This window comes from Chanodichthys erythropterus, chromosome 2 (genome assembly GCF_024489055.1).
Source record: "Chanodichthys erythropterus isolate Z2021 chromosome 2, ASM2448905v1, whole genome shotgun sequence".
Lineage (NCBI taxonomy): Eukaryota > Metazoa > Chordata > Actinopteri > Cypriniformes > Xenocyprididae > Chanodichthys > Chanodichthys erythropterus.
In genome coordinates, this window is record NC_090222.1 from 37,295,699 (window position 1) to 37,439,877 (window position 144,179).

Here is a 144,179-nt window from a genome sequence, read left to right on the forward strand (position 1 = left end):
AAAAGAACATTTTTAGATTTTCCATCAAATATCAAACTAAAGGTTCTTATATAATTGTTATAAGAAATTTTGGTTTAATTGTGTATAATTTTGTATGTAGTGTTATGATTGACTATACTTAATTTGCCATGAAAATATTTTCTGCTTATATGACATGAAATAAATTAGATCGACTGATTCCTTCATTACAGGCACTTGAATAATTGGTTTGTATGTTGTTGTTCTTCAATGGTGTTGTTTTGTTTGAACCTCCAGGTGAGAATGCGGAGAAGCTGCTGCAGTTCAAACGCTGGTTTTGGTCTATCGTTGAGAAGATGAGTATGACGGAGCGGCAGGACCTGGTAGGACGTTTCTGCATTTCTTTACTCCATATTAATTAGGGGTGTAACGATACACACATCTGACGGTTCGGTTCGTACCTCGGTTTTGAAGTTTTGAAACTTAACAAAATTGCTTTTTTTATATTAAACGGAGACAATTTGTTCAGTAAACTACTGTCTTTAAATGAATTCAATAAGTAAAAGTTTCGTAAGGATAAAAAAAAAGATCTCTGCTAATTCTGTAAACTACATAGGGAGCCCTTACTTGCACATTACTATAATATTAAAGGCTCAGAGCCCAAACTATTAGCCTAAATTCAGTTGCTTTTTATTTTTAGATATAGTACAGTGCTTCCCACACATAGACTTTATTCGGGTGGGCCGCCCACATATAATAACGGCCGCCCAAGTATTTGGAGACACATTTTTGCTTTTATTATTTTTATCCTCTTATACTTTTATATCTTCCCAATATAATGAAACCATCCGCGGTCAATAAACTTGTCATTTCGTACCTGCTCATTATGTGTGCGTCAGAACTGTTTACTCCCGCTGACATTCCCACAGGCGCTGCATTTTGCAAAGTCGCAAGGTGGCGCTGTTGCCTGTTCTACAGGCTCACGCAACAGCACTTCAGACTGCATCAAAGTGATTATCAATCACTGAAAAGTGCAGATTTATGCCAAGCGATTGCTAATGAACTCAAGTTGATGAATTATTACAAAGTCTACTTCATGGCCTTTATATAAAATGTTTTAGACGATTGTAAGAATCTGAAATGTCTGTACTGTTGCAGGCTGATCCTTCAAAATAAGAGTCCCGGTGTATTTCGGGCTTGTTTATAATTAAAAGTCACGCTAAGTTTTTTTCTTTTTCTTTTGGACATTATTGGTATTTTGGTTACACTATAAATTGTATTTAATTTGATTTCCATTTAATTCATAGTAAATTATTGTAGTGTCTCCCACAGGAAGAAAAGATGTAAGAACATTATTTGACACATTATTCATTTTATAAATTTTACTAGTAAAATCTGTGTCCCATTCACTGAGAGAGACACTATATGACTGCAAAGAGAACATAGGACCATTTAAATGCTGTAATTTTGCATACTAATATTATGCATTATTATGCATTGTAAATTATGTAATTAAATGTAATATCCTATGTAATTAAAATTAATTTCAATAAATAAATTTTTTTGTGCCGTGGGTAAGAGGAGGATTTTTCGCCCAGCTACCACCGCAAGTACATTTCAAACCTGTGGGAAGCACTGTAGTAATCAACACTCAAATAACAAGTTGTATGCAAACTTGTAAACTGCACATAAGGCAGTTTTTGCATTCACTTCTAAATCTAATTATAAAATTGTTTTTACTCCAAATCGTTGTTGAAATATAATAATTTACACAGTGGCTTCCATTTTCATGACCGATTTATTTAAACATGCATTAAATAATCAAAACATCACTAACAAGTTAAGTAAAATATAATGAATATGTAAGCTAATATAGAGCATATATTTTAGCGAGTGTTTATTTCTCCGAACTAACAAGCTGTGGACTGCCTGAGGTAAATGTTACGTAACAGTGTTTACAATCTGTTGTATTGACGTCTTTCCGCAGTTAAAGCACTTATTGAGCAATTACACGAGATGAGATGCGTTTCAGTAAGTTGTACTGTATCTTTCAACATACCTTCAGATGTTCATTCATGTTTATTCTGTAACTAGCATTAAAGAAGAACAGATGATCGGTCGTGTTAGATACACAATGAGTATCGTGATACGTACCGTGTGTAGTGTATCATGGTTTTTCGATTCGGTTTGAATATCGTTACACCCCCCTGTTATTAATTCACATAAATGTGTGCCAGATAGTAACACATTGGTGCGTGACACCCGCAGGTATATTTCTGGACGTCCAGCCCGTCTCTGCCGGCCAGTGAAGAAGGTTTCCAGCCCATGCCCTCCATCACCATCCGCCCGCCAGACGACCAGCACCTGCCCACCGCCAACACCTGCATCTCTCGCCTTTACGTGCCACTTTACTCTTCCAAACAGATTCTCAAACAGAAACTTTTACTAGCCATCAAGACCAAGAATTTCGGTTTTGTGTAGTTGAACAAAACTCGTTTAATTGTTGTGTAATATTCTAGTTCCATTTTTGTAGATTTATTTTTTGTCTATACAATTTTATGAAATTTAAAGAGTGCTGTCGCATCCCCGGCAGTCGTTTTTTGGTCTGCGTTGCAAACGTGGACGGCTTGTTCTTATTTTGTTTTTGTTTTTTTATTTCCGTTATCCGAGTATAACGCAACATTCCTGCATTGGCTTTTGTAAAGTTGAAGCCTGCAGCTCCATTGGCTTGAACTGTAACTTCCCGTGACTTTGGCCTGACGGTAAACTGTCCGCCAAACCCCAGCCAAAGATGACAGCAGGAGTATTTAAAGAAAAAGGAAGATTACACTGTGATTTGATTTTTCTTTTTTTTTCTTTTTTTTTCCTGCCCTAATCATAAATATTACTATCACTGAGAGTTCACTGCTGCCTTTGTGGAAAGTCATTTTTTCTTGTATAGAGGGAGTAGGGAATTTCAAAAATAAACTTGGATGCAAACTAGCGTTGTGGTTCTTTTCCTTCTAAAGGATTTTGTTACAGAAACGTGTATGTAGAAGTATTCAGTGTTTTGATTGTCCCACTATGTCTTCAGACTTCAGTTGGACCCTGTCCTCTTATCAAAACTGTTTTAGGTTTTTGAAAGTATGCCTTTGTTTTCAAACAATGGCAGAGATAAATTATATACTGAATACTTCTGTTTTTAATATGGTATGTGAACAAGAATGCATTATGCAGTGATAAACTAGTACGCTATGTTCTCTCATCACATTAGTCGTGTCAATGTTGAAAATAAATTCAGGTATTTTGCATTGAATTCTTGCAGAAAACTCATGCTGTGCATAGAAAAACCTATATATAACAATATACTTAAGTCTGTTAAAAATGCAAAGTTGCAGTGTATGTCGGCGATGAATTAAACATGCAACACTGTCATGTGACTGTATTGTTTACTATTTTTTCAAACATTTGTTAAAAGTTTGAGTACTGATTTAAAAGCTAGTATGCAGTATTTCTCTGATCAGTCCTGATTTGGACAGCAGGACATTATTTAAGCTAGTTTAAATTTAAACAACTGTAGACATAACTGCTACTTGAGGTTGAGGGTTTGTGATTTTACCAGGAGCGAGGAGTCTAAAATGACCATAAACGCAAAAATATTGGTGTAACTGAAACAAGGGCCCAGTTAACGTTAATTAAAGGGGACCTATTGTGCCCCTTTTCAGATGATGTAATATAAGTCTCTGGTGTCTCCAGAATGTTTCTGTGAAGTTTCAGCTCAACATTTGCCTGTGAGCAAAAACATGCCATTTTTGTGTGTGTCCCTTTAAATGCAAATGAGCTGCTGTTCCCGCCGCCTTTCCAGAAGAGGGCGAAGCTTCAACAGCTCAACAACAACAAAGCTGGAGAATCTCACGCAGCCAAAATGAGGATTGTCAGTAACGGTGTTCAGCCTTACATTGTTCAAACCGGAGTCGACACTGATGGAGAGACTCAGGAAGAAGTTACAACTTTTAGACGTTTCTGAATGGTTAGTGGATAAATTTATGTAGTTGCTGGGGAGTTGATTCAACTCATCCACTAGCATGTGCCGTCATGTTCATCTTTTGTGCAAATCCAGCGTTGAATTGACCCTCGTTTAACTTTGAAGATGTTTATGCTCTAACGGCAACATTACACACTAAAGTAAAAAAAAAAAAAAAAAAAGTGAAATCATAATCAAGGACCCCTTTAATGCATTAACTAGCGATGAGCGATATATTAAAAAAAACTTCATTGTGATCAGATACAACTTTTGATTTTAAAAATGCATTAATTTTTGAGATTAATAAATGCTTTAGAAGTATACTTCACGTTAACAAATACAGATAGTGTTAGATGGAATTTTGATTTCTAATTTCTATTTTAAATTTTTACAATACAATAAGGTCTTGTTAACACTAAAAAAAATACTGCTCATATTTCATTTGCTAATGCATTAGTGTTAACCTTTGTTATTGTCACACACAATAGTTCATGTTGGTTCAGTGCATTAAGGTTAACAGATGTAAATTTTGATTTTAAAAAATATGTAAGCAGGTGTTGAAATAATTAAGATTAATAATTGCTGTTGAAATACTGTTAACAATGGAAACCTTATCGTAAGTTGTTACTGAAATTATATATACATTTTTGAAGGAAAATCTGTGGAATGATTCTTTCAAACCGGAGCATGAATTTAATAAAGTTATTTACAGAAATATGTACTACATAGTGAATGACAGCCATTGTTTCTACAATCAAGGGCCTGATCATGACCATGCTAGTTTATATTTGTCTGAAAAGGAATTTTAAGAATCACATTTTGTAAATATTTTTATATAATTTGATAAAATGTTTCATAATACAATTTTATTTCACTCATGAGCTATACTCAATCACATCTACTTCAGTGAAAAGCAGGTATAAGAAAAAAATACTCAAACATTTAAATCATGTTTATTTAGCAATGACAAAAATACTACGTCTTTAATATAAACAGATGCTACAATCAAGACTTAACTAAAATACAGATTTAGTTTCAAATACATTAATAACCTTAAGAAAAACTTCAACAGAAAACGTAACACTGCGACCTTTCAGAGCCATTGCCAAAGTCTTTATAATCGTTTCTTTTTTTTAACAGTGTCTGCATGCATCTTCTGATGTTCAAACAAGGGAAAAAAACAGCTGGTGTTTTGATAATTTCTGACTATAAAAATAAAGCCATCTTTATACTGGCATCAAAGCGATGGGCACATTTCTTACAAAAGAACAATCTCAAACTGCCTTTGACACGGACTTTCAAACAATTTGCATCATTTCTTTGGGGATCTGATAAGAACAACAAGAACAATTTGTTGTGGCATCATGATTAAACACAAAGGGTCAATGAAAAGCTGCACATGATACAGTATTTATTTAAAACCAGAAGGGTCACTAACGGCCTCCAGACTTGCGGCCGGCCCAGGACCTGGAGCGCGAACGAGAGCGAGACGGTGAACGGGAAGTCGAGCGGCCGCGGGGTTCGTCCTCACGGGAGCCGATGGACTGGTGCAGGTCTTCCACGGCCGGGCTGGCCGATCTGGAATGAGACCTCCGGCTCTTGGACTTGTATTTGGAGTCCTGGGAAGGAGAATGTGAGGCAGAGCGGTGGCGTCTGCGGCCGTGTTCACGCGACCTGTGTCTGAGCAGAAAACTCTGATTTACAGTCTGTTTCCAAAGAGGAAGTTAATGCATGTTTAAAGCACTAATTTTGGCACAATGCATTTTCACTTTTGAGTATAAAAAAGGGAAACACATGAAGGTAAGGTCTAAGGCTTGATTTTAATGCACTGGACTGTGGTTCAGCAGGAACTTTACCTGTCATTCTCCCGACTCCTGCTTCTCCGGTGTCTGCCGTGTGACCGAGAGCTGTTAAAAAATAAAAGGATCAATGTAAAAATGTTTTAGGGGAGAGCACTATTTTTTAATCCTGAATAATTATTTTCAAATAAAAATGAAAAACAAAAAGAAAACAAAAAAATTATTCTGAAGCTAAAAATGTTAAAAGTTTGAAATATTCAAAGAAAGCCTATATAACTTCAACATAGGTGGTTTATGGATAAGTTAAAAAATAGATTTTTAAATTCTTTTAATGTAATTGGCTTTTTAAAATCAAACTTTTAACATTTTTAATTTACAATTACATTAAAAGAAATTAAAGATATATTTTTGAACTTATCCATAAACCACCCAAGTTGAAGTTACATTGAAAATTAAAAATGTTAAAAGTTTGATATATTTTAAAATGCCTATTTAACTTTAACCTGGGTGGTTTATGCATATGTTCAAAAACATATTTTTAATAAAAATAAATAAAATAATATAGATTTATTTTTTAATTAAAAACATGTTTTTATATATATATATATACACATACATACACACACGTTTTTAATAAAAAAAAAAATAAAATACAAAAAAAAAAAAAAAAAAAAAAAAAAAAATATATATATATATATATATATATATATATATATATATATACACACATACACACACATTTTTGCATTAAAATATATATATATATATATTTTTGCATTATATATATATATATATATTTTTTTTATTATTAAAAACATGTTTTTGATCATATGCATAAACTAAAGTTAATTAAATAAATTAATTAAAGTTAAATAGGCTTTTTATATGTTCAAAAACATGTAAAAAAAAAAAATAAAAAAATATATATATATATATACACACACACACATTTTACACACAATAAATACAATTATATATATATATATATATATATATATATATATATATATATATTTATTTTATATACACACATTTTTGCATTAAAATATATAGATTTTTTATTATTAAAAACATGTTGTTGATCATATACATAAACTAAAGTTAATTAAATAAATTTAAATAAATTAAAGTTAAATAGGCTTTTTATATGTTCAAAAAAAAAAAAATATATATATATATATATATATATATATATATATATATATAAATTGTAAAATTAAAAGTGTTAAAATATTGAAATATTATAAAAATCCTATTTAACTTTAACTTATGCATGTTAAAAAATATATTTTTGAATAAAAAAAAATGTTTGCACATTCTCTAATGATAAATAATCCCCTAATGAACATAATCCGGTATGTTTTTCTCTATTTGTATGTTCTAGACTCTTAATTATACAGGGTTAGTATGGGTTTGTTCTCACTCTCTAGGGCTTCCTGACCGGCGAGCGCGGCGATCGTAGGACGGACTGCGAGATCTGCTTCTGCCGTAACTGCGGCTGCGGGAGCGTCTGCGCCGCCCGTCCCGGTCGTAGTCGTCGTATCGCGAGTCGCTGCGAGGAGAGTGTTTCTCTTTGGATTTCATCTGACCGGGAGCTGCACAACACAAAACAATTGCATAAAATTAATTATTAATATAACATTATATGAATATAAAATCCATTTAAACAAGAAGATTCCAATCTCTGCAGTTCAACAAACTTTATATTAATTTTCAACCACTGTGTCATACTCTTCCTGTCTCCTTGAGCGAACTGGATCTCGATCTGCCGTCCACAGATCCACTTCCTGTCCAAGTTGTGCAGCGCGTCCTCTGCGTCGCGAACGTCCTCGAACATGCATCTGCTGTTAAGGCTTTGCATTTTTTAGGAGTCTGATGAACATTTATATGACAGACACCGAACTCTCCACCAACACGATCTTGATATTCACCAAAAGTATGAAAGATTATAAAGCAAAACACAAAATTAACTGTGATAAACGGCAACAGGGGAATGTGTTGATGAAATGACTCTGAAATTATGAAAGAAATTCACAAAGTTCTCCAACTTCAGGCACTTTCACAGTACATGACATGAATATTTTTAAGGTGTCATTTCCAATCAAATGATGCAAAAAAGATGTGAAAATGTAATGGTATTTATTTTTTGTGCCATTTTATTCCTAACATGATAAGCTGGAAAAGATGATCTGGAAAGACATTAGATATCATAAACAATTAAAAACTAGTGTGAATGTGACGATTAAGTTAGTGCCCGTAGTTCAAGAAACACCAATATATGCATCTGTAGGCGAATCAAAGGGAGGGAAATTATGGATTGGAAAACTGCCTTTGATTACGTACAGAAATCATGTGCTCTGTAATGGTAGGATACAACATTAAAACAGGTTACCTTTAACATGCTTGACCTTTGACCTTCAGCTTGACCTTTATTGTCTTTAACCACCTCCGAGAAGGACTTGGGGATGTCTTTGCCCAATAACCTTTAGTCTTTTCCTCTTTCTTTGGTCAGACCGAGGCCTTGACTCCAATTTTGGTCCCCTTTGAATCTTCAAGCTTTAACTTTCTCTTTATTTTCTTTGTCTTGAATCTAACTCTACATCGGCCCTTTTAAATATTCTTTGTAGTGAAGGTCTCCAGAACTGTATGTCTTTACATTTTCTGAGACAACAACAGAGGAAATATCAGTTAGGAGACAAACATCTGACATGTTCACGGCCATTCACAGTCAAGCTTTTAAGGGATATCACACCCAAACATTACAAATCTGTCATCATTCTTCACATACAATGAAAGTGAATGGGAACTTGAGCTCAGAAAAAAGACAAAAACATCATAAACGTATAACATCAGTTCTTCAGAAGGATATATATTCCAATATAATGCACAAGTGAATTGGGAATGGACCTGTTCAGCAGTCCATATTCACTTTCATTATATGGAAAAGTGCAGCTTAATATCTCTTTTTGTGTTCCAAGAAGGAAAGAAATACATTATAATACAATATAATAACACTGGATGAGGATATTGAGCGCAAGTTGGAGAAAAAAATGTGGAAAATAGTTCCAGAAGCAAGTGTAATGTTCCAAATCAGTTTATTTTTGGATAACTGCTATATTGTATAAAGGGCTGGATATTATTAGAGATATTTTGGGAAACATATAAAGGCAAAACGTTTGAACAGACAGTATTGTTAGTCCAATAAAAGCTTTTATTGACACCAGACCCAGCAAACGACAGGATTTTCAAAGTGGGGATCTATGACGTCAAAGGGCAGCAAGCACCGCCTCCGCAGAAGAAGATCAACGCCTACTTCATTACTGCCTGTTTAGCCCCGCCCACTGATTTGCGCATGACATGCAATAGAATAGGTAGCCTAAGTAACATAGGCCTTTGTGGAGCTAAACCAGATCGAGACAGTAATGCAACAACATGTCAGTAACTGTGTTCATTCTAATGCCTGATCTGATATTAATGATTCATGTACAGTCAGATGATCTTTGTATGTGTGTCAGTAAATCAAACCCATGACTAAACATCAACTTGCATTGTTTCTCTTAGTAGGATGAAAATAATCTGTTATTTAAACAGTGATTAAATTATATAAAGAAAGCAATCAAATAAAGCTCCCTTTGCAATTGTTGGAGCTGTCAATCAAACAGTGTGAGTTTATCATAACTGACGTGCAAAACCCACATTTTATTCAACAAATCTCTTAGTTATAACGTTTTTGCGCTGTTAGTTATGATGAAAGCATTCGTTAGTGTGCAGAAATTGACGAGATCACTGCTTTCATGATCTCAACAAAATGTCTGTGATCGACTACAATGTTCATCACTGCAACCTTTCATGCCACGATCTAAATATAATGCCATAGATCTACATGTAATGCTATAATCAACACTTTTCATGATTCGTTTACCTTCAGAGCTGTAATAGTAAAATCGTGCTAAAAGAGAGAGTAATACTGAGCTATTTCATATGCAAAGATGTCAGCCAATCACAGCACTGGGCGTTTACACTGAAGTCTCACAGCAGACACGCCCCTTAAAACAGAGCGTTCAAATCAGAGGGATAAAATTAGGGTAGGAAAAATGCCTTTTATTTCTAAATTATGATAATTTTGGATGTAAAAAGCATACTAACATTATAAGTGCACCCCAGGAAACATTATAAAACAATGCAGTTCATGACCACTTTTTGCGTTCACACTTGTAGTTCAGTTCGTTTGGTTCATTTGGTCCAGACCAAAGGAGAAAAAAAAAAAAACATTTAGTCCTAGCGTTCACATTGGCAATTTTATCACTGAACCAAAAGATACCGAACCTTAAGGCATAGGGATACATTCACAACGTGATTGGTCTGATTTTATGACGTATTGCCTATTTTGAGACGGAACTTACCGAACATCCAAAACAGTGCTGTGTGCTGAGATAAATGCGCTCGTTGTGTGTGTAGCGGTGCGTAGCCTGCATGTGATGGTATTTTGGCCAGCTGGGAACTCGTGAAGAGCTTATAAAATGTGTAAAGTAGTCAAAACACCGGCGGGAATCCATCCGTCACACACACAAATGATCTGCTGCATGGAGACGCGCGTCTGATGCCTGTGATGGGCAAACTCACGACTATGACGAGAAAAACCAACATGCGTGAGGATTCTGTGCTTTTTATGGTCTCGTCTTCCTGTTTTTGGTTCGGTTACATGTCTTTGGTCCGTGTTGCGTTCATATATCATTCGAACCGCACCAGAGTTCGTTTGTAAGCAGACCGAGACCCATCTTTTCAGCGGTTTCGGTCCGCTTGTTTGGTGCGCACCAGGGTTTGGATGGCAGCGTTCACATAAGTTCAAAATGAACCGCACTAACCAAGCAATCGCACCAGGGTTCGTTTTAATCGAACCAAACATGACAAGTGTGAACGCACCCTAAGTAAAGTGAAGTCAACCTATTTTTATGAAGTAAATTTGCTTGTTTTTTTTTTATATATTATATATATATATATATATATATATATATATATATATATATATATATATATATATATATATATATATATATATATATATATATATATATATATATATATATATATACACATACATACATACATGGCCAAACCAGTTGAGAACCACTGCTCTACACGATCCCAGACGAGGAATAGGAGTCTTATCTAGAGAAACGATCGGTCATTTTCTAAAAAAAATTAAATTTATGCACTTGTTAAACACAAATGCTCATCTTGCACTGCTCTGTGATGTGCCACACATTACGTAATCACATTGGAAAGGTCACGCGTGACGTAGGCGGACGTACCACAGTAGGGCGAAAAACTCATTTTCATCATCTCGTCTTCTCCTCCAACTTCAAAATTGTCCGACATCGTTGTTTTACCTTTTTTTTGTAAAGGGCGTTTGACTTAGTCTTTGCATGATCACTTTGTAAACACTGGATCAGTACTTCCATCTACATCAAGCGTGACCTTTCCAACATGATTACGTAATGCGTGGTGCATCGTAGAGCAGTGCAAGATGAGCATTTGTGGTTAAAAAGCATATAATTTATAGGGCTGTTTCGAATGCCATTTTTTGAGCTTCGAAGCTTAGGTGGCAATCAATATCGAATATTCGAAGCTTCGGTGGGTGGGGCTAAATATATAATAATAGTGTCGGTTTGCATTTGTATCATCTTTCACGACTTCACGTTTCACTCTTCGGCATCGTAAATATGTTGCGGCAGACCCAGTGGAGTGCAGTGTTGCATTTGGTGCAATATGATCAGGTGGCACACATTCTTTAAATATTAATAAACATTTAATAATCTTTTAAATAGAACAGTTTCCGGTATGCATTACACGGGCAGGTTTATGCTCCGAAAACGGACAGTGCACAAGTGATACAAAACACAAAGTCTGTTGAGAGCAAGAACTTTAATAAGGTATTAATAACGAACATTTCTTTAAAACAAATGAATACCAAAACAGAAATTAAATTAGTAACACACAGTGATTTCAATGAACTGTAATAAATAAAGAACATGGTAGCAAGCTTATAAACAGTTGAATAAGAATAAATTAATTGAAAAAAAAGAATATTCGAATCTCAAAAATGAAAATCGAATGCCACACCACCGAACGAATATTCGATTATTCTAGTACAGCCCTAATAATTTATTTATTTTTTTTAGAAAATTACTGATGGTTTCACTAGATAAGACTCTTATTCCTCATCAGGGATCATATAGAGTTTTTTTAATTCTGCACTGAAACTTACATTTGGACCGTAATTTGTTTTTGAATTAAGTAATTTGACTGAACTAATCCTTTATGTCCTCATTCACTTTCATTATACAGCTTGGACATTCAGCTTAATTTCTCTTTTTGTGTTCCACAGAAGAAAAGTGAGTAAATGATGACAGATTGTTTATTTTTTGGTGAACCATCCCTTTAAAAGTTAAAAAATATTTTCTTTCTTTTACACATTTGCCTACAAAGGATATTGTACGTATGCAAATCCTCTTGGTCGCCGTGAATAGAAGTCAACAGGAATGTAGACATCTACTATAGGTCCGTAACGACCAAACTCACGACGCAAATCCTCTGGCCTAAAGTACCATGAAATGACAGGACATTCATTTGTCTGTCTGAGAGCCTCTCCCAGAGTGCTTTGAGGATAATAACGTGACATAAGCTGCCATTGAAGCACTACTGAAGCTCTGATGTTTGCTTTTGTAGAAGCAACAAGTGAGTGTCAACACAAATCATGCTTATTTGCAGAATTCATGGTGAAAATCTAAACTACCTAAATTTGCAAATGATGTAAATCGAATCTCCCTCCAGTCTCAGGCTTAGGTTTATATTATGACGTACAGTTTGAAACTATTAAAAACATTTTGTTAACTGAGTTAAAGTTAAAATAAAATAAAAATAAATAGTAATATAAAAAACCTAATAAAAATGACAAAAGCACATAATATATTAAAAATTAAAATATAAAAGTAAAACAATTTAAATTTTTTATTAAATATTAGGGCTGCACGATTTATCGCACAATATGAAAAACTAACATTGAACTTAAACGCGATTATTTTTAATGCGCAAATGCTAATCAATCTGAAAGCATTGCGAGTTTGAGTCACTTTTAATGTGCATTTGAAAAAGCAACACGCGTCAAACATTTTTACAGACATGAGAATCATATATTAACATCTTGTCCAACAAAAGGCAACATTTAATAACATGTTTTTACTCCAAACTCACTTCATAACGACAGTCAAGCATCCTTCTGTGAGATGATGTGACTTCTTACACAGAATAAGGCATTCGTGTGTTTATTAGTCATGTTTAATCAATAAAAGCGTTTCAATCTTATGTTTATTCAGTGATATGACGCATGTTATCTTCTTCTGCGGCAGGGCATATTTGGAGTTTCTGCACAAGAGCGCCCTCTGGCTTTCATTTACTACTGATCACAGAGCCGTACAGCTCTGACAAGCTGCGCATAAAATAATCAAAGCCTTTGCCAAATCGTGTGCGGTTTAATCACGATAAATCGTGCAGCCCTACTAAACATTATAATAGAATATAATAATACTGGGTGAGAAATCGTTTAGTTGAAACATTTCAATCTAATACTAGGTTAAAGATACAATAGTCATCATATGCAATCAGTGAAAATAAAAGCATCTTATAACAGACTCATTTTGACCCGGAGAGGATTTTCCTTTTTCCAAAAATTGCTAGTTAACGTTATCGCATTGGACTAAAACTTACTGACAACTATATCCTCAATTTTGTTTTGTAATTTTTTGTAGGGATGCACCGATATTAAAATTTTGGCCGATATGATCATTCTTTATATTTGAAAGCCGATAACCGATATAATTGGCTGAATTTCGGACAAAATTTTTATATATTAAACTACATTTAAATCCAAATTTTTATGTAGCCTATATGACAGACTTGCACTATATGTTGTACCCTTTAGGGTTAGTTCACCCAAAAATGTTCCACACCCGTAAGACCTTTGTTAATCTTCAGAACACAAATTAAGATATTTTAGTTGAAATCCGATGACTCCGTGAGGCCTTCATAGGGAGCAATGACACGTCCTCTCTCAAGATCCATAAAGGTACTAAAAACATATTTAAATCAGTTCATGTGAGTACAGTGGTTCAATATTAATATTATAAAGCGACGAGAATATTTTTGGTGCGACAAAAAAACAAAATAACGACTTATTTAGTGATGGTCTATTTCAAAACACTGCTTCAGGAAGCTTCTGAGCGTTATAATTCTTTTGTGTCGAATCATTATTCAGATCGCGTGTCAAACGGCTGAAATCACGTGACTTTGGCGCTCCGAACCACTGATTCGACACACTGATTCATAACGCTCCAAAGCTTCCTGAAGCAGTGTTTTGAAATCGGCCATCACTAAATAAGTCGTTATTTTGTTTTTTTGTCGCACCAAAAATATTCTCGTCACTTTATAATATTAATATTGAAACACTGTACTCACATGAACTGATTTAAATATGTTTTTAGTACATTAATGGATCTTGAGAGAGGAAATGTCATTGCTCCCTATGAAGGCAAAATATCTTAATTTGCTTTCCGAAGATTAACGAAGGTCTTACGGGTGTAGAACGACATGAGCGTGAGTAATTAATTATAGAATTTTCATTTTTGGGTGAAATAACCCTTTAATTGTATTTTAGTTTTTTAAGTGTTTTCAATCGTATTTCAAGCAATTCAAAACCATCATGGTGAACAGTGTCTCAGCTGGAAGAAAACAATCAGTTATTTATCGGCTTTAATATATCGGTCAAATTTTCTTGATGGGCTGGTAACGATAACATTAAAAATTAACATGTATCGGTCGATACCGATATTGTGGCCGATATATCGTGCATCCCTAATTATTTGTGATTTTTATCCCATCTTGTTAGATTTGTGGTGTTCCTGGTCTACAAAAAATGCTAATAAATCTCTCATTACTCTATATTATCACCAAAGATTGGATTCAAACTTGTTTTCTTTCAATAAGCACAGGTTTTGTATTTCTTTTTGGATCTGACTGATAGTAGACCTCATTTATCTGAGCTTATGCACATCAATTTATCAAAAAAAAAAAAAAGAAGCATTATTTGTGTGAAATTTAGGCAATATTGAATACAATTTTTAAATATTCTGTACAATTTATCACACTAGTGTGATTTAATGCTTAAGCAGTAAGTTTGTTTGTTTTTAAATGTAGAAGCTTCATGTCCCTCATTATGCATGTAACGTTAGTCTTATTAATATGCATGCGTCTAATAACAGCCTTAGTGGGAAGAAACCCGATCCTGTTTCAAATCCTGCTGCAAATATTACACTAAAAACATTCAACATATAAAATGAATAAATCAATTATGTTTTCATTTAGCCTTTAATCCATCTTAACTGATTAGTAGGAAGTATGCTTTGCCCTAACCCTTGGGCAAAATATAGCCCACTCCCTAGTACACCAGTTTATGGATTGAACTTTAAAATTAGTGTCTAACCAAGATGTATATTCATGCAGATGACACATATTACAGTTAAGTGAGATTTTAACGATGCAAAAGCAGCTCTCGCGCAGCACACAAACTGCTGCTGTAACTAGTGCTCATGCGCACTAACCTGCTGTCATCGGAGATGTTTCTGATGAACAGAGAAGTGTTTGGAGGTCGCATGTATCTCGCCATAATAAAAAAACTGCAACCTCCAGGTCCCCTGACACAAGCGATCACAGGCCGCAGTCCCGCTCGATGTGCACACGTACGCAACACAAGGCACGAGCACAGCGACGCGCATGCGCACCCAGCTCGACATGACGTCACAGCCGCGTCAAGCAAGAAAGAGAACATATATATATATATATATATATATATATATATATATATATATATATATATATATATATATATATATATATATATAATTTTTTTATATATTTAATTTTCTAATAATATTAATAATTGAATAATAATAAACGAGTCTTTGTTTTGAAGACAGATGTCCAAAAATACCTACAAACAACATTAAGTATGAAAAAATAAGAAAGCTGTAACATTTTTAAAAAATGTTGTTACTTTGTTTAATGTTTTTTATTTGTTTATTTATCCAGCTGTTTTTTGTACATTTTTAAAACCAATAAAATGTATGTACAGAAAGCTCTGTAAACGTTTTTTTTTTCTTTTATTTTAATTTTATAATTGTTTTATTGTTCAAACTTGTCTGAAAAGACTTATGGAATATTTATTAGCAGATTTATATTGTGACAACTTAAACCAAAGAATGTGAAAACATATCACAACATTAATGTCAATGTGTGTTCAATGAATTATATCTTCTATTTCTGTACAATAACAGTGGAAATGTTCAGTATTTTTATACTTAATCAACACTTTAAAGTTTGCAAAAACAAAAACTGATTTTCAAAAATAAAGCACATTCAAAAAAACAGTATCCCATTCCAGGAACTGTGTTATTGAAAGCTGGTTTTATTAAAAATGTTTTTGTGAATGATGCAATGTACCAAAACACAACAAACTCACACTATTATGATAAATCAGAGCTTTATTTAAATCAAAATCTTCAGATCTTTTTGCTCTTCCTGATCATGGTGGTTCCTCCTACTGTCAGGGTCTGGAAAATAAATAGCCGGAGAAAATAGAAAATATTACCAATGGTCATATTTTACAGATGTAGACAGTTGTGAGCAATATGCACCCTTGATCACCAGTACAAACCTCAACCATCTCTCCTCCCTTGAGCTCCTGAATGTGAGAGAATCGATCCGTCTGACAGACCAGCTTCCCTCCCTCCAGTTTGACAATGCACTGGAAGAAAGAAACACAGCAGAATATTAGGCTGCGTCCGAAAACTGGAAAATGCTGCCTTCTGAGGACACATTTCAAGGCATCAAGGCATGTCCGAATCCAACGTTAGCTTCACTTTCCTGTCTCATGAGATACCTTCCTCAGATCGATTTTTGAACGAAGCATGGATGTATCCTTAGCTACCTTTGATATCCCACAATCCTGTGCTTTTCATTCTGTGACAGTTGAGCTAGAAAAAAAAACGATGGCCTCCGAAAGTTGCGTTTGCTGTTCGGTTTGTGTATAAATGTACGATTTTGACCAACATATCTCAATTTTGATATTTCTATCGAGAAATTACTACTGTAATAATTAAATATTTGTTTAGTTCTCACCAAAGCTCGCGCTATATTGTTGTAGATCATTAAACTGTTAGGCACAGTTTTGTACAAGTCATTCTCTTATAAGACAGCGAGGCAGCAAGACAGCTACCTAGGTTTTCGGACGCAGCCTTAGAGTACAGCTAGGTGGCGCTTCAGTAGCGCAGCAGCCATTTTGGGGTGAAAATAACAACTGGACAACAGAATCCATCACATTTTACGCACCCAAAATTGGCGAATCTCACAGCCAAATCAGGAACGCAATAGAACATTTCTCAAATTCAGTAAATTTTACGACACCTACAGTAAATGTTGTATTGTCTTATATGTTTTATTTTACCAGTTGTGGAAACCAACCATTTTAATCCCCTGGATTAAGCTACAAACATGCTTTTATAGAACATGATGCACTGTTATTCCATAATTCCCACTTTTGGACACAGTGGCTGTGTTTTTTTGTTTACATAGCCTTGCTTTAATGGACATTAATATAAATATAAAACAGTTTACTGTCAAGCTGTAATATTTTGTTATATATTTATTGTCCTACATTCCCAATTCTTCGTAATTTAATTTCATATAATAGTAATAATTCAGTGTTTATAAGCCTTTTAAAGAATTTTAACCCAAACTGACTGGGTTTCGAAAGAGCAAAGGTTTTTTTTGTAAAAAAGTGGAAGACTTAAACACAAAGTGTGTAAAATAAACTGTTAAAAGGATTTGATGATCACTAGTGATGGTATTTTATTCTGTGTTGTCATCATTCAGGTTGGATTTCAGCTTTAATGTACGCTTTTTTAACAAAGCAGCAGATATTGCCATAGAAACTAGTGGACTGCGACTCGCTTTTTCACCCCAAAATGGCGGAAAAGCAGGGCTGCTGCTGGGCGCCGGTGGTGTATTATAACGTTCTATTGAGTTTCGCTTCTTGCCATTGTAAGTTCTTTGCCCTAAACAGACAAACTACTCTACAGAGCGCGTTTGACTGCCAACTCTCAGACGACGTCATCTTTGTCCTGTGTTGGTTACCGTAGCAACCTCACCGCTAGAGGCCGCTAAAAATGTACACTGCACCTTTAAAAAGTGAATAAATGGATTAGAATTTATTTAGTAGCCTACCATAAAATCTCCTAAAAATACAAAATATTAAATATCAAACTAAAATATAGTACAATCATTTAATTGTTAACTTGAATCCCCCCCCTCATATAAACCACCATCTACTACAAGATTATTAAATTAAAATTGATCTTTATACTTAATACAGTACATATTCCTGGTCGTATTATAAATAATTCCCTGGTGCAGGTTAATCTTTGTACTTTTTTAGTTGAGAATTAAGAAAATACCTTGATCTATCGAGAAACTGAGCTCCTGTACACGATATCAACTCTCCCTGAACAGATCGACATCATTAAAGGCATAAATTATAGGCTACATATTCTACCTTGAGCTTCTTGCCGTCCATGGTGGTGATTTCAGCTTCCTTGCCGATGGTGAAGGAGTTAGTGACGGTTTTCCCAGGAGTCTTGGATGTGATGGTGAAGTTGTTGCCGTTTTGTTGGATTTCTGTCACTGGTTTAACATCCTTAGCCAGTTTAATAATGTCTTCTGGCAGAGCTGAAGGAACAGAAACACACAGATACTGACCTGATCACGACAAAGACTATTTTAATGAAATAATTTCAGATATTCCATCCCACATATGGTTCAAATATGGAAGCTTGTTTTCACCACGGAATAAAAATAAAGTAAAAAAAGGTAATTGCGACTTTTTACCTCAAAATTTAATTTAATAAAAATTCATTCTTTATAGCTAACTCGCAACTCTGAGAAAAAAGGGAAGAATTCCGAGTTATAAACGCGAAATTCCAAGTTTAACCTATCGGTCTTTGTCAGACACGTGATTTTGTTGTGTGTGACGTCACCGCGGCGCCATATTTGTGGTATCCCTGCTGACTGTGAGAATGAAAGAGATTACACGAGTTGAGATAACAAGCAAATAACTCGCAAATATGAAGAAGCACAAGAACAAAGTTAAAATTTCATATCGCGATAAACTCACCAAAGATGCCAGGGACCGTTATTTGGAGAATTTTTCATCCATTCATAACATAGATCTGTACGAGCTGACTGCAGTAAGTTGGAGTGCTACTGACCCCGCATTGCTACCTAAATCATCATACTTAAATATTGTTAACTGTCTTGTTTATGGCATAAACGCATAGTGAACAATTTAAAAACTATCAATCCCTCGAAGATCACAGATATTTCACTAATGGGTGCAGGATTTATTTATGTTCTGAAGGAAGGACTGCGATAACACAGTATAGTAACGATAATGATGTCGTGTTAACTATATAACAAGTGCATGATTAAGGATGGTTTAGTATTATCAGGAAGAATTTTGAACTAATACTACCCTTTTTTTCATGCATTTTTTTTCCTTTATTGCATTAAGTACATAAACCAATGTATAACACAATAAACATTGTTCCAATAAACAAGGCATCATCAGAGATGTATGTAGAATTTAATAGTGTATTTTATTACAGTACATTCTGATATAGTATACCTTTTAGACCTACCTCTGTGTTGTCTGGGTCAATGACATTATGAGTCTTTTTTTTTTCTTTTTTTTGTCCAAAGGCCTTAATAATAATAAAAACAAAGATATGTCATGCAAGTTAAATATCTGATTTACAGATTGTGTATATTATTAATTATCCTGTTAATACTATAAGTGCATATAACATAAATCTACAAATCACCCTGAAAAATTTAATTATACATGCTTTATTGTTCATGCAAGACTGGATAAAGCATCAGCACATTTTTACACTACAATTCTACAAAAGATTCAAACATGCGCTGATTGGATGGTTTCTCTGTGAAAATCTCAAAACAGTCAGTAATCTCTGCTACTCTGTATTTAAACAAAGGAGACATATTTCTGTGCAAATCATCTCTGTATGCCCATACAGCTGAAAGCTTCAGGTTTGCATAGATATGACACAGTTTCATTGAATGTTCTGTATACCGTCTCAGGGGAAACATTAGAAGTGTTGTGCAGGCAGACCAAATCTGAGGTATATTAAGGTTCACAGAAGCATTTGAAATTTGTATTTGTTGCGTCTGGAATCAGAGGCACAAAAAAAAAAAAAAAAAAAAAATTGTAACGCCATAAAGGTTCCCAGGTTTGGCAGACCCGTATAGTACATTAACATCATCTCCAAAACAAACATCAGACATCCTGTACATATCAAGTCGGTTTACTTCTGCACATGCAGATCACCATCTCCTCCAGCCTCCTGCATCTTCTCAGTGTGAAGATGATCACTTTCTCCAGCCTGATGGACCATAGTGTCAGCTGACTGACTTGGGTAAAGTTGGTTTTATATTCGCACATCCGTATTCAATAGCCTTGTTAATCACACTACATTGGACATTCAGTGGACATTCACAAGTAAATATGCCATTAAACAATACTTGCCTATTTTGATCGACTGTGAAAAATGTTATAAGTTGACAATCGTTGGTCGTCAATATCATGTCGCTGCTTAAAATTCGCAAACATTAATTTATTGCATATTTATTGGAAAGTCTGAATTTATCAGAAGTCTGAATGTGCAAATATAAAACCAACTTTACCCAAGTAGCTGACTGGATTGTTTTTCCTTAGTGTCTGTGTGTGCATCTCAATCAGCTCTGAGCTCTTGAATCAGTATATTGTGTATACAAATTTTGTGACTGAGACTGTCCTGATCAGTGCCCTAACTAATGAACTAGGGAGCTGATTGAGACACAGCCTGTGTTTAATGCTGATGTGGCCTTAATGTAGGGAGGGATGGTGTCCAGTTGGGGTCAGTCTCCATAATCTTTAAGCAGGCTGATCTGCAATGAAATGAAAAGGTCCACAGACCACAGCTGTAAAAAGTAGTCAGAAAATTAGAATCAGTATATAGATACAGAGCAAAAATGTCGTACCTTAAGTATAAAAATGCTGTAGCAAAATTAAGAAAAATAAAATGTAGACATATTCAAGTAAAGGGATTCAGTTTAAATTGACTTGTTTCATAGCACATACAATCCAAAACAATGCGTTGCTATAACGTTTTCTACTTTAGAAAACAGAAACCTCTAACTTACCTTTGTGAAATGTAGAAAGCAAACATACTTGAATGGAGATATCTTGACGAAAGTGATGTTTTGCGTCTCACCGCGGCAACCCGTGCGATCCGGCGCCTCTGTTATTGCCTCTAACGTTACATACTCTCCGTACAGCCTTTTTTCAAGTAGGAAACCGACTAAATCTAATCTCGTAGTAAAGTTTTTGACATTTTCTATCGTGGGACATATTATTGCAGCTTTTCACACAACAAAAGTGTGCCATTTTTACAATGAAAAGTAGCCAAAGAAGAAACAACTCTGCACTGATACAGAGATTGTTTGGATACCTCAGAAATGGCGACGACACCCATAATGCACTTCGGTTTTCACGAGTGTGACGTCACCTGACAAAGACCGATACCTATTCTGACTTTATTTCTCGGAATTCTCACAATTGGATTGTGAGATATAAAATACCGCTTGCGAAAAGAAAAGTCAGAATTGTGAGATAAAAAGTCGCAATTACCTTTTTTATTTTTTATTCGTGGCGGAAACAAGCTGATTGTGGAAACCGCTGCCACCATGCGATGCTTTTGGGAATTGCAACTCTAATCATGTTCTGGTAAATGGGACGTAAAAACTCACAAATAGCTCTAAGAAACTCCTCGTAGTTCTCCTGAACGTACACCTGCCATGTTCCGCTGAAGGCCATGTCTGCTGCTGATCTGATCTGATCGGGCAAGAGCCTTGGACCGCTTTGAGAAGCTCAACACAATGTGAGGAGGAGTTCATTCCAGTCCAGTATTTATATTCTCCTAGGAGTTTAATCATTGACGTTGTGGCATTTTTCCCTTCTGTTTGAACAACCCAGAGTTCGCTAGCACCATTTGTGGGGTAATGCCCGCCTAAATGTAGTGGCAGCTGACCCAATCTTTTTTTTTTTCTTTTTTTTTTTTTTAAGACTATTTAGTTTGATAGAATATTGCAGAGCCTTGACTTGAACCCATTCAACTTCTAGGCAATTAAATCCTAAATAGATATAGAAATCTGTGAGAGATCCATGTGGGTCTGGTTATGCAAAGTGTCTCTTTTCATTAAATAAGCCTGAAAAAAGTATCCTGGTTAAAGCACTGAGAATAATCAGAAATGATTTCTGAAGGATCATGTGACTCTGAAGACTGGAGTAATGATGCTGAAAATTCAGCTTTGATCACAGAAATAAATTACATTTTACCATATATTCACATAGAAATCATTGCAATGCTATAATATTTCACAATATTACTGTTTAATGTCAGTGTATTTTGATCAAATAAATGCAGTCTTGGTAATCATAAAATACCTTTTCCCCTGAAAAACAAAGTCTTATAAAGGATTAGTTCACTTCAGAATTAAAATTTCCTGATAATTTATTCACCCCCATGTCATCCAAGATGTTCATGTATTTCTTGAAATTAATGTTTTTGAGGAAAACATTCCAGGATTTTTCTCCATATAGTGGACTTCAACAGTTACCAACGGGTTGAAGGTCCAAATGTCAGTTTCAGTGCAGCTTCAAAGAGCTCTAAATGATCCCAGACGAGGAATAAGAGTCTAATTTAGAGAAATGATTGGTCATTTTCGGAAAAAAAATAAAAATGCATATACTTTTTAACCACAAATGATCGTCTTGCACTGCGCCACACATTATGTAATCATGTTGGAAGGGTCATGCGTAACGTGAAAAACTCCTCATTGTTTTACCTTTTTTTGTAAAGGGTGTTTGATTTAGTCTTTGCACATTCGCTCTGTAAACACTGGATCGGTACTTACGTCACGTGTGACCTTTCCAACATGATTACATAATGCGTGGCGCATCGCAGAGCAGTGCAAGATGAGCATTTGTGGTTAAAAAGTATATACATTTTTATTTTTTCTTGGAAAATGACAGATCATTTCTCTAGATTAGACTCTTATTCCTCGTCTGGGATCATGTAGAGCTCTTTGAAGCTGCACTGAAACTGACATTTGGACCTTCAACCTGTTGGTAACTGTTGAAGTCCACTATATGGAGAAAAATCCTGGAATGTTTTCCTCAAAAACCTTTGTTTCTTTTCAACTGATGAAAGAAAGACATAAACATCTTGGATGACATGGGGGTGAGTAAATTATCAGGAAATTTTAAATCTAAAGTGAACTAATCCTTTAATCCTTCCTCACGGTCATGCACGCTTGTTTTTAGATCCATCAAACAGAATCACTGCCTAAATTAATGCAAAAAAAAATTAAAACATGTTCAATGAAGCTGAAAGCACAACTTGTATTAATATTGTAGCCGAACGTGTATAAGATTAACCAAAATATTTCATAATTGAACACTAGGGAACACAATGTTCAATGTTCGAGTGGGCTTGAACATGAGCTGTACGAGAAACCAAATGCTCTGAACTAATAAAAGAGGAGTCACCAAGAACAATTTTAAAATGAGCATCTCTACAGAATAGGTTCAGCATGGATATAATGCATTCAAACACGGTCACTCCATACACAATGAGGCTCAAAACTACAGTTAGTGAAGATGCACTCAAAAAAGAACAATAAGACAACACCAGTGCAAATAATCCACGAGATATGATTTATTCATGCTGTGTGCGTGTGTGAGTCCAGCATTTTTTATTGATATTGAAGTAAAAAAAAAAAGCTAACAAGTCAAAAAGGTTGCCAAGCCCTGGTCTAGATCCTCCTCTCAGTTTTTTTTGGAAGACTGTTTTACAAAATATACTAGTCTGTTTAAACATATGAGGGGTGAATGACCCTGTGGACTGTGGAATTTGCTTTCTATCCGTTCAAAAGAATCAGCCTGGAGTTGCATAATGATAGATGAAACAGGCCTCGAGCTCTCTATTATGAAATATCAGCAGATGAAACATCCATCCATGTACAGGCAAAAAAAAAAATCGATTATGAGCCTACTGTAATGCAGCTAAGTGTGTTCACAGTCTATCTGATCAAAGTTTGCACTTTTATTCCCTCACTGCTTTATTTAGTTAATGAAAAAAGGAGAGAGGAACGGGTTTAATTTGAACTTTATTCTGTAAGTGGCACAAGACAGGCTAAATCAGAGGAAACAAGCAACAAAATAAATCAGTTTTCAATGCCTTGTAGGACAGATTGTCTTCTGAAGCACCATTGACTCTCTCAATCAGGGTCCAAAGTGAACAAACACATGCCAAGTAGATAAGGCAAAATCTATGGAAGCTTGATTCTGCCATGGAATAAGGCAAGTAACCTTTCGCCGGGAGTTTGATTGACAGGCGATCTAACCAATCATAATGCCGAATCCACCATTTTGTCCGACAAATCAGTCAGGGGAGTTAGGCCCTGTGCCAAATGGCACACTTCATAGCACTTTTGATCTTACAATGGCTGCCGCATGCACGTGTCCGTTGAGTCCATGAGACCTTAGGGTGTCCCATTTGTCAATTTTAGGTTTCACCAGCAGACATCTTCCCAACAGTCAAAGCAGCATTAAACCACGAATGTGCGGACTCGTAGGAAGACCGTGAGTGTTTAGGGTGCCATTTGGGACAGGGTCATAGTAGATTAACGCCGGTGCACTTGAACTTGAAAACTGTGTACTGACGTCTGTGGTTAAAAACATGTTCATTCATGTTTATTTGATGCTGTAATTTAACTAGGAAGAGATGATGGGATCAAGAGCCGCTTGAGCTGATGTGCTACAGCGATCTGTCATGAAACATTCAACAAAATGCCACAAAATGGCAATTCTTTAAAAATTACAAAATTTGGGACTTTGTTTCATATCAAAAGTAACCTGTTCTGTTTTGTCTGTCGATGTGTTGTCAGTTTCCTCTTCGCAATGTATTTTTCATGGCGTGAAAACGTGTGGCGTGTGAGCGGCATGGCTTGTCGGACATAGCAACAGTAAATAAAGGGGGCAGGTCTTTGCGAATGTTCAACTTTTTAGCTCTCAATTTTGAATTTTTTTTCTTGCAACTGTGAGTTTATCTCAGGACTCGGAGTAAAAACCATGCTATCTCATGACCAATTCATACGTATTTTACACGGAGGCTAATTCATACGAATCTGAATTCATACGATTTGTCTAAATCCCAGTGACAGGTAGGTTTAGGGGCGGGGTTAGGGGTAAGTCATTCGTACGAATGCATACGAATTCGTCAATTCATAAAATACGAACGATTTAGCAAAAAACATATGATATTGTACGAGGTCATACGAATTTGTACAAATTAGCCACCTCATAAAATATGCACGAATTGCCGTGAGATCGGGTTGGAGAAAAAAAGTCTGAATTGTGAGTTATAGACTTGCAATTACATGAAAAATTGTGAGTTTATACCTCTCAATTCTGACTTTATTTCTCAGAATTGTAAGATATAGGGCCCTATAATACACCCGGCATAATGCGACGCAAGTGTGTTTGCTAGTTTGCGTCCGGCGTTGTGTTTTCCCGTCCAGCGCCATGTCCTTAAATTAGTAAATGCATTTGCGCCAGTTAGTGCGCCCATGGGCGTGCTGGTCTAAAAAAGAGGTGTGTTCAGGTGCAATTGCATTTTAAGGAGCTGAAAATAGACTGCGCCATAGACCAACTCAAACCTGGTCTAAAGTCTAAAGTCAATGGCGCAATATTTTTTTGTTAGAGCGCGTTGGTAGAAACTGCGCCTCTGGGCGCGTCCACAGTGCGCGTTGACTTTGCTTATTACACACAGGGATGCACATCACACAAACATGCCAAATATTAAAAACAAAAGGATTACAGTGTAAAAGAATATTATTGTGTAGGCTACATAAATATAAAAATGCAATGATGAATAGTCATTGCGTGTATTAGAATTAGGCTACCTATTTTCAATTCAGCCTATTACTACTTATAATGATGAACGAAACTGGCTAATTAATTGAACAATCGTGCCAATACACAGACTAATCGCGCGGAGCTATTTGAAAGCCTGCATTTGCAAGCCCACTTTAACTTCGCGCACGAGCAGATCGGTTTCTTCGCTTGAAAAGCGTTCAGCTTTTCCGCCAACAAATTCCAGCATGTACATAGCAATCCGCCATGGCGCGAGCGCATCTCGCTCTTAAAGGGAATGGGAGATGACACTCTGATTGGTTTATTGAATGTTACGCCCATTACTCATTAAGAGAATAGGGACAACCCATTTCAAAAATGCGCCCGACGCATGGACCGTTTTTCCGTAGTTAAAATAGCAAAAGTGGATTTGGACACGCCCTGAGTGCACCTGCGCCGTGCGCTTCACACTTTGCGTTTAGATCGTTAAAATAGGGCCCATAAACTTTAAGAGTCCAACTTGTGAAATATAAACTCGCAATTGCGAGAAAAAGTCAAAATTGAGAGCTAAAATGTCACAATTAACTTATTCCATGGCAGAAACAAGATTCCAGCTTACAAATCACTATTGACTTTAATGAAAAATGATTCACCCATCATTCATGTGGCAAATACATAGATGTGCGCTGATGAGTTTTTCCTGGTATTACTCATTTACAGTTGCACTGCATCTGATCGAGGCTTTTCACCTTTTTTATACACACTGACGGTCACGACAACCGTCTGCGATCCGTGTTTATTTCGTACAAAGATGCTATAGTTGCCTGAGTCCTCCATAGTCACGTGGTTTATAGTGAGAGTGGAGGATTTATTCTCGTTCTTAATGTTATACTGGCCGGCGGAGATGATTTCCCTGTCGTTCTTCAGCCAGAACATTTCCGGCACTGGGTCTCCATCGGCAAAACACGTCAGACATAGAGACTAAAGAGAAAGAGGGAATGATTGTGTGAGCTGAGCTAGAGATTCAATGAAACACAGAAGCGATGGAGGGACGTACCTTATTCTCCATTATGGCCACCACATCAGGAAGACCCTTCGTGACTCTGGCTCGATCTGTCAGATGGACAGTTATGATGAAGTGTGTAAATGCTTATTGAAACAACTAGAATCATGACAAACCAATACTCACTTTTCTCAGCAAACTCCACCTGCCTGTGAATCAATACAAAACAATAGTTATATGGAGAATGAGTTTGACCTGAACATCACTGAAAGTTTTTTAGTGTGAGACTAATGTTCTAACCTTTCAATAAATAAAAAAAAAAATAAAATAAAAAAAAAAAAAAAAAAATATATATATATATATATATATATATATATATATATATATATATATATATATATATATATATATATATATATATATATATATATATATATATATATGATTCTCATATATTAGGAATAATATATTGGTGATAAAATTATATAGCTGGTAAAAACTTATTGAATCTTGTGTCTTGAATTGAATACATAATCCAAACCTTTTATTTCCCACTTTATAAGCACATTTTACTGAAAATGACACAGTTCACAGAAATCTCCATTCATATATGGAAGGTTCTATAAAGCTTGTCAACAGTAACCAAAGTTGGTGGAACTTAGCGAGGGTCAAAGGTTAAATTCAGTTGATGAATATTCAAAAACATCTTCACTTACTTTAGCCTCTGGTATTCCAGCAAAGCATCTGCAAAAGCTACAGAGGAAGAAAGAGATGTTTTAGACTTCAGGGGAATTCAATCTCCTGCACGAGTCACATGTTTTGTGTTGGTGTACCTTGTCCAGACAGATCCAGAGAGCGCGAGTGTGTTTCCTGGCCGTCGAACATCTCCAGGGTGTACTTCCCTTTATCGCTTTCAGTGGGGCCAAATATCTCAATCCAAACCTTCTGCATGCTGCTGCCAGGCTTGGTCCGTTCCTCCAAGTCAATTCTCTTGTCTCTGTCACAGGGAGAAAATGAAATGATCAAAGGAAAAAAAGACTGAATGTGACTGTAAATCCCTCAAATACAAGAATATCTGAACCAGTGTTATTTTAGCATCATTTAGATATTATTGTAGTTTTTATTAATATTAAAGGTGCAGTATGTAATAATTTTGCCTGCTAGAGGTCACTAGAGGCCTATTCAAAACAAAGGCGTAGCTTGATGACATCAAGTTTGAGCGATGATGTGGTCTCCACCTAAACAGCTGGTGGAAAAGAATTGGGATAGGACTCGGACAGAAATCATGTTCATGGATGCGATTATTAATGTTACTGTAGTATGAAGAGGAGCTGGAGCGAGTGTTGTGGAGCTGAACGAGGAGCTGGAGCGATTGCTCAACACACGCCTCACGAGCAGCGTGACTTTTATTATGACACAGTCGCCGGTGCTGCTTCTGCTATTCCGGTCATGAGTATGAGGTAACGCAGCTCTGTTTATCATATTAGATACATTTGAGAGTGTTGAAAAAGATGTTATAACGTTACTCTGTGCGTTCGCTCGGCAGCTGCTGTGAGACACTGTTACACACTGCAGTAAGATAGATTGATTTTACAATATCATATTAAATGCTGGATGATTGTGTTGATAAATGGCATGCAATTCATTTTAAAATGTATTGTATGATGGTGAAAATGCTGTATTACTGTTACTAAAAATAAAGCTGTATCTGATTATGCTATGTTAGCTACTTCACAAAATAGTGTTTTAGTCTGAGGCATGGTAAAGCATGGTACTCGCAAAAAATCAAGAAAATTGATTTAAAGGTGCCATCGAACGTTTTTTTTTACAAGATGTAATATAAGTCTAAGGTGTCCCCTGAATGTGTCTGTGAAGTTTCAGCTCAAAATACCCCATAGATTTTTTTTAATAAATGTTTTTAACTGCCTATTTTGGGGCATAATTAGAAATTCACTGATTTAGGCTGCGGCCCCTTTAATTCCTTACGCTCCTCGCCCCCGGAGCTCGCGCTTGCCTTAAACAGCATAAACAAAGTTTACACAGCTAATATAACCCTCAAAATGGATCTTTACAAAGTGTTCGTCATGCAGCATGTCTAATCGCGTAAGTATAGTATTTATTTGGATGTTTACATTTGATTCTGAATGAGTTTGAGGCTATATGCTCTGTGGCTAACGTGCTAAAGCTAACAATACACACTTTTGGAGAGATTTATAAAGAATGAAGTTGTGTTTATGAATTATACAGACTGCAAGTGTTTAAAAATGAAAATAGCGACGGCTCTTGTCTCCGTGAATACAGTAAGAAACGATGGTAACTTTAACCAGATTTAACAGTACATTAGCAACATGCTAACAAAACATTTAGAAAGACAATTTACAAATATCACTAAAAATATCATGATATCATGGATCATGTCAGTTATTATCGCTCCATCTGCCATTTTTCGCTATTGTTCTTGCTTGATTACCTAGTCTGATGATTCAGCTGTGCACAGATCTAGACGTTAATACTGGCTGCCCTTGTGCAATTTTCTCACGATTTACAAATAGTTGCAAACATTTGGGATATTGTAAGTACTCAAGTAAACAAAATATATAACACTGGCCTAGAGGTTTTTGGATATTTAACTGCAAAATTATTACATATTGCACCTTTAATAGAATTAATTTTTGTCTTTATATTTTCCATTTTACTTAAAGTTTTAGTAATTTTGTTGTGTGTTTGTCATTTTTGGTCGTTGTTTTTAAAATGTGTCTATATAATTTGTATTAATTTTTATTTCAGTTTTAGTTATTTTAATACATCAAGATGAACCAAGCTGAAAAAAAGTTTAGTTTTTATATTTTACTTGAATTATTCATTTTATTTTTAAGTAATAAAAGTGTTTATTTTTGATGGTTTTAGTTTTAGTTAACTATAATAATCCTGAACAACTTTTTATGTTTTTTTCTACAATTTTGGTAGAGGAATAATAATAATAAAAAGCTATAAAATTACTGTGCATAGCTCAGATTGATCAATCTTGATTTTGTTTAGTATTTTTTATGTAGTTCAGCTGCACGATTCTGGATAAATTGAGAACCACAATTTTTTGTTTAAAATGGAGATCATGATTCTGAACAGAAAATTAAATAAAATAACTTGTAATTTACTGGAGATTCTGACAAAATCTTAATTGCTGCAGTCTATTTAAAAAAATATTCAATTTGAAATTCTTTTTGTGGTTTGAAAAAAGATCGGTTTGAGTGAATGATTCAATGACTCAACTCATAAAGACTTGTTAACAGTATGATTCAGCGTTTTTAATTGAATCTCTTGAATAAATGATTCAATGACAAATACATTTTTATCACTCTCTTGTCGCCACCTACTGGTGTAACAATGTTATTTATACAATCATTATTTTAAGTGTCTTAATTTTCAAAAGATGATTTACTCTATTTTGATCGCTACCATAGACATCAGTGTTAATATATGAACTATAAACTTTTATCCCAGTACTTCTGTGATAATCTGAATTATTGTAAGACAGAAATAATAATACTGTGTGGTTGAAAAGATGCTGTTTCATACTTATACATGACAACTTCTCTTACTGAATCCGCAGCAGCGCAAACGCAGATCTGAATGTTCGGTTTAAGCCGAATTATTGTCATTTAAGAATAAGATGTGGGTGTTTGAATCAAGATTGCAATTTTTTTTTAGCATTCTGCTCCATTAGTTAGGATCAGTTATTTGGCTTACTTTCAAGTAGGCTACTAAAAGATTTGGTAATGTGAAATCTGAAGCAGAATTCTGTGTGGATTTGTCATCATTATTAAAAACTCACTTGAAATACCAGATGGTCTTCATGTAGCTCAGGTAGTATTTGAGGGAGCAGTAGAGCTTGAAGCCTTGAGCAGTGCACTGGATCCACACTGGACCAGCAGAGAGCGCTGTGGGACACGGGACCTCATTAATAACAACCATATCAAATGAACACGAGCATCTGAAACATCATGACATCAACCTACCACACTGTTTACTGAGCTGCTGCATGAGACGCTCAAATTCTGAGGAAAATAAAAACAAAAGATCATATTAGTATCGTTTTCGGTAATGCTTTAATCAGTTAATTAGTTAACTAACATTAATGATGAGCAATACAGAACAGTATTTATTCATATTTGTCAACATTAGTTTATAAAAATACAACTGTTCATTGTTAGTTCAGGTCCATAAAATAATATTAACAGATACAATTTTTTAATTTAATAATGTATTAGTAAATGTTAAAATTCATATTAACTAAGATAAATAAATTATTTAGAAGTTTGTTTTTTTTTATTTAAAAATGTATTAGTAAATGTTGAAATGAATATCAACTATGAAGAATACCTAAAACCGCTTAACCATGGTAAAATCACTGTAAACACTTATATATACATGCACAAATTTTAAATATATATTATATATATTTTAAGCACTATAATATTTTTAAATATTATATATTATATGGTAACACTTTATTTTACAGTGCCATAGTTACACGTTACTACATGTACTTACTATAGTAATAACAGTAAATTATGCATAATTACAAGTAACTAACCATAAACCAAACACTAACCCTAAATGTAACTCTATAGTAAGTACATGTAGTTAATTACTATTACTCAGTACTTATTTGAGTAATTACAATGTAACTGTGGCACTGTAAAATAAAGTGTAACCTATTATATATATATATATATATATATATATATATATATATATATATATATATATATATATATAAAAAGCTCTATATTATTTATATATATATATGATATATATATACACACACACACACACAATATATATATTACAGGTGCTGGTCATATAATTAGAATATCATCAAAAAGTTGATTTATTTCACTAATTCCATTCAAAAAGTGAAACTTGTATATTATATTCATTCATTACACACAGACTGATATATTTCAAATGTTTATTTCTTTTAATTTTGATGATTATAACTGACAACTAAGGAAAATCCCAAATTCAGTATCTCAGAAAATTAGAATATTACTTAAGACCAATACAAAGAACACCAGCAGATGACATGGCACCCCAAACCATCACTGACTGTGGAAACTTTACACTGGACCTCAAGCAACGTGGATTGTGTGCCTCTCCTCTCTTCCTCCAGACTCTGGGACCCTGATTTCCAAAGGAAATGCAAAATTTACTTTCATCAGAGAACATAACTTTGGACCACTCAGCAGCAGTCCAGTCCTTTTTGTCTTTAGACGCTTCTGACGCTGTCTGTTGTTCAAGAGTGGCTTGACACAAGGAATGCGACAGCTGAAACTCATGTCTTGCATACGTCTGTGCGTAGTGGTTCTTGAAGCTCTGACTCCAGCTGCAGTCCACTCTTTGTGAATCTCCCCCACATTTTTGAATGGGTTTTTTTTCACAATCCTCTCCAGGGTGAGGTTATCCCTATTGCTTGTACACTTTTTTCTACCACATCTTTTCCTTCCCTTCGCCTCTCTAATAATGTGCTTGGACACAGAGCTCTGTGAACAGCCAGCCTCTTTTGCAATGACCTTTTGTGTCTTGCCCTCCTTGTGCAAGGTGTCAATGGTCGTCTTTTGGGCAACTGTCAAGTCAGCAGTCTTCCCCATGATTGTGTAGCCTACAGAACTAGACTGAGAGACCATTTAAAGGCCTTTGCAGGTGTTTTGAGTTAATTAGCTGATTAGACGTATCTTCAATATTGAACCTTTTCACAATATTCTAATTTTCTGAGATACTGAATTTGGGATTTTCCTTAGTTGTCAGTTATAATCATCAAAATTAAAAGATAGAAACATTTGAAATATATCAGTCTGTGTGTAAGGAATGAATATAATATACAAGTTTCACTTTTTGAATGGAATTAGTGAAATAAATATATTTTAAGCACTGTAGAAAATAAAAAAAAATGTCAAATGTTAACATTACAAAACATTTTTAAAGAATATATCTAGAATCCTACTTTGAAATGTTGAAGTTTTTTCATAGCTATAAGATATTTTAAACAATAATTTACATTTATTGAGGTTCATTTATATTAGTATGGATATTATTTATATGATACTATCTTACTAGTACCAGTGATGTCAGAGTGAGGGGACAGACAGTAAAAATGATGTTCTCACCATCATCGATCAGTTTCAGGACACTGTCATCTTCTCCTCTGCTGTCGCTCACTACAGCCCTGTACACACCCAACTCTTTCCTCGTCACCTGAGTGATTATGACAAATAACACAGGTCAGTCTTAGTCCAGGCACAATTACGCACAAATAGCCCTTTAATCGGCAAGTGCCAGGAAGATTGGTGGAAGAAATTCTCCTCCATCAGGCAATTAGACGCAGAGTTAAAGGATGTTCCGGGTTCAGTACAGGTGAAGATTTATCGACAGAATTTGTGGCAGAACATTGATTACCACAGGAAATTATTTCAGCTTATTTTTTATTTGTGTAAAAGCAGAAATGTTAAAGACAAAGCAATTCTATGAAGCTTTAAAGTAAAAATTGGTTTATTTTGCAGCTGTAATACTAAATCACCCATAGAACTTTTCTGAAAACTTCTCAGAAATTCTGTTGAACTTGTACTGAACCCTTAACATGTCCTGTCTCTGTTCTCATATGGGTTTGAGGGTGAATGTGATGGAGGCAGTACCTGTGGCACAGTGAACGTACTGACACCCGAGGGCTCGTACACGGCCTGAGGAAGCTCCACTCCGTCCTTAAACCACTTCAGATGCGTGTCTTTGTTCACATTAGTGACCTGCAGCCATAGACACACTGATTGTCATACTGTTTAAATGCTGATGCATTGTCATTCGTGAAGAAATATCATTACCTTGCACTTTATAATCATTTCACAATTGGAGGTCACTGTCCATGACAAAAACTCCTCGAAATGGGGACCTTGGAGAACAAAACACAAAGAGAAACATTTGATTCGGTCATTTGACTTGAATCAGTGGTATTTGAACACTTTACAACAAGGTTCCATAACTAGTTCACATGAACAATGTAATCTTAATTTATGTTAACTAACATTTACTAATGCGTTTTTAAATTCAAAAGTTGTATGCATTGTGAACTAACATGATCAAATATATTTTTCCTAACCATCATTAATGAAGATTAATAAATGCTTAAAAAATATTGCTTATTTTGGTAGTTAATGCATTGTTAACAAATGAGAGCTTGTTGTAAACTCGATTTAAGCTTCAATTCTGATGTCTACATGTTTATTGTAGATTAAATTGTAAAAGTCAGCTAGTAGCTACAGTGTGTTTTAGCTCTTGATGCATTGCATGAGAGCTTCTCGTAATAGTCTGTATTCATTTGTGCATCTGCTGACATGGTTTCTCTGTTCATCTGTTATTATTGGTCTCTAGATCTGTTTGTCGACTCACCCGCCTTTCTCTTCCAGTTTCGTCTGTTGGCCTCAGATTTGGCTAGTGTGTCCTGAAACTCTGACAAACAATGAAACAGAAGAATTCAGATTAAATCTGGAGAAATATTCAGTATGACCTTTGGCCTGTCGCCAGGTATATCAGAAAAAAAAATTGAGTTTTGCTGCATCAAGTGGGTGATTAAAAATTGATAATTAACGTTATAAAATGCATTTCATTCATGATTTCTGAAGGATCATGTGACACTGAAGACTGGAGTAATGATGCTGAAAAATGTCAGCTTTGATCACAGGAATAAATTACATTTTACTATATATTCACATAGAAAACAGTTCTTTTAAATTGTAAAAATATTTCACAATAATGATGTTTTTACTGTATTTCTGATCAAATAAATGCAGCCTTGGTAAGCAGAAGAGATTTTTTTGCAAAACCATTAAAAAAAAAAAAAATGTACAAACCTTAAACTTTTGATCAGTAGTGTATATAAATATACATATGCTACCATTCAAAAATACAATAAAATCAGTAATATTGTGAAATATTATTGCAATTTAAAAAAACTGTTTTCTGTGTGAATATACTTTAAAAAGTAATTTATTCCTGTGATCAAAGTTGAATTTTCAGCATCATTACTCCAGTCTTCAGGGTCACATGATCCTTCAGAAATCATTCTAATATGATGATTTGCTGCTCAAGAATTATCAGTGTTGAAAACAAGTCACTGAAGAATCATGCAAATACGACTGCTTTTTATTTTACAATATATTTGCATCATTTCTTATTATTTCTTTAATCAAATACCAGCTTCATAGTTTAATGACATGTTATATTGTGAACATACTCTTATCCACAAACACCAGTGTGAACTGGTTCTTGGCCCGGCCGTCTTTGAGCTGTGCGGTGTACGAGCCCTCATCTTCTTTTGAGAGCTGATCAAACAGGATCTCCACCAGACCTTGTGCCTTGTCAAAGTTAATCTTACGGGCCTGCAGGACACACACCCACACAGCTCTTTAGAAGTCGCCGATGAAAGACGAAATGAAGGAACAGACACATGCAGATGACTTTATTAATGTCAAAATCAAATTAGACAGCACAAAATGTGATCGGAGCCGGTTACCGGTGTGCCGGAGATCTCTCCGTCATTGAGAATGAGCCGAAGAACCGCGGCACTGCTGAGAGCTTCTGTCTGCAGCCACAGACGGACACTTCCCTGCTCCGACACGTCCACCTGCCAGCCTTCAGACCTCAGAACAATCACTGGAAGAGGAGAGATTTGTACAAAGATTTAAAGGTGACCAATTGTGCCCCTTTTCACAAGATGTAATATAAGTCTCTGGTGTCTCCAGAATGTGTCTGTGAAGTTTCAGCTCAAAATCCCCCACAGATCATTTATTATAGCTTGTTAAATTTGCCCCTATTTGGGAGTGAGCAAAAACACGCCGTTTTTGTGTGTGTCACTTTAAATGCAAATGAGCTGCTGCTCCCCGCCCCCTTTCCAGAAGAGGGCGGAGCTTTAACAGCTCGTGCTTCGGTTGCTCAACAACAACAAAGCTGGAGAATCTCACGCAGTTTCTCAGCACCGTTCACACTTGTGAGAACAAAATGGTACTGCTGTGGGTGGAAACGTGCAGATTAATGGGCGGTAATATTATAATAAGATCCCTTTCCTACGTCACTAGGGGAGTGAAATCTAAGCGGCTCGTTTTTTCACATGCTTGCAGAGAAAGGCTTGCCAAAACAAAGTTACTGGATTGTCCTTTTTAACGTTTTCTGGGTTGGTAGATGCACCGGGGACCCGATTATAGCACTTAAACACGGAAAAAGTCAGATTTTCAAGATGTGTGCCCTTTAAAACAATAAAGTTTAATCAAAAATCAGCATTCTGTCAGACTTTGTCCAAAACATTAAAACATCTTGCATACCCCAAACTTTGAACGCTAATCTATCTCAGATTCTCTGAAAATTTGTGCAATTTCTGACGTGCATTTGATTCACTTACACGGGTTTCTGACATGCCAGCTGAGTTCTGTCAGCCTCTCCAGATCTGAGAAAGAAAATGGCACAATTGCAAAGTCAAATTCAATCACTTGCAGCAGTCCACAATATCAAGACAAAGATACCGGCTGCTGTCAGAATGATCTGACATCTTTGCAAATAAGATTTCAAGTTAAACCGCTCTGTATTCTCTTTCTGTATCTCTATAAAGATTATATTTGTCATGCAGCTTATACATACAAGATATCTGACACAAAGAGTCACACTTTGAGTAGGGTGAAAATACACAATCTTGTACAACATGGTTTAGGGCAAAGGAGCTTGACAAAACATTAATCAACGGCCGGATGATGATAAAACACTGGGGTAAAACTAAGAAAAGACGAGTTATGCATCAAGTTTGCACAAGGTCTTATGCCACCGTGTTCAGGTAATGCATTATGCAGAGATAGGAATGAATATCTACCCTCCGCAGTGAAGGTGAAGCTAGAGGAGATGTCAGGGTTTCCGCTCAGCTCCACTGTGTAAAGGCCCAAATCCTGCTCTGAGGCGTCCGTGAAGGTAAGAACTGACCTGGGAGACATAATGACCAACATTTGGACCAGGTTTATAGACTATTTAAAGGTACAGTTTACCCAAAACAAATAATTTCCATTATTTACTTGAACCCACAACTGTATAAATTTATTTCTTCTGTTGAAGCAAAAAGATTAATTTTAAAATAGTTGTAGGATTTGTAGTGCATTTCAGAGCTTCAACAGATTGGAAGTAATCATATGGCTTCAGAAGACTTATATATGAGTATTCAACACAAGACATATGAACTACTTTTAAGGGACATTTTATAACAATTTTTGTTCCTCATTTACTTTCATTATATGGAAAAGAATGACCAGGATGTTCTTTAAAGATTCATATTTTCTTTTTCTTATTAAATTTCGACAATTTCTATTTTTTGAGTGTTTAAGGTGTGTGTGTATATATATATATATATATATATATATATATATATATATATATATATATATATATATATATATATATATATATATATATATATATATATATATATATATACATACACTCACACACCATTATAATAAATAAAAATATTATATATATATACATACACTCACACACCATTATAATAAATATATATATATATATATATATATATATATATATATATATATATATATATATATATATATATATATATATATATATATATATATAAACAGCATACATTAGGATAATACACACTCACCATTTCATATATATTTCTATACATATTAGTGCTGTCAAATCGATTAATCATGATTAATCGCATCTAACATAAAAGTTTGTGTGTGTATATATATATATATATATATATATATATATATATATGTATATACTGTATAGATAGCATATATTGAGGTAATTAATATACATGTTAATTAACTCAATATATACTGTTTCTTTTATTGTATTTATTTATTTTGTTTTTTGATTAATTAATAGCAGTGCTTCATGGGATGAGTATCATTTGCGCATTAAAACAATTTAAGTTCACAGTCTTCTGTCTTTTTTGCGTTAAATCAAAGTTTGTATGTTGGTTTGTTTGATTCATAGTTCAGAACTCTTTATTGTCAAACTGTTGGAAATCCCTATGGCAAAAATAAATGAGAAACATACTTCTAGAACTAAAGCTACTGAAAAAGTGTGCTCATATTATGACATATTGGCAAAAGACCTGTTGTTTTTGTTCTCCAAGCGGGCTCGTCCAGCATCAATAGCTTTTCCGTAGTTCTTATTCCACTTAAAGACGTCTCTATCAGCCATGTCAGCAGCTTCAAAGCTCAGGAAGATGAAGCCATCATTATCAACTCCGATCTCAATCTCTTTGGTTCCTGGTGGCAAAAGCGGGATAGAGTTAAACACAACTCAGTGTAAAATGAGAATGAAGTCATTATGCAGATTTCCAGGGAGCTGACCTGCTTTAGTCTGCGCTTTGACTGGCTCAGACGGCACAGAAGACATGCCGACTCCAGCATCATTAACGGCAGACACACGGAAACGGTACGTCAGACCTGCTTGCAGACCTGAAACCTGAACAACAACCATCCACTCGTCTTACAAAGCTTTTGTGGGACTGGATGCAAATGTAACTATTCAGAATGGCATTGAGACTCTTTTAATTCAAGACGCTGTAGGCGAATGGTTTTTCATGCACTGGTGAATTTTAAGATTTAAGGCTATTTTGCTTCCATAACATGTTTTCTTTCAGACTAGTGAAAAGAAAACATCCAAAATACACTTTTAAGTGTTTATTGCATTTTATCTATTTGCATCTGTAGATTTCAATCTTTAAAGGTGGAGAGTTTGTCAGAAATCTCCACTTCAACAGCTTTAGGTACACCAGACTTTACAGTTTTATTCCTATCTGAGGGGTTTCTTCATATATCATTAACTTGATTTATATATTGTTTTATTCCTAAAATATGGTTTAAAAATGTATATTTTTCTGGCTGTTGACAGTATTTTCTGATTTATGGAGTGAGATATCCAACACAGGGTTATTATCATTAATTAAAACTTTTAAAAAACATTTCTATTAATTGAAATAAATCTGAAAAAACTAGAATTATATATTAATTATATATATTATTTGCAAAAATTAAACCATATGAAAATTTGAAATGTTGCCTTGGCAATAAGATGAAATTAGTTTAAGTTGAAGAACTAAATGTATTAACTGGAAATAAATTAAAAATAAAACTGAAATAAAAATTAAATTAAACCTAATTAGCAATATTAAAAAACAAAAACAAATAAAATGGAAAAAGCACATAAAATTACTAGAAAAAACAAACAAAATTTCTATGTAAAAAAATTTTTTTAAAATGAAACCAAATTTAACTCAAATATGTCAAGAAAATGAAACAAGAACCTGAAACTGGCTTTATGTTCAGATTTCTATTCTGGAAATGTTGCAAATTAGTGCATATTTAATTAGATTATGTATTATTTACATATTTAAACATAACATTTCAGAACACTTATTATACAAACCAATTGTCCTAATGTACTGTGATTAATCTGGGTAAGTATAGTGATATTTTTTATTTTTTTCTACCTTATTCACCTGTAATAATGATAAGAATTAGACTGTGATTCAATTCAAAATCCTAAATTCTGAATATTGCCCAAACCTGGTAAATGTACTGCAAAAAGAGAAACTAAACGAACCTTTAAGTGAGTTTCTGTCACCGGCTCACTTGTCACAGGGGTCCAATCCTCAGACCCCGCCCCCTTACTCATCTCCACTATATACCCACTGATCTCTGATTGGCCCTTGTACAGAGGCTCCGCCCACAACAGCACCAGAGAGTTGCACCTCACTTCTCTAAATTCCAGATCATATGGACAACCTGCAAGAAATGAATGCATCATTCAGTTATCCATCATCACTCTGCCACTCTGTCCATTTAAAGATGCTTTGGCAACTCATTTTAATTGTGTTCAGGAAACATATTTGCAAACTGAAAAAATTACACACTTCAGCTTTAACTTCTAGATTATATGGATTTATTTCTCTTATGTATTTCACACATTTCACTTAATAAGAGCTGTACTTATCCTTTTGAACATATTACACACAATAAAATAAAAGAAATAAATCATCTAGCTCACAATATGCCAAGGCATACAGCTGATAACTAAAGGAGAAATGTAGTGTGCCGTCAGCCGTCTCCACTCTCTCTTGTTAAATGAACGTGCTGTAAGTGAAATAACCCTCAAAAATTGCAAACAAGTGAACCAGCACAAAGGAAGAACAATGGAAGAAAAACGACTTTTATCGATTGTTGAATTCTGTATCACTGTGCCAGAGAGATGCGCTCTAGTGAAGCACACTGTAAAGATGAAGTCATTATAAAATATAAACTTTGATGCACTTCAATAGTATGAGACTCGTGCTGGAATTGATACGGAAAAAAAAGTTTGTCTATTTGTATCACTGTGTATCAGGCGTTGAGAAAGATCTGCAGCTGAAATTCAGATATAGTAATGGACCTTTAGTTTCAGATATGCACTGTAAGTGGTCGACCAACAGAGCTGGGTAGATTACTTATGAATTGTAATCAGTTACTGCATGTTGACTATAACTGAATATTGCTATGTAGATGTCTTCAGGCCAGGACTATTATCAAACATGGAGCAGATCAGACATTGTATGCCTGAGTTACAACAACTTCCTGTTTCATGGCGTTAATCGCATACATTAGCACAGCCAAGTGTTGCATGATTTAACGTGTTTTTAGCATGTTTGGTACTTCGTGGCAAATTTAAATGTGTTTCTGGGAGTGAATTACAGTTCAAAGCATGCCATTTCCTGTTGCCAGCAGGTGGTGCTATGACTGTAACTGAATATTGGCATTTATGCTAATATTCACAAAACATGTGAAGTTTGGAGCAGATCTGACATTGTATACCCGAGTTACAACAACCTCCTGTTTCATGGCAAAACATTGAAATTTGTCAGGACGCCACGGACACGCCCTTCAGCGAAAACTCTAGATCTTTGCAATTTAACATCGCTCAGGCCTTTAGATTAGACTGACCAAAGATGATGTTGATCTGATTAAAGCTCTAGGAGGAGTTCGTTAAAGTACATCTGGAAATGGCAAAAACTGCAAAAATTTTGCAGAGAAAATTCAAAATCTCTCACTTCCTGTTGGGTTTTCAGATTTTGCACCTGAACTTTTTTGTAGGTATTGGACTGTTACATCTGTCTACCAAATTTCATACCTGTACGTGAAACATAGCACAAAAGGCGCTTAATTGAAATTTTGTAGGTGGCGCTATTGAGCCATTTTGCCACATCTAATTCTGAAACCCATATCAGACGTAAATTTTCACCACTTCTGACGTGTCTGCAAAGTTTCATGAGTTTTCGAGCATGTTTAATGAGTAAAATATATTTTGTTCAAAAGAGATTATTCAGGACAAGAAATTCGGAAACGCTACAAGAACTGTTAATGAATGCAAAAACATGTAAAATTCCCATTATTCCCTAACTGTGCATGATCTTACCAGGCTCAGGCATCGTCCAGCGCTCACATAAAAGCAGTTCACTGGGTTCAGAAGGGTTGCCCAGCCCAATGATGTTGGCCGCGAAGACACGGAACTGATAAAAACTCCCTTCCTGAAGGCCTGTCACCTAAAACAAAACAGACAGATAATGGGAAAAAAATGGCTGAAAGGACAAGAAAGAGAATAAAAGAGAATATAAAACATCTACAAAAAGAGACAGTGTAGTGTTAATAATATATAAGCAGACTCTGTTTCCGATTTTTAGTGTTTATTTAAATGCAAAATGTAACTAATTCATGATAGCAATGTGTTAAAACATGCTAATTCATGCTAACAACGTACTAAATCATGCTAACAATGTGTTATTTCATGCTAGCAACATGCTAATTCATGGTAACAATGTGCTAAAACAGGCTAACAATGTTAAAGCATGCTAGCAAAATGCTAAATCATGTTAGCAAAGTTAATTTATGTTGGCAATGTGGTGAAACATGCTAGCAACATGTTAAATCATGCTAAAAATGTGCTAAAACATGCTAGCGACATGCTAACAAAATGCTGAAACATGCTAGCAACATGTTAGCAATAGAGGGTATGCATAGACATCACTTTCCCGCCAGAATGCACTCCCTAAGCTGGACTGAGTGGTAAAAGAACCTGCTAAATGACTGGATTTAATAGAGGAAACTGCGAAAACGCGAGTAAAACAAACGATTATTCTAAAGGTTGGGCTTGAAAGTGTTCATTATATCATGTCAAAGAAACCTAATCCATGGATATTGACATGCAGCCAGGAATTTTGTCATATCGTCCAGTCCTAAAACTTGTATAGTTTTTGTCAGTTTATCTAAAAACACCCAATTATGCAGAATATGAGATGGTAAATATTTAATTGATGTGCTGTCAACACAATATACAACAATAGGGTACAACGGGTCTAAAGGCACACCTTAAGAAAAATTGTGCTTTTCACTACTCTAAAAGTGTATGATTGCAGGAAAAAAAAAAAATATATATATATATATATTTGTATTGTACATTGATGGAGCAACATATTTTGCGTGAAAAAAAAAGAGAAATAAATAATAAAGTGGTTAATTTTGTTTATAAATCTTATAAATGTATGAGGTGGTGAGGGGGGCACACATGGGGTAAAAGGCACATGGTGTTGATACAAATACTTTAGCTAAAATAATATGTTTTTAATAATGACTAGGTTAATACTTGTTCAAAAGAACAACTTTAGCAAAGTTTGTACTATTTTCTGTTTATTTTGATAAATAAAAATTCATTTTTGTTCAGTTAATATACTGTCATTAAAATAGGCCTATGTAATATATATTTTTATATATAAAATATAAAAATAGATTTTAAAAATACAGAAATACAGAAACAAAATTATTTTAAAAAGTAAAGATTCTGAAAGCATTGAAGGAGAGACAGTAGTAACAATAAATTATATTTTATTATGATATGATTAATATATTTTAAATTTTATGATTGTTTCATTATAAATATGGGTATTATCTCTAAGATGGATACCCAATTTGATATATGATATTTGCTATGTGAATCTAACCGTGTCATGTCAAGAAATGGAAAAGTCATCCAGCTATTCATTATCATGTTAATTATTGTGAATTTTGCCCCAACAGCAGGGGCGCTTTTTACCCCAAACACCATACATATTCTTCCGTTATTGATAAACTGTTGCTTGAATTACCTTCAAAAATCATTAAGAAAACCTTTGTCTGAAAATACAAACATTAATTTAATGGATTCTTATTTGCTACATTAATCAACAACATTTTTAACAACATCAAATATTAGATCAACTTACCTCAGAATCAACTTCCCGCGATCGTACATTTTGAAAAATTGATGTTTAGGAAAGTGCTGTGGCAAATTTTTGTGCCATCTAGTTGTTTAGAGGAAAATTAAATCAAAGGCGTCGTACCCTACAATATATTCGGTATGATTTTACACCAAATTCCAACATTTTGACACAAAATGATAACTGAAAAACATGTCCAGCTGTTCTGTGAAATGCAGTGACTTATTTGCTTCTTTTTTTCTGTAGCTTTCAGCAGTTCGTAAAAATATACCTCAGATTTTGTGTCAAAGCTATTTGTACAGTCAGCTGCAAAGCTTTTTCCCATTTTAGATGTGTTTTGTGCGGCATTCATGCTGAAAACCAATGCTGCCACTCAGTCTTTTGCCACTCAGTGGGCGTAACTGCAGTCATAATGGTCGACAGTGACGTCAAGTGCATACCCTCTATTGTAAGGTATGTTAGTAACATGCCAATTCATGCTAGCAACATGCTAAAAATGCTTACAACATGATAATTCATGTTAGCAATGTATTAAAACATGTAAGCAAAATGCAAAATAATGCTAGACACATGATAAGAACAACATGATAAAACATGCCTGGAAGATTGTAAAACTTTTATAATTTCAGACAAGGCTTCAGGCCATAATGAAAGTTTGTCCCGACAAACTATAGGCTACTTTCCAGTTTTGTTTAATATTTTAAATGAGTTTTTATTTGTATATTTTCAGTTTTCATATTCATAATTTCATTTTTTCATATGAAACATGATAATTTTAGTTAAAGGGTTAGTAATTTTGTTGTGTGTTCTTGGCATGTTTAGTTTTTTAAAAATATGTCACTTCCTTGTTCCTAGTTCCTTGTTTCAATCTGACTTTTTTTAGTACTTCAAGTGAAACTAAAAGAAAATGAAAAATGACGTCTTGGCATTGTTGGCAACAAGCTAAAAAAAAAAAAAAAAAAGATTAAACATTTCCTTTTGATATTATTTAAAGTAATGAAAATGTTTCTTTATTGTTTTTAGTTTAAGTTTCTGTTAACAATAACACCCCTGCCCAGAAAAGCCTTTATCTTCAGTGCATTGATCCACCGGTTGACGTCTATATGGAGGACCATTAGGCCAGAGAGGTACTTGTACCGATAAACATTGCTTTCTGTGATGAGAAGCAAAGATCACCATGAGTGTCCACCTAGCCACACATAATTGGGATTGGATTTAGGAACACAGGCCTTCTAGAGCCTTTTAGACTCGTGATTAACTGTTGCCTGAATCCTCTTATCAAATCAGAGGCTTATCTGGGAGCTCAAATCTCTTGAGCGTCAAGACCAGGCCACCCGCTGCCTGCTGGGACAGAGAAAGGCCACTAGATGGCAGGCGTCAGGAATGGTGAAGGGATTTCAGCGTAGGATTCTGATGGTGTCTAATGAGGCTGGGCAGGTGGTGTGTCTTCCTGACTGCTCAATGAGAGGCGGAAATCATTAACATGGGATTCACATGCTAAGATCACAAAGTGCCTTCAAAGATCAGTGTTTCTAATTGACATCATGTACTTTGAGTCTTTCATGTGAGCAAATTGTGCAAAACAACCCCCTCCTTCCCACCAAAAAAAAACTATTTTTCAGGGGACATGTTAATAGAAGCAGACATGAGGCTGTTGTTGTAGCCATTTCAGTCCATCAGAGGGCGATGTGCACTCATGACACTTTCCACAAGTAGAAAAAGTGCTTGAAACTCTTAAAACATGTTCAGTTTTGTCCAAAAAGGTACTAAACCTTCAGAAAATGCTGTTTGTTTACCAAGAGGTTTAATGATGTGATTGAACTACAGGCATAAACTTTGACATTTAGTTTGTGATTCAGATATGAATGATTTCTCAAATCATGCATCCTTTTGAAGTGAAGTGTGCCGTTACTTTACTAAGTGATCAGACATTTTAGTGCATAAAACAGGCAAAATACAATGTAAAAATTATAACTATTAAAATGGTTTTGTTAACTGAAAAAAAGCTGAAATTAAATTAAATATAAATATTAGATGTTAACCTTAAAAATATTGCCACGATAACTAAGTGTAGTTGAAGTACTAAAATTAATAAAGCTAAAACTGAAATAAGAATAAATTAAAGCTAAATAGAAATATTAAAATCATGAAAACTAAGAAAATTACTGAAACAAACCAAAATTAAATCAAAAATCTGAAGTGCTTGCCCCCTTCCTGATTTTTTATTTTTTTTGCATGTTTGTCACACTTTAATATTTCAGATCATCAAACAAATTTAAATATGAATCAAAGGTAACACAAGAAAACACAAAATGCAATTTTGGTTTTTATTATGAAGAGATAAACAAAATCCAAACCCACATGGCCCTGTGTGAAAAAGTGCTTGCCCCCCATTGTTAAAACATAACTTAACTGTGGTTTATCACACCTGAGTTCAGTTTCTCTGGCCACACCCAGGCCTGATTACTGCCACACCTGTTCACAATCAAGAAATCACTTAAATAGGACCTGCCTGACAAAAGTGAAGTAGAACAAAAGATCAACAAAAGCTACGCATGTTGAGATCCAAAGAAATTCAGGAACAAATGAGAAAGAAAGTAATTGAGATGAAAAGGTTATAAAGCAATTTCTAAAGCTTTGGGACTCCAGAGAACCACAATGAGAGCCATTACCCACAAATGGCGAAAACATAGAACAGTGGTGAACCTTCCCAGGAGTATCCGGCCGACCAAAATTACCCCAAAAGCACAGCGACGACTCATCCAAGAGGTCACAAAAGACCCCACAAAAAACATCCAAAGAACTGCAGGCCTCATTTGCCTCAGTTAAGGTCAGTGTTCATGACTCCACCATAAGAAAGAGGCTGGGCAAAAATGGCCTGCATGGCAGAGTTCCAAGATGAAAGCCACTGCTGAGCAAAAAGAACATAAAGGCTCGTCTCAGTTTTGCCAGAAAACATCTTGATGATCCCCAAGACTTTTGTGAAGATACTCTCTGGACTGATGAGACAAAAGTTGAACTTTTTGGAAGTCCCATTACGTCTGGCGTAAAAGTAAAACTGCATTTAAAAAAAAACAAAAACATCATACCAACAGTAAAATATGGTGGTGGTAGTGTGATGGTCTGGGGCTGTTTTGCTGCTTCAGGACCTGGAAGACGCGCTGTGATAAATGGAACCATGAATTCTGCTGTCTACCAAAAAAACCTGAAGGACAATGTCCGGCCATCTGTTCGTGACCTCAAGCTGAAGTGAACTTGGGTTCTGCAGAAGGACAATGATCCAAAACACACCAGCAAGTCCACCTCTGAATGGCTGAAGAAAAACAAAATGAAGACTTTGGAGTGGCCTAGTCAAAGCCCTGACCTCAATCCTATTGAGATGCTGTGGCATGATCTTAAAAATGTGGTTCATGCTCGAAAACCCTCCAATGTGGCTGAATTACAACAATTCTGCAAAGACGAGTGGCCAAAGTTCCTCCACAGCGCTGTAACAGACTCATTGCAAGTTATCGCAAATGCTTGATTGCAGTTGTTGCTGCTAAGACCAACCATTTATTAGGTTTAGGGGGCAAGCACTTTTTCACACAGGGCCATGAGGGTTTGGATTTTGTTTTCCCTTCATAATAAAAACCTTCATTTAAAAACTGCATGTTGTGTTTACTTATGTTATCTTTGATTCATGTTTAAATTTGTTTGATGATCTGAAACATTAAAGTGTGACAAACATGCAAATAATGAAAAATCAGGAAGGGGGCAAACACTTTTTCACACCACTGTATGTCATCCAAAGTAGTACAACTAGATCTCTTTTATTGAATACAAAATGTTTTAATTATATTTTGCTACATATAAAGGTATTTTAAAGATTATGAAGTGTCAAAAGGTCATTCGGTTTAACCGTCCAAAAGCCAATACAGCCATTTCATTTGTGATTAAAATATCTTATTATGTAATAAATGTATATATTTTTTTATTCTGGAATGATTTTATATCATCATATATCAACATAGTGCAAAATTATTTTAAATTATGTGTAGAAGTTGTTGCTTTGTTATGAGAAACAATGTCCGGAAAAAATAATTTAATTGATGTCATTTGGAGTAACCAATATAAAGGGATCATTTTGGATCAAGTAATGCAGTCAAAATCATGTGATAGGATGTAACATCATTCAGACACCTGCAAAGGACCACATGGTCATGAAGCAAAGTAACTAACTCTCTCTTAACTATTTGAAAAATTCATGTTTTCACTTGCTGGTATGCATGTCCCGAAACATCAGGTCATTCGGTACAACCGCTATAAAACATGGAAAATTATGTAATATTTCAAAAACTTGTACTAAATATAAAAATATTTGATCTATCTAGCTATCTAGCTAGATATCAGCCTGTTAGCATTGTTTGAAAATATTGTCATTCGGTATAACCAAAATGACAAAAACAGCGTTAATTGTTTTTAAAAACCACAATCTCATTGTTAACACTTAATAAAACTTCAAAATTAATTATATCTCTATCGCTTATGTTTTTTTACACTTTTAAAAAACTTATTCTTCAATGACCCAAATATCAAAATAAAAACTAAATCAAAATATTAATAAATACTATATACATAATAAATAGTATATAAAAATCACTAAATCATGTGTGAGTTTTTGACTAGATATTACTTTTTTTTGCCAATCAAATGAATTAAATAATTTACTGAATATCAACTGAACAGATGATGTATATTTATTGTTGTTTGATATTATTTGTTGGATGCAGTCAAGAAGGTCAAGACCTCTGATGTGGGACGGACCAAAATCACTTTATTTTAAGGCATTTTATTCATTTAAAACTAACTAGTATTCATGCTAAGTCAGTTAGATAATAGTTCATGTAAAAGAACATGTTGTCAAAGATGGGAACACCAATTTGCACTGTATTTGTGGATAGTTTTGTTCATTATTATACTTAAAACCAATAATTAACTCAGAATGTCAGCATAAACGACATAACATAGAGTAACTGTTTAGTAATTAAATGGTGGGTTTGTTTACATGCATCTGCAGCAACTAATGACGAGAACTGCTTTAAAAACTAAAGGCCGTAGCCTCTGTCTATCTACTCCACAAATTAAACATCACTTGTTCTAACAATCGATTGGGAAACATTTTTTCATCAAACCACAATAATGTGATGTTCACACTAGAGCACCGTCTAATTAAACAGTGAAAACAATCAAAAGTAAACAGAGCTTTAAGTTTTAATTAAGTCTCCATGGACACCATGGTTGCTCGGTGACACATTTAAAGTAAGAGAATCAAGTTAGACAAAGACAGATGTGCCTGATATGACTGTAATGAAACTTTGAGCAGTAATAAACATTATTTATGACTCATTTAAGCACATCTCATTATTAGTCACTGCAGCAGCATGTAAGTAAATGCATCAGTGAATTAAACTTTATGTTGTGTTGTTTACACTGACATTCTCAGCTCAGTTCACCTTGCATTAGGGCTGTGCGATTAATCGTAATTGATTTTTGATTTTGATTTTGGCTTCTAACGATAATGAAAACAAGATAATCAAGGTAAAATGGTTACTGTGCCACTGCCGCATACTGTCCATACACTTTCCCTTCCTTCACAGCACTGCAATTTCCTTCCTCCCTAAAAGCCCAAACTTAAAGGTGCAGTAAGCAATTTCTGAAAAAAAAAACGCTGTTGATATTTGAAATCACTAAAACAAACACGCTCCTAACCCATCTTGATAGCTCCGCCCACAAATTCATGCAACAAAGGCACCTCCCCCCTAATGAGTGGACATGCCCCTTACTCCTGATTGGCTACAAGTGTGTTTTGGTGCTCGGGCCGATCCACTTTCAACAGAGTTTCTCAGAAATCGCTGCAGCTTTAACATCCAAATCAGCTGAAAAAGTGAGTGTTGTAAAATGCAGTCTACTTTTGCTAAACTGCGGGACGTGTTTGATATTAAACAATGTTATTAAAAGCACATTTAGCCGTAAAGGAGACCCTGTTACCCAGGTGGCTTTCTGTGCGCGCGCTCCAAGTTGGAACTGAATGCATAGACACAAAAATATCAAAGTGTCTTTTTGGAGAGTATTTTGGAGAGTAAGAAAACTCGTGTGTAACAGGATATTGGATCCGTGCAGCTCTTAAAGTGACGGTAGCCTAATAAACCTGCTCTAGTCTGTCATTATTGATAATCAAACAACAAGTGACAAAGGAAAATCACAAACTGATCTTGACTGAATAACTCAAGTAGCTTTAATAAAGATTAATCTATATTTAATGCAGTGGTCGCCAACCTGTCGATCGCGACTGGTAGATCTTTATCACTGTCCCAGTAGCTCTCGAAAATAACAGAAACATGAGTACAAAAAGACATTACATTTTTCCAGTCTTTGTACTGAATTGTTGTATCTATTTTTATGTTATTTTCGGAAGCTACTGGGACAGTGATAAAGGTAAACAGCCCACATCATGTCTGAGTCTGTAAACGGCCGTTAACAAGACACTGAAGAGGCAGGCATAAATATAGGAAGAAAATATAAATATTGAACTGGGGGTGAGGGGTTATAAGAACTCTGAAGGGAACTTACTATCTTCAGAAAAGTTTTGATGGCATTGGCATTTTATTTTCCTCTTACCTCCAAATAAAGTAGAAATAAGTTTATAAGCACAGTGCTGCTTTGTTTACAGTGGTAACCAAGAAAACGCTGTATCGCTGCTCTTCCATAAGCGCCACCTGCTGTCAGAGAGTGAATCTGCGTCTCATTCAGCCTGTCTGCAGTTTTTGTTTCATGAATTGTTTTGTATGGAGCATATAATTTCACAAAGATAAAGTCAGACCGTTCTGTTTTTCCTTTAAATCTTGAAATTAAATCTAATTCAAATCTAATTCAGGTTTTAATTATTTTTTGCTACATATAAAGGTATTTTAAAGATTTTGAAGTATCAAAAGGTCATTCGGTTTAACCGTCCAAAGGCCAATACAGCCATGTTATTTGTGATTAAAATATCTTATAATGTAATAAATGTATATATTTTTTATTCTGGAATAATTTTATAACACCATATATCAACATAGTGCAAAATGGTATTACAATTATGTGTAGAAGTTGTTGCTTTGTTATGAGAAAGAATGTCCGGAAAAATTTATTTCATTGATGTCATTCGGAGTAACCAATATAAAAGGATAATTTTGGATCAAGTCATGCAGTCAAAATCATGTGACAGGATGTGACATCATTCAGACACCTGCAAAGGACCACATGGTCATGAAGCAAAGTAACTAACACTCTCTTCACTATTTGAAAAATAATCAATCTATTTGAAAAATTCATGTTTTCTCTTGCTCATTCACATGTCCCGAAACATCAGGTAATTCGGTACAACCGCTATAAAACATGGAAAATGTTATAATATTTCAAAAACTTGTACTAAATATAAAATATTTGATCTATCTAGCTTATCTAGCTAGATATCAGCCTGTTAGCATTGTTTGAAAATACTGTTTCAAAAACAACATGCAACGTGTGCTGCATTTTTGTTTGGATTGTGATTAACATGCAATATTTACCTCTATGAAATGCCTAAATATTTTTGTTTATAAAAAAAAAAAAATCTGCAACCAGTATCGGAATCGCTCAATTTGCTCATAAAAATAAATAAATTCGAATCTGAATTGACCATGAAAAAATCCTAAATACAATCTGGGCTCTTTTTCTATCAATTCTTCAGAGGTAGATCTTGTCTTTCATAAAGTTCGAGGTCTGTGATCTTGGGCTTAAAATGTTTGGTGACCACTGATTTAGTGTGTACAGTAAGACTATTTATATTTGATTATTACTTTTTTTTTGTTGTAGGCTATTATTTATCCGAATACCACCATTAGTACACCTTCCTGACAAATTTAATTTGTATTTTTGTTCTATTGTATTTATTTCTCCATTTTGTTTGTAATTATTGTACTGCTCACAGTTTTCTTGTCTTATGTAATTATTTTGAGGACCTTTTTCTTACATTGGTTAACCTAGCATTAGTTTTTGCTGAAGTATCGATAATTGTGAAATTTCACTGATATTTGACTCATATCGTGAAATAAGCCCACCAATAATTGTTTTAAAATAATAGTGATTTCAATACTGACCAAAAATAATCATGATTATGATTTTTTGCCATAATTGTGCAGCCCTACCTTGTATAGCCTCTCTGCAATGGGCTTGTCGTTGACCTCCCGCCAGGTGCTCTGGGTTTTCTGCCTCTGGTCCAGGTAATAGCCCCGCACAGGGTCTCCTCCGTGATTGGCAGGGGCTCTCCAGCCAATTACCATCTCTCCTCCGGTGCAGTGCAGCACAGTGATGGCTGATGGACAGGATGGAACATCTGCAGTAATGTGGAAAGGGAGGGTCAGAGGTCACAAAGCTGCAGCTGTATTTTGTGTAGGATTACTGCTGAAGTGAACCACATCATGTTTGTTATTAATTGTTAATGAATCAAATAAGTGATTATTTGATTCACTCTGTGTTTTACAGCTGGAAAAACCTAAATAATGAATAGGATGACCAAATGTCCTGGATTCACGAGGTGTGTCCCAGTGGCCTGATAATGCGCTGATAAATTCACATGTAAAAATGTGACCTAGAATCAGCTGACTAAAAATTAAGCATCCTCACTGTCCTTTCAGAAATTCCAGTAAATGTGTTTTGTGATGAATGTGTTTCAGTGTGCGAGGCATAAAGATGGAAATCAGAGTTGATTTATATACTATCATGTTTTTTTATTAATATTTTAAATTAGCTTTTATTTTTATATTTTATTTTAGTTTTTAATCATTTTGTTATGTGCTTTTGTCATTTTTATTATTTTATTTTTACTATTTAGGTTTATTTTTTATTCCAGTTTACTTCTGATCTTAATTATTATCAGAAGATAACTGAAATAAAAATAAATTAAACCTAAATAGTAATTTAAAAAAGTTTATTTTTATTAAATATTACTATTTAGGTTTAATTTATTATTATAATTTTTTTTTTTTTGTTTTAGTTCATTTTTAGTTATTATTTCCAGTTTTTAATTTTAGTGCTTCAACTTCAAACTTATTTCAGTTAGTTAAAAAAGTTAGTCTAATTCTCTTTTAATTTTTTTTTATCTAAAAATGTATCATTTATTTTATTTCAGCTTCATTTCATTTAATGAAAATAATTTAATAGTTTTATTTTGAGATAATAAAACTTATGTAAATTAGACGCATAATAATATTCATTTTCTGTCGCCGATAGAAGGTAAATCAGACCACTTAGCACAAGCATGTTATATGTGGAAATACATTTAATGATTTTAGGTTCCATTGTTATAATTTTTTGTGTTAAAATATATTAGATGAAATACACTATATTGTAAAATATTTTGGGACACCTGCCTTTACGAGCACATGAACTTTAATGACATCCCATGCTTAATCCGTAGGGTTTAATATGGAGTTGGCCCACCCTTTGCATCTATAACAGCTTTAACTCTTCTGGGAAGGCTTTCCACAAGGTTTAGGAGTGTGTTTTATGGTAATTTTTGACCATTCTTCTAAAAGCACATTTGTGAGGTCAGGCAGTGATGTTGGTGAGAAGGCCTGGCTCACAGTCTCCACTCTAATTCATCCCAAAGGTGTTCTGTCGGGTTGAGGTCAGGACTCTGTGCAGGCCAGTCAAGTTTCTCCACACCAAACTCGCTCATCCATGTCTTTATGGACCTTGCTTTGTGCACTGGTGCGTAGTCATGTTGGAACAGGAAGGGGTCATCCCAAAACTGTTCCCATAAAGTTGGGAGCATGAAATTGTCCAAAATGACTTGATGAAGCATTAAGAGTTCCTTTCACTGGAACTAAGGGTTCAAGCCCAACCCCTGAAAAACAACCCCACACCATAATCCCCCTCCACCAAACTTTACACTTGGCACAATGCAGTCAGGTAAGTACTGTTCTCCTGGCTAATGCCAAACCAAGACTCGTCCATCAGATTGCCAGACAGAGAAGCGTGATTGGTCACTCCAAAGAACACGTCTCCACTGCTCTAGAGTCCAGTGGCTCGTGCTTTACACCACTGCATCCAACGCTTTGCATTGCACTTGGTGATGTAAGGCTTGGATGCAGCTGCTCGGCCATGGAAACCCATTCCATGAAGCTCTCTATGCACTGTTCTTGAGCTAATCTGAAGGCCACACAAAGTTTGGAGGTCCTCAGCATGTGCTGACCCCGCTCTGTGATTTTACGATGACTGTATTGTTGCTGTTGTTCCCAATTGCTTCCACTTTGTTATGATACCACTAACAGTTTACTGTGGAATATTTAGTAGTGAGGAAATTTCACAAATGGACTTATTGCACAGGTGGCAACCTATCACGGTACCACGCTTGAATTCACTGAGCTCCTGAGAGCGACCCGTTCTTTCACAAATGTTTGTAGAAGCAGTCTGCATGCCTAGTGCTTGATTTATACACCTGTGGCCATGGAAGTGATTGGAACATGATTCAATGATTTGGAGGGGTGTCCCAATACTTTTGGCAATATAGTGTATGTCTACAATTCTTTGGGCCCTACTTTAACGATCTAAGCACATGGTCTGAAGTGCATGGCACAGGTTGTCTTAGGGCGTGTCCGAATCCACTTTTGCAAGTTTAACTATGGAAAAAAATGGTTGGTGTACCAGGCACATGGTCCAAAAGGGTTATACCTAGTCTCTTAATGAGTAATGGGTGTGTTTTGGGTGTAACGTGCGGTAAACCAATCAGAGTCTCATTCCCTTTAAAAGCCAGTTGCACTTACACCATGGCAGATTCACTATTTACATGGTGGAATATAGACACCCTCAACCTGACGAATCAGTTTAAATACATGTGTATATTCCCACGATTGGTCAAATAATTAGCCAATTTCATTTGTAATACTGAAAATAGGTAATTCTGATACAGTGGCATGAAAAAGTATGTGAACCTCTTGCAGAATCTGTGAAAATGAGAATTATTTTAATAAAATAAGAGGTATAATAAAAAAAATGCATGTTATTTTTGTTTAGTACTGTCCTGAGTAAGATATTTTACATAAAAGATGTTTGTCCTACAAAAATCCTACAGTCACTGCTGGAAAGGGTTCAAATATGCAAAAATGCTTGAAAACTGATGAATCTGCAGGAGCTGGAGGATTTTCTGAAGAACAGAGCTCAGTTTAACTGCTCAGGACAAACAAGAGACTCATGAACAACCATCACAAAACACAAAAACAGTCGTGGATCATCAGGTAACCACACACAGTATTGAGAATCAATGCTTCACATATAGGGTTATTTTAATAAATTCAGATATTGTTTTGTCTTGTGAACTAAATGCAAACATCTTTTTATGTAAAATATCTTACTCAGGACAGTACTAAACAAAAAATAACATGCATTTTTTACTATCCCTCTTATTTTATTAAAATAATTCTCATTTTCACAGATTCTGCAAGGGGTTCACATACTTTTTCATGCCACTGTATATGCAATGACTATCCATTATGACATGTAGGCATCTTTATGTACACAATAATAATCCTTTACATTGTAAGCCTTTTATTTTTAACATTTGGCATGTTTGTATGCTGCTGCGTGTGTTTGTGTGCATCCCTGTGTGTGTAACAAGCAGAATGTATGTGCGTTGTGCACCCGCCTACAGGCGCATATTACTAACGCTCTCTTTAAATAACAAAACAAATACTGCGCCATTGACTTTAGACCATGTTTTTGTTGGTCAATGGTACAGTCATTTTCAGCTGCTTCATAATAGCAACACTCCATCATTACACCTGAACACACCTCGTTTTCAGACCAGCACGCCCATGGACGAACAGATGGGCGTGAGTGCATTTGCCATTTAAACAACGTGAGCGCCGGACATGATTACTGCGTCGGACTGAAACTAGCAAAAAACACTTGCTTTGTGCCTGGCATCACATTGTGTCGGGTGTGTGATAGGGCCATTCAACTCTAAATTCACACATAAATGCAAGAATACAAACAGTGTTTTTGCAACAACACAATGTTAATGTTCCTAAAACATCCTTTTAATCTTCTAAAACTTCTAAGCATTAAACTACTGCAATTAGGCCAACAAAACATACATGCAGACTCCAATGAAACATTATGCATATTTGGCATAACGGCTCCAATGCGGCATTTCATTTACACAGAAACACAGACTAAAAAAAACTAAACTTGCCTAAAACTTTTTTTGCTGACTTGCATGCAAGGCAACTTCCTTCAGGAAATACAAATCTAGTTTATTTTATGCCATTTGCATTTGATTCCATTCAAAATGTAAGGAAACTGAAGAGAGCTGCCTGCCAAGAGGGCTGAAACACATCAGGCTTTCACTAAAGAAATATACAATCGCTCTCATTTTAATTAAATTAACATCTTAAATTACTGTTAATTCTAATGCAATTTCAAGGAATGATGGGAACTTCTGGACAACCTAATAATTAACAAAAGCACTTGATGTGTTTTCTGTGAGGATAATGTGATCATTTATTTTAAAAAAGACATGGTTTGATCAGCAGTAAGATGTGGTTCCGGCGCCTCTGGTATTAGATGTGTCTGTCCTCATCTCAACCCACATCAGAGCAGGAGGGCCATTCAGAATCACCCGTTATTACAAAGAGAAAAGCTGAACCGCCAGACAACAGCCTATTACTGTCAGGATTGAGCCAGACACAGAATAACTCTACTTCTACATCTCTTGAGTAAAAAGCTTGTCTTTGGACACGACTGTGAGGTACAAGAGCATCACGTCTGGACACCTTTTCTCCATATAATGAAGCTTAAAAAGGCATATGTACTTTACTAACAGCCGAATACTACAGTATAAACCTGCAGAGTTTTATATTTCCTAAAGACAATTTTAGAGTGCTGTGGGTGATTTCTAGGGCATGAATATGAGGTTGCTAAAGTCTTTAAGGAATTATTTGCACATTTCTATATGGCTGCTAGGATGCTCCTTCACTAACCCAAGTCAAAATACTTCACTTGCTGTCTCTATCCATCCAGGAAGCTCATTCATACAATTATCAATTCACACTGAGACCATAAACAGCTTTCTAGGGCTCAAGCAGACAGCCTGCAGCACTTTAGACGAGACGGCGTCCTATTTAAAGCTGTCTGGCTGCTGTCCTGCATGGTCTCGTTTGGTTCACAGGCCGGTCAGACTTACATATCGCTGATTTGACTTGAATGGTAGGAGACTCGTCCGAGTAGATGCTGTTTCCTGCCAGTCCCACAGACTTCACCCGGAATACATACTCTTTATTGGTCTTCAGGCCATTAACTATAAACCTGAACGAAGAAAACCAGTTTTTAGTACGAATATTGGGAGTCTCTTAAACCAGATAAAACAAGAAGAGACCTGGTTTGGGTGATGGGCTTATTGTTGATGGTCTTCCACTGTTCACTTCCAACCTCACTGCAGTACAGGTAGTATCCCAGAATGCCCTCTGTTATTTTGGGCTCCTTCCACTGCAGTAGGACTGAGCTGTTAGTGTCTCGGATGGGCAGGACGCCGTTTGGTGGGGCGGGAACTCCTAAAACACATAAGAACAAAACCCTTGTGAAAAAGAAGTGCGCTTAATTGTATTGAATGTGCACTTCAAATCTTAAAAGTATATTTTTATAAACTGTACTTGCAGATAATATTAACTAAATAAAAGGTCACTTAAAGAGAGTACATTTTAATGAGTAGTGTACTTTGTAATAATGTCAAACTAAAAGTACAAATTAAACCTTTTAAATGATAATTTTAAATGATCTTTTGTCATGCTTAAGGAAGTACACATCTTGATGTGTTGACTAACATACTAAAGCACATGTAAAGTACTTGTTATAATTTTAACTGTAGTTTATTTGATATTACATTTAGAGATAAGTATGCTTTAAATGTACTAAACTGCATCTTCATCATTTAAAATAAGTGCTGTCAAATCGATTAAACGCGATTAATTGCATCTAACATAAAAGTTTGTATATAAATACACACGTATTTATATATATACACACACGCACACACACATATACACACACAAACGTTCATGTTAGATGCGATTAATCGCGATTAATAATTGATTATAATTTTAACTGATTTGTTATTTGATATTACATATAAAGATAAGTATGCTTTAAATACTATACTGCATCTTCATCATTTAAAATTAGTGCAGTTAAACGCGATTAATTGCATCTAACATAAAAGTTTGTATATAAATACACACTCACACAAACTTTCATGTTAGATGCGATTAATAGTTGATTATAATTTTAACTGCAGTTTGTTATTTGATATTACATTTAAAGATAGTACAGTATGTTCAATTTAAAATAACTGTGTACTATTTAAATATATTTCACAAAGTAATTTATTCCTGTGATGCAAAGCTGAATTTTCAGCATCATTACTCCAGTCTTCAGTGTCACATGATCCTTCAGAAATCATTCTAATATGCTGATCTGCTGCTCAAGAAACATTTAATGTGTACAATTGTACAAAATATTTGTGAACAATATTTTTTTTTTCAGGATTATTTGATAAATAGAAAGTTCAAAAGAACAGTGTTTATCTGAAATCTAATCTTTTGTAACATTATAAATGTCTTTACTGCCACTTTTGATTGATTTAATGCATCCTTGCTGAATAAAAGTATTAATTTATTTAATTTCTTTAAAAAAAAATACAAATAAAAATTCTTACTGACCCCAAACTTTTGAACGGTAGTGTATAATGCTACAGAAGCTTTGTATTTCAGATAAATGCTGTTCTTTTGAACTTTCTATTCATCAAGGAATCCTGAAAAAAAATGTACACAACTGTTTTCAACATTGAAAATAATCATAAATGTTTATTGAGCAGCAAATCAGCATATTAGAATGATTTCTGAAGGATCATGTGACACTGAAGACTGGAGTAACGATGCTGAAAATTCAGCTTTGCATCACAGGAATAAATTACTTTGTGAAATATATTTAAATAGTACACAGTTATTTTAAATTGTAATAATATTTCACAATATTACTGTTTTTTACTGTATTTTTAATTAAATAAATGTAGCCTTGGTGAGCAGACGAAACTTCTTTTAAAAACATTAAAAATCTTAGTGGTTCCTAACTTTTGGTCTGTACTGTATATATATATATATATATATATATATACACACATACACACACTGTGTGCAGAATTATTAGGCAATTTGATTTTCTGATCATATTTTTTTTCCAAGCACTTACCAAATTTTGGATTACCAATTCCAATCCACATCAATCTTAATAACTACTATTAATATTGTTTTTAATCATTTATAAGTGATTTTTCATGAAGGCTGGAAATGCAAAATGCCTTATATTCAGGTCTGGAGAATTATTAGGCAGGTTTTCTTTTACAGGCAAAATGAGATTTAACTCAGACTGAAATGTCAAAAATGATTAAATACTCATGAGAAGGATGCAATACTAATGCAATACTAGAAATTGAAAAGTTAAAGCATGACCAAGGGACAGCAAAATGCTCATTTGACCCTATTGACCCAATGAGCATTTTGCTGTGCCTTGGTCATGCTTTAACTTTGCAATTTCTAGTATTGCATTAGTATTGCATCCTTCTCATGTTAGATGTGATTAATCGTGATTAATCAATTTGACAGCACTATTACAAATACATTTAAATGCATGGCATATACGTTTTAATAGAAATGACATTAAAGTACATTTTAGTTTACCATAAATGTTTGTCAGTACATTCAGCAGTACACTTAAATCATATTTCCAAGACAATTTAAGTAATTATGAAATTACAAATAAAGATGTAAATAAAGTGGGTTAAAACAGCACTCTTAAGTTTAACTAATGCCATTTAAAATAAATTTAACCTATACTTAATTTCATTTATTGTAAATAACATGCAGTTAAGTGTCTGAAAACTTGCAAAACATTTCAAGTATACTCTTTTAAAGTATGCTTTTTCACAAGGTTATACTCCATTTAAATCTATTTTAAGGCATGTTTCTCATTGTTTTATAACTATTTTGACTGTTTAATTCTAAGCATCGGTGAGATTATGTTTATGACATGAGTGTGAGTAAATAATGACTAATTTCTATTCTTATATGCATGATTCCTTCAAGAAAATGGTCACCTAGTGGTTGTCCCAGTGAGATGGGTTCGCTGGGAAGAGACGGCTCGCTGATTCCATACTTGTTGACAGAACGAACACGGTAAGAGTACGACTTCCCCTTCTGCTGGTCAAATGCAACAAATCTAGTCGACAGCACAGTCATATCCATACTAGCCAGGTGCCAGCTCTCCTTCCCTGTTAAGGACTGAAATAACCAACAGTCAATGCATCTTTAAATTTTTGTATTTTGATTTATCCAAAGTGACAGTAAATTCAAGGTAAACAGTTTGCAAGTATATGTTTTCCCTGGAAATCTAACATATTTCCATCTAATTTCTGTTCTTTGTGTATATATTATATGTATATATATATATAATTTTATTTTTTAACTATAAATTACATTTGCATAAAGTAGGAAGTCTGCATGAAGATAAACTATTGCAATATTATCTTAATAGAACGTGCCCGGTGGTAAATGGACATTTAAATCTTTTTCATATATATGTATTTCTGCTCCCACAATTTCAGATGATCCCGATGAACTAGACAGTTTTATTATGGTGCTTCTTATAAAAAGTCCAATAAAGTCCATGTCCTGTGGCAGTGTGCGGTTTCCTGCTCATTATAGAGTCGGCGAGCGGTTGGAGCTCTTTCTTGTGCCTTATATTGGAAGATTGTGCCTCCTCTGCTCTGAGAACGAATTACTGCAAGCACTTTTACACCATGAGTCACGAAGAGATGATCTGAAACTTTAAAACTGCTCTCAAAAAAACAGAAGGATCCTAACCTTTTGCAGTGCTGGAGGCCTTGAACATGTGAAACTGAGAAGCTAAACTTGAAAAATGTGTTTTGTGTTAAGCCTGTTGGGTCATTTTATTTGCTCTGTAATTTTAACTTTCTACCAAGCTAATTTAATGTCTGCTGGAGTTACTGGATTTGAACATACACAGACATACACCATGTATATACTCAGAGCAATGCAATGCAACTATACAAGAAAGAATGTTCCCATTTGGCAAATGGCAATATTAGAATGATGAATAATTATTAGAATAAGTTTTCATTTAATGAACCCATCCAGTGTTGTTACTGTTAGCTAAAGTGTTTAATTCAAAATTTTAAAGGTGCCCCGTAGAACGCGTTTTCAAAAGATGTAATATAAGTCTAAGGTGTCCCCTGAATGTGTCTGTGAAGTTTCAGTTCAAAATACCCCATAATTTTTTTTTAATTCATTGTTTTAACTGCCTATTTTGGGGCATCATTAAATATGCGTCAATTCAGGCTGCGGCCCCTTTAAATTCTCGTGCTCCCCGCCCCCGGAGCTCACGCTTGCCTTAAACAAACAGCATAAACAAAGTCACACAGTTAATATAACCCTCAAAATGGATCTTTACAAAGTGTTCATCATGCGACATGTCTAATCGTGTAAGTATGGTATTTATTTGGATGTTTACATTTGATTCTGAATGAGTTTGATAGTACTCCGTGGCTAAAGCTAACATTACACACTGTTGGAGAGATTTATAAAGAATGAAGTTGTGTTTATGCATTATACAGACTGCAAGTGTTTAAAAAATGAAAATAACGACAGTCTTGTCTCCGTGAATACAATAAGAAATGATGGTAACTTTAACCACATTTAACAGTACATTAGCAACATGCTAACAAAACATTTAGAAAGACAATTTACAAATATCACTAAAAATATCATGATATCATGGATCATGTCAGTTATTATTGATCCATCTGCCATTTTTCGCAATTGTTCTTGCTTGCTTACCTAATCTGATGATTCAGCTGTGCAGATCCAGACGTCTTGCCCTTGTCTAATGCCTTGAACATGAGCTGGCATATGCAAATATTGGGGGTGTACATATTAATGATCCCGACTGTTACGTAACAGTCGGTGTTATGTTGAGATTCGCCTGTTCTTTAGAGGTCTTTTAAACAAATGAGATTTATATAAGAAGGAGGAAACAATGGAGTTGTTGAACTCTTATTATTCAACTATGCCAAGGCAAATTCAATTTTCTATTCTACGGCACCTTTAATAAATACTATAATAGTAAATAATACTAAAATAACACAGAACCCCTTAAGCTGGATTACTTGAACCTACACTCTGAAAAATGAGTTAAAATGAGTTTAAAAAAGTTAAAAACAACCCAAGTTGGGTTGAAAATTAACAAAACCAGCAATTGGGTTGTTTTAAATGTTCACCATTTGATTATTATTGTTGCCTCTAGTAATTGTGTCTGATTTTTATTATTATTTTGGGTTCATTTTGAGCCAGCCATATAGTAAGTTTTAAACAATTGCTGGGTTAAATAAAACTACCCAGCAGGTTGGGCAAACATTTAACCCAACCGCTGAGTTAAAACAACCCAATCGCTGGGTTTGTCCATTTTCAACCTAACTTGGGTTGTTTTGAACCCAGCATTTTTAGAGTGTAACATTTACACTTAGTCATTAAGCAGTCCAAAGCAACTTAGAAAGGAGGAATACAACAAGCCAACAAATCAACATGTGCTCTTTCCAATTAACTCAGCTTTGGGTTGCTACTTGGAACAGTTTTTAAACCGAGCACTTAAAAGTTTTGTGCAATGAATCTATCAATTCGGCTTACTTAAACTCACACATTCAGACCAAGGCAACATCTTAGAAAATCAGCAAGCAAGTGCTTTGAGGTCAAAAGGAAAGACATTATGCAGCCATCACATAACACGGATGAGCTGCCTTAAGATCTCTATACTTTTAATGAACCGTTGGCTTTGCACCTGCTGCCACCCAGGATGCAGCATTCACTGCCTCTAATTAGCCGACTAGTCAAAGTGCAGTGTTAATTTGGACCACTGGCTCAGTGTGTAAAGCCAACGCAAATTTAAGGCCTGCAGTCGAGGATAAAAGCTACAAACGCAGTAGAGCAGGACCCCCGCAGGGCCAGTCTTAATGAGCTGAACTGCAAGCAGTGCGTGGGACGAAGGTCAACTCTCACCCGCTCCACGAAGTAGGTGAGAGGCTCTCTGCCCCGCGGATCCGGTTCAGTCCAGCTCAGCACGGCGTAGGTGTCGCTGAGCTCACAAACTCGCACATCAGTGGGGGGGAACGGCACTCGGATTTGACCTGCAGGCGGCAGAGGGGAGAGACTGAGAACACTGGCAAAATGGAGCATGCAGAAAGGAGCAGGAGAGCGAGGGACTGATGGAGAACGGGTAAAGGCATGATCACACTAGATGGCAATACAAAGACCCCTTTTTTTTTTTTTAAACTAAATATAGATTTAGAACAATACTATAGATAGACATTTTGTCCCCATAATGTAGAGTATACTTGAACCACACACACACACACAGACACACACACACAAACTGCAGTGCTCCGTAAAACTACTCATTCTTTAAAAAAGAACGGGTTCATATCGGCTCTTAATGGCACATCATAATGGCCCACCAGTCCCTGGTGTTGCCATGGCAGTTAGCAGCACGGCTTCAGAGACATATCATCATCTTTTTAATGCTGAATGCTTATAAAACTGCCCAAGTCTTTATGGGTATTGCCATACCAGGGAGCGCAGACCACCTGTGAATGCTTTATATCAGATCTGCCCTCTGAAACAGAGCAAATTCATCATCATAACTGTCTGAGCTATAAATTCTTTAGGGTGGTTAATTCATGAAAAAGAAATACGTCTCAAAAGAGACAGCGGGAGCAGCAAATCAATAGTTTAAAAGGGTGAATCTCACGAATCCTGTCAAGATCATCTCCAGGTCATATTTTACCTCAAAATAAAAAGAAAACTGAAATATGAAATTAAATGTCTGCACAAGGAAAATGTGATAAATTTTCCCCTTAAATTCTCATTTCTGTAATGCATCCTCTAGGGTTATTATCGTTAACTAAATCTAAAACCAAAAACATAAAAACATCTTTCTTACTTGAAATAAATTAAATGTTAACTGAAATAAGGGCTGTCAAATGATTAATCACATCCAAAATAAAAGTAGTTTGTTTACATAATATGTGTGTACTGTGTATTTTTATTATGTATATATAAGTACACAACCATACATTCATACACACACACACATATATATATATATATAAGGGCTGTCTTTAGATTAATCGCGATTAATCGCATCCAAAGTAAAAGTTGCGTTTACATAATATGTGTGTGTGTGTGTGTCCTGTGTATAATGATTATGTATATATAAATACACACACATTCATGTATATATTTAAGAAAAATCTGTTATATTTATATATAAAAAATATATATATATATATATATATATATATATATATATATATATATATATATATATATATATATATTTATATTTATATATAATATAAATTATGTATAAATATATATACAGTATATACATGCAAATATTTCTTAAATATATACATGCATGTGTGTGTATTTATATATACAAAATAATTATACACAGTACACACACACATATATATTATGTAAACACAAACTTTTATTTTGGATGCGATTAATCTTTTGACAAATTTATAGAAAACAATAATTGTATTAAAAATATTAATAAAAATGACAAAATCACACAACAAAATTACTAAAACTTGAACTGAAATAAAAATATAAGTATAAACTTAAAATATTAATAAAAAACTATAATAGTACATCAATAAGACTAAAACAACAGAAAACTCAGTTTTCTTATTGGTGAATCTTAGATCTCATTACTGTAATACATATATTTTTGTTATTTAAATACTGCCATGTTACATAAATTCTCATGTATATATGTATATGTTGCATTAAATTCATGATAATTTGTTCAATTGTCATAATGTCACAATACATAAAATCTTTATGGTCCTAAAATATTGTAGGTTTAATATTCTTTATGCAAAATCTATTTTCTTCTTTCTTTTTCTTTTGATTTGAGCATGAAACGTGAGAACATTTTTTTGTGAGATTCAACCCTACTCTCTACACTGTGCCTTTTGACTAACCAGACTTGATGTAATGAAACGACACATGATAAAGGCTAATCTCAGGATCCATGTACAGTAAATCTGAGTTTTCTCCTGCTGTGACGCTCGTCTGTGAGTGTAGAAGTTTTCCTTCTTATCTCTTTAACTGACTGCATCAGCTGAAATCAGTGAGCGTTGTGATCTACTCACCCTCTAGCTGGTCCTTAGTGATCACAATCTCTCTCCAACGCTCCACCTTCACCACTGAATAAGAGAGAGATGAAGAGGAGAGCAGAGATAAAGATGGATGCCGCCAATATCATATGAGAGTCAGTGTAAAACACATGATCTGCAGGCTTCATTTAGATGTTCTTACCAGTAGTCCTGCTGGGCTCCAGTGGGTCAGAGGTCATGATGGGGTCAGTGGGTTTAGACGGGCGTCCCACACCTGCCTGGTTGACCGCACACACTCGGAACTGGTACATTGTGTTTTCCTTCAGCCCCATTACAGGATATTGACATGCCCTCTGGATGACATCATTACAGCGTTCCCACTTCCCAAGACCGATGTCACACCTGCATGAAAAAAATATGGATGTGAGAATGTAAAAATATTAATTCATTAACTTTACAGCTGTATTAGTAGTGGCTGTTGCCATGCAAATCAAATTTAGAATATACCTAATCATTTAGCAACACCATATGAACCACCCATGAAAACCTTAAAACCTCAGAACATCTTGGTATCCACGTAGCAACACCCTAGCAACCACTCAGAACACACTAGCAACAGCATAGCCATGCATTAAAAACGCCTCAGAACTTTGAATCCCCTTAGCAACCACTCAGAACACCCTTGCAACAACAATACATAAAAAAATACTTTGCAGTCCCCTAGCAATGCCCTAGTAACCACTCAGAACACACTAGCAACTGCATAGCCATGCATTAAAAACCACTCAGGACTTTGCATTCCCCTAGCAACCACTCAAAACATCCTAGCAACAGCATAGCCATGCATTAAAAACCAGTTAGAACTTTGCATCCCCCTAGCTACCACTCAGAACACCCTAGCAACAGCATAGCCATGCATTAAAAACCACTTAGAACTTTGCATCCCCCTAGCAACCACTCAGAACACCCTAGCAACAGCAATGCATAAAAAATGCAAATTGTTTGCAATCCCCTAGCAATGCCCTAGTAACCACTCAGAACCCTCTAGCAACAGCATAGCATTGCATGAACTTTGCACCCCCTAGCAACACCATAGCCACCATTTAGTACACTCTAGCAAGAGAATAGCAATTCATTAAAAATAATAAATTTTCACTTCTCTAGCAACACCTTAGATACAGCATAGCAATGCATTATAAACCACTGTGAACTTTGCATTCCCATAGCAATGCCCTAGCAACAGCATAGCAATGCATTAAAAACCGCTGTGAACTTTGCATCCCTTAGCAACACCCTAGCAACAGCATAGCAATGCATTAAAAACCACTCTGAACTTTGCATCCCCCTAGCAACACCCTAGCAACAGCATAGCCATGCATTAAAAATCAATGTGAACTTTGCATTCCCATAGCAATGCTCTGGTAACCACTCAGAACACCCTAGCAACAGAATAGCAATGCATTGAAAACCACGCAGAACTGTGCATCCCCCTAGCAACACCCTAGCTACAGCATAGCAATGCATTAAAAAATAATCTGAACTTTGCATTCCCATAGCAATGCTCAAGTAACCACTCAGACCACCCTAGAAACAGAATAGCAATGCATTAAAAACTACTCAGAGCATTGCGTCCCCCTAGCAACACCCTAGCAACTACTCAGAACACCCTAGCAACAGAATAGCAATGCATTAAAAATAACTCAGAACTTTGCACCCCTCTAGCAACACCCTGACAACAGCATAGAAATGCATTAAAATCCACTCTGTACTTTGAACCCCACACCAACCACTCAGAACACCCACTAACTCAATAAAGCAATTAAACCAAATTCTGACATTTTGAAATGCAACATTTTGAATTAAATTTTTCACTCAAACTGTTATTTTGATAATATAGTTTATGATAATAATAAAAATGTATAACAGAAGCATTTTCATTTGTGATTTTAGTCTTTTTGGACCCCATCGGCAGTCATAATAAGATGCAATTATCAGTAACAACTAAACAAGCCAACTCAAAAACTGGCAGAACGTTGTAGAGTAAACCAGCATGTTGCTAGGAGACAGGAAAGATAGGCACTTGTACTCTCTCACCATGGTGATGTCTTTTATCTCAACAGATATCGCTAAAGAAACAGCTAGAAGCTGCTCTGATCTCTCTCAAGATGAGCAACCATCAGAAGAACATCATGGATCATTTTTCACCTCTCTATGAAGTAACCCTGAACTGCAGCAGCTCCATCTGCACTGGGAGGCATCCACGAGAGGAACACATAATCTCGGTTCACATCAGAACATTCCACCTGTAGAGGAGAACCTGGAGCACCGGCCACAACCGCAGATCCATCTAAACAGACAGAGAGGAGAAATCAGAATAAAGATCACATTAAGAACTCAGTTGTTTCTCCTAGAGTGCACTGAGCTTGAATTTTTATGTTTTTCAGAAAAGATCTCAACAATGTCTCAAACTGCGCTCAGATGTGTCAAGATACCAAAGTTTGCAACCAAAAGTCAGATCTCAGTATATGAACTCATCAAACTCTTCCAAGACCAATTCATCAATTCATCTCATTCATAGGTGTTATTTTAGTATTCTTTATATTAGTGCTATATATTTATATTAGTGTTATTATATAAATATTATATTATTAATATTTTGAATTAGCTTTTATTTTTAATTTTAGTTTAAGGAAGTTTTAGTAATTTTGTTACTTTTGCTTTTTTCATTTTTTATATTTCTGTTTAGCGTTAATTTATTTTTATTGCCATTTTAGTTTTTTTTTTTTTTTTTTTTACTTTTTCCATCTAATATTTGTATTTTATTTCACCTTTAATTCATTTACAAAAACAAATTTTAATAGTTATAACAATATTAAAACTGTCATCATTAGTGTCTATTTTTATTTCTCCATTATTTTTTTTTTTATATATAACAAAACTTTTGCTTTTGTCTATTTTTATTTTTTAATAATAAAACAATATTGAGAAAAAATAAAAATAAAAATTGGGAACTCCCTGAGCTATAGAGCACAACATTTGGGTTCCAGAAGTAAAAACTCCATTCATTTTTTCCATAGGGAAATTGATTTTTAATGATAACCAATCAGATTCATTCCACCAATCAGAGTCGAAACAAGCAAAAAGATCTCTTTAGCCCCGCCCACTCCCATGAAGCACTGCAAATGATGTAATGGAGTCGATCTCACCATGCTCTCAAAATAAATATTTCGATATATATAAGCATATGCATAACTTAAAAAAATATTGTTTCACAATGCTTCATGGGATTGTAGTTCTTTCCCTCTGTATTTGTACCTTTCTATTTTTGTCAGATTTTCAAATATTTTTTGCTTCAAATCAAAGTTTGTAATGTTATGATTCACCTCATAGCTGGTTGGCTTGGTTCATAGCTTATAATGCTTTAATCAAGAATTTTTTCAAAAACCCTATGGGAGAAATGAATGGAAAAAATACTTCCGGAACCAACGCCACTGAAAAAGTAGGTAGGCAAGGCACTGTTGTAACCAACCACAGTTAAACTTACTTCAGTAAGTTTCTTAGAAGAGGATGACTGCAGGGTTTCTCTTGCTCTTATTTGTTTAATCGACACCAACAAGGATGAAACAGACTCATAAGAGTAACCTCCGGCTCCTTCCTGTTACCTGGCAGATTTGTAATGCAAATTTTTCCTCTGAGATTAAGCAAAGACGTCACATGCAGTAGAGTGAAGCTTGCTTTCTAATTACTACACTGCAGGCTTACAGAGCGGCCCACTTCCTTTAATGAGACAGGAAATTCAATTCCCGTTCTCTTCTTGCTTTAAAGGACTTACGCTGACAGGGGAACTCTGCGCTGGAAAGAACATCATGGATTCACAAGAATTATGTCTCTGATGACTTAAAAAGTTTTACATTTCTTAATTAGGGCAGACAGGAGGCAATTCTAACACACTACATTTCTTCAATCACAGATAATCTAGAGTGATGACACCCAAAAAACACACAGTCGAGCTAGAGCTGCACGATTCTGGATCAATTGAGAACCACAATTTTTTTGTTTTAAATAGAGATCACAATTCTCCCACAGTTCTGAACAGACTCTTGAATAATCACTTGAATGAATGATTCAATGACTCACACATAAATACTTCACTTGTTTCATAACTGAACAAATCAGCGTTTTGAACAAATCTCTTGAACGAATGATTCAATGACTCACTCATAAATACTTCACTTGTTTCATTACTGAATGAATCAGCAGTTTTGAACAAATCTCTTGAATGAATGATACAATGACTCACTCATAAATACTTCACTTGTTTCATTACTGAACAAATCAGCATTTTTGAACAAATCTCTTGAATGAATGATTCAATGACTCACTCATAAATACTTCACTTGTTTCATTACTGAACAAATCAGCATTTTTGAACAAATCTCTTGAATGAATGATTCAATGACTCAATCATAAATACTTCACTTGTTTCATTACTGAACAAATCAGCATTTTTGAACAAATGTCGAATGAATGATTCAATGACTCACTCATAAATACTTCACTTGTTTCATTACTGAACAAATCAGCGTTTGAAAACAAATCACTTGAATGAATGATTCAATAACTCACTCATAAATACTACACTTTTTTCATTACTGAACAAATCAGCATTTTTGAACAAATCTCTTGAATTAATGATTCAATGACTCACTCATAAATACTTCACTTGTTTCATTACTGAACAAATCAGCATTTTTGAACGAATCTCTTGAAAGAGTGTTTCAATGACTCACTCATAAATACTTCACCTGTTTCATTACTGAACAAATCAGCATTTTTGAACGAATCTGTTGAATGAATGATTCAATGACTCAATCATAAATACTTCACTTGTTTCATTACTGAACAAATCAGTATTTTTGAACAAATGTCGAATGAATGATTCAATGACTCAATCATAAATGCTTCACTTGTTTCATTACGGAACAAATCAGCGTTTGAAAACAAATCACTTGAATGAATGATTCAATAACTCACTCATAAATACTTCACTTGTTTCATTACTGAACAAATCAGCATTTTTGAACAAATCTCTTGAATGAATGATTCAATAACTCACTCATAAATACTTCACTTGTTTCATTACTGAATGAATCAGCATTTTTGAACAAATCTCTTGAATGATTGATTCAATGACTCACTCATAAATACTTCACTTGTTTCATTACTGAATGAATCAGCATTTTTGAACAAATCTCTTGAATGACTGATTCAATAACTCACTCATAAATACTTCACTTGTTTCATTACTGAACAAATCAGCATTTTTGAACAAATCTCTTGAATGAATGATTCAATAACTCACTCATAAATACTTCCCCTGTTTCATTACTGAATGAATCAGCATTTTTGAACAAATCTCTTGAATGATTGATTCAATGACTCACTCATAAATACTTCACTTGTTTCATTACTGAACAAATCAGCGTTTGAAAACAAATCACTTGAATGAATGATTCAATAACTCACTCATAAATACTTCACTTGTTTCATTACTGAACAAATCAGCATTTTTGAACAAATCTCTTGAATGAATGATTCAATAACTCTCATAAATACTTCACTTGTTTCATTACTGAATGAATCAGCATTTTTGAACAAATCTCTTGAATGATTGATTCAATGACTCACTCATAAATACTTCACTTGTTTCATTACTGAATGAATCAGCATTTTTGAACAAATCTCTTGAATGACTGATTCAATAACGCACTCATAAATACTTCACTTGTTTCATTACTGAACAAATCAGCATTTTTGAACAAATCTCTTGAATGAATGATTCAATAACTCACTCATAAATACTTCCCCTGTTTCATTACTGAATGAATCAGCATTTTTGAACAAATCTCTTGAATGATTGATTCAATGACTCACTCATAAATACTTCACTTGTTTCATTACTGAACAAATCAGCGGTTTTGAACAAATCTCTCGAATGATTGATTCAATGACACACTCATAAATACTTCACTTGTTTCATTACTGAACAAATCAGTGGTTTTGAACAAATCTCTTGAATGAATGATTCAATGACTCACTCATAAATACTTCACTTGATTCATTACTGAATGAATCAGCATTTTCATGAGGCTTGCTTGAGATGCATCGGGGCTGCGCAGACCAGTCGGCGTATGACATCAAAGTACCGCGAGAGCGATTCAAAAGCATGAGGAGTCGCATGCTTCATATGCCGATCGGTCTGCCCAGCGCTGATGCATCTCAAACAACTATTAATGAATAAATCAACGTTTTTTAAAAGATTCAATTGAATAAATGATTCAATAACAAATATACATTCTTAACTGTCACTTGTCGCCAACTACTGCCATAAGAATATAACTGATACAATCATTATTTGAAGCGCCATGTTACTTTCAAAAGGTTATTTACTCGGTACTATTTTGATCGCTACTGTAGACATCAATGTTTATATCCGAGCTATAAAGTTTTATCCCAGTACTTCTGTGATCATTTGAATTCTTATAAGACCGAAATAATAATGCTGCATGGTTCAAAAATCTGTTTGTGAAGCTACTGCTCTTGGAATTGTTGTAATTTAGGAACAAGATTGCGTGGGTGTTTCAATCGAGATTGCAATCTTTTAATGATTAATCGTGCAGCTCTAAGTCAAACTCTTTCTCGCTCAGCCTGAGAGCAACCAAAAAAAAAGATTTTGTGATGTGAAAGTGTTTTTTTTAGATGTCCAATACTTGATTGTATCACTAGTTATGATATAAAAATTGCAATACGCTTTAATATTGAAGAGTATGTGACGGATACTGTTTTTACCAACTTTTTACTTTTAAATCAACATTCTAATGATTTGCAGGATCTGACCTTTGACATAGACGAAGGCACTGTGCTCGACGGATCCATCCCAAGTGCGCAGACGGACAGTGTACAGGCCTTCATGTTCCTTGTGCACACACTTCAGGGTGAGACTGGAAGACCGCAGGTCCGTCTGCAGCTCCACGCGACTCGACTGCCGCACGGCCAGTCCTGATGACACAGGAAGTCAATTTAAATAAAAGCAACTTCTAAAAGTACACTTTTATTTGGATAACCGGTTAAAATGTCTGAATGTCTTTGCATTAGATATAAAATACCACATTAAGTGTCTCACCATTTCTGTACCAGGTCACATCCTGTTGGAACGGCAGTAAAGCCGAGGTGAAGCTGCATTGCAGAACCAAGTTTTCACCCTCTTTCACAAATGTTGGAAGAAAGGTGGAGGCCAGCTGAGCATCCGGCTCTGGAACTGGGACTAGGAAGAGAAAGAGAAAGAACAGGAAAAGAGGAAGTTGCCAAAATTATGTTTTTTTATACTTCGTACTCATTATTCATTATTTACCACAGTTATGTAGCTGTAGTATATACACAGGGCCTAAAATTAACACTCGACAAAAGCGCTAAATGTAAGTAAAAATCAGTGTTGGCGAGTATGTGAAACGCTGTCGGCACATGGCCGGTAATATTTCAATGAATTCTAATGTAATGTTGAACGTGAACAAACGTAAACAATACCATTGTCGCAAGTGTTTAAGCCTTGCCAATTTAAATATTCAAGCGCAAGAAGTTTCTTGTCGAGTACCCTAGTAAACATAGTCGTTATGGCTCAAGTGAATTCAGAGCCAGTCCTCACCCTATATGCAAAGTACGCAAGTTGCCACCAGGGGGCCCCTTGCTCTCAAAGATGATTTTATGTGTGATTACTAGAATTGTACTTTTGCTATTGATTTTGGCTTCCAAATTCTACTATTGAATGAACAAGTCTGGTAATCGAATAATTGTCAGCATATTAGATCTGTGTATTCGGTGTTAAGGCCACGATATACTTCAAACGAACGAAGAACAAACTGATGTGACGTAATTTTGAACAAAATCAGGATTGTTTTGGGAGTTCGAAATGGCTTGCCAAAGTAAACTCTCAGAAAAAGATGGCTTCAGCTGCAAAACGCCTTTGTACTCCCATATCCGTGACGATAACGTAATAGGAGGTGTAAAGTGAGGCTCTGCCTTCTTTCACGTGGAACTGTGCTCCAGTGTTGCCAAGTCCAAATTGACTTTAACACTGTTGCCACGGGTTGAAGCGACCCCAAATAACATGATATTCAGCCCCTGGAATGCAAATTTTACCAGGGGAACCCCGCCAAAAACTTTTTACTGTGGGACCCCCCTGAAACACGATTGGGTTAGTTTGGGCTAGTTTTGAATAGCAATTGACCCTTCACAAAGACCTTAGTTACTGTTGCTTTGTCTGACAAGCCACGGCGCTGTCACGCCACACAGAGTGAAAAATACATTGCGGAGCAAAGAGGACACTGACAATACGTCGACAGACAAGACAGAGCAGGTTACTTATGATATTAAACAGCTCCCAGCTTTCAAATTGTGTAATTTTTTTAAAGAAATTCGAACAATAAAAACCATTTTGTGGTTCTTTAATGTGTCGTGACAGATCGCTGTAGTGCCTCAGCTTAAGCGGCTCGGGAACCGATCATCTCTTCCTACTAGTTAATTTATAGCATCAAATAAACATGAATGAACATGAGAAGGAATGTTGTTTCAAATGTGGGAAGACGTCAGTACACACCGTTTTTCAAGTTCAAGTCCACTGAGGTTAATCTTCTAACTCCTAACTGATTTGTTGGACAAAATGGTGGATTCGGCATTATGATTGGTTAGACTGCTTGTCAATCAAAATCCCGGCGAAGGGTCAATTGGGCCAGTTTTGTTGTAAAAACCTGGCAACCCTGCTCTTCTAGACTCACATTCATCTGTTGAATCCATCGAGGTAAGATCTCCACACACTGGATAACCGCTTTATAGTAGAAAATGAAGTTGTGCTGAAATGAGGCACTGACAATGTTTTTCATGTTTGATACTGTAAAGCTGCTTGCTTTTAAGCAATCTATATTATAAAATGTGACGTGGCTTTACTGGAGTGCTGATTTGCAGAGCTTGTGCTAACATACCCATGTTGGTAATGATCAGATACTTTTCTTATGCTTTATATAAAAAAATACTTGCCGTTTTCTCATTTTTTGTTGTGCGCATCACATATTTACATATTCATCTAACTATCGCTCTCAGCAGTGTGGGCAGCATCAGATTACAGTATATCGCTGCTCATGTATTTCGAACTTCATTTTACCCCTAAACGAAGAACAAAAAAGAACGTTGCTGTGAGTTAGCGGGGCCTTTAAAGACAGCAGCCTAATAAAACTCATTTAATGTTAATCAAACAACAAATGATAGAATCATTCACCGCTATTCACTGAATAGCTGTAGTAAATTTAATAAGAATCAATGTATATTTAATTCATACTGTGAAGACTAAGCAGTTTTTTATTTTTATATTTGATTACTTTATTCAGTTTCTGTATAGTAGGCTATTTTAGAAGGCTAAATTGTTTATTTGTATCTTTTTCTATTGTATTTTTCCTAATTTTCTTCTTTTGTATTGTATTACTGTTTCACTGTTGTTTAATTACAAACAAATTAAGAGTTTGGGTGTCATTTTGGGGTTTTTATGAATGCACTGACAGGGGCCCCTTAAAAGTTTTGCTCAGGGCCTCCAGAAGTCTAGGACCATTACTGTAAACAGTAGAGAAAGATGCGTACCAGTATCAGTATATTAGATTTGTGCATCGGGTCTTAAAGTGACAGCAGCCTAATATTCCTGCTGCTGTCTGTGTTTTTAATGAAAAAACATAGGACAGAAAAAACATTCACTGCTCTTGACTGAAAAACTTTTGTAACTTCAATTAAGGATTAATTAAAATATTTATGTCTGGTAAATTTTAAGTCACCGGCCCTTGGCTGGTGTGGAAAAAAATTAGGTTTTTACCCTTTATACCTTGAATTTCCAGTAAAATTCCATTCATTTTCTCTGATATAAAATTACTTACACAGTGAAATTAGTTTTTGTCCACACTGCTCACTTCTACTTGTAGCTCAGAAGAAAAAAAGTCTTGCTGGAGTAGTTTCTTCAGGAATCAAGTTAATGTTTCAATTCACTCACTTTTAATTACATTTGTGAAGTGACAGACAGTAAGTAGCTTTTGTTCATGTTCTTCTTGCCTTCGGCAGGCAGTGAAAATGAATGCAAGAAGGGACTCAATTAAGGCACATGTTATACGAGCAGGAGAAACCACTGAAGTGTAATGGAAAAATTGTTTCATTTTCCTTTGAGTTTCCATTCCTGGCAAATAGCACAGAAAACCATCCCAAGGACGAGGACAAATATTAGTGTAATGAGACAAATGCCACAGCCCAGCACAGGGGACGTCACAGAGGGCCGATGTGACAACGTTAGAGGAGACGCTATTTGTTTAGCTATCGTTTTCGGTGACGGAACAGGGAATTGAGGAGAGATGGAATTGGAAGTTATGTGCGCCGCTGTAATTCGACAACACAATTCCAGTCGCTTGCAAATGAATTGTGATGTTCTCTCATATCAGCAGAAGGGCTGTAATGGGAATTTAGATTTGTTTGAAAATGCTGTAGCTTCATCGGGTGGAGTAATCGAGACGGTTTTGCTCTAAATGTGTGCTGCCCTGCAATAGTGCATGATAAAGTGTGTCTGCATGCAAAATTCGCTGACACAATGCTGGGGTATTGTGGGTGGTTGCTAGGTTCATTGTCAATATATACAATTCTCAAGCATGCATCTGATGTACTGTTCAAACGTTTGGGGTTGCTATGACTTTTTAATGATTCTGTCTCACCAAGGCTGCATTTATTTAATCAAAAATACAGTAAAAACAGTAATATTGTGAAATATTATTACAATTTAAAAGAACTGTTTTCTGTGTGAATATAATTTAAAATGTAATTTATTCCTGTGATCAAAGCTGAATTTTCAGCATCATTACTCCAGTCTTCAGTGTCACATGATCCTTCAGAAATCATTCTAATATGATGATTTGCTGCTCAATATTGAAAGTTGTGCTGCTTTATATTTTTGTGGAAACTGCACCCAAGTTGGGTTGAAAATGGACAAGCCCAGTGGTTGGGTTAAATGTTTGCCCAACCTGCTAGCCAGTTTTATTTAACCCAACTATTGTTTAAATGTTACTATATGTCTGGATTAAAATGAACCCAAAATAGGTTGGAAATTAAAAATCAGACACATAATTACTAGAGGTAACAATAATAATCAAAACATTTATTAATAAACAATTTAATAAATGTTCATTTCCAACATATTTTGGGTTTATTTTAAGAAAGCAATGCAGTAATTTTTAAACAATAGCTGAGTAAATTAAAACTACCCAGCAGGTTGGGTCAAACATTTAACCCAACCACTGGGTTTGTCTATTTTCAACCCAACTTGGGTTGTTTTTAACCAGGCATTTTTTAGAGTGTATGATATTTTTTTCAGGATTCTTTGATAAATAGAATGTTCAAAAGAACAGCATTTATTTGAAATAGAAATTGTTTGCAACATTATAAATGTATTTACTGTTACTTTTGCTAAAAGTTTAATTTCGAACAGTAGTCTACATGAATACACTTTAAAAAATGCTGGGTCAAAAACAACCCAAGTTGGGTTAAAAATGGACAAATCCAGTGAATGGGTTGTTTTAACCTAGTGGCTGGGTTAAATGTTTGCCCAGCTTGCTGGGTACTTTTATTTGACTCAACTATTGTTTAAAAATTACTATATAGATTGCTTAAAATAAATGTTGGAAATTTATTTAAAACATGTATTAATATGTTTAATAAATGAACATTATTACCATGATTAATTAATAATAATTAAACAGTAATCATTTATTAAATTGCTTATTAATAAATGTTCACCTTTTGATTATTATTGTTGCCTCTAGTAATTATGTGTCTGATTTTTAATTTCCAACCTATTTTGGGTTCATTTTAAGCCAGACATATAGTCATTTTTAAACAATAGTTGCACGTAACACGTTGGACAAACATTTAACCCAACCGCTGGGTTTGTCCATTTTCAACCCAATTTGGTTTGTTTTTAACCCTGCAGTTTTTTAGAGTGTACACAAAACTTAAAGATGAAATTTTAAAATCTATTCTTAACAAATCAATAGTTCATAACATTTTTTGATTTCTATCTGTCAATCAAGTGCAGAAGAGTAAAAAAGTTTTTGAAGAATCTTCATGCAACTCTTTAGGATGAACTATTCCTGATTTCTCTTTCAAACGGTTCTCTCATTTGTCTATGACATTGAAACACATAAATTCATGTTCTGTTCACATGTTGGTGGTTTTACACCTCTGTGAATTTCTTCAAAGTGCCCAACCTGACAGCATTACTAGATAAAACATTTCATAAAATACCCCTCTTATGAAGAGCAAAGGCACTTACTGGGAGTCCATGAGCGCTTCAGTTTTGCCTCGGCCCCTACATGTGCTGTAAATGGAAGAATAAAGGATAAAAAAAGATTTGCTGTTGCTACACAAACTTTTCTCAAATGCAGCCAATAAGATTTCAGCAGCTCTGAATGACCATATATCACTCCGCACCTTATATAACACTAATGACTGCACTAATAAGTATGTATTGTCTGCTAGCAATGGTAGCCTAATAGATTTGATTAGTTTGGAAAAATGGCTTGCATTGGTTTTTAGCACTAATCCATTAAATTGTAGCTTTGTAGACCTTGAACAAGTCAAGCAACACCTAAATAACCTGATGAACATCAACTCACAGTTCACTATCAGTCTGGCGCTGGACGTCGCCTCTCCCAAGGAACTCTTCGCTATAACCTTGTATTCTCCAGCATCTTCAGCAGAACATCTGAAAAGAAAGAAAACTAAATGAGACAGCAGACAACTTTTACTGTGAGTGTTTTTCAGTTAATTAAAAAATGGTCAGCCGTTTATTGAGCATCCACTTTTAACTGAATGGAACATTCACACATGGACATTTACTCTGTGTTTCAAGGAAGAAATAAAATGTATTATTCAGGGTTATTTTGGTTAACCAACACTTAAACCATTAAAAAACATTGTTATAATTTGAAATAAAGTAATCTATGAGAAAGCTTGTATGTATGTGTTTGTATTTATATCTTATAATATTATAAAGATGTGTATCTTCCAGGTAATAGAATTATTTTCTCTTGTTTTCTGGTATTTTTTTTTTTTTTATAAATTTATTTTAGTAATATATTTATATGTTATATTAATATAAAAATGTTTATCTTTCAGATAATATAACTTTTATTTTCTCTCGTTTTTTCTTATTTTTGTTGTGATCTCAACATAACAAATCAAATTCAAAAAAAGTAATATATGGACTTTAAAAAACGTACTTATTTTATTTCAACTTTTTAGTTTTCGTTTAGTTTAATCTGAATTAAAATATTAAAAAACTATATTAAAATTAGATTGCTTTTATGTTAGATGTGATTAATCGTGATTAATCGATTTGACAGCACTAAAAAACTAATAAAAAATGACAAAAAAAAACAACATTACTAAAAACTTTCAACTAAAATAAAAATGGAATAATAAAACATAAAAATTAATTTAATATAAAAATAAAAATTAAGTAGTTTAAGTAGTTAAGTAGTTTACTTCAGAATTAAAATTTCCTGATAATTTACTCACCCCCATGTCATCCATGCAGTTTATGTCTTTCTTCAGTCGAAAATAAATTAATGTTTTTGAGGAAAACATTCCAGGATTTTTCTCCATATAGTGGACTTCAACAGTTACCAACAGGTTGAAGGTCCAAATGTCAGTTTCAGTGCAGCTTCAAAGAGCTCTACATGATCCCAGACGAGGAATAAGAGTCTTATCTAGAGAAACGATCTGCCATTTTCTAAATGAAAATAAAAATTGATATACTTTTTAACCACATATGCTCATCTTGCACTGCTCTGAGATGTGCCATGCATTATGTAATCACATTGGAAAGGTCATGCGTGACATAGGTGGAAGTACTGAGCAAGTGTTTACAAAGCAAGACTAAGTCAAACGGCCTTTACAAAAAAAGGTAAAACAACAATGTCGGATGATTTTGAAGTTGGAGGAGAAAATGAGATGGTACTTTCACCTACGTCACACATGACCTTTCCAACATGATTACGCAATGCGTGGCACATCACAGACTAGTGCAAGATCAGCATTTGTGGTTAAAAAGTATATAGGTGCATCCCAATTTGCGCACATATGCACTTTTCTATGACGTTTTTAAGTATAAATAGTGCAAGTAGTGTGTTTACACTGAAAATTCCAAAAAGAAAAAGTACACTTTAAATACCCGGATGATGCACTAAATTAACGGAAAAAATAAAACAAACTTTCTTTTTAACTGAAGAAAGACATAAACATCTTGGATGACATGGGGGTGAGTAAATTATCAGGAAATTTTAATTCTGAAGTGAACTAAACCTTTAATGATACTGAAATAACATAGATTTAAGTATGTTTAATAAAGGAATGACATATTCAGGTTTTGAAGCTCACCTCCTGATCTCTAGAACGTTGAGGCCGAACTTCAGGATCAGCTTGTAGTTCCACGGCAGAGGTCCTCGGAGAGGAACATCATCCTTATACCTGTCGACAAAATTCACACTCTGTTATGATGGACGTCTCTCTTTGGAGATTTAGGCTCTTTTGTTTTCGAGATACATGTCGAGACTCTCACCATGTGATGCTGGGAATCGGGCATCCCTGAACCGTACAGGAGAGTTTGACATCCATGCCGGCCCACACCGTATGCGGTCGCAGCGGGACGGGGAAGTCAGGAGCCTTCATGCTCAAATCCTCGAGAAACTTCATGTGCACTGAAGCTTTTCTCTCGGCCTGCGTGTAAAAATGAAGAATGAAGAATAACAAACAACTCTCAGATGTCTTTCCAAAGCATAAAAATGACTTACATTTCAGTGTTATTTTAGTATTTTAGTTTTTATCAATATTTTGAATCAGTTTTTATTTTCATATTTTCTAATTTTTTTAAATAATTTTTGATATTAATATTTTTTTTAGTTTTTAACTTATAAAATTAATTAATATTTTAATATTAATATTTAATTAGTTTTAATAACTTTGTCATTTTTAGTAGCTTTATTTTTTAAACATGTCTATATATTTTTTTAACTTTTAACTCATTTGAATTTTACATCAAGTTAAACTCAATTAAAATAAGAAATTTTGCCATAGCAACTAGATTAAATATTTTTTCATATTGTATTTTATTACAGTTATTTTGAGTATTGTTAATTTTTTTTTAAACCATAAAATATAATAATCCTGTTACATTTCTCACACAAAGCTATCATAAAAAGCTTTAAAATATAACACACAGGACGTATGGACTAATTTATAATGCTTTTATATTGTTTTTTGTTCCATACCCATATTCTTTCAATATACTGTGTGATCAGGTTATTCTGGAAAAATATACTTGCAGGGGTTTGAAGCAGCATGAGGGTGAGTAAAAGAAGCCAGACATTTCATTCTGGGATAAATTATTCCTTTAAAACTAGATTTTGAAAGAATTCAGGTGTCTTGAGAGGTGAGGAGCGCTCTGATTGTTGTATTTTTAACACTCTTCTCTCAGTGTATGAGTCTTTGGTGTGTCGATCACTCACCTCCCGGCGCAGCGCAAATCGATCCACCCGTTCACGGACGACATGCTGGTTTCTGATCACCCCGATCTCCAGTTTCTCAGCCTCGTTGCCGAACCGCGTCCACTGGTCCCTCTCATGCAGCTCATCGCTGGACATGGTCTCTCTCAGGGCCTCCCTGAGGTCAGAAATTATCTTAGTTTGTAGACGCTTATGTAGAACAAAACAGCTTTTCAAGGCCATTGATATGAGTGAACTAGTGGTATTTTAACATCATTGAGATACTATTATAGTTTTTTTTTTTAAATATTTTTAATTAGTTTTTTTTTTTTTTTTTTTCTATTTTTTGTTTTCATTTTAATTTTAGTTAAAGAAGAAGAGGGTAAATGATAATAGGTATTTTATCTGTTCCATAAATAATTCTAGATGCTTTATCCAAATAGTTTAAAGTTTGTTTTTCATGATCCGGTTAATATTGATAGTGGTTCGTGCGAATTATGTGCGTTTTTTTGTTGTTTTTGGCCAGACGAAAACTGCACACAGGCTGAATGTAAATGTAACTCTCTGTATCTGTAATTCCACTCTCTGACACTGGGTGGCGCTTATAGAACCGCAGAAATATAACCGTTTCCCGGTAACCTCCGTAAACAAAGAAGCACTTCGATTATAAACGCTACTTTATAGGCATTACATGGAGCGAAGATGAAAACAAAATGTCATCGAAACTTTTCAGAAGAAATTCAGAACCTTCAGAGGTACATTCATATAATTCATATCCATTTGTATAATTTCTCTTAGCTTTACCTCACAGCTTTCCGCCATCTTCTCACACAAAACGAAACTACTCTGTGTGCGCCTGCGCGAGACTATTGCTTAAAACTTTGCAATATGTAATATTTTTGCAGTAAAATATCCAAAAACCACTAGGCCAGTGTTATATATTTTGTTCACTTGAGAACTTACAATATCCCAAATGTTTGCAACTATTTGTAAATCGTGAGAAAATTGCAATTTTAAGGCTCCGGGACGCGTTACCCTCGGTTTTTGGTTTTATTTTGTAGAAACCATGGAAACACCAAAGACGCTTTAAAATATTAAACGTTTTAATAGACAAGGGTACAAGATATTTATGATATTTATTTTGATATTTATAGACAGAAAACGAACTGTTGTTGTTATATAACACGTTTAGTCTTATTGTTTAAATCTAATTTTCTTGATTTTTTGCGAGTACCATGCTTTACCATGCCTCAGAGAAAAACACTATTTTGTAAAGTAGTTAACATAGCATAATCAGATGCAGATTATCTTTTTAACAGTAATACAGAATTTTCTCCATGATACAATACGTTTTAAAATTAATTGCATGTCATTTATCAACACAAGCCATCCAGCATTTAATATGATATTCAAAAATCGATCTATCTTACTGCAGTGTGTAACAGTGTCTCACAGCAGCTGCAGAGCGAACGCACAGAGTAAGTTATAACATTATTTTCAACACACTCAAATGTATCTAATATGATAAACAGAGCTGCGTTACCTCATACTCATGACTGGAATAGTGGTAGCAGCGCCAGCGACTGTGTCATAATAAAAGTCACGCTGCTTGTGAGGCGTGTGTTGTGCAATCACTCCAGCGGCCTCGTTCAGCTCCACAACACTCGCTCCTGCTCTAATTCATACTACAGTAACGTTAATAATCGCATCCATGAACATGATTTCTTCCTGAGTCCTATCCCTATTCTTTTGCACCGTCCCTTGAGGTGGAGACCACATGTCCCAAGATTCCTCTCTAAAACTTGGCATTATCAAGCTACGCTTTTGTTTTGAATAGGCTTCTAGCGACCTTTAGCAGCCAAAATTATTACATATTGTACCTTTAAAGTCCCCCTGAAATCAAAATTTAAGTTTTTTAGCTTTTGGTATGAATATGTTAGCCATAATGCTATGAATAAGCTGGTGTGCTCTAAAACAATGACAAAACTCGCATTTAGGTGGTATAAGCATTCAAAACTTACAGTCTCTCACTTCCGCTAAAATGAATCATGGATTTTAATGACATCACATACCACTTCAGTTTCTCATCAAATCTTCTGTCCAATCAAATGCTCTCTATAATCTGAAGTCCCGCCCCCTCCTACACTATCAACAAACGCTGAAGCTGCGTCTGAAATCGGTCACTTGTTCACACATTTACTAGTTTCTACATGGTGAAATGCACATAGTGCACTATATAGAGAATAGGGAATGATTCAGGCAGTGTAAATATGCTTTCTATTGATGTGAATCAAGTCTGTTTTCGCGTTAGTATAACATGAACCGCAGAGAGCACAGAGCGGATCATATCTGCGAGTCGGCTCAGACCAAGAAAGGTATCGGACCCATTTAAATTCTGCACAGAATGATATTTTAAAGAGATATAGAGGAGATTATGAGGAGAAACAGTTAGATATTAAAATGAAACAGAGGTTTTACTGAGTTTAAGCTGTGATATAAACGAAACGCTAATGGCTATTTTAAAAAGGGGCCCGGCTGTTCGATATATCCCCTTTGTCTTCCTGTTTCAGTTTAAATTACGTCAACACGTTGAATAATGCTGCTCGTTCCAACACACTTCAGCGAGCCTTTAATGCTGGCCAGTATTTATTTATTTATTGCGAGTTGTTCAAATCATGGTAACTGAATACGGTTTTAATAATCATTAAAATATGAAGTGATAATTAATACTAACCGTGGGGGATTTTATCATGATTTATCGTCAAACCGGTAATCGTTTCATCCCTAGCCACGATATACTCACAGCGAAGTTCATTTTTGAATTAAATAGAAGTTGGAAATACCTTGACACGAGGTCCCACAGTAACAATTGCGTTCCAGGGGTTAAATTCACATTCCAGGGACTAAATATTGCATATTTTTTGGGTCGATTCAACCTGCGGACATGAAAAACAACCGGCGGCAACAGTGTAGTCCAATTCCACGGGAAAAGCGTGGACTTAGCAACACTGCCGCTGCCATCTTAGCAGTGTGTCACCACACATCACTCCCGGATAACTGAAAATGGGCAAAGAGGCGGGACGTGGTTGGAACTGAGGTGCCTGGTTGCTGAAACCACGCCCACCTAGCACAACGTGATCATGTTAGCAGGCAAAGGAGCTATCTATCTATCTTAGATACTAAAGATCTTAGATACTAAGATCTAAAATATTAATAAAGATAACAAGTTATATCATTAGAAAGTTCTAAGGGTTTACTGTCAATCTACGGAGTCTGTTTTACGATATAGATGATTTATTGTCAAACCGGTAATCGCTTCATCCCTAGCCACGATTATCCTCATTTTTGATTTTCGCTTAGGGTTAAAAAGAAGTTGGAAATACCTTCTTTGCATGACACAGTTGACATTACAGTACAGAATGGCTCTTTCAGCATTATCCTGAACATTGTAAGCATTCGTTTCATGTAAAAAAATATGGACGTAGTGTCCGTGACGTCACCCGTAGATTTCTGAAGAGCATTTTTGAAGCAAAATGAGGCTGCTGACCAGGGTTGCCAGGTTTTCACAACAAAACCGGCCCAATTGCTCATCAAAACTAGCCCAAAACTAGCCCAATCACATTTCAGGGGGGTCCCACGGTAAAAATCGCATTCCGGGGGTAAAATTTGCATTACATGTACTAAATATAGATATAGATGCTCCAGCACGAGTAATTGTAATTTGTGTCGGATGTGCAAATGACAACACGCAAAATCAAAACTGGACTTCATACTTTTATAATGAAATAGCGATCGCGAGATGAATCCATCGCACTCGGGTAAAATGTCCATGAGTGTCCGTTGAAAATCAAAAAATAGTACTTTTGTCTATAAAAGTGTTAAATTCATGAAATATTGATATATTATCCATTGTTTGCATCACATTTCTTCTGAATGATCTGCTCTCCATCATCGTTCTTCAAGAAATTATGCAATCTGAGCAGCGTTTATGTTGTAAAACTGTATATGATCGTATATATCTCACAAAAAAATGAGCCGGCATCCAAAGTATAATTTTTCAAAATGCAGCAATTTTAGTTATAATATCCAATATAAAAAAATTCACCCCCCTCACAGTTGTCATGAAGTGCAAAATTAGCTGTATAGAGCAAAACCACAATTTGTACCAGCTGTAAACATGTTTTTTTTTCCTGCTGTAAAGTTGGGCATTTTAACATGGGACTCAATGAGATTCTGCTCTCTTTTGGAACCTGTCCCTAGCGGCCAGTTGATGAATTGCAGTTTACGTATTGGCTTTAAGAGAAACCGGGGGAGGTTGCCGCTTGCACAGAATGGAAAAGAGGCTCTCGGGAGCGTGCATAAACATCACATCCTTTTGATTTTCACATAAAAAACACTCTGCACTTCATAGATAACCTCAGGGAAAGTCTTGTTTTTTAAATTCCGTTACAAGCTGTTCACACCTTAATAAGATTAATTCTTACATGTAAAGCCCCATTTAAGTTTTTCAACTTATTTATTTCAGTTATTATTTGGAGTAACGAAAATTTATTTTATGGTTTTAGTTAGCTATAATAACTCTGGAGTGAACATCATTTTAAACCGTTTTGTCAAAAGCACTATTAAAACTTTTTAATGAAAGGTTTCAAAGCACCTAAGGATGATTTGAATGGCGTGAACTTTCACTGAAGTCAGAATTCATTTGAAGAGGCGCACAACGCTCATGACATTTAACTGGTTGTCATGTCAGCGCTTTAGAGGAGGTCAGCAGAAACGCTGGCCTAGCATCATGCTATGAATCCAGATGGCAGATGAACGAGCAAAGAGACAAATAAAAATGCCAGTTATCCTCAGGGTCGATATCAGGTGATTTAAAATGCCTGAGTGCAATTAGAAGTTGCCATTCTTCGCTTTGACACTTTGCTGTTTTGCTTTGGATTGCTTTAGTGCAGCGCCGCCGCCAGACTGATGAGCTGGACTCAAATGAATGCACTTAGAGAGAGTCTAAAAGAGACATCTGATGTGAAAAACGGCATAATGGTCCAACTTATTTACACATGAATGTATAAAGGATTAATTCAGATTTAGATGGAGAGAGGAAACTTAAAGTCCCTGTAAAGTCATTTTAAAGTATGTGTTCTGAGTTTGTCACACCACAGAAAAATGTGTTATTAACCACCCAGCCAAATTTGAATGATTAAAAAAATCTGCAAGTAAATTAAATAAGTTATCAAAATCTCGAAAAACTAGGCAGCGCTCTCTGCTCTCAAACGCTGGGGGCGTGTCCGCTGTCTGCGCTGAAACCACACCCACTCGCGAGAGCTGCAGTCTCAACTTACTTGAGTCTAATGAGTCAAACATACTGATGCATATAAACAAAAAAATCACGTTAGAGTTACTGTGGACTACCTACTAATTATAACATAAGCACACACGACAACTTACACTCATTGGGCACGTACTGCCGGTCTGTTGTCGAGTCGTCAAATGACGGTGGATGAAGAGGATGGATGAAGGCCGGGACGGGAGAGACTCTGTCCGGCTCCATATATCATCGGTCATCGTCGGGACGGTAAGAAGGCCGAGGCGGGCGGGCGGGGGGTGTCTGTTCAGTCACATTCACCAAAAACAGCGGATTATCAGTGAATCCCAGCTGAATCCCAGCTGTCTGATAATTTTGTAAAATTATCCAGTGTAGAACGATCACTTTAGAATCGTTCATATCATCGTTTTAGGAAATTTAAATAAGGAGACCAAGCATATTGTATATTATAACAACCATGTAATATGCATTTGCGTGACGAAGGTCATTTAAACTTTATAGTGTTTAGGGGCGGGGCTATGCTCGGGGGACGATGTGCGTCATTAGACCCCCGTTATAGCTCCACCCAAAAAATCCTGAGCAGAGACTTGGTGAAAAACTGTTTAACGCTCTAACTTCACAATTAAGCATTACTCAATTCACAGATTTTGTTATGTGTTTCAGCAATACATTTCTAACATTTATAAAGTGTTTAGAAAGAATTCTCAGAATTGACTTTACAGGGACTTTAAGAAAAAGTCCCAGACAACGAATGTCTCTCATTTTCGCTCTTTTGTTATTTCTGTTTAGCAACTGAACAATTGTTCATAACTCCAGTTATTGTTGGCATTAAAGCAAAGGAGATGCACATAAACTGATAATTTGATAAAATTAAAAGTATTTCTTAAAATGCATTAAAACATAGGTATTAAATTATGAAAGAATGAAGAATAGAAGCATTTTCAATAGAGGTCTCTGACTTCTGAATCTCTCTGTATATCAGTGTTGTTATTGTTAACCAAAACTAAAGCTATTAAATTATTTTCAGTAATTAAAATAAAGCTTCAATCAAATATTAATGACAGATGAAAAACTTAAACTTGAAAATTAAAATTAGAAATATTGGCTTGGCAACTAACTGAAATAAAAATAGTAGTACAAAAAATACTAAATTAATTATGAGAAAAAAGTACTACAACTTGAGGATGATAGTTAAAACTGTAAATATTATGGAATTAAATATATATATTCTAAAGTTATACATTTATTTTTATAGTCTTGATTTGTTGTTATGTTAAGATCACAACAAAAATAAGATGAAAATAACTGTCTGAAAATAAGCATCTTTATAATAATATAAGATATAAATGTAATACAATAATAAATTAATAAATATTAATTAATAAATACAAGTTACAACTAAAATAAGGGATACAATAAGAGAAAACAAGAGAAAATATTGTCTTATATAGTCTGAAAGTTACACATTTGATTATATATATATATATATATATATATATATATATATATATATATATATATGAATGAATAAATAAATAAATAATAATAATTATTAATTATATTATATTTATTTATTAATAAATGAATACATGTATTAATTAATTAATACTATTATTAATAATTACATTATTATATTTATTTATTTATACAAGATTTTTCAAGCTACACTTCTATAGTTCAATCACTGGATGTGTTGATGCCTTCAGACTAGCTGCTTTTCCAGACTTGTTTTCTGTCTGTGCAGAAGCAACATCAGAGGGCATTGGTCCCAGAGCCGTGACATGGCATGAAGATTGTAACTTTCATCCTTCGGACAAGGTGATAAAGGATTCAGTTTGATTAGATCCTGGTCTTCCTTCATCTCAGCACTGAGAGCGTCAGTCTGAACTGACCTTCAGTCTCATCCAGAGAGCGTTTACATATCAGAAAACACTGCAATGTTCGGTGGCTCGTGGCTGTAAATAACAAAAACGGATGCCAACAGCCGAACCTGTCTGGTGTCATGCTGCCAAACAGCAGGAACAGGATTAAACACTCAGACGAGGACTGACAACCGTATTTAGCTGCTGCGTGTATGTGTGAATATGAGATACAGCAGAAAGTTAAAGCCATAGACAGACAGAGCGTGACACTACTTCATATAAGCAACAGAGATTATGAGATGAACACATATCCACTTGATCTTACTCTTCTCTCTCATCTCACCTTCACTTAAACACAAAACTACAGTGACTCTCCTGCCTGACCTTCATTCGAACCATGTGCGAGAGGCCAAATCCAGTCCTGATGGGCTTTATCACTCATCCATAAATCATCCATGCTGCGTTTGAAGCTTGATTTACCGAAGTGACCTTTTTATCCTATAACTCAAACCCTTTTTCCCAGGCTCTTCCTCCAGCCGCAACCCTCTGGCGGAGGAGGCATGACCGTGTTAATGTCTCCCTCTGAACAGGATTACCAGCCTCAAAACTAAAGTGGCTGCCGGCTCGCTGTGAATTGCAGGTAAACCTGTTAAGTGTGAGAGGTGAATACAGGGGATGTGCCCTTCTTATAATGCTAAGCAGGGGAGAAACGACAGCACAGAAAGTAAGAGAAAAACAGAAGACTCAAAGGAAAAATGAGAGAGGTGCTTTAGTTTGAGTGAAAAACATGAGTGAAACTCACAAAACATCTCAAGATCATGACCAGTTCATATTTCACTGCACAAGCAAATGTGAAAGAAGGACAGACATAGATAGATAGATAGATAGATAGATAGATAGATAGATAGATAGATAGATAGATAGATAGATAGATAGATAGATAGATAGAACTATTAAAATATGGATGGATGGATGGATGGATGGATGGATGGATGGATGGATGGATGGATGGATGGATGGATGAAACTATTAATAGATAGATGGGTGGATAGATGGATAGATAGATAGATAGATAGATAGATAGATAGATAGATAGATAGATAGATAGATAGATAGATGATTGATAGATAGATAGATAGACAGATACATAGATAGATGATTGATAGATAGATGATAGACAGATAGATAGATAGATAGATAGAATGACAGACAGACAGATAGATAGATAGAATGACAGACAGATAGATATATTGATAGAATGACAGACAGATAGATAGATAGATAGAATGACAGATAGATAGATGATAGATAGATAGATAGATAGATAGATAGATAGATAGATAGATAGATAGATAGATAGATAGATAGAATGACAGACAGATAGATAGATAGATAGAATGACAGACAGACAGATAGATAGATAGAATGACAGATAGATAGATGATAGATAGATAGATAGATAGATAGATAGATAGATAGATAGATAGATAGATAGATAGATAGATAGATAGATAGATAGATAGATAGATAGATAGATAGATAGATAGATAGATATAGAATGACAGACAGACAGATAGATAGATAAAATGACAGATAGATAGATGATAGATAGATAGATAGAATGACAGACAGACAGATAGATAGATAAAATGACAGATAGATAGATGATAGATAGATAGATAGATAGAATGACAGACAGACAGATAGATGATAGATAGATAGATAGATAGATAGAATGACAGACAGACAGATAGATAGACAGACAGATAGATAGAATGACAGATAGATAGATAGATAGATAGATAGATAGATAGATAGATAGATAGATAGATAGATAGATAGATAGATAGATAGATAGATAGATAGATAGATAGATAGATAGATAGATAGATAGATAGATGGATGGATGGTCATATGTTTTGTGCTTAAATGTTGTGAAAATATGGTAAATATGACAAAATAAAACTTAATGTAGAATGTATATTCTACATTATATTCTTACTGTATATTCCAGTACATCAGCTTTTTTTTTTTTTTTTTTTTTGACATTTTTGAAATATAATTCCCAGCCGTAGGCGTTTCAGGCTTAGTTTTAGTCAGTATCCAGTTGTATTCTCCCTAAAGATTGAACTTGGGAAAAGTTTTCCCTCTTTCCAAAGTGTTTGCTGCTGCTCTTTTCCTGCATGTTCTTTCTTGCTAGATGTTTCTGCATGTGTCCTATTTTTTATTTTTTATGTAAATCGCCTACTGAAAGTTTGAGAGAATTTGTTAGGAGGAAAGACCACGGCTCCGCAGATAAAAACGGTTTGACATGTACATCATGTCTTGACCTGCTGTGTCCTGCCAGCATCTGTGACTCCATCATATTATTTTTAAACCTTTCACATTTTCAGAAGGACAGCTGTGACCCTCACAAAAAAGCAAAGCTCTAAAATGATAATGTCATTATGTCAGCATGTTACTGAAAGGTGACCTAAAATATCCTGCTAAAGCCACATACTGTGTGTGTGTGTGTGTGTTTCAGCTCTCACTGTACCATGTCCTGTGTCGAGGGAACTTGGGCTCGGTCAGGATCTCCTTGACAGACATGACGTCACCAGGAATGATGGGATAGAATTCACTGAAGGAGGCCTTTTCATCACTGTACAAACACAAGAGAAAGAATAAAAGATGTCATGGGCATGATTGAAGTTGTTCTGATGGGCATCCACAATTGCATTATGGGTATGTGAAATATTGAATATTCATAATATATTTGAAAAAAAAAAAAACATTGTGGAAAACATTATTTTTCCCCCTACCATTTTACTGTGTTTTAATTCTGTATTAAACATATTTTAATTTTAAATAAATAAATACAAATTCTGAAAATATTTTAGATCATATTTTGATATTATCAAGAACATGTCCAGGTCACAAAATTAAAACAAAATGTTCATGCATTTTTTATTTTCTATATTTTTGTATTATTTATATATTTATTTTTTATTTAATTTTTCATCTTTTCTACATTATGACTATAAATTAGATAATTAAAAGGCTAAAAGTATATAATATTTTGATATGTGTTCATGTCATATTTCACACCAAAAATGAAATGAGATAGATAGATAGATAGATAGATAGATAGATAGATAGATAGATATAGAATTATATATTTAAATGATTTGAGAGGTTATATGTACAGCCTTAATGTTAAATGTCTGTTGTAAGGAACTGATGAAACAATCCTTCACACTTCAACAAATGTTTCCTTTAGATACAGTATATTTCATGTGCTGTTTTTCATTTCATGCAATCCACATATGAGTGAATTATATGTGACATACTCTTAGAATTGAGCTACTTAGCTGCCATAATGCATTTAAAGCTGCATCACTGAGACCATGAGATGGTGAGGAGCGAAAAGCAAGAGACAGATGGAGTGAAACAGTTTCTGACAGAAAGCCGTTTGCACTCATGTGCATTCTGTCAGTCACATGGAAAGCTCTGCATCTGTTAGAAACAAAATTTAAAACCTTACAAAGACCTGCAGTGTTGGAGAAAGTTACTTTTAAAAGTAATGCATTACAATATTGCATTACTCCCTAAAAATGTAACTAATTGTGTTACATTACTTTTGCGTTACTTTTCCTCACCTGGGCTGAGCTCTGGCAATTCAAGCCCTGTTTCTCAACACTGTTATCCAGTGTCATTAATATTACTTTCTATATTTTCACATTTATATTCAAATGTAAATCCATAAAGGTGTGAATGCCAGCCGTGCTTCATCTAGTATTGCACATCTACATCTGCTGTTGATCTCTCAGAGGCTTGTAACTCTCCACAGCCACCTGCGAGGGTTTAGTGGGGATCAGCGCCCACAGGAGCCTTTGTATCAATTCAGATCAGCCCCCCCGCTTAACGGCCTGGATTCGCTGTCCACTGCATGCTCCATTTTCAGATGATAGAGACAGACAGCTCTCTGATTATAAGACAAAATGAGATCTACATTGAACCGAAGGTCGAGTAACCTGCTGATTCACATGTGCATCGGCTCAGACCGCTGCCAGTTTAAAGGTGATTTTCACTTTGTTTGCCTGGAGCAGGTGTTTTCTGTGAACCAGTCCACGTCCTTTAGAATTAGACTTTTATATAGCAGTTTCACATTTTATGCATGTGTTTGTACATTTAAACGTTACTCAGTAAGGTTTTTTTTATACGTTTATTCAGCAAAGAAGCATTAAATTGATCAAAAGTGACAATAATAATAAAAAGTGTTTCTTGAGCAGCAAATCAGCATGTTAAAATGATTTCTGAAGGACACTGAAGACTGGAGTAATGATGCTGAAAATTCACCTGTGCCATCACAGGAATAAATTACATTTTAAAATATGTTTAAATAGAAAATAGTTATTTTAAATTGTAATAATATTTCACAATATTGTGTTTTTTACTGTATTTTTCATTAAAGAAATGCACCCTTTGTGAGTATAATAAACATAAAAAAAAACTTATTTCAAACTTTTGGCATATTTCTCATTTGTTAAGTTAATAATTCAATTTATTACAATAGAAAACACTTATTTTGAATTGTAATATTATTTGACAATATTACTGTTTTTACTGTATACTACTGCTGAAAACACATGTTCTACTAATAAAAGGTAAATAATTAAAATAAACAAAAAATTAAACCTACTTTACTAATGAGTAATGCAGTAATATTTTTGCACAGAAATAGTTTTAAATTTTTTTTTTTTTACTCTGTTATAGTCAGAAAAGTGCAGTGATATTTTTAATGGCCAATAAATTTGTTATTTTCAAGAATTTTTACCAAATCACATTTTGCTTAGGGCTTTTTTTCTTATCTTTTTTTTTTTTGCTTGATCTACCAGAACATTTATGCTTTATTTTAGTGATTTTTGTTTCAAGAGGATATCACTGTCAAAATAAAGTGAACCCGTTTGGCAAATTTCATGTCTTATTTCATATTTCTCTGGATAAGTAAGTGGTATATTTTCTCTCAAGTTTTATAGCTACACTTCATTAATTCAATATGCATAAATCACAACAAAATATGATATTTGCCTTTGATTCTTTAATTAACATGCTTCAACACAGACAGCTGGAGCTCAAAGAAAATACAGCGTTTCTCAGTGGTATTTACAACACCTTCATCTCGTAAAACTTATTATTCCAACAGGATTCAAGGCAGTCAGTCAGTCAATCCAATGGGGCACAATGGAAAGTGGATCAGTGTCTATTTAGACAGTGACTCTCAGATTCAGCTGCATTATTAAACGACCAGAGGAACACATGTTATTGACACAATGACAAAAGCAGAAGTTCATCTGTATCTAAAGGGCTCCCTGACAGGCCAACAAAAGAAGGAAGTTATATCAAGTAATTGTGAAATATGAGCTTCAGTGAAGAATAGCCAATGCGTGCGATTAATTTAGCACACAAACACTGCTGCGGTACACTTTGACTGTCAAATAAGCCAGAAGAGAAGTTAAAGTAACTGAAACAAGCTTTGGGCAACATTATTATACTATTGTGTGAACTGTAAACAAAACTTTTTATCAGATAACAGCCTTGTGACGCATCCAAATATGTACTTATCTCACAATTGATTTTAAAAGTTATGTTGCAAAGATACCCTAATACACATTATTTTACTGTATGTTGCAATGCATTTAGGTATTGTATTTGCCACAAAAGAAACCCCCAAATCAAAATAAAAAAAAAAGTGCATGAATAAAATTTAGTTCTCTTATACTGTATTAACGTGCATTTTTAACACAGCAAATTATAGTGCAAGGTACAAACAAATGCAACCTACATGCCCTCGACGGGTTTCACCCCAGGGGGTTTTGGAAAAGAGCTTGTGTCTATTGTTATAAATCTGGCCTTCAACAACAGTAGTGTACACCTGGGAGTTTGCCATGGCTGCGATGCCTCAGTGAGCTCAGAATAACTCCAGCACATGTCAGGGTGAAGCACAGTTGCCTTCCCCATCAGTAATTGTCATGTAATCTCCACAGACAATCGCACACATGATCCCAAACATGTGGCACAGTAATGAGTCATTGTTATTAATTAAAGCAGCAGGTGACCCAAACATTTGAGGACCTGATGTCACTACATCGCCATATTATTTTCTTACTTCTGTGAGCTTTTATTTTCCATGCACCCAAACAATCTAGCTCCAAAAACACCATACAGTGCACCATATCACAAGCCTTTTGAAGCCATATGATAGTTTCCTATCAGCATAAATCTGTTCATTTCAAAAGCAATTAAATTGATTCAGTTAAAAGGTATTTTCCATATTTATATAGTGTTTTACCTGTACTTTTAATTTTAAACTTCATTGCATTGTGTTTTAGGGTTAACGGAAATGTCTGTAAAAATACTGGATAATGTCCTTGTAATTGTCTGCTAGAACATTATCCGTTTGTTTTTTAACTTTTTTTTTTTTCAGTGTAAAATATACGTCACATTAAGTTATTAGTTTATGTTAAAACCATCCAAATGGATTTAGATTTTTTATAGTCAAATACGAAAATCTTAAATTTAGGCCTAAATATTTTCTTAAATGCACTTGTACTGTATGGGAAAAAAAAAAAACAGCTCACACATTTAGCTTATTATCTTTTTATGTATTATTTTAAAAAGATATAAATATTTCGTGTTTCATCTAAGTAAATATGAGTAAATGATGAAAACATGTTCATGTTTTGCCGAACTCTTCATTTCAAGACAGCCGTCCCATTAGAAGAGCTGAACTGGAGCCGATAAGACCTCATATGTTTGCACAGCTGCTCTCTGAAAGGACACCAGACTGAGTGAGTGTCAATGATATTCACTAATTAATACTGGTAATTCAGCTGGTGATTTACACTTGTTTCCTAAAGTTGGGAAGCGTGTGAATGGAGTGGCATCCAGTGGCGTGACGTGGTGGAATGTTCATGGCGTGCTTTGAGGGTCAGTGTGGCTCTACCTGGATTTGAACTTTCTCTTCTTGATCAGGGAGGACATCTCCATGCTGTGAGACATCTGGTCCATCTGCTCTTCCTGGCAACGCTGTGTTACTATTTTGGTTGCCATGGCAAAGCTCTCAGCAGCACCTGCATCAGAGCAGAACGACACAGCTGTCAAAAGGACAGAAGCACTTAGAGAAAGAATCACACTAGTCCGTTGCACAGATAGCGATCTGTCATATCCACAACACGAGACACGGCCCAGTGACAGTACATGGGACGTCACGGCCCATTTCCATCCCCACTCCAGAAAAACAGAAAAACTAAAATCATATTTATACAGTACACAAGCAATATGAAGGGCTTCTGTGACATAGTGTAAAATATACGTCACATTAAGTTATTAGTTTATGTTAAAACCATCCAAATGGATTTAGATTTTTTATAGTCAAATACGAAAATCTTAAAATTGTGTACTGTATAAATATGATTTGAATTTTCAGAATTCACTCTACATGTGAACTTGCCAATGCCAACACAATAAAAGATTAATCTCATGTCAGTTTCACCCCAAAATAAAAAGGTTTTCTATGTTACAAAGTATTTTGCATAAAAATGAAGTCTGAACAAAAACTAAAACCATAAAAAAAAATAAAAAAAATAATCATTACTTGAACTAAAATAAACATTAACTGAAAAAAATAAATAAAAATAAATAAATAATAATAATAATCTCAGCTAGTTGCCAAGGCAACATTTCTCATTTCTCAACATTTGTGTTTAGTTTAAATTGATTAACTAAATAAACTTAATAAAAACTATGACTAAGACATAACATGACATTAAAACATAACATAACATAAAGAAATAATGATAATAATAAAAACAACCAAAAATTACTAAAACTTTACAATTAAAATGAAAAGAGAAAATATAAAAATAAAATCTAATAAAAAATAAATAAAAACTATAATAGTATATCATTATCAATGATACTAAAAGGCCATTATTTATTTACTTATTTGTTTATTTATTTTGCATTATGACATTATTTTCATGAAAGTTAAGCACGTTTTTTACTCACAAATTTATTTTTGTCATACAAACAAGAAATAAAAAATATAAATAATATCAAATAAAAATTAATATAAATATAAATAATATTTAAAAAGTAAATTAACATAAATGTATATTGCAAATGTATATTAATAATATTATTTATATATATATATATATATATATATATATATATATATATATATATATATATATATATATATATATATATATATATATATATATATATATATATATATATATATATATATATATTTAATAATATTATCTCATAATTTGGCAGCAGGTATATTAGGCTGCTGTCACTTTAAGACCTGACGCATGGATGCATTATACTGTTACACATGCATTTTCTTTCTCAACAGTTTACGTTCACTTCAAACATAACTGACTGTGTTTGCGTGAATACTCACCAAGGCCGGCATTAAGCAGCAAAAAATAACTCAATTTAGTACTGAGAGGTGGCTTTATGTGCGCCCACTTTGGGTGTGAGCACAAAATCTGTGGAAATTTCTAAAATAATGCACAATATGCACAGTCCCATGCCGAAATTCAAGCCCTGTAACACCAACAATATTCATCCGGAGCAAATGAAATGAGTGAGTGAGAGAAGACGGGTTTCTGTGTCGACTCGCTGTTAGAGAGAAGAGAGCTAGAAAGAACATCTGGTATTGTGTATCTGTTCTGTGGAAAATAAGTATTAGAAGTGTTCCAGTTATTGATATGTATCGAAAAAACGATATTTTTGACAACATTACATTGCATTTTGTTTAATTATTGCAGATGCCTTTTTAAAAGACTACAATTGGAAAAAAAAATATAAAATTCAATCCGCCAAAGCAGTAAGTTACTCTACTAACCCGAATAATGTGAACTAGTTGACATGTAGTTGCAAATTAATGCGAGTTAGTTGACATGTAGCTGCAAAGTCACTTATAGTTAGTAGAATGTCTAATGAAGTCTAACCAAAATGAAGTGATGTAACAATCTTTTAAATGCAAAATAGAGGTAATTTTTTCATTTTTTAGGGTGAAATGTGACCTGTTTTCATGAGTTTCAACCCAATCCCCGCATCAGGTAAGAGTTGAAAGGAGAGGAGGGACATCCATTGTGTCAGAATCCTGGTAAAAGTCCCTTTGTGAGCTATTGTGAGAATAATAATTCATTAGTTGTAAGGCTCAATGCAGCCCATGAGAGTCCCGCAGTCATAAATCAGCCCCTCGCCCAACCTAACAGAATCAGGTCGCGTTTGAAGGATGGCTTCATTTACCCGAAAGTTGCAACAACCACCTGCGTTACCATCATAGACGGAGAAATGCGTTTCCCCTCAGGTTTAACCAGATTAAATCTGAGGCAAAGGCTCTTTCTGAATGACAGTGGCTCCTGTCCCAGACGTTTCCTCTTAAACCAGATCCTGGCAGTGCCCGTATCAGGACTTTGTTTGAACACAGAGTACAAAAGGTCACTTTGCAGCATATTAAAATTGATCTGTCATCAACCAAACAGCAACCCGTCGCCCCTCCAGAGAGAGATCGCATATGGGGCAACGTCTCTCATAATGAAAACAGACTGGTGGGGGGAAAAACTCTTTGGAGGCGATGGATGAACGGGCTTATGAGAAATAACTCCATAAACTCCAAACGTCAGGATTTTTCATTTCCCAGGCGCTTGGTTTACAATGCCGAAACCACAGCTGTTTGAGAAACGGGAATGCAAAGAAACACAACTAAATGTTAATTAGGTTTCTACAATTTATGAACACAATGTGAGTGGTGCGGATGGTCGCTTACTGACCCAATTAAGTCAAGAGATAAATGGTTTGTTAAAACAATTATTTTATATTTCATTTTATGTTATTTCTTTTTTGCATTACAGTACTACAAATTTGGGAGTAAAAAGTGTTTAACTTACATAAAAAAAGACATCACAGTGCAAAATAAATAAAATAAATAAATAAATAAATAAATAACTGCCTCTGTGTTATTCATATATCTAGTTTTTGATGATCCTTTATTATGAAAGGAAGCGAAGTTGGAGAGAGAGAGGGGGGCAGGATCGGGAAAGGTCTACGAGCCGGGACTCAAACTTGGGACACAAAAAGCGAAACTGTGTTAAATGTTGGTGCTACCCACGAGGCTACTGGCGAATAACAAAATGCAACTAGATAAAAAAAGTTTGTAGACAAACTTTAGGTTGGCTTGAAAAAGTCTAGCCAGAAAGATTGAAGTAGTTTTAAAAGCTTGAAGTTTGAAATAGTTTATTTTTTTAATTTACTAGTTTTGAAAGCCAGATAGATAGATAGATATAGATAAGAAATAGATATTAGCTATTCAGTTGCTAAGGTACTTAGGGTGATTGCTAGGGTGTTGCTATGTGGTTGCTAGGGTACACAGGGTGGTTGCTATGCAGTTGCTAGGGTACTTGGGGTGGTTGTGAGAGTGTTGCTATGCAGTTGCTGCGATACTCAGAATGGTTGCTAGTGTGTTGTCATGTGGATACTAAGGTATTCTGGTTGGTTGCTAGGGTGTTGCTATGCAGTTGCTAGGGTACTCAGAGTGGTTGCTATGTGGATGCTAAGGTATTCTGGGTGGTTGCTAGGGTGTTGCTATGCGGTTGCTAAGGTACACGGGGTGGTTGCTAGGGTGTTGCTATGTGGTTGCTATGGTAATCGGGGTGGTTGCTATATGGTTGCTAAGGTACTCGGAGTGGTTGCTAGGGTGTTGCTATGTGGTTGCTAGGGTACACAGGGTGGTTGCTAGGGTACTCGGGGTGGTTGTGAGGGTGTTGCTATGCAGTTGCTGAGGTACTCAGAATGGTTGCTAGTGTGTCATCATGTGGATACTAAGGTATTCTGGTTGGTTGCTAAGGTGTTGCTATGCGGTTGCTAGGGTACTCAGAGTGGTTGCTATGTGGATGCTAAGGTATTCTGGGTGGTTGCTAGGGTGTTGCTATGCGGTTGCTAAGGTACTCGGGGTGGTTGCTAGGGTGTTGCTATGTGGTTGCTAGGGTAATCGGGGTGGTTGCTATGTGGTTGCTAGGGTACTCGGGGTGGTTGCTAGGGTACTCGGGGTGATTGCTAGGGTGTTGCCCTTTGCAGTTGCTAGGGTATTCTGGGTGGTTCCTTGGGTGTTGCTATGCAGTTGCTAGGGTACTTGGGTGATTGCTAGGGTGTTGCTCCGCCGTTGCTATGGTTATCAGCCTAGTTGCTATGGTATTCTGGGTGGTTGCTATGCGGTTGCTATGGTGTTCTGTTTGGTTGCCTACTGTTGCCATGGTGTTCTGGGTGGTTGCTATGCAGTTGCTAGGGTGTTCTGGGTGTTTGCTATAGATTTAAATTCACACAAATTCCTGTTATTAAAAATTCTTTAAAACCAACAACAAAATAGTGAAGATGAAAAGAACTGAGTAGGAAAACTAGTTTAAGAAATGAATTTACCAGCTGAAGACATGGAAACACTGGGCCAAATACCAAATTATTATTAGGCAAATTACCGAGAGACAATTGAAACTGCAGGAAAATACTGTCGTTTAATTTTTGATTATTAGTATTTTGCAACATTTTTCAGAATAAACCCGTAATGCACTGGTTGAGAAGAACAGATTATTTTAAGCAACATAGTAAGCAACTCAATGTGCATTAATCAGCATTTTACTATGACATCTAACATGGGTTATCATATATATCAGCGGTTCTCATAACTAGTTTTGCTTCAGAATCCAGGTTTTGAACATCAGTTGGTAATCCAACATAATATCATTGTAGAAACAAAAAGAAAAAGGAAAAGAAAAGAAAAATGTCAAACATGAAATATATTACATTACATTCATGCATTTGGCAGACTTTTTTATCCAAAGTATCCGCAGCAAAATAGTTGATCATTAGTACTTTGCAGTGTTTTTCAGAACAGACGCCCATTGAGAACCACCGATTTAAAAGCTAATAAACTTTTTCAAGTACATACTACAGCAGAGTCTCTTGAAGAGCAAAAGAAAATTGCAAACAGATTTTTTTTTTGCAAAACACGAAGTTGTAAATCCACTCACGTTCTACAGGCCCTTAAGATGATCAGCAGGACGACGTGTCTCCGTCTCTCCTCCTCCTCGACCTTCACCTGTCTCACCCTCTGTCGTTGGCACACTGTTAAACTCTCCTTATTGTTTCCTGCTGTCTCACCTTCTTTAATTCTCTCAGCTTCTCCTCTGGCCTCACAGTCTCACGGTCTCTGCGGGTGAGGATGACCTCCAGCAGCACACACACTCACTCCTCCTCCTCAAGGTGGTAAATATAGACCGACAGCAAGACCACAGATCAATTCAAAGCATCCAGATAGACTTACAGTGAGATTAAAAGACAGAAAACCTGGAATGACACAATGGGATAGTACATGGGATAGAGGAGCTGAGGGAAAAGAGATCTGTGGAAACAATACATCAAGATCTCAGTGAGATCTCTCATGCTCAGATCTCCATTAAATCCAGAAGTGGTCAGATGACGATCACATTGTCTGCTCTTGATTTCAAAATGACTACAAACAATGCAGTTACCACAAATCCATAAGATCTCAATAATGTCTTAAACTGTGCTCAAGATACAAGAATGCAATCAAAGCTCTCAACATCCCATGAAACATCAATGAAACATCTCCAAATAACTGAAGGATCAACATCTGAAGCATAACATTTGCCTCTAGAAACCCTCATTTAAACTCTGTAACATGGAAAATGTGTTGTGGAATGCCTTAAAGGAGACCTATAATGCCCCCTTCACAAGATGTAATATAAGTCTCTGGTGTCTCCAGATTGTGTCTGTGAAGTTTCAGCTCAAAATCCCCCACAGATCATTTATTGTAGCTTGTCAAATTTGCCCCTATTTGGGTGTGAGCAAAAACACACTGTGTGTGTGTCCTTTTAAATGCAAATGAGCTGCTGCTCCCCGCCCCCTTTCCAGAAGAGGGCGGAGCTTTAACAGCTCAACAACAACAAAGCTGGAGAATCTCACACAGCCAAAATGAGGATTGTCAGTAACGGTGTTCAGCCTTACATTGTTCAAACCGGAGTCGACACTGATGGAGAGACTCAGGAAGAAGTTACAACTTTTAGACGTTTCTGAATGGTTAGTGGATAAATTTATGTAGTTGCTGTGGAGTTGATTCAACTCATCCACTAGCATGTGCCGTCATGTTCATCTTTTGTGCAAATCCAGCGTTGAATTGACCCTCGTTTGTGAAGCAGTCTGGCGTAAAATGAACAACACTCTACTACAACAACTCTTCCTCTTCTCTAAAGCAGCCCAACATGACCTCACCCCCTTTGTGGAGTGTTCTCGGGGGTGGAGTTTATGTAAATTTTGGGCTTTTGTGATGTCACAAACCCAGGAAGAAGTTTGTTGTAGTCCCTACTGCCATTTGTTGTAGTTCTCTAAAAGAAAGCGATTTCTGTAAAAGAAAATATCTCCCTTTGCATTGAACTTTGAGCGTCATAACTTTGCAGATGTTGTTTATGCTCAAACAGCAACATTACACCACATAATCATAGTTAAGGACCCCTTTAAACACTTTTAACCATGTTAAAAATCATTAATGCACAGCATTGAGTGGATTATTGCTTTAATATTATTTAATTTAAAAAAAACACAATATGGTAAAACACACCAGTGTTCACATTGTAGTTACCTTTATGAACTTTAATAATTTAAATAAACAAGTACATCAATGTGTAACCACAGACTGTCAAGTGACATAAAATTGGTGAATTAATAAATGTCACAGTGTTGTTATTTTAATTAAAACTAAAAACTAAAAGTAAACTCAAACTTTCTGTAAACTTCAATTAGAAATTTTGTCTTGTCACCTAACTGAAATAAAACACGTTGTACTGAAATTACTAAAAATAACACTACGCAGATATATAAAAAACCCTAATAGAAATGACAAAAAATACTAAAACTTAAACTAAAATTAAAATAAACTAAGAATGTAAAAAAGTAAGCTACTTAAAAATATTAATAAATACTATAATTGTATATAAATAATAAAAAAAAAACACATTTACATTCATTAATTCATTAATTCACTAATTCCAAATCAGCTTACAAATGAGGAAATTCACAAGCAATGTGTCATAAATGCTGCATTTTACAACGGCTTTAAATGCAGCTTATCTAATTTAGAGGTGGAACTTTGACTTGTTATAGGTCATTTAACGAGTGTCACATGCACAATGCTGACCAGATGTCGCTGTTGCTGTGTTGGGAAAAGTTACTTTTAAAAGTTACAATATTACATTACAATATTGCATTACTCCCTAAAAAGGTAACTAATTGTGTTACTTAGTACTTTTTCTTATCTGGGCTGGGCTTTCTTATTTGATTTTTAACAAAAACAGCAAAAAAGTTCTGTTTTTGGCAAATGTAAAGGCCCTTTCACACCAGAAGTGAAATGAATAAGCGTCAGGCTGAAGGAAATGCAAATTGACTCCTGTACAGTAGAGGGCGCAGCTCAAACAAACCTTTCAGCTGTGCAGCCATTCAAAATTACAGAAGAATAGGATGCAGGTGTAGAAAGTACAACACTTTTAGGCCCTGTCCCAAATGTCACCCTAAACAATTGAGGTATTAACATAACGCCACTTTAAATCAATGGACTTGCGCACATGGCGACCATTGCAAGTCAAGACTGTATGTGCATATAAAGTGTGCCATTTGGGACAGGGCCTTACTTCAGCAATAAAAACAAAAAAATCAAACACAAATGTGATGTTTATCTAAAGTCATTTTTGCTTATTAGTATGGTTGCATTGGATCATTGAAGAATAGCATCAAAGACATTGCTTAATAACGTGGGATTTAATACATTAAGTATATATGTGTCATTTAACATATTTAATTACTTGTTGTAATGCATTACCCCCAACCCTATTCACAGCCGTGTTTGAGCATACATGAATCAGGTAATGTTCAGGGAGTGAGAGCAGCGCTGGACTCCAGGCTTTGTGTGGAGAGGCTATTTATAAGCATTTATTGCCACACCTGCCGCTCAAATACCACAGTAAACAATGCAGTGAGGAGGAGCCTGACCACTTCTACAGTTTCATATGCGACATTGAGACTAAGAATAAACTGCATGAATAGAACAACAGCAGGCGAGCTTTGTCTGGTCTGTTTCCATTGTGACAAATGCAACCATTCCTGCAGGCCTGTACAGGCCAAAAAACATGCACTCAAATCCGTCCTTGTTGGGTGACGCATGATTAGAATGTCTGACTGCGCCTGATAATACGGCCAACCACTGTTACACACGATCACACTGACATTTAAACAAATAGTCCACCAAAAAATGAAAGCACTGACTTTATTTACTAATCCTCCTGTGGTTTCAAACATGCCATGACTGTCAAGGGCAAAAAAACAAACATAAAAGCAGCATTAAAGTCGTCATGAAACTAAATTCACAAGTTCACACTTATAGTCAGATAGAGTAGAGGTTATGGGTGTTTGGCGCGTTGTCCGAGAGGAGGGCTCTGAGCTCGGAATTTAGAGAAGAGATGACACTGGAAGAGAGACGGGAAGTTATTTTGATTAAAGATCAAAAAAAATTATGATATGCACGGATAAATCATTTATATTAAATATTGCTATATTCCTTAAAAAAAAGAATTGTTAATTTTGATTTCATGGTGACTTTATAACATAATAACAGTAACTATATTCAAGTCTTTGAAGTCATATGATGATTTGTGCATTGAACACACTAAAATATGTTATTTGCAGTGTGTAGTATCATTGATACTAATACTTTTTGTTTATGTTTTGAATTAGATTTTAGTTTTTAAATGTCTTTAGTTTTAGTTATTTTAGTACTTCAACTTAAAATAAACAAAAATGAGGAATGTTGCCTTGGAAAGTATAAGTTTAAAGGTGACCTATAATTCCACTTACACAAGATGTAATATAAGTCTCTGGTGTCCCCAGATTGTGCCTGCTTCAGCTCAAAATACCCTACAGATCATTTATTATGACTTGACAAATTTGCCCCTATTTGGGTGTGAGCAAAAACACGCCGTTTTTGTGTGTGTCCCTTTAAATGCAAATGAGCTGCTGCTCCCGCCCCCTTTCCAGAAGAGGGCGGAGCTTTAACAGCTCAACAACAACAAAGCTGGAGAATCTCACGCAGGCAAAATGAGGATTGTCAGTAACGGTGTTCAAACTGGAGTCGACACTGATGGAGAGACTCAGGAAGAAGTTACAACTTTTAGACGTTTCTGAATGGTTAGTGGATACATTGATGTAGTTTCTGTGGAGTTGATTCAACTCATCCACTAGCATGTGCCGTCATGTTCATCTTTTGTGCAAATCCAGTGTTGAATTGACCCTCGTTTGTGAAGCAGTCCTGCGTAAAATGATGGCATGACAACAACACTCTACTAATTAATTTCATGTAAAGAATTATTTTTTTTTTAATGGTTTTAGTTTTAGTTAACAATAATAACCAATCTAGGTTGCAAAGCATGCAATCCAGTGCATTGTTGCAGCAGTCTTGAATTGTAACACATGCAAATTTAAAAGCTTTAGTGGAGGGAAAGATTTTCAAAATTTAAGTCTGTTCCTCACACAAATAATTAAAGCATCATATGACTTCAAAGACTTGGAATATTGTGCACAGAGTCAAATGGATGGCTGTTGTATTTTAATGGTGTTTTTTGTTGTTCTTGTCCTTTTTGAAGTTTGCTTTCTATGAACTGTGTTGGAAGAGCTGAAATTTCTCCTTTTGTGTTCTGCAGGGGAAAAACAGCATACTGTATACAGGGCTGGATCAACATCAAAATAATGACATTTTCATTTTTGCATACAGAAGTTTTCTTTTTTCCATTTTAAATAGCAAATCATAAAGATCACATTAATATGCAAAAATGGAGGGAATGTGTGAGTGAGTGTGTGTGCGTACGCCTGTGCATCCAATTAACTCAAACGATGAATCTATCAAGCTGTTTGGCAATATAGCGAAAAAGTGCACTGGAAAGAGAGAAAGCGAATCTGCCCACATGCTAATTAAATGCGTTTCACGGTGCAGGAGGAGACGGCATCTGTTAGTCCTCGCTTATGCATGAGACACAAACATTTTTCACGTGAGTTTTGGACAAAGAACATCACTCATAGAGGCGGAAATAATCTGTGTCATGTCCATTTTTACAGATCTGTATGAGATGAATAAAACATTGAAGTATTCAGTGTCCACCATACTAAAGCCTTTACGTTCAGATTAGCACTACAGTCATATTTAGCACTGCAGTACATATGTGTGGTTTTCTTAAAAATGAAAAAGAATCCTGTAAAATGAATTGACATGTAGAATCGAGAGATCAGGGTAAGCAGGTTAACATGTATGTATATATATATTAGGAAAGTGTTACCTATTCATTACCTAGACTGCTGGCATTAATATAGCTGTGGAATATGACCATGATATGTCTTCCTACATGTTTGTTTAAGAAATAAAAAGCTGCACACTCCATCAATTAGGGTTAGAAGAACAGTTGCCAAACATATAACATGCTAGAAACATAATAATCACTGTAATAATTATCAAATCATAACCATTTGCCTATTTTCATTCAAATGACTTTTCCTTTTTTGGCCAGGCAGTGTATATAACATATATATAACATCACTAGTGTAGCCATATATAACCATAAAACCCTTGTGAGATTTACACCTACAATCCTCCAGCTTGGAGATCATTGACCTCTCGTTTACACACCTGTGAGGAGTGAATGTTTAATCGCACATTAATGCCCACAATGCACTGCTCTTTACAACAGACTGACATTCTTTGGAGAGATCATTCTTCAGTCATATCAGATCTGTCAGATAGGATCAGAGTTCAAGGAAATGTCCATATCATGTGTCAGATAAAGCAATCGCTGGATGAATCTCCTGGAAACACTCCAGGCCAACCATTTTTTTCAAATTAAAATAAAATAAAATTAAATTAATGTGCCTTATGATCTTTAATCAAAATAACTTCTCCTCCCTCTTGCAGCGACATCTCTTATCTTCTCTGATGATGAGGGCGGGGCAACCTGTCACTCACATGAGATCCACCGCCCTACATTTGTTCTTGTTTGAGAAGCAATTTCACTCGGATATACGACACAATAGAGAAGAAAAGACTATCAAAACTTCCATTTCATGCCGACTTTAAAATGGCATAGAAATCATGCCTGAAGTTCACCAATTTCTACACACTGAGCTCAGTAAAAAAGTTACAAACCTACACAAACTCCCAAAAATTAACATTCCAGCCTTCATTAACAGGGATGATAAAAAACAAACATTATACACTCATGACCATGGGATGATAACTACACCTGTTCTATGATTTGATTATTGCTCATTAAACACACATTAAGTTAATTACCTGTCTCAAGCAAGCACAGAATGCAAAACTCCTTCACAATTAATGAACTGAACAGGATTAGGCACATTAACTAATTAAGCACTGACTTCACAAAAAGCTATGAAAATCCAAAAATATATCTAATGAGTGTATTTCTTTTGGAATAAAATGGAGATCTACTGGACTAAATTATTTTCGCACTGGAACAGAAGCAGATCTGATATGAGACACTGAAGAAATATAACTGATGAGAAATATTTAACATCATTAAAGATCTACAGATCTATAACAATACCATGACATGTAAATATTGTTTACAAAAAAGTTTATGGCTGAAACCCATTAAAAACCTGTATGTTATATCTCATTCCAGCTTCAAAAGGAAGAATATTGTCTTTACCAATATATATATATATATATATATATATATATATATATATATATATATATATATATATATATATATATATATATATATATATATATATATATATATTATATATATATATATATATATATATATATATATACACACAAGCACCTGTAACCCAGGTAGATGGAAATTTCTATTCAAACCCTTTAACCAGATTTTGCTTCTCTGTTTGCGATCAGATCATTTTAAGTTGCTAAACTTCAGGAAAGTTTTCAATCCAATGATCCAGCAAGCGAATTAATTCAAACAATCAGTCCAAAACAGCGCTAATGTAAAGAAAACATCCCATAATGTTTTGATTTACCATGTATGTTGCTGTGTTTAGTAATTCTGAATTCATCTGTGTACTGTAGGTAAATGCAGTCAAGTCAAGGTGGTTGGTTTAGGGTTTTTTTTTTTTTGTGGCATCCCCATGTGGCCCTGTTCGGTGTTGCAACTTGATTTGTCTAAAATGTAAACAAGCTCTTTGCTGTTGCATTAAACACATACTCTGAATTCAGAAAAGTTTTTTCTGTATTCTTTTTTTTTCCATGGGTGCTTTGGTGTGCATAAATATATGAATTATTTGGATTCTTATATCATTTTGTTATTGGTGTCCTTTTTTTGGAAAGACACCTACATTTACTTTGAAAAAAGCTTGCAGAAAATAAAGTTTTGTGAGAACCTCCCGACAATCAAATGCAAAAGCAAATGATGACAAAATAAGCAAGATAAATGATGCAGATTAGTATGCGATATATATATATATATATATATATAAATATATATATATATATATATATATATATATATATACACACACAGTTGTGGTCAGAATCATTGGCACCCTTGGTAAATATGATCAAAGATAACTATAAAAATAAATCTGCATAAAAAATAAATCTGCATATAAAAATAAATCTGCAAGGAAAAGAATTGAAAGTGATTTCAATTTACGGTAAAATAACATATTTCATTAACTGATATAATGTTAATTTACCAACCTAATGAAGTACTAATATCTGTTTTGTACCTTTATAATACACTGACAGTCACTAAACACAGTGGTGATGAGAGTCACATGATGAATCAAAGTTCATCACAAGCAGATTTTCCACTAGCTGAGGAGGACAACACTAACGTATAGAAGGTGCACACAGTGTCATTCACACACACACTAAATGCCATCATGGTAACATGCATGCAATTTTAAAAATGCAATAAACATTAATTTAACAACATTAGATGTAACATAAAACCCTAATGTACATTAACTGATTAGAAAAAAATGAGAAAAACTAAGAAGAAACAGAGTTATTTCAGCAAAAATATATCAAATGTGAAGTGTCACGCAGGGAATTGTGGGAATGTCAATTTACGGTTTTTCACTGTAAATTTTACAATGAATTGTTATATTTCAATTCCAAAAACTGTGAATTTAATGGTATTTCACCGTAAAATTACATTAAATGTACCGTTAGATCTATTACAGTTATTCACCGTATATAGTACGGAAACTTTCTGTAAACCAATTGACAGTTTTTCACCGCAGCATTTTTACAGTCTTTTACTGTTAAAATCACGGTCATTTTTTACAGTGTGGAGGTCCTGGACATCTTGTTCAGATACATGGCATCATGAAATCTATCAAATACTAACAGATACAAATATAAAATCTAAACCTACAAATCCTATAGTGAGCTGTGGTTGGATCTTCCATCAGGACAATGATCCAAAACCAACACAAAAATGTGTCACTGAGCACAAAATGAAGCTTCTGCCATGACCATCTCAGTCCCCTGACCTGAACCCTAAAGAAAATGAGTGGAGTGAACTGAAGAGAAGAAGCACCAGCTGGGAATCTGAAGGATCTGGAGAGATTCTGCATGAAGGAATGATCTCTGATCTCTTGTCAGGTGTTCTCCAAACTCATCAGGCATTATAAGTGAAGACTCAGAGCTGTTATCTTAGCAAAAGGAGGATGCAAAAAGTTTTGAATAAAAGGGTGCCAATTAACGTGTTTTGGAGAAAAACATTTATTTCATAATGTGATTTTCCCCCACTTTCAATTCTTTTCCTTCAATGAAAGGTTATAATTTTGCTAATTTTATGAATTAAAGATCAAAAGGATAAACAATGCAGATTTATTTTTACAGTCATCTTTGATTATATTTATCAAGGGTGCCAATAATTCTGACCACAACTCTCTCTTGCTCTCTCTCTCTCTCTCTCTCTCTCTATATGTACTTTTGATTTTAGGGTGAATTCTGACCTGTTTTGTGAGTTTCACCCTTATTTGTCAAGCAACAACAGAAAAAAACTTTGCACATTTAGACAATGATCAACTCATATTTTATCACAGTGAATGGTTTATGACTGTGGAAAGAAAAATGACTGACCTTTGCACTGTTTGCTCTCTGTGCTGAGTTTAAATGTTTAAACCTGCAAAACAGGTGATGAGTTTCGTGCAAAAGCAGCTGACGTGCTCATAATTTACAATAACAAAACTTACAGTAGAACATCAATATACTGTATAACTAACAATGACAAAGATTAAAGTGAATAGAATTAAATTTAAACTTTACTGAACCAATGCAATCAATACACTACTAGTCAAATGTCCAACATAAGATGGGCAGTACATTATATAGATAATATAAAGAAAGTGACACCTTTGAGGGACAAACATCTGTAGATCTTGCTGTAGGATTAGCTGAGATTACAGAAGATTTTGACTATTCAGTCATAAGATTTTCTTCCCCCAAAGCAAACCCCAAACTCACTAAATTACCACAGTGTTTGTTTCCTCAATAACAAAGAGCTATTGGCTCACGCATCTCTGAACGCACTTCCTCATAAGTACTGAATGTAAAATCCCCACGAAGCCTTTCACACAAACTCCAAGGAACACGAGTCTTTTGTCTGGTATGCAAATACATGTCATTCACGACTGAAAATTTCCAGCATTATGTTTAAGAGGTGCTTTAACAGAAACGCCTCCCAGGTCTGTAATTGTTTTCCAGTGAGCAACACATTAAAATAAAGTCAAACCCTTCAATGTCATTGTCAAATGTTTTGCTTTGATGACATATCTACAAAGAAAGCTGTAATGTATGTCAGAGGAGCAGATATTTAGTACTGTAAATATTGAGTGTCATCCACTGACCAGTGTAAGATGTAAGAGATGTAAAACAGACACAATGTAAGCATGCATATCACGACACGTTCATGCATATTCATGAGGTATTTGTGAGTCCAATTCACATTCAAGTGTTTATATTAGGGGTGTGACAAGATCTCACGAAATTAATGTGACGGGATTTCTCGTCGAGGTGAAAAGCTGTCTCGTGATATTGCCATGATGGAGTGTGAGGGTGAAATTAGGATAGAATATTCCACCGCTACGTTTACATTACACCTCCAATGTCGTTTTGATTTTTATAGAAATAAAAAAACATTTAAAGGATTAGTTCATTTTCAAATCAAATTTTCCTGATAATTTACTCACCTCCATGTCTTCAAAGGTGTCCATGTCTTTCTTTCTTCAGTTGAAAAGAAATTAAGGTTTTGATGAAAACATTCCTGGATTATTCTGCTTATAGTGGACTTCAATGGCTTCCAAATGGTTGAAGGTCCAAAATGACAGTTTCAGTGCATCTTCAAAGAGCTTTAAATGATACCAGATGAGGAATAAGAGTCTTATCTAGAGAAACGATCGGTTACGCGCGAATGGTGCTTTTTGTGAATTTGCGCGTTTGACGCGAATTCGCGTCTGACGCCCGAGTTGAAAAATTTGAACTTTGGCGTAAATTCGCGCCGCGTTAACCAATCAGGAGCCTGCTTGCTGCTGTGGCGGCAGGCCCGCCAGTCACTCATTCAAAATGGAGGAACGACTGATATTATCAGTGAGCAGTCACCCAGAGATTTATGACACAAGTTCATACTTCAGACAGGAATAAAAAGGACCTCGCTTGGAAGAGTGTCGGTGAGGAGATTGGGCTACCTGGTAAGTTGTAAATACACATTTCACTTTTGAGTCACGTACACGTTTATCGACCCGCGGCCTTCCCGCAACGCTGACCCCTACGCCGCTGTTCTGCTCTCCAGAGTAAATACAAAGCGGTAGCTCTCTTGATGAACGCACGATCAACATCAGCCATCTTGCAAACAGACAACCGCCTGCACTTGTCCCTCCCACAATAAGCGGATTTCGCCTCGGATGTGCGTCAATTTCGCTTCAAACGCTTGTTTTTATGCTTTCAAAATGTTCAAGCGGCAAACTAGACGCGGTAGACGCGAATTTGACGCTCTATTCGCGTTTGGTGTGAACGCAGCATTATACTTACGAAAAAAATGGAACTGGCTCTGCGTTCGTTGTAAGTATAATAGGAAAGGCGTAGGACATACAGCATAAGCTTTTTGAAGAATACGGAAAGCGGAAGCACGTGCAAGGTGATCATTTGTGTTTATAAAGCATATACAGTTGTATTTTTTTTGTTTCACACTCTTATTCCTCGTCTGGTATCGTTTAAAGCTCTTTGAAGCTGCACTGACTGAAACTGTAATTTTGACCTTCAACCATTTGGAGGCCACTGAAGTCCACTATAAAGAGAATAATCCTGGAATGTTTTCCACAAAAACCTTCATTTCTTTTCGCCTGAAGAAAGAAAGACATGACATCTTTGAAGACATGGGGGTGATTAAATTATCAGGAAAATTTGATTTGAAAGTGGACTAATCGTTTAATTTCATTGGATAACTGTCACTTCAATACAGATCATCCAACACGAGCTGCAGAGTCGTACGTAGTGCAACAGGAATCAGAGTTCACTGATCACGTGACGTGATGACTGACAAGACCATGGCGGAGGATTCGTTGCACAACAGAGCCTAAGCGTTGACAAATGTCTTGTATTTTAGATTGTGCGCTCATCAGCACCGCCGCTCCCTGTTCACAGAATACACGCGAAAGAGAAAGTAAAACGCGAACGTGCATTCAAAACGCGATTTCAATACCTCGCATTTTGAAAGCGGCTCCGTGATGCATGCAAATATGAAAGCTATCTTAAGTCTGATTTATACTGGAGACTATTGTTCTAGTCATTGAGGATTTCTTAAAAATACTGTGTAAAAATATTTCTTGTGAACTCAATCTCGTGTCTCATCACACCCCTAGTTTACATGTTTAATTTTTTCCTGTTTATAGGATAATATCAGGTCAACACTGTCCCTTTGAATCCGTTTGAAATTGTACGTTTACATGAAGGCTTTTCAGTCTGATTGAGCCATCAATCCGATTGTAAACAGATATGTAAACGTAGCTATTGAACATCCTGTTTCACTCTGAAATACGTCAGAAGTTAAATAGGTTTTGAATAGAATGCAGACTTTCACGTTATTCAGTTTAGCACAACAAATACTGGTAAAACAGTCAATGTCAAAATGTTTTGCGATGCAGTAATGAAATGTTTCACTATGTATTTCAAGTTTGCCTACATTTTGACTCATGCATCGTGCATTCATTTAATAAGTTAAAACATGGATGTGTGGATAAATGAAACGGGATAACACTTGTGAATATGGCAATGCTACAGATAAGCTTTGTTTCAGTCAAAGTGCACAACTGGTGTGAAAACACTCGCTGCTTTTGAAATTCCCTTCAGTGTTGCTGGTGAAACGGTCCATCACACGGTCCATCTACCTGATGCAATGAGCTGGCGAGAACCAACAGAAGATGTTCTGTCATCTTTAGATGACCATCAAACATCTCTTTGTCTTGCATTGACGTACTCAAATGAGCACTGGAAAGAGTTAGACGCTTCGCCGGTTAGTTGCAAGACAAAGACAATCCTGGCATCTCCAGCGCCCATCTGTCTAGAGTAATCACACCAACTCTCGGTTCCTCTTCATCTCTGAAGTCCTCCTCAGGTTTAGTTAAGTCCTGCAGGTGGTCTGTCCTCTGAATATAAGTCCTTTGGTCTTGATTTCCCCCCAGAGGAATCCCCGGCACCCAGTTCTGCCTGTAGTTTGACGTCACAATGTCAGAAACATGACTGTTTGAGCCTACCTGTACAGACAGGTAGGCTGAGTTACACCTGGAGTCCTTCTGAATTAGATCAGTTAGTAAAGGCGTTTGTTCTCCAGTTAAACCTTCTGATTCCTCAGCTGCAGCTGGAGGATGAGTGTCAAACTGAAATAAACAGTCATGAAACCGCAGCTCACCATTTTCAGTCGGCCTAACTGGCACCACCAGAGTCTCGCTGCTGCTTTCAGCGACTGAAATGAACAAAACAGATTTTGAACCAGTTGAATCCAAGCTGGTCTCCTCTGTTCTGCCATCGGATGATGGTTCGTTGGAGTTTTGGAGGGGCAAACAAAGGCTGTAGTGCACTGAAGACTCCGCGCTGTTATGCACCGGGACGTCCTGTTGACATCTGTAGGGCTCCTGAGAGGCATAAGCATTCACATTAACCTTCTGCTGGGGAAAAATGGCCAGTGGATCATATCCAGTCCACACTTCCACTTTAGATATGTAGTCCCGGGGATCTGAACAAAATGGAGGACTGTTGTTGTTTGACAGCATCTGTTTTACAGAGAGAGTAGAAAGAATATCATAATTTAGTCTGCTGCGTGACAAAAACCGGGTAGTTTCAAAAGATGCTATTTATTAAATTGAAATTAATGTTATATATACTGAAAGACATTTTTTGTATTATGTTTATTTATTTTATTATTATTATTATTATTTTTGAACAGAATCAGATGCAAATTGCATGTTGTTTCTTGCATACTTAATTTAAAGTCATTGAGCCCATCCGATCACTTCATTCACTTATAACAGGATTTCTCAAATCACGGGTTGATGAAGAGCTAATAATTAATTTAATTATTACAAAAATTAAAATAAATAAATACATTTAAAAAAAATCAAAGTCAAAATCAAATAATAAAATGTTTTTCTTTTAAAATGATTGATTTGTTTATTTTAATTTTATATTTTTATGATTTAATTGATTTTTAGCAAGGGTTTTCTTTGATTTATTTTAAAAGGATTCATTTATTTTAAATAAAAAAAATTACTAAAAAGCAATTAAATCCTAATTTTTTAAAAATGAAAATAAATAAATAAATAAATCATTTTAAAATAAAAACAAACTATACCCTTACTAAAAATTTACAATTAAATAAAAATGTAAAAAAAAGTCAAAAAACTTTTACTAAAAATCAATTAAATCCTAAAAATGTAAAATAAAAAAAAATGAATAAATTAAAAATGATTAATTTGTTCATTTTAATTTTTACATTTTTATGATTTAATTGATTTTTAGTAAGGATTTACTTCGATTTATTTAAAAAGGATTCATTTATTTTAATTTTAAAACAAAATAAAACTCTTACTCAAAATCAATTAAATCCTAAAAATGTAAAATTAAAATAAATAAATAACTGTAAAATAAAAATAATCAAAATAAAAAATCAAATCATATTTTTTTTTAATTATTAATTACATTAATAAAATTTTTGTGATTTAATTGATTTTCTAATAAGGGTTTACTTTGTTTACTTTTATTTATTTTAAAAGGATTAATTTGTTTTAATTTTAAATCAAAATAAAACATTTACTAAAAAGCAATTAAATAATAAACTGTTAAAATAAATAAATAAATAAATAAATGCTTTACAATTAAATAAAAATGTAAAACAAAATGTCAAATCAAACTCTTACTAAAAATCTATTAAATCCTAAACATGTAAAATTAAAATAAATAAAAGTTAAAAAAAAAAAAAAATCTAAATACTAAATTTTTTTTTTATTTATTTGTTTACCTGCATGTCATATGACTATTAATCAACATCAGAGAACCGTAAACATGCAAATGTTTTTTTAAACTATTGACATATTTACTCCAAGGATATTTCTAGTAAATATTGTAGGTCAAAGGAATTTGATTGAATCCCTGACTTATGTACGATCCGATTGATTCTGTATTTGAAACGGAATGGTTTTATCAAACGAGCAGTGATCCACAGGGAAGTTTAAAAGTGAAAGACGTTTTGTCAATGAAGCCAAATATTGACTTAATTAACAAGAAGTTACACAAAAACCCAAGCAGAGCTCATTTACTGAGCAAATATTAACATGCATGATTTATCTTTTTTATTTTTAACTCAAATACCAAAACAGGGTAAATAATCCATGAAAGCACTGAAGTGCTCTGAGGAAAATCTGTGACTGCTGATCTGGCAGCAGCTGTTTGTGCTAACCGCCATCGACATGATAAACTCATTTTGTGCTGCCAAGAGCAATGCGCAGATAAGACACATTCCTTCAGGAGGCTTAAGGGAAACACAACGCACTTGTCAAACAGGACTTTTCACTGCCAGTAAGATGGGAAGGAGTCGATTCCAAGTATGTTCACCTGGAATTTCCGAGAGTCATTATGACACAATCACTTACCAGAACTTTCGGTAAGGAAGGCTTTCTCTTTACAGACAGCTGGCAAAGCATAATGGGGAGGATGATGAGCAGCAGCAGAGCCAGCAGACCAGGCCACAATAAGATATGAAACCAGGAATTAGGAGCTGAAAGACAGAGATTGCAGATGAAAATAAATAGAAACAGTTAAGTCTGTTGCCACTTTGTAACTGTGGTAATTCTAATGATAATTGTAAATAGTGCACACATTTCAGCAATTTTGTGCATGTCTTATTTGCTATAATTTTTTTTTTTTTTTGCATTTTATATATATTGTTGCACATGACATGCACATGACATGCAAGAAAAAAACGTAAAACGTTTCCTCGATTTATAAATCTTGCGCACAATTTATAAATCGAGGGAATGAAAAAAATTAATTATATATATATATATATATATATATATATATATATATATATATATATATATATATATATAAGATCAATTAAAAATGAAAAAAAATAAAAAAAAAATAAATAATAATTAATGAATACATACATACATACAAAAAAAAAAAAACCCCAAATAAAATAATTTAATTATTTGTTTAGTTAGGGGTCTTATTATGCTAATTTACAGGCTCATAATTTTGTTTATGGGTCTACTAGAATACGTTTACTTTATTTAATATTAAAAATACCTCATTATTTTACTTATAGTTTACATTGTTGCAGCACCTGTTTTCACTGCCTGTCTGAATGCTCTGTTTTAGTTTTGTTTCTTTTAAATCCCGCCTTCTGAAATGCACAGTCTGCTCTGATTGGTCAGCCTGCTACAGTCTGTTGTGATTGGTCTACCGCTTAAAGCGCGTGTCGGAAACGTAACGCCCCTTGCTATAAAAACTTGGAGGCGTTTCAGAAACAGTGTGCACTGATATAGAGAATAACTCTGTGCTTTGTAACTTTGCAGAACTTTTTCATGCTCAAATAGCAACATTACACACTAAAGACGTATGTAAAATAGCATTATAGGACTGGAAATAAAACACTGGAAACATGAAATGCTTTCCTAAATAATGGGTGTTCAGATTCGGTCAAGGCAGTTTTCTACACATCAATCAAAGCACAAGCTTTTCAATTACCTGAGACATTTTCACAAAAGGAGGCGCTTTCACTGTGATTGGACCAGCCGGGATGTGTGAGCGTATATACCACATTGCCACAGTACTGCACGTCTGTTTCCACAAGCCATATGAACACTGAGCGAGACGTGTACTCAAATACCTTCAAAAACAAGACACATTAAAGATGTTTAGTTGTCTTCCAATGGTGAATCTGATGATCATATGTCCATGTCACATTTCATAACAGAAAAAAACAAAACAAAAACAAATTATACATACATGTTAAATATTTCATATATATTTATGTATATACACACACACATACGCATGTATACACTCACTTTATTAGGTACACCTGTTTAACTGCCCATTAATGCATTGCAAATATCTAATCAGCCAATCATATGGCAGCAACTCAATGCATTTAGGCATCTAGACATGGTCAAGAGAATCTGCTGAAGTTTAGGCTGAGCATCAGAATGGGGTAGAAAAGTGACTTTCACATGGTTGTTGGTGCCAGACGGGCTGCACTGAGTATTTTAGAAACTGCTGATCTACTGGGATTTTTTTAGAGAATGGTCTGAATAAGAGAAAATATCCAGTGAGCGTTGGTTCTGTGGTTGAAAATGCCTTGTTGATGCGAAAGGTCAGAGAAGAATGACCAGACTGGTTCAAGCTACAGTAACTCAAATAGCAACTCGTAAAACTGAGGTCTGCAGAAGAGAGTCTCTGAACGTACAACACATCCAACCTTGAAGCAGAAGAGCTGAGCAAACTGAGGCTACAAAAACAAAAACTGAACAATAGAAGACTGGAAAAACATGCCTGGTCTGATAAGTGTCAATTTCTGCTGCGACATTCAGATGGTAGGGTCAGAATGTGATGTGAACAGCATGAAAGCATGGATCCGTCCTGCCTTGTATCAACGGTTCAGGTGGTGCTGGTGGTGGTGTAATGGTGTGGGGCACAGTTTCTTGGCACACTTTGGGCCTCTTAGTACCAAATGAGCACCGTTTAAACGCCACAGCCTACCTGAGTATTGTTGTTCATCCCTTTATGATCACAGTGTACCATCTTCTGATGGTTACTTCCAGCAGGATAACACGGCATGTCACAAAGCTCAAATCATCTTAAACTGGTTTCTTGAACACGACAATGAGTTCACTAAACTAAAAATGGCCTTCACAGTCAGCAGATCTCAATCCAGCAGCTTTAGGATGTGGTGGAACAGGAGATTCGGATCATGGATGTGCAGCCCTCATGCCATCCAAAATGTTTATTTCTTTCTTTTTTCATTTGAAAAGAAATGGTTTTTGAGGAAAACATTCCAGGATTTTTCTCCATATAGTGGACGGGTTGAAGGTCCAAATGTCAGTTTCAGTGCAGCTTCAAAGAGCTCTACATGATCCCAGACGAGGAATAAGAGTCAATTAACCACAATTTTTTTCACAATCTTTTTAACCACAGATGCTGGTCTTGCACTGCTCTGTACGGAAGAGGATTAGGGCCAAGCAATAATAAAAAAATAAAACCATCTCGAGATTAAAGTTGTTAAATTTCGAGAATAAACTCGTTAAATTTCGAGAAAAAAGTTGAGATAAAATGTTGAATAAAGTCGTTAAATTACGAGAAAAAAGGCATTAAATTTCGAGAAAAAAGTCGAGATGTTGAGAATAAATTCGCTAAATTACGAATTTGTTCTCAAAATTTAACGACTTTTTTTCTCATAATTTAACAAATTTGTTCTCATCTAATGACTTTTTTCTCGTAATTTAATGACTTTTTTCTCGTAATTTAATGACTTTATTCTCAACATTTTATCTCGACTTTTTTCTCGTAATTTAACGACTTTTTTCTCGTAATTTAATGAGTTTATTCTCAACATTTTATTTAGACTTGTTTCTCGAAATTTAAAGATTTTTTTCTCAAAATTTAACGACTTTAACCTCGAGATGGTTTTATATTTTTATTATTGCTTGGCCCTAATCCTCTTCCGTAGCTCTGTGATGCGCCACGCATTACGTAATCATGTTGGAAGGGTCACATGTGACATAACGATCCAGTGTCTACAAAGTGAACGTGCAAAGTCCAAGTCAAACACCCTTTACAAAAAAGGTAAAACATCGATGTCAGACTATTTTGAAGTTGGAGGAGAAAATCGAGAAAGTTTTTCACCCTACAGTGATACTTCCGCCTACGTCACGCGTGACCTTTCCAAAATGATTACGTAATACGTGGCGCATCACAGGACTAGTGCAAGAATTTTATTTTTTTTTAGAAAATGAGTGATAGTTTCTCTAGATAAGACTCTTATTCCTCATCTGGGATCATGTAGAGCGCTTTGAAGCTGCACTGAAACTGACATTTTGACCTTCAATCCGTTCAATCCCCAGTGAAGTCCACTATATGGAGAAAAATCCTGGAATGTTTTTTCTTTTCGACTAAAGAAAGAAAGACAAAAACATCTTGGATGACATGGGGGTGAGTAAATTATCAGGACATTTTAATTCTGAAGTGAACTAATCCTTTAAGGCAGTTCTGAAGATAAAAGGGCTCCAACCCTGGTACTAGTAAGGTGTACCTAACAAAATGGCTGGTCAATGTGTGTATGTATATATATGCAAAACAAACAAACAAACAAACAAACAAACAAACAAACAAAAACATTATATAACTATGCATAAATACATTTTGCATTGGGAACACATTTTCAATTATTTGCTGTAAGAGAGCAGTAATGATATGAATCCCAATCAAACTGGATGCATATGACTGAAGGAGAATCGGGAATAATAACCTTTCCCTCCACTGACTTGGGTTGTGTCAGATGAACTATGTACTTAACGCCTCCCCAGGCCCTGATGCTTTCAATGGAGCGATTCCATGGGATCATCGGCGGGGACACCGTTACGTTCAGATGAGTTTTGTTTGATGCGACTGACAGCTGTGGTGCTGCCAAAGTGGCTAAAATGAGTGAAACAGAACAGTTATAAAGAGATGCTATATAGAGTTTGAGAAACCATCATGCAAATTAAGCAATTTTTCACTTTATTATGGTTTTGATAAACATATTTAAACATATTTACTGTTGAGTCAATCAGAGTCAATCCTGAATTTAATCCATCAGAGAACCACTGATCTAAACAGATGATCACAAATATAATTCAAATGAAAGTCTTACTTTGCCGGAATGGAACAAACTTCACGTCACCCACGCACTGTCCATCGACAGTAATTTTGGCATGACATTTAATGCTTATATCGGCCAACACATCACTCATCACATCAGTCAGGTCACAAACAGGAGTGGAGATGTTCTGGCACCACGTCACCGGTTGATATGAATTCCCATATCTGCAACAGAACAGAAATCAGTCAGAATAATATATACAGACTTACAGTGATAACATTACATAAAGAAGTTGCTGGAATTAGATACAAATTGTAGTCAATTAAGGATTCCAAAGTACAAGACAAAAACTGTAGTTAGTAACAATCCATTGCATTACACATTTTAGGTTACTTTTGACCTAACTCGTTAATCACATTGAATTGAATGGGATAATCTTGTACCATATTGATATGAAATACACAGAAAGAAAATATATTCCATTCCTTGTTATCAACAACATGAAGTGCATTAAATATTACATTACGTGAATGTTTCCCAGATGGGGTTTGTGAAGGAACAGGGGGTTATGAGTTTAATGTAAAACTAATAATTAAATCATAAAAATGTAATAATAATAATAATATTTAATTTTTTTTTTAAAGACAAAAGCCTTCCAAAGACATAGTAATACTTGGTTAAATGACTCACTGAGTGATAATTCCAGTAGTAATTGTGTTCATCAGGAGTTGATTATATATCAGTGTTGCAATGGTGAGAAAACACAAAGTGAAATGATTTCTGTAAATTCAGTGATCAAATGCTGTGTGGTCTGTCAATTTTCCATGTAATTATGGCCACCTGCCTAGTGGCTGGTACATGTGTGCAACTCCACAAAACTAGAAAGCTTTTTTTGAAAGGACAATTTAAAAGATGAAAAAGAAGAATTAGGGAGAATCAATAGATTATGAATGATTTACTGCCATTGTGTGAGTAATATGAATTCATGCAATTAGTAAGTCTGATTACAAGTATTTTAAAATGTAATATAATCTAACTACAAGTACTTAATTTTTGGATTCTGATTACATTACATGTAATCAGTTACTACCAGTGTTGGGGAAAGTTACTTTTAAAAGTAATGCATTACAATATTGCGTTACTCCCTAAAAAAAAGTAACTAATTGGGTTCAGTGGTGTAACTTTGTTTTAAAAAGTGTGTGGAACATGAATGTGTGTGGTGGGGGTATTGTAATTGTATTATTACAATAATAAATGCACAAAATTTATTGACATAGACCTAGTTTAATATGATAGTTTTCCTCTACTATTATACAATATATTGTTAGTCCTGAGAGTGTTTGCATCAGTCAATAAATGCATGGATCCACGTTTTGTGTTAGATTGTTTTGGTGGACTAGTGGTAGAGTTTTTGTTCAGCGTGCCAGAGGTTCTGGGTTCTAATCCACCCTTGTATCATTTATTTATTTATTTTTTTTAATTAAAACCAAAGACAGAGCAGGGACACGGTTATGTGCATTTTGTTTTGTGATTTCACTGAAACGAAAGCCTAAACATGATATAAGCATGGAAAAACAGGTGCCAGAAGAATGGAAATATAGGAAATAAAGAGAAAGAAAATCAGAGGCAATGTACTGTATCTAATGTGTAATTGTTTTCTACAATTAACCCTTTTCACATTTCCGGGTTTCTCAGAAGTGGAAGTTGTCATAGTTGGCTAAACTTCTATAGCAGTGAATGAGAGATTACAATAAATATATTTGTTGTGTTCCCATTTGCTCAAATAGCAAAAGAAAAACTCAACAATAGTGTTTTCACAACTTTCAAAAAGAGGAAACGACTGAAACGAGTCTCCGCAACAGCGTTAAGCGATAGTTTGAAGCGATATAGCGACGATAACAGCGCCAGATCTTTAACACAAATTAACAAATTTCTAATCAGCTAGAGATGTTCTTTTAGTATTATATATGTGCCGTGAGATGTTTTAAAAAGTGGAGGGGACAATATCGACCCTGGCAAAAACCCATCCCTCCCGCAAATTACACCTATGATTGGGTTACTTTTTATGAAAAGTAATGCATTACATTACTTTTGCGTTACTTTTTCTCACCTGGCCTAAGCTTGCTTGCTTGTTTTTTAATAACAACAAAAAAAATTCTATTTTTGGCAAATGCTAAGGCCCTTTCACACAGAAAGTGAAATGAATAAGCATCAGGCTGAATGAAATGCATATGTACACCTGTACAGTAGCTCAAAAAAACCTTTCAGCTGTGCTGCCATTCTGGATTAAAGAAGAATAGGATACAGGAGAAGTTCAACACTCTTATTTCTAAGTCTAATCTCAAGTAATTTTTACTTATTAGTATGGTTGAATTAGATCATTGAAGGTCAGCAGCAAAGACATTGGTTAATAAAGTGAGATTAAATACATAAAGTATATTTGTGTCATTTAATATATTTAATTATAACAGGTTTGCATTTCACTGTTTTTATTCCTTTTGAGGTAAAAGTAACTTAGATATTTTGTTGTAAATTGAAAAAGTAATGTTGTTGCTTGAAAAAGTAATCTGATTACGTAACTCGAGTTACTTGTAATGCGTCACCCCTGACACTGGTTACTACCCAGCACTGGCTGCATGTACTGTAACAGACAACACAAGTAAATTAATCATCACCCATTAATCACAGTTATTGTTTCATTACAGTCCTGGTGAGTGTACACAGAAACTGTTTTAACTGACCAGACCAACCAGACTCTAACTATTCTACACATTACACACCCTGTATACTGTGTGCATGTGTCATATAATGTGTATTAATGTTACACCTGAGTATCTGATAATGTTTATTGCCATCTTTGGAGCAACCCTACCTATGATAAGTCAATAGACACTAATTCCAATGCTCATTCTCAATGCAATCATTTTAATTACACATTTCCAATGTGTAAAATCTCTTTTTGTTGAACTAAACAGAGCAAACTGAGAAATGAAAAGCCAGGAAAGAGTATGAAGGCCATTCAAAGCTCCCTTTGCTCCTGTATGAAGCGCTGTATGGATGAGAGAGGAAGAATGAGAGGTTAAGAGGTTGGACTGGTGAGCAGCAGATCCACATTACAGTAGTGGGATTATCTGGAGCTTCTGAAGCTTTCGTCCCTCATCCCGTCAGCCTCACTGACCCTCCCAGCATGCACTGCTGCTCCCTCCATTCCCATCAGATTTATTTTTACCCATCAGTTTCCCTGCAAAGCATAACTGTGACTGGTGAAAAAGATTCGGTGCCAAGGCCAGAAAGGGCCAGCAAAATTTCGCAGACGCAGCTTCTTCCTTCTCCGATTCTAATTGCAGTTCACAAACCGAAGAAGAGATTCACAGCCGGGTGACCACAGCGCGTCCTTCACCAAAGCAAAGTCATGAGTCTGAGACTTTGTGCTGTTATTCACAGAAAACAGAAGGACTGGGAGGAAAGATTTAAACCCATGGCCAGCTAAAGCTTTATTTCAATTATATATATATATTTTTTAAAATTTGGTATTATTTCTGATGTTTGTTTTTTTTAACTGTGAACGCCATGTGTTTAAGGACTCTAATGCTGCAGGGAATTATGTCATAACAACACAGCTCAAGGAAGAGACAGAAGAACAGTAGCCTAAACTAACATAAGCATGGAAAAACAGGTGCTAGAAGAATGGAAATAAAGGAAATAAAGAGAAAGAAAATCAGAGGCAATGTACTGTCTAATCTAATGTGTGCGTTTTCTACAATAGACTTCCGCAGTATTCTGGGTTTCTCAGAAGCGGAAGTTCTTCTATAGCGGTGAATGATAGATTACAATAAATATATTTGTTGTGTTCCCATTCGCTTAAATAGCAAAAGAAAAACTTCACAATAGTGTTTTCACAACTTTCAAAAAGAGAAAAAAATAGAGAGCAATTGATAACGGGAATTTTACCGTCACTCCCGCAGCCGCTGTATTAGAAACACCCTCACAGCAGTGTTAACTAGTTTTTTGTAATTTGATGCAAAGGTAATGCAATACTAAGTATAGTGTTATAAATGTACATATATTTTTTAAAAATGAAAATATAAAAAACTTTGCAGGATTTACAATGCTCATCACAGTCTGTGAAAAGGGTCCGCTACAATGATTTGCTTTTTTCTTACAAAAAATTGTTCCCATTATTTCAAAGTCTCTGTCAAACCCCTTTTAATTCCTCTATAATTGGCAGTGTTACTAAAATCTAGGTGTGAATAATTTTATATCTATAATTGCATCACAATATAAATAACATATCGCCAGTTAGCCATTTCAAAAGATTTACAAAATATAGATTCTGGGAATCAATCAATCATTTTGGATCTAACAGCATCTCATGCTGTTGCTAGAGGAGGAGTACAGTGAGAAGTGCCTGGTTCCCACAGTAAAGTTCAGTGGTAGTAAAGCTCTTATATAGGGATGTATGAGTGCTGAAGGTGTGAGGGAGTTGTGCTTTATCAATGCTGTCATGAATTTTTTCAACATGACAATGAGGATATGCATTCTCCTAAGGTGAAAAACCTTCTGTGGACATGTATTGCTCTCAATCTTAAAGGTGCCCTAGAATTAAAAATTGAATTTATCTCGGCATAGTTAAATAAGAAGAGTTCAGTACATGGAAACGACATACAGTGAGTCTCAAACACCATTGTTTCCTCCTTCTTATATAAATCTCATTTGTTTAAAAGACCTCCGAAGAACAGACGAATCTCAACATAACACCGACTGTTATGTGACAGTCGGGGTGTACGCCCCCAATATTTGCATATGCCAGCCCGTGATCAAGGCATTAGACAAGGGCAGGATGCCTGGATGTGCACAGCTGAATCATCAGACTAGGTAAGCAAGCAAGAACAATAGCGAAAAATGGCAGATGGAGCAATAATAACTGACATGATCCATGATATCATGATATTTTTAGTGATATTTGTAAATTGTCTTTCTAAATGTTTTGTTTGCATGTTGCTAATGTACTGTTAAATGTGGTTTAAAGCATTTAAAGGGGCCGCAGCCTAAATCGTCTCATATTTAAAGTACTTATGAAATCAAAATTGACCTTATTTATTTTGTTAGCTCAAATTGCTAGTTTTGTGGTGAACAATTCATCCATGCAAGTCAATCCACACAAAAAAAATGTTTGGCTTTGTAATATTTAATCAAAATTTGAAAATGCTCCTCCCCTCTGCAACGGTGCCCCTTCTCTAATGACATCAGTTTGACGGCTTGGGTTGAAAACGCTTAAACCACTCCTTTGCAACCGTTAGTCTGCTATGAGAAGGAGCGCTGAAATAAAACTCTGCCCTCTATTCAATATTCCGTTTCACTTGGAAATACGTCACAACACTGGAAAAAAGTTGTTTGCAACTTCTGATTCACGCAGACTTTAATGATGCCTCAAAATAGGCAGTTAAAAAAATGTATTAAAAAAATCTATGGGGTATTTTGAGCTGAAACTTCACAGACACATTCAGGGGACACCTTAGACTTACATTACATCTTTTAAAAAGAAGCTCTACGGCACCTTTAACACTCTTGTGGGGGATTCTGTAGAGACGAGCTGAGCAACACTCCCCATTAAAGATCAGGGCATTTAAGGAGCTCATCATCCAGGAATTAAACAGGACAGATGTGACAATTTGTCATGAACTTGTACACTCTATACCAAGAAGGGTCAGAGCAGTATATTCAAAATTATGGAGGGCATACTAAGTACTAGAATATTATACATTTGTTGAATTAAATCTAGGGTGTACTCATTTCTGCAATCCTTGATTTAAACAAAATTGGCTATTAACGACATATTTCTCAGTATTTATTATGTATATGTTTAATACATTTTAGTTTTAATACATTTGAGTTTAGTTTTAATATTTTATTCAGAATACAACATAGATGACATATCAAATGTTTAAACTGAGAAAATGTATCATTTTAAGGGAAAAATAAGTTGATTTTAAATTTCATGGCATCAACACATCTCAAAAAAGTTTGGACAAGGCCATGTTTACCACTGTGTGGCATCCCCTCTTCTTTTTATAACAGTCTGCAAACGTCTGGGGACTGAGGAGACAAGTTGCTCAAGTTTAGGAACAGGAATGTTGTCCCATTCCCATCCTATTTTTCGCCGCAGCATTGGGGAAATTGGTGATCCTCTGCCCATCTTGACTTCTGAGAGACACTGCCACTCTGAAAGGCTCTTTTTATACCTAATCATGTTGCCAATTGACCTTATAAGTTGCAAATTGGTCCTCCAGCTGTTCCTTATATGTACATTTAACTTTTCCGGCCTCTTATTGCTACCTGTCCCAACTTTTTTGGAATGTGTATTTATATGTATATATAATTTATGTATTAAATATGTGTATATGTACATAATATATATGCCATTTTTAAAATATATATTAATGACAATGATATATGATATTAATCATTACTTTAATATACTTTAATATAATAATACATTTATACATCTACTGATACATACATGCCTAGCAGCAGTATAAATGCTATGGATGTGCTCAAAGCCTAAATCAGAATTCGGAAAGGAACGGACAATGAATAACGCATTCTACGGAGCCCCTAAAGGGACATAGGCTTGCTGCTGTAGTCGGTTACATTACAGTACAGTGCATCAGATTTCACGTATCACATGGTACCACTTCAAAGTGAAAAATGAGCACGCATTCAAAAGCATTTTCAATACCCCGCATATTGATAGCAGCTCCCTGATGCCCTTGTATTATATACAATATGATTACACAATAAATTTGCATGAGAATGTAAAAGCATTGAAATATATTTATATCCTTCCATATATTGCATCATTTCCTTTTTCCGAAAATAGTATTAGGCTTCAGGCACATCCCTAATAAAATTTCTACTGTAAAAAGATCCATACTGGACACATTTGTACTGTCAAAGAAAAGACAAAGGAAAAGTAAAAGAAAAGGTCCAGCCAGGTTTTTCTCTGGCTCTGTCACTCACAAGTTGTACTGAACACTGTAGAGAACCGTTTGACCCGGAATGTCAACAGCATCCCAATGGAGAACGCTGAAGAAATTCTTGGACTTGAAATAAGCCTTCGTCAGATTACAGCTCTGGCACCAACAACCTACACACAAACAGGAGACGAGAAAAATAAAAGTGACTCAAAACTCTGAACATCTTTCAGTGATGATAGAATAAATCAGGTGATGATGTTCTAGACTTAGTGTCTTTTGTCTAAAAGTAAAGTGGATCCTTTCTCCCTTGGGAAGGTTTTCCATTTATACCCTACAGCTGCTGTGGTTACAACACACATAACAGCACCAACACACATCAGAACACACACATACACACAGCATAAGCTCCCATAATAATCATTCCACATGCTACCAAGAGAGGAAACAACATCCTTAAAGCTACATCCACAAACCCGCTCCAGTTCTTCAGGCTGTTTGGACATGAATCAATAAATCGTAGCATAATGCTATAACCTTTAAACCTCAACTTTCCTCTTGACAAACTTTCCTATTCTACTTTCAGCAATTGATGGACAGAGTTTGATGAGTATCTGACAGCAAGATGATGATCCCAGTTCTCCATCGATCATAAGCCGGAATGAATAATCTCTTCACGTTTTGGTTTTCTATGAGGAAAACTGAACAGCTCCAAGCATACCAGAAAGCCTTATTAATTTTTCTAGAAAGTGTAAGACAAAGCCCAAGTAACTTCTAGAGAATAGGTTTTGATTAAATAAAATGTGCCAGGTGGTCTGTAATTTGATTAGAAACTGAAATATAATACTAAAGGAGACTTTAAATTACTTTTGTGTCTGCACAAATACTACTAATAAAAAACCACATGCTTAATGACCTTTAATTATAAGGGAAATATACGGATTCATTTCTTTTGCACAGGAAAAATCAGAAAACAAATCTTTAAAAATACTATAAATTACATTTAAAAACATAATATTGATGCAATCTCATATTATGATTAATTCCCTGTCATTTTAATGGCAAAACCGTAAATAAAATTTTAATACATGAAATTATTTCATTGTTTGATAAAAAAGGGAAAATTGTGTAAATGAATAAATAAATATATTAAATAAAAATATGTACCATTAATATATACTATTACCTGTGATGTAAAGTGAATAATTTAGACATGCATCTTGCATGCAGAATATTGCTCAAATTAAGCAAAAATCAAAACTTGCGCTAATTGTCACAAATGTGCAAGGAAAAAAAGCTAAATAAATATATTGTTATTGAGAGAAAAAAGAAATTAAAATGAAATAACTAAAAATATATTTTTAAATAAATAAAATAGAAAATATTTTGTGGCCAGTAAATATTTATAAATATTTATTTTTACATTTATTTTATATATAGAAATATTCAGCCCATACATTTTCTCAATTTAAAAAGCAAAAAAAGAGTTGATTTTAGACCATTTTTTTTGGTTTTATTTTACTCACCAGCACAACAGAGCAAAAAAATGGCAGCTCTGAGAGGCCACATATCCAGACGTGTGAGAATATCTCCAACTTCAAATAAAGATCCAGTGGTTAAAGACACAATATTCTCATTATTTCCTTGAGACTCTCCCAACAATTGTCATTTCCACAAACAAGAAAAATCACATTAAGTCATACGGTGGGATATGCGCTACACAATGACAGAGTCCGTCCCCGCTTTACACGCTCTGTTCCATCTCTAACCGGTCTGGAGAAACGTCTAAACATCCTCAGGTGTGAACTTTGGAGCGTCTTATCAGCACGTTCCTGTTTTCTGCTGTTGGCCTCCACCCATTAATGGGCGTCTGTAGAGGTGTCCTCACCACAGCCACATCTAGAATTTCAGGTTTCTTCAGCTGAAAAACTGAAACTGTAAATGAAGCACTTCTCAGAATGGTGTGAGAGAAGGGAAGCACACCTTCGGGCTGGGATGTGGGTGGTTCAGTTGGCATGTGCTGTACTATATTACCTGTAATGACATAAAACAACATTTTACAGCATGACATCACATGTAACTGAATGCGTGACAGACTAACAAAAGTAAACAAAAGGTTAACTTTCATTTCCACAAAAACGTGTACATAATAAGGCTCTGATTATCCTGACCTCTGCGCTTTAGTGTCAGTGGGTAATGCATTCCAAGTCGACTGAGTTACATAAACATATTATTTTAATTTACATTAATAGTAGATTAATGCATTACTTTTTTAATTTACAACAAAAGTTACTTGTACAAATGTTGTGCTGCTTAATATTTTTTTTATAACGTGCTATTTCAGGATTCTTTGATTAATAAAAAGTTAAAAAAGAGCAGCATTTATTGAAATTAAATCTTTTGAAACAATATACACTACTGTTCAAATGTTTGGGGTCAGTATTTTTTTTCTTTCTTTTTTTTTGGAAGAAATTAATACTTTTTTCAGCAAGGATGTGTTATATTGATAAAAGTGATAGTAAAGATTTATATTGTTAGAAAATATTTCTAATTTGAATAAATGCTGACTATTGAAGTTCTTTTTGGAAAACTGGAACGTCATTTCATGCGGACTGAAGAGGACAAGGACAACCCAAGTTGTTATCAGCGCTCAGTTCAGAAGCCTGCATCTCTGATGGTATGGGGTTGCATGAGTGCGTGTGGCATGGGCAGCTTACACATCTGGAAAGGCACCATCAATGCTGAAAGGTATCCAAGTTCTAGAACAACATTTGCTCCCATCCGGACGTCGTCTCTTTCAGGGAAGACCTTGCATTTTCCAACATGACAATGCCAGACCACATACTGCATCAATTACAACATCATGGCTGCGTAGAAGAAGGATCCGGGTACTGAAATGGCCAGCCTGCAGTCCAGATCTTTCACCCATAGAAAACATTTGGCGCATCATAAAGAGGAAGATGCGACAAAGAAGACCTAAGACAGTTGAGCAACTAGAAGCCTGTATTAGACAAGAATGGGACAACATTCCTGTTCCTAAACTTGAGCAACTTGTCTCCTCAGTCCCCAGACGTTTGCAGACTGTTATAAAAAGAAGAGGGGATGCCACACAGTGGTAAACATGGCCTTGTCCCAACTTTTTTGAGATGTGTTGATGCCATGAAATTTAAAATCAACTTATTTTTCCATTAAAATGATACATTTTCTCAGTTTAAACATTTGATATGTCATCTATGTTGTATTTTGAATAAAATATTGAAATTTGAAACTTCCACATCATTGCATTCTGTTTTTTGGAATCGGGTTTGTATAAAATACAATCATTTGGTCTCACAAATTTCATTAAGCAACAACAAAGGAAACTGAGGTTGGAGAGCCAGAAATGCTGTTCTCACTTAGGTTATTTGTGTAGTATGTTCCAGGCTTTACACCATCCCTGCTTTTTGAAAGACATCTACCATGTCTGTCTAAACAATAACGTTTCTCCTATTCTTATTTGCTGTTTGAGTCTAGTTCTGTCACAGAGACAGATGTGATTCCTCACAACTCCTATTTCACTGAGATCTGTCAGGCAGAAGGACATTTTCTGCAAGCTATTCCATGAAAAAATAATCACTTGCACCTTTAATCTCAAACAGGTATTGAAGTCAATGGCTGAAATCCAGACAGTGAGTGGAAAATAATCTGCCACTCTCATCGATGAGATGGAATTCATACAGGTGAAACACAGAACAGGTAATATGATGCACTGCAGGAACAAACCCAGTTCCACTTTTCATTTTTCTAAAATCAATAAGCTTTATAGATCTTAACAGGAATGTGTTTAAAATAATATTTTTCATGCTTGTACAGTGAACCATAAACAATTATTGCACATGCAGGGATAGTTCACCAAAAATTCTGTCATCATTTACTCACCCTCAGGTTGTTCCAAACCTGTATATATTTCTTTGTTCTGCTGTACACAAAGGTATATTTGGAAGAATGTCAGTAAACAAGCAGATCTCGCCCCCATTGACTACCATAGTAGAAAAAAAAAAAAGATGGCAGTCAGTGGGGGGCAAGATCTGCTTGGTTGGCAAATGTTGTTATTGGATGTACCAATGAACATAAGAGTCTCCATAATCACTGAGGACACTGTAATTGAATTTCATTTATGAAGAAAATGTGCTGAAGAAAGTCGGTAAAGTGTTATATATTTGTGCAAATCATTTTACGCAGGACTGCTTCACAAACGAGGGTTAATTCAATGCTGGATTTCCACAAAAGATTAACATGACGGCACATGCTAGTCGATGAGTTGAATCAGAAACATCCAGTTTCTTTCTAAAAGAGTCTCTCCATCAGTGTCGACTTGAACAATGTAAGGCTGACAATCCTCATTTTGGCTGTGTGAGATTCTCCAGCTTTGTTGCTGTTGAGCTGTTAAAGCTCCGCCCTCTTCCGGGAGAAGCAGCTCATTTGCATTTAAAGGGACACACACAAAAACGGCGTGTTTTTGCTCTCACCCAAATAGGGGCAAATTTGACAAGCTATAATAAATGATCTGTGGGGGATTTTGAGCTGAAACTTCACAGACACATTCTGGAGTGAATAAACACACTACAGTGAATAAACTGTAATAATAAATAAAATGTTCAAGGTGTCTGAATAAATTTTGCTTTGACTGTATATAGTAACTAACTTTATCTGCATACATACGAAATACTCACATAAGGCGATATATACAGTACCAAACATACACTGATTGGCTCATTTCTGTTTTAACTTCAGACTGTTCTGAAGGTGCATTTGAGTTTCATCTGCTGGCTGACTCCAGTCACTGAGACGATTCAAAGCGAGTGTGGCCTGACTCCGATGGCAGCTTTGAAGTCAGTCAACGGTGGAGACAGATCTGAGCTTCTCAGCCTCAGGAAACACATCGCCGACTTTCCTCCAACGCTCTGCCACAGTCACAGCTAATCTAAGCGTCAAACACGCCTCATGCCTCATCAACACACCAAATAATTGTGTACCTTGATCTCGGGGGAGACGATCATGTCAAGAATAAATGAGGCAAATCTTCTTCAGGGTTACGTCTCATCATGATTGAAGCACTGTATCATATGAAAATTATGTTTTGCAAAGCTGCAAAACATCAGGTGTAAAGGTCAAGTGTAATTTCTGCAGCACCAGAATTACAATCTGCTAGACTGAGCGGCCAGACTGGACGGAACATTACATGTTATGGCGCTTTTTGCTGGGGTTTTATCTGCTTGTCTGATCAACGGAAGAGTGTGTGCATTATTTCTGTTTGGTGCCACTAGTACAGAAACAACACACTTCTCCTTCTATTTACAAATTAGAAAAAAAGTAAAGATAAAATGTTGTGATCCAACAAAATTTCAGCGACAAAATCAATCAAAAATCACAGCCAATCAGAAGAGCATGTGGGCGGAGTCTCTCTTTAAGCACACTGCACTTGCAATTAAATTGATAAGTACATAATCAAATTCATAAATATTACACCATTTTAACATAATTAAAAATACATACCTTTGTCATTGAATAGACTTGTTTGTTCAGATTGAGTGCTGCATTGATGGTGTATTTTTGCAGGGCCAACCCAGAAGTTCGCATCACACCAGTGTTGCCAAGTCTGTGGTTTTCCTGCGGAAATGGACTACTTTTACACTGTTGCCGTAGGTTGTTTTTCATGTCTTAGGTTGAAGCGACCCCAAATAACATGATATTTAGCCCCTGGAATGCAAATTTTACCAGGGGAACACTGCAAAAAATGCGGATTTTACCCTGCAGAACGCGATTTTTACCGTGGGACCCCTTCCCTAAAAGGCGATTGGGCTAGTTTTGGACTAGTTTTGAATAGCAATTAGGCGGGTTTTGTTGTAAGTTTTTGATTCATACATATTTTGTCCATCAAGATCATTTCCACAAATGAACCCAACTTTTATGAATGTTGAAGCCTAAATACAATCACCAAAAAATAAAACGCTATACATAGACTATAAACGAACTACACCACGGTCACATGTCTTCAAAGTCACCATCACTAAGCTTCCGATACCTCTTTCAGTCTTTATTAAAAAAAAATCTATAAAAAATTCCTGAAAGGTCGAGTTATAATAGTTTGAAAGGGTGTGATTATCAACACAACGAGGCTCTAAAAGCGGCGAGTGAGTAGATGAGTTTACCTGTTAATGACCCCAACCCAAATCCCATTAAAAAAATTGACTTTGAGACGATGCAACTGAAAGTATGTCATCCCTGCAGCACTCAATTGAGTTTACAGCTTAAATGTTCTTGTTTTAATTTTTTTCAATATGTAAATTAACCATTGTTGCTTTCAGTATGGCTATAATGGTCACGCAAAATGATATTAACATTAAAAAAGCACATAAATCAGTACCAGAGATTATCACTGTTATACATGGTACGTTGTTGTTCCAGCCGCGACGTTGCAAAGTTTTTGTTCAGTCGCAGACTTTGATAAAGATACCTCAATATTTCTGTAATGCATTAAACAGCAACAGAAAACAAACTCATTACTGTAATATGCAATAATCAATTTCTTACACAGTAAAATCTCCAGAGTTAAATCTACTCTGCTCAGAGTACATATGGTCCCTCTCTAAATAGTGTCAAAGTAACACTGAAGCAGAGTTAAAGTTAATGAGATAATTAAGCAATTAGTAAGGCTGTGACTGAAGTCAGTTGTAGTTCTTGTGTTTCTCTTTTCTTCAGTGATTCTGCTTGTTAACAGCAGGTGTTCATCACTACTGTGCAATCATTACTTAATTAATTGCTTAATTATCTCATTAACTTTAATTCTGCTTCAGTGTTATTTTAACACTATTTAGAGAGGGACCATATGTACTCTAAGCAGAGCTGATTTAACTCTGGAGATTATTTTGCTGTGTAGTTCAATTGTGAAAAAGATTAAAAGCAAAAAACAAACAAACAAAAAAAAACTACTTCACATTATTACAGCAATGAGAATGTAATGTGAATCGTCACTGAGAATGAGAAAAATGTTGCAAAAAATTAATCATTCTAAAAAACAAAAGTAATATTGTGAAATATTATTAAAATTACCGTTTTCTATGTGAATATACTGTAAAATGTAATTTATTACAGTGATCAAAGCTGAATTTTCAGCATTATTAATCCAGTCTTCAGTCACATGATCCTTCAGAAATCATTCTAATATGCTGATTTGCTGCTCAAGAAACATTTTTGATTATTATCTATGTTGAAAACAGCTCATATTTTTGTGGAAACCTTTTTTTTTTTTTTTCAGGATGCTTTGATGACAGTTCAAAACAATATACATTTTTGTTCCTGTTGATTTTGGGTAAAAATATGATCTGCACATGTTTTTGTGGGGTTCGCTCTGATAGTATTTGGGGCAACTGTGCAATTATAAAATTGAAATTCCAGTATGGTACATAAAATCCCTCAGGTTTCACAATGAATCACAATGAATAGCCACCTATGATGTCATGTTCATAAATAACCACCAATGTCCTTATACTTCACTAACAACCTCGTGGAAGGACTCTTTGTCAAGCGATTACACTGTTCACTTCGAACATCCCTACGGATAGCATCCCCATTCCCACAATGTCCTTCAGGGATGCAAGTCATTTGGAATCCGCCTGTGTGTGAAACACTCAGAATGTGAGATGACTTTAAACGCAAACCATAAATGAGAGAGAAGACGCAGCATTATCAAAATCACACAGCTACAAAATGCAAGGTGTTCTTTGTCTCCATGGAAGAAAAGAAACTAATTACACAGCAGTGACAGCTCGATCGATAGCGCCGCAGAGCCTTGCGGTCGTATCCCTTGGAAACTGAGCTCACCTGCAGAACTGGAGAAGAGATGAGCTCTCACAGACACTCAGTGATAATTGGAGAACACGTCTAACCTGTCCTGGACCTGCAGAGTTATTTTAGTAACATAGATTTTATTCATATTTTGAATTTGTTTTTATTTATTTATTTATTTCCCCCCCCCCATATATATTTATTTATTTTTTTTTATTAGAGTTTTAGTTTCAGTTAATTTAGTACATTGAGTTAAACGATTAGTTCACTTTAAAATAAAACTAACCCCAAACTTTAATCACACTCAAGCCATCCTAGATGTACTGTATATGACTTTCTTCTTTCTGATGAACACAATCAGAGTTATATTAATTAATATCCTGATGCATCCAAGCTTTATAATGTCAGTGAACAGGATCAATGAGTATGAAGCTCAAGAAAGTGCATCCATCCATTATAAACGTACTCCACATGGCTCCGGGGGGATAATAAAGGCCTTCTAAAGCGAAACAATGCGTTTGTGCAAGAAAAATATCCATATTTAACAAGTTATGAAGTAAAATATCCAACTTTTTCTTCAGTTGAGACACTTTGTTGCTATGATACGGAATATCCACAGCACTGTTACTTGTAACCAAAGTCATTTCACTCGGCTGCCATCTTTGAAACACTTCTCGGGCATGCAAGTGCAGCTCGTATCTCTTTGAATGGGTAAACATCAAATTCTCCAAAGATATTCGCCAAGCTTTCAATTAAAATTCCTATTTGAAATCACCAATGATATTTGACAACAACTATCTCATAAATCTTGTTTCTAAATGCTCGAATCATGTATTTTTCAGATTGGATCAAGCCAATGCGCATGTGCAGTCCTAAGTGCGTGTCTCTATTGGAGGCACGCGTCTGACTGTTTGTATAGGAACCTGAGCTTCTAATGGCAGCTGCAGTGATGCGATGACTTTACCAGTAGGGGATTGGCTCTTATTTAGAAGGCGGGACTTATTCCTCCATATTGCGCATTGCACTTTCTCTCATTCAGTGCACCGTCTTTCTATATATAAAGTCTTATTTAAGTCTTAATAAAGTCGTAGTTTTTGTTATTTTTGGACCAAAATGTATTTTCGCTGCTTCAAAAACTTCTAACTAACCCACTGATGTCACATGGACTACTTTGATGATGTTTTTATTACCTTTCTGGACATGGACAGTATACCATACATACACTTTCAATTGAGGGACAGGAAGCTCTCGGACTAAATCTAAAATATCTTAAACTGTGTTCCGAAGATGAATGGAGGTCTTACGGGTTTGGAACGACATGAGGGTGACTCATTAATGACATAATTTGGCATGACATGACATGACATTTTTGGGTGAACTAACCCTTTAATGTCGTTGTACAGCAAGAATGTTGTGACAGTTGAGCTGCGTCTCATTTCGGAGGCTGCTTCCTCCGGAGGTTGCATATGAAGACTGCATACGTCATCACGGATTTCTTATTTAAGAAAAGTAACTATAATAAAATTGACTGTTATTCATCTAGAGGTGTAAAATGCTGTATTTTCTTTCTTACTTTGGTTATTTTTCTTTTTTTAGACCGGTAAAAAACGCCATGAAAAAGTCGCACAGCATCTCGTTACGCTCCTGGCGTTTAATAAACGTGGTTCTTACTTTGAAAACAACTGGAAAAGTATAATAGTGGCTAGAAAAAAAATGCTTTGGTGGACACACGGCCTAATGACTGGCTAGCTGACATGGAGTTTCAAAATTACTTATAGTTAGAATGTCTAAAGTGGACTATGGAAATAAAGTGTTACCTAAGTTAAACTAAATGAAAATTAGAAATATGTCCTTGGGATCTAGCTGAAATAAACTTTAAGTTTAATATTTAATTTTATTTCAGTTAACCTTATTATTTTATTTCAACTAATGAAAATGTTTTTTAAAGATTTTTACACTTTTAGTTTTAGATTTAGTAAACTATATATGTATAACCCTGGTAACCAGAGGGAAAGTTCATTCAAAAGAAAAAACAAACAAACAAACAACAACAACAACAAATAAATCATCACACTCACCCTCATGTTGACTTTTCTCATCAATTTTCCAACTTCCATGAAGCACATAACGAGATGTATCTGAGTTTCTGTTTTTCCATACAATGAAAGTGGAACATAGATGCTTATTAGCTGGACCTGCCTGAAAAATGATAAGAGATTTCAAAAACAATAAAAAAAGAGACAAAACATTTACAAGATTTTTTTTTTTTTGTGCTCCAGCAGAGACAATCTGAACACAGTTTGAGACATTGTTGATCTTTTCTGAAACTCTACAGGAGATGTGCTGGGGTTTTTTTTCTCAGGAGAAACATCTGGATGCTAAAGACAGATGCTGCGTCCCAATTCACCTACTTATACTATGCCCTAAAAGTAAAGAAGAAAAACGGACAGTTCTGTCACTTAGTTACATGCACTCTGTCACTGTTTAAACTGCCCTGTCAATCATCTTGTCCCAGTTAAAATCCTCCACATTCAATTTAATTTAATTTTCTACTGTTTATGAGAGAAACGTAGTCGCACGTTGATCTGCTAGAGAACATGCAGAGATGCAGAGAACTCTTTTCATGTATTTGCAATTTTCATAATGATGCCTTTAAAAGTTAATGACCAAACGTATCATTAAAAAAAGTTCACAATACTGTTGCAGATGAAATTTAATGTGGATAACATTTAATAAATATCTTTTCGTCAGGTTACTCCTTTAACTGACTTGCACATCTGCCATGTTTGTAGTTTTTTAACACTTTTAATTCATGTTTGTAGTTCTAATTGTGTGCATGTATCTGCACTTCAGATTAACCAGAAAAAGGACATCATCCGAGTATATTTGGAATACAATTTGGGACACACTAATTCTAATTTTGAATACAATTTAAGATGGATAGTATGTGAATTGGGAAACAGCATGAGTCTCATTTTATTCTGCATTCAATCTCGTTGTTGTCTAAGAGAAACAATTGAGATATTACTGAGATGTCATTTGTGATTTTTCTTTTCTCATGGCACAATCCAGGCAGCTCGATTGCACTTAGATTGATTTTGTCTCTGCTCGACGGATCAAATCACTGACCTCCTGGAACATTTTTCTTAATTCCATTTGCAGTGACATTTTCCTTAATTATTGATTACCGTGACACGGAAAGCATGTTGAATAATAATAGCTCCTGTAAAATGCAAAAAAGCCAATTATCTAGGTGCTAAAAGACTTTAATATTAAAATACCGCCGCTAGACATAGAAAAGGCAAGATGCATGCATTAAATGCAAGACTGTGAAATTGTTACCCTTTAGGGTACGTGAAATGATCAAAATATGCTGTGAAAAGCTGCTTCAGATACTGTACGTACCTCACCGATCTGCTCAGAACCATACAGAGAGGATGAGCGGCCTCTGGGAATTCTGCTCCTTTATGCTGGAGCGAGTAAAACTTCAGAACACAAAGAGAAAACAAGGTAAAAGCACTCGTAACTTTCAAGTCACTTAAGATCCTCTACGGCAAAGCTTTTAAACAATGTCAAAATCTGACTGAACACCAAAGTCAGAGCCCAGAAGCTGCACAGCAGCACAATCAAACACGGCTCCCCTCAGAAGTCTTTCTCTCAGTTATTTTGTGCTTTCTGTAGAAATGACTGAATTCTCAGTAATGTCTGTAGTGCTGCGGCATATACTGTATGAAGCTGGGCCTGGGCCATACATCAAATATACATGATATATTTGCTATCATTTAGCAATATTTTTGATATTGTTATGATCTAACGGTAAGTGTCCATTTGCATGGAACGAGCGGAGCAGAGCGAGCGTTTTCAACTAATTCCTATGGAAGTTGAACTTCATGCTCAAGTGGTGATTTGTGGGATTGAAAAGGACCAGAGAAAGCTTTGAGAGTTGCAGGCTGCATCCAAAAACTGGAAAATGCTGCCTTCGAAGGACACATATCAAGGTAGGAAGGCATCAAGGCACGTCCAAATTCAATGTTAGCTTCACTTCCTGTTTTCTGAGATACCTTCCTCTGATGGATTTTTGAAGGCAGCTTAGATGTGTCCTTCGATGCCTTTGATATCCCACAGTCCCGTGCTTTCCATTCTGTGACAGTTGAGCTAGAAAAATAAAGATGGCGTCCGAAAATTGCGTTTGCTGGTCAGTTTATGTGTAAATGTAAGTTTTTTAAGCTTTTTTAACTTTTGATGTCATTTCTAGTCATTAAATATTTGTTTAGTTCTCACCAAAGCTTGTGCTATTTTGCGGTAGATCATTAAATTGTTACGCTGCCTCAGAAGTCTGTCTGAAATCAGTTTCGTGAGGTGCCTTTCTGCACAAATGCTGCCTTACAAGTCATTGCCTGATAGGGCAGTGAGGCAGCTGCCTAGGTTTTCGGATGCAGCCGCAGAGAGCGTGGTTGGGCAGTTCTTAACTTTATGCACATATCAAGCGAAAAACGCAGATGGCAGCCAATCGCTGTGAGGTTCAGGTACTGACATGTGTTTTGAGTGTTTAAGAGTATGCAGGCTGAGTCGGAGTTTAATCATACTGTGTGTAAATATTGCAGTTTGGATGCTTTCATTGTGATTATAATGGCTGGGTTTACAAAAGTTTATAAAATGGACATAAAGTGCCTCTAGAAAGTCATAATACCCTTTACTTTTTGTCACATTACACCCTGGAACATAAAATAAATTAAGTCTAACTTTTTTGAGCTGTATGTACACATTTTAACCTTCATCATCAAAGTGAAAATAACATTTTAAAACATTCTGGAGGAAAATTTAAAAAAATGAATTATTGAAATAACTGGTTTGGTAAAGTGATCCGCCCCTAGGGGCCGTTTACACATCACCATGTTCAACTTAAAACGGAAAACTTTTTATGTGTTTTGGCCGTTCGTTTACACGACAGCAGCATTTTGGTGGCCTTAAAATGCAAACTTTTGAAAACAGGTTTCAAAGTGCAAGTATTTAAAAACAATCTGTTGTCATTTCAGTGTAAACTGCAAAAACACTAATCTGTGAAAACGGTGATGTCATGCATATGCGTATTACGTGTTTAGTCCATCCACCTTATTTTTCAACGTGTTTTCTGTGAATGTGTGAGACTTCCGATTTATTAGCCGCCATAGGGAAATAATGAGAAGAATATTAAAGTGCAGTAAACTAGGATAGGCATGCGCGTTTGGAGTGAATGCTCCGTAAAAGAAAGCGTATTGGGCAGGCGCGTAGTCTTTTTTTGTAGCATTTTTTAGAGTGTGTAATAAACAAAATTGGATGCCTTTATTATAGTTTTTCCCCCTAAAACAACCTGTGCAAAAAAGCAATAAAATGCAATGCAATGAAATGAAAACAACAAATCCCAGATTCACAGTGGGCCTGCTCTTAGCTCACTTTAAGCTTTCGGTTATCAGTCATGAGTCTCAAACACTACACAGTTCCACAGTGTGGCATTCTGACTCGATCGAGAAACATGGCAATGCATTATATGAATGCATGTGCAGTAGATGCTGCAGACCAAGTATGAATCATAATCAGTGTCAGCATCTTCAGTCTTCAGAGAGTTCAGAGAGTCTGTAGAGCTGAGAGACAATGACAACATGAACTCAGACAAATGGCTGCAGGACTTCATTTGTCAGCGAACATCAGTGAAGTCCAGCTATTCTGTCTCCATGGAGAGAAAACCTCAGTTGAACAGTTTAAAACCAACTCAACGTGAAGTCACCCGGGGGCTGTTATGGCATGTTTTCCATCAGGGGACATGGGAAATCAATACCGCAGTGAAAATCTGGATCATAGCTGCTTAATTCAATAAGCAAAACACACCTTGAAGGCATCCCAGAGGATTTAGCTGGCACGCTGTCAACCGAAGCCTCGCAAATGTAGACGGTCTGCCCCAAAGCCATGCTTGCACAGAGACTACAAATTGTTCCATCCTGTACTCTTATCAGGCAGTGCAGCACAGATTTAAGATTGGGAGAGAGGTGGATCTTCACACATAAAAGAGGCCATCTTAGTTTTAGTAAAAATTTGTTTCAGACTAAAAATGTCGACACAATGTGTACTTGCTATGTATGTTCTGAGACCAGCAATATTAATTTCTCATCCATTTTGTTCCGTTCTCTGCTTGTTGATGTTGTTGTACAGCAAGAATGTTGTGACAATTGGTCAGTGTTGTATTTGTCCCACCCCTTCTCCACTCTGATTGGCAACCGATAAAAACAGCCGAGCGTTCAGCGCCTCGTTACACTCCTGACATTTAAAAAACGCGGCGCTCCCATTGAAAACAATCGGAAAAGTATGCTAGCCAGTGGAAAAATGCACGTTCAATTTACTCCACGTGCTTGAGTCTGTCGACAACAGGACATATGGAAGAGTAAATAGATCATTTGTGTCTCTGTACTAAGGATACAGGCATCAGGAACAAGTTGGTTTATTTTTAATGGTGTCCTGGATCGTGTCAGAGGATTATATGTTTGTTCGGAGCATTTGACTGCAGATTGTTTTGTAAACAAGGCACAGTGTAATGGAGAGTTCGCAAAGAAACGTTTGTTGACAGATGAAGCAACCAACTGTATTGGATCTGACAGCAGCTACTGTACATCACAAACTGCAAGTAAATGATTTCATTATGCTTTGTCTGTAACTGACGGTTTTATATGGATAATGTTCTCAAAACACTTACTTACATGAAATAGTGAGTGGGCCTTAATACTTTTCCTATAACAGTGGCTGTTTACTGACAAGCCTTAAAGGAGCTGTGTCTTAAAAACGTAATTTCAGACAGAGGGTCAGAATGAAGGTTGAAAATAATTGTTTTTCCACATATATATTTGTTTTTATTTATTTTTATTTTGTGCAAGAAAACTTCATTAATATTATAGGTTAACTAAATTTAGCATTTTAGTTTTTATTTACTATTGGAATAAGTGTCATGAACTTAAACTAAAACTATTAAAACTTTCTTGTTAATTGAAATAAAGCTAAAATAAAGAATGCATTTTAGTTTTTACTTACTTCAGGGTTGTTATTATTGTGAACTGAAACTAAAACTATTAAAAATAGTTGATTGAAATAATGCTGAAATAAAATAAATATTACAAGAAAAACTTAATATAACAGTATAAATCATATAAAATAAAGAACAGTGCTTTCTACATGACTACTACAATACCCTAATAAGATTCCTGTGATTTACGAGTACATCAGTGTGAACTTGTTCCACTAAGTAGGTTTTAATGCTTGTTTACGTTGTTGTACCTAAGTCAGATGCTGTGGTTACTTCACTGACAAAGGATACACACAGATTTTAGAGTGGTTTATTGGTATGTTTACTTCTCTATTGACACAAAGAAGAAGTGTTAACTTCCCTAAACCATGTACACTGCTTTGTGTGTTCAGAGACAATATCCCCTCAAAAATCACGAGATAATTTAACACTCAAACCACTTAACACTGCAGGAACCCAACATAGACTTTACAGCCGTACGCTTCAGTGAGCAAACAATGGCTGTTTCATGTTTAGCCTACAGCTAACTATGCACTTAAAACACAAGGCAGATATATTCAATGAAAGCAATGCATCTTTATAAAACCAACATCTTATACAGTTACAGCCGCACTATCGCTCAAGAACATGCATGTGCATATGAATGAACTACCTTGAAAAATGTTTTTTGTTGTCTGAATATGGCTAAAGAAGCTACTATCTACTATTAAGCACTGCTAGTTACTAGATAGTTGGCAAGATATGGTGCTAACCTGCTACTTTGTTTGTAGTTGCATCCAAAATGCCTTTAAGAGTTAGCTAGTGCATTAACATGATTGATTCAGTTGTGCACAAGATAGATTTTTTGAAGTTGTAAAGTTTTTCAGGTAGAATAGTGATGGAGAAGGTTAGGGAAAGTGATTTTGTACCTCTTTCAACCCTCTACTTTGTGAGTAAATCACTTGCACATGTGACTAAATTTCATGCTAGATAAATAAATGTCTGTGTTTAAAGGGTTAGTTCACCCCAAAATGAGAATTCTGTCATCATTTACTCACCCTTATGTTGTTCCAAACCTGTACGAGTTTCTTTCTTCTGTTGAAGACAAAAGAAGGTATTTTAAACAATGTTGGTAACCAGTCAGTTGACAGTAGCCATTGACTTCCATAGTAGGAAAAAAAGGAGTTTGGCAATAAGCCTTGAATATGCCATTTATACTTATATAGTCAATAGTTTGATTTAGTTGCAATGCATCATGGGATAAATTTATTGAATTTAATTCACAGTCTAGTATTTAGTGAACTCATAATTTAAAGGGTTAATTCACCCAAAAATGAAATGTCTGTCATTAATTACTCACCCTCAAGTTGTTCCACACCTGTAAGGCTTTCGTTCATCTTCGGAACACAAATGAAGATATTTTTGATGAAATCTGAGAGCTTTTTTAGCGCCTATAAAAAGCAACATAATTACCACGTTCAAGGTCTACAGAAGTAGTAAAGGTAGCTGACTATTTTAACAATGTTTTTACTACTTCTCTGGACCTTTAAAGTGGTAATTATGTTGCTTTCTATGGGGGACAACAAAAACCTCTCGGATTTCATTAAAAAATATCTTCATTTGTGTTCTAAAAATGAACGAAGGTCTTATGGGTTTGGAACGGCATGAGGTAATTAATGACAGAATCAGTAATTAATGACAGAAATTTCATTTTTGGGTGAAATAATCCTTTAAGCCGTTTCAGATGTGCATATGAAGAAAATGAAAGGGAGAAATCTTTCTAGAACCAAAGCTGTTTAAATAGTGGACTCACTGCTGTGATCTACTTGTCTTTCCAAGAGTAAACATGTCATTCACATACGATCAACTCGACGGGAGGCCATCCCGAAAAGGCTGTTATTGTGTACCATGTGCAATACAGATGCATTTTTCACACCGCTTATTATAAAACATACAGCTATGAGTCTAAAATATGTGCTACGTTCAAAACTGTTGTAAAATGTCTACATGTTAATGAACTATTTTAGCTGGGAAAAAAATGTACATTTTTTTCAAGGTAATATAGCGTCTCCCAACCTTAGACTGGGAGAGCTTGTAACAAGTGGGGGCTCGTCCGGGATTTGAACCCGGGACCTCTCACACCTGAAGCGAGAATCATACCCCTAGATATTATAATTTACAACAACTGTATCTGGTTTGGGTATCAATATATATATATATATATATATATATATATATATATATATATATATATATATATATATATACACAGTATATCTCCTAGTAATATGCATGCTAATAAGCGACTGGTTAATAGTGAGAATTGGACGCTAAACTAAAGTGTTACCAACATTTTTGTTCCGTAAAATAAAATATTCATTAACTGAAATAAAATAATATAACTTCACACTTTAGTTTAGGGTCCAATTTTCACTATAACTACAACTTTTGCCTCAATAAACTCCTAATTACTGCTTATAAATAGTTTGTAAGGAAGTTGTTAAGTTTAGGTATTGGGTAGGATTAAGGGATGTAGAAAATAGTCATGTAGAATAAGGCATTAATATATGCTTTATAAGTACTAATAAACAGCCAATATCTTTGTAATATGCATGCTAATAAGCAGCTAGTTAAAAGACACTAAACTATAGTATTACCAAAATGTTTTTAAAATAGTTTTAGTATACTAACCCCAATAACTAATTAAGTAAACCCAAAAGGTTTGTGCTGACACTGTGGTGCACACTGTGTATTAGTGTATTAGTATGCTAACAGTGCTTCTCTCTATAATATCTTTAAGAGTAATGGGGCGAAAAAGGGCAGGACATTGTACAAACACAATTAACCCCATGTGCAGTCCATCATGCTAATATAAACACCCAGTATTATGGGATATTCTGAGGCATTAAGATTTTAAATAGCTCTAGAACACAGGAACAAATGCTTACTGAAATCAGTGAGCCCGACTCATATCAACACTCTAGAGCTAATATCACTATCCTATTGAAGAAAAAAACAGAGGGTTTCTATTTCTATAATGCTTCTATAATAAGTCCTGCTCAATTCAAACCTAAATGACAACACAGGTGGCAAGAATATGGAAGACTGAAGACATGCTGGTCGCATACGTGTCTGTCTGGTCTAATTACCTAAGCTAGTGTGAGATGACTTTGGGAAAACAGTGGGTGTTTGTAATGTACACACACTAGCAGGTGAACGTCCCTTTGCATGGTCCAAAAATGCCTCTAGTGTACACTGCACAAACTGAGGCATTTGCATTAATAAAACAATAAGCCACCCCAGGATATTACAGTAATCCGCTTCACATTGTGTATAACAACACACTTTAATTTGGGTAAAATCACTTTAACACAAAGCCTTGAGTGGCTTATTGTTTTTAAACAGCAATGTGTTTAAAGACACCAATGTTCAAGAAGTGCATTTTTATTAAAGGAATGTTAATAATAATAT

The 144,179-nt window shown here is 35.2% G+C and overlaps 5 protein-coding genes across 10 annotated transcripts in view; 1 reads left to right on the forward strand and 4 right to left on the reverse strand.

Moving 5' to 3' along the window:
- The window catches only part of ubr5 (ubiquitin protein ligase E3 component n-recognin 5), a 51,913-nt gene extending 48,546 nt beyond the window's left edge, over positions 1 to 3,367 (forward strand). For all 4 annotated transcript variants that reach the window (XM_067411545.1, XM_067411562.1, XM_067411554.1 and 1 more), the window contains exons 57-58: positions 256 to 341; positions 2,227 to 3,367. In XM_067411545.1, coding sequence (XP_067267646.1) covers positions 256 to 341; positions 2,227 to 2,439 — 299 coding nt within the window. In that variant the 3' untranslated portion in view covers positions 2,440 to 3,367. The remainder of the gene's footprint in view (positions 1 to 255; positions 342 to 2,226) is intronic.
- Positions 3,368 to 4,928: 1,561 nt separating this feature from the next.
- srsf10a (serine and arginine rich splicing factor 10a) lies at positions 4,929 to 15,555 on the reverse strand. The gene is made up of 6 exons (XM_067397377.1): positions 15,417 to 15,555; positions 12,246 to 12,359; positions 7,492 to 7,601; positions 7,184 to 7,355; positions 5,818 to 5,868; positions 4,929 to 5,641 (listed from the first exon to the last, which is right to left on the reverse strand). The coding sequence occupies exons 1-6, from the start codon at positions 15,479 to 15,481 to the stop codon at positions 5,395 to 5,397; spliced, it is 759 nt and encodes a 252-aa protein (XP_067253478.1). The 5' UTR covers positions 15,482 to 15,555; the 3' UTR covers positions 4,929 to 5,394.
- Positions 15,556 to 16,358: 803 nt separating this feature from the next.
- Positions 16,359 to 21,877, reverse strand: fabp10a (fatty acid binding protein 10a, liver basic). The gene is made up of 4 exons (XM_067397391.1): positions 21,733 to 21,877; positions 18,425 to 18,597; positions 16,529 to 16,618; positions 16,359 to 16,424 (listed from the first exon to the last, which is right to left on the reverse strand). The coding sequence occupies exons 1-4, from the start codon at positions 21,797 to 21,799 to the stop codon at positions 16,374 to 16,376; spliced, it is 381 nt and encodes a 126-aa protein (XP_067253492.1). The 5' UTR covers positions 21,800 to 21,877; the 3' UTR covers positions 16,359 to 16,373.
- Positions 21,878 to 24,141: 2,264 nt separating this feature from the next.
- Positions 24,142 to 99,583, reverse strand: myom3 (myomesin 3). 3 transcript variants are annotated; one of them, XM_067411587.1, is made up of 37 exons: positions 99,447 to 99,583; positions 94,346 to 94,472; positions 89,897 to 90,001; positions 80,200 to 80,353; positions 79,254 to 79,411; positions 79,073 to 79,162; positions 77,308 to 77,396; positions 76,965 to 77,009; positions 71,745 to 71,885; positions 71,459 to 71,620; positions 66,767 to 66,908; positions 64,764 to 64,963; positions 64,598 to 64,651; positions 62,436 to 62,563; positions 59,462 to 59,645; positions 56,690 to 56,864; positions 56,498 to 56,619; positions 51,462 to 51,649; positions 41,421 to 41,547; positions 39,576 to 39,757; positions 38,321 to 38,435; positions 38,080 to 38,236; positions 36,811 to 36,917; positions 36,349 to 36,393; positions 35,467 to 35,606; positions 35,188 to 35,332; positions 34,344 to 34,403; positions 33,779 to 33,846; positions 33,596 to 33,703; positions 33,071 to 33,158; positions 30,920 to 30,958; positions 30,736 to 30,841; positions 27,737 to 27,900; positions 27,620 to 27,656; positions 27,090 to 27,112; positions 26,958 to 27,013; positions 24,142 to 26,881 (listed from the first exon to the last, which is right to left on the reverse strand). In XM_067411587.1, the coding sequence occupies exons 2-37, from the start codon at positions 94,450 to 94,452 to the stop codon at positions 26,615 to 26,617; spliced, it is 4,278 nt and encodes a 1,425-aa protein (XP_067267688.1). In that variant the 5' UTR covers positions 94,453 to 94,472; positions 99,447 to 99,583; the 3' UTR covers positions 24,142 to 26,614. The 3 variants fall into 3 exon arrangements, with proteins under 3 accessions (XP_067267688.1, XP_067267697.1, XP_067267681.1); XM_067411596.1 differs by lacking the exon at positions 99,447 to 99,583 and adding an exon at positions 96,673 to 96,728; XM_067411580.1 differs by lacking the exon at positions 99,447 to 99,583 and adding an exon at positions 96,444 to 96,660.
- Positions 99,584 to 110,902: 11,319 nt separating this feature from the next.
- ifnlr1 (interferon lambda receptor 1) lies at positions 110,903 to 127,598 on the reverse strand. Its single transcript, XM_067397406.1, has 7 exons — positions 127,381 to 127,598; positions 125,901 to 126,027; positions 118,932 to 119,104; positions 118,548 to 118,714; positions 115,769 to 115,910; positions 114,667 to 114,791; positions 110,903 to 112,791 (listed from the first exon to the last, which is right to left on the reverse strand). The coding sequence occupies exons 1-7, from the start codon at positions 127,421 to 127,423 to the stop codon at positions 112,036 to 112,038; spliced, it is 1,533 nt and encodes a 510-aa protein (XP_067253507.1). The 5' UTR covers positions 127,424 to 127,598; the 3' UTR covers positions 110,903 to 112,035.
- Positions 127,599 to 144,179: the final 16,581 nt, after the last annotated feature.

Coding starts and splice junctions, on each gene's coding strand:
- srsf10a (XM_067397377.1), bottom strand. CDS start 15,481: ATGGCGAGATACATGCGACCTCCAAACACTTCTCTGTTCATCAGAAAC. Junction 12,360..15,416: donor AACATCTCCGATGACAGCAG/GTTAGTGCGCAT, acceptor ATGGTACTTTAG/GCCAGAGGATTTGCGTCGTG. Junction 7,356..7,491: donor CGCTCAAGGAGACAGGAAGA/GTATGACACAGT, acceptor TGTGTTGTGCAG/CTCCCGGTCAGATGAAATCC.
- fabp10a (XM_067397391.1), bottom strand. CDS start 21,799: ATGGCCTTCAGCGGAACATGGCAGGTGTACGTTCAGGAGAACTACGAG. Junction 18,598..21,732: donor GGAGTTTCTTAGAGCTATTT/GTGAGTTTTTAC, acceptor CTGTTCCTTCAG/CTCTGCCAGAAGACATTATT. Junction 16,425..16,528: donor AGGGAGGAGAGATGGTTGAG/GTTTGTACTGGT, acceptor TTTATTTTCCAG/ACCCTGACAGTAGGAGGAAC.
- myom3 (XM_067411580.1), bottom strand. CDS start 96,507: ATGTCCCTCCTCTCCTTTCAACTCTTACCTGATGCGGGGATTGGGTTG. Junction 33,847..34,343: donor AAACTGGAAGAGAAAGGCGG/GTGAGTCGACAA, acceptor TTGTTCTCCAAG/GTCCCCATTTCGAGGAGTTT. Junction 27,113..27,619: donor CTGGAATACCAGAGGCTAAA/GTAAGTGAAGAT, acceptor ATTGATTCACAG/GCAGGTGGAGTTTGCTGAGA.
- ifnlr1 (XM_067397406.1), bottom strand. CDS start 127,423: ATGTGGCCTCTCAGAGCTGCCATTTTTTTGCTCTGTTGTGCTG. Junction 126,028..127,380: donor TTTTTTGCTCTGTTGTGCTG/GTGAGTAAAATA, acceptor GTTTGTGTGTAG/GTTGTTGGTGCCAGAGCTGT. Junction 112,792..114,666: donor CTTCCTTACCGAAAGTTCTG/GTAAGTGATTGT, acceptor TCTGTAAAACAG/ATGCTGTCAAACAACAACAG.